We start from the raw sequence: 114,319 nt of genomic DNA, 5'->3' as shown, positions 1-114,319 counted from the left end.
CCTAGACGTGAGCTGATATTGTATTACATTGACTTCCACTATGGAAATGCCTTGTTGGCTCTGGTATTACCCAACATAATCGGTTCATTTTGCCTTTACTTGCCATAGCCAAGATTTTTTTTTGTTTCTAGAACAGGACATTTTTAAGGAACGCGATGTCTAGTCATATTGCTATAGCCATAGTCTAATCCAAACCACACTCTGATGATCTTCGGTGCTCGTGTCTGAGATGACGTCCTCAATGAACAGTAATAACGAAGGACTGGCACGTGCAGCACCCATGAGTAACAGATGAGCGAGTGTACTCGTTGCTCGGGTTTTCTCCGAGTATTTATGACTGCTCGGAGATTTAGTTTTCATTGCGGCAGCTGAATGATTTAGAGTTACTAGCCAGGCTGAGTACATGTGGGGGTTGCCTGGTTGCTAGGGAATCCCCACATGTAATCAAGCAGGCTAGTAGCTGATTACAAGTTGTACTGTGACAACCAGCTATTTCTGTAAAAATAATAATTATCATGACTGATGGAAGAAATGTTTCAGCTGGTTTGAACATTGCTGATAATATATTATCGGTATGGAATTAATTGTATCTTCAGCATCAGGTTTTTATGATGCCATGTACTGTGATAAAGAACACATGGCTCATTTTATTTACTTGTATCATCAATTACTCATAGTGCCGACGGCATGAATAATGGCACATAACACTCCCTTGCCGCTTAGATGTACTGTACCAGTAGTGCTGTGCGTCATCAGATGCATCTCATTTCAGTTCATTTGAGACGAGATCACAACATACACCTTGAGTCCTGTCAATGCTCATATTAATCAAAGCAACAATTCCTTAGGTAATGTGCTGGAGACACCGATATGACCCAGTGACAAGTGTGTAGTTTGTGCATGTTGAACAGATGAAGCAGCTTTATGTGCTAGATCCTATGTACAGTAAAGGCATGGAAACTACAGAAATGCAAATGCAATGCAAACCAGAAATGAATCAACAGTATGCAATAAAAGCATTTATCAGCTTTGTACATATGCATCATGGCTAATCTCTATCCTTGAGGCTTCTAGACCCCACTGTAAACACTATGGCCCAGATTTGTTGCCTTTGCGCCTGTTTTTTGGCTAGTTTTGCGTATTTTGCTCCATATTTTGTTAATTATTCTATTTACACCTTTTTTATGTCTCTTATAGGCCCGGGTCACACACAATGTATAAAAAAATCTGTCCGATTTTGTCTGCTGAGAATCGCACAAATGTTGTCCGTATGGTGATCCGTATCTCATCCGTGTGCAATGCCAGGATGTGTTTTTTTCTCAAAAAAGTATCCGTGTATCATCCGTATCTCACCCGTATGGTGAGATTTTCTCACACACTTGCAAAATGAGCAAATAATGGCTGAGCCAATATCCTGTCACCTGCCAATGCCTGAGAATTTCTTGCAAGTCACACTGATGGTCCCTGTGCTGTGCGATTTTTTTCTCGCACCCATAGACTTGCATTGGTGTTTCTCAGCTGAGATAAGCGGACAATCGCAGCATGCTGCGATTTCACTTGCAAGTGTAATACGGACGAGGAAAAAATGGATGATGGGAGCTGCCCCATAGATTAACATTGTGTTAGGGCTGGCGGAACGCACAGAGTATATTTAGATTTAATTATTGGTGCTTTCGCAGCCTGGGGTCCACTGTGCAGGAGACGAACCTGCTGCTAGCAAATGGTGGCACAATATGGCGGTATAAGCGAACTCTGTTACTTCACAGAGTCACACACAAGGGAAAATGCTGTACCCTGTTAGTGTCACAGGTGAACACAGTTGCCCAACAGAGCAAAAGTAATCAGTGGTCAGGGAGTAGCAAGCACACAAACACCTCCTCTCTGGTGGAGCCGGAATTCTAATGGCTTTACGCCAGCTCTGAATTCACCATACAAAACTCCTCACCAGAGGTGCCGGTATTCTAGTGGATTATTTCACCCGGAACCTGACCACAAGCAGACATGACCACAGAATAGCAAAAGCTCATGACATAAGCTGATCCTAGCGCATGGCCGTGAGGCCATGCAAACCTTTTAAAGCTGCAGCAACTTCAGGACCTTCCTAGAGGACCAATGGGAGCTGCCACAGTACCTGAGCAGCTTCAGGACCTTCCTAGAGGACCAATGGGAGCTGCTTCAGTACCTGAGCATGTGACCCCTGACCTCCAATGAGAGGTCTTACCTTGGGCATGCTCAGAAGGGGAAAAGCAGGACTTAGTCCCAGAGACGTCTGCTCGCTGCTGACCAGTACTGGCTACAATGGCTGAGCCTGGAAAGGCAGCAGTTACCATTCGCACAGTATCAGGCTGAGACCGATATTTCTGCTGAGCAGGCTCCACTGCGGTAGGAGAAGAATGGGAGACCGCAGCGGAGATGGTTTGAGACTCTCCCTGTGCAGAGGCGGGAACTCGACCCCTAACACATTGGGCCGAGTGTTATGCGATTTTTTATCACTGAACACTCATCCATTTTACGCTGTGGTGTGACACGGCCTTATAAGTCCTCACCTGTGTTTTTTCCCGCTCTGTGGTAGGTGTTTAGTGCTTCCAGTTGTTTTAAGCAAATTGTTTATCTAAAACCTTTTAAAAAGGCAGAACTGCACTCCAGTTCTCCCTCCTAGTGTAATTTTGAGTATGCAAGTATTTTGGCACAATTTTTGTAAAATGTGTCACTTAGCGTAGTTGTCACCAGCTCTGCAGGTCCTTGGCCTCACCTGGTGCTCTTAAGGGATCCGGTCCACACTTTGGACCTCCCAACACCCAGGCCTTTCCTCTCACAGGACCTTCCAGCCAAGAACCGCCATTCAGGTCCATACACAGGAACCATGTGACCAACACCCTGGTCACATTATCAAGCTGTAACCACTTCCATAGATGGGTGGTGTGTGTGCCTAGTTCGATCCACCCAGCTCTCAAACTATCCCTGCCAGCCTCCCTCTAAAACAACACAATTACTTATGGGACTACAGGTCCCAGAACAACCTTACTTCAGGCTTTCAGCACAGAGTATCTTCCTCTGCGACACACATACCGGTCATTCACAATAATGCCAGACTTTGTCTCATCACCACAGTTCTGCCTGTGACTGCCATGCATTCCTATGGCCTCAATACGCCTCCATGAGTATTCTGGGGAGACCATGCAGCATCCCCTACCTGTAACAGGGGTCACTGCATCACATATCCCCCCTTTGTTCAATCCTGTGGGGTTGAACATTTGTCACACACAAGGGGTCTCGAGACCGGATACCCAAGTCACCGTGCTCTAGGCGCCTGCCACCCAGGCGAAAGCGGCCTGGGTGGCAGAAGTGGTGAATGATGCAGAGTTGCAGGCATTCCTGGAATGGGACCGGGAGCGAGAAGTGCTCCACCTGAGGCCTACAGAACCGGTGAGGCCTAGGTCTGTTCGCTCTGGCGCACCAGAGGATTCGGTGACCAGAAGGATGCCAGAGCCTGCAGGAGCACAAGCACTATAGAGTTCGGTATTAGATTGAGATTTGAACTGGTTTCAGCTGGAGTTGTGACAGTTGAAAAAGGGGGTGGGGCCACAATAGTGGCAGGAAGAGTGTTTCCTCAGGTAATCAGTCAGATAGTAGAGTTGAGCAGAGCTGTCAGGATGTGATGGAGCAGAAGTCTGTGATGGAGCAGAAGTCCTCAGCCACGACTACGTCAAGTGTAAGGGTGGGCCAGGCGGGTAGTGCAGGCCTCTTCTCCTGATATCGCTGGACTAGCTCATCACTCCTCCCTGGCTCGGGCATCTGCCAGTCCAGTGCTTGGATTGGATAGTTGATAACTTGTTTTCACCAAACAACCTCTTTCGTATTGAATTATAGTTTAATGGGGGTGTACCTATCAAAAGCAACTCCTTTTAAAATGAGGCCAACCTGGCACCCCTGACAAACTGCTAATTTTGCCGAGGGTGGCTGCAGCCAACCAAGCGTTTTCACTGCAGTGGACACTGCAATGCAAATGTAATATATGGCGGCCATTCAGATAGATAAACATAATGCATGCTGGCTCAGTGGTTAAATATGTAGCCTTGAAGCGCTGGGGTCTTGTGTTCAAGTCCCAACAAAAACTACATCTGCAAGGAGTTTGTGTGTTTATATAGTGCCATCATATTCTGAAGCAATTTCTGTAATATGTTGCAAACACAGTTTAAGACAGCAAAAAAAAATTTTTTAACTATGCTCCAACTTCATGAACTGCGAGTGCCATTTTAAAGAATATGCAGCAAGGAATACAACAAGACGAAAATGGGAAGTGACTAAAAAACAGATGCAGATTATGAATCGGGGGCCTATATCCACCCTATAATTGGTCTTATACAAAAGTGCCTTAGGACTATCCATTTGGAGATGACTTGTACAAGATCTTTTTCCTATACGGATCCAGAATACAACACCCTCATCCTGTGGCTTATACTGCATCTCCATATGTCTCCCATTCAATCCCACGGTATTGGTGCCGTCAAATACTTCTTGGAGTCATCTACCTTATCAGTTGGGTTGAGATCGCTTCTGCTGGAGCTTCTAGAGTTCACCCTCACCCACAATTTTTTTGTTTTCAAGGGGTCCTTCTACCTGCAGCTTCAGGGGACTGCAATGGGGGCGGCGTTTGCGCCCTCATATGCAAATCTCTTCCTGGGGCTGTGGGAGAGGGACCTCCTCCTGTCGGGCGAACAGGGATCAATTGACCGTGTCCCTTTATGGACACGGTATATTGATGATATCTTCTTCGTCTGGCAGGGCACATCCGCTGACCTTGCACAGTACGTCTCCTCCTTGAATAGCAACGACCTAAACATTCATTTGACATTTGTGTGGAGTAATGTATCCATCGATTTCCTAGATGTGACAATCAAGAGGGACCCTAATGGTACCTTATGTACCGATATCTTTCGAAAGCTGACGTCCACTAATACCCTGCTGCACGCGTCCTCAGGTCATCCTCAGCATATGATACGATCTATTCCAGTGGGGCAGTTTCTTCGGCTTCGCCGTATCTGCTCCACTGACAGTGATTTTGAGAAGAGAGCTGAGGAGCTGCGGATGCGTTTTACAGCACGGGGATATAGTGGCAGATCCATCAAGAGGGCATATCAGAGGGCCAAACATGCGACACGCCATGATTTATTGTATGGCAATCAAAATGGACGCGTAAGTAGGACCAATAATAACAACATTAGGTTCATCACCACATACAACTCCAAGTCGGACCAGATCAGGAGAGCCTTGGATAAAGCTTGGCCGATCCTACAGGTGGACCCGATAATTAAAAAGTTTATTCCTAAAAAACCATCCATTACATTTAGGCGAGCGGCCAACCTCAGAGACCAGTTGGTTCATAGTCATTACGAGGGATGGCCCCGAGTAACCTTTTTGGACAGGTTTTTACCTAGTGTGGGTTGTTTTCCGTGTGGTCGGTGTGTCGCCTGCCCCAACATTGTCAAGAGTGACTCTTTTTCGAATTCTAGTGGTACACGGATATTCTCTATCAGACAACGTATCACCTGTACCACTAGATACGTCATTTATCATGCTACATGCCCCTGCGGACTGATATACGTCGGGCTAACTACTCGACAGTTAAAAGTCCGCGTGAGGGAGCATGTGTTGGGGATCCAGGCGGCCGCCGGCCACGTGGATACGACCACACTAAAAACTTTGCCGAGGCACTTCCAGGAATATCATGACTGTGACGCCACGTTGTTGAGAGTGAGGGGAATTGATGCCCTCAGGATTAACATCAGAGGTGGCCGTTTATCTAAAAGACTCGGCATGTTAGAGACACGCTGGATTTGGCGCTTACGCACCGTCCAGCCAGAAGGGCTTAATGAGGGTCTGTCGTTCGCTCCGTTTCTATAGTCATCTGACTGCTGTGCATCCTTTCCTTTGCACGGCTCCGCATGTGCTATTCTTATTTGGTTTTAACCTGTGTTTTTTTATTTTATTATTTTAGCTTGTTCCTGGATAGTGACCCATGCACGGGATAGTCACCTTATCTGATTGCGAGAAGAATATATATTGGGACCTATTTGGACTATATCACTGGTGGATTTTTCGTAATGAACATCTTCACCGCCTACCAAACATCAGCTCTATCCCCGGATATTATGAACCTATGATCAAGAGCGTATACTTTATTCTATATGGACATTTTGTTATTTATAGTGATATTTGGTTCTATGTATGGATAGGGTGGGGGTGGAGGTGTATCTGAGAACCTATGTATGCGTAGTTAGGATACCGGTGTGGGATATGCCTACTGTGTGATCGCGCCCATTGTACGTATACCTGCTTTTTGTATCCAGCGATAACTTTTTGGTCCTGCATTTGTGATTTGTGTTTTACCGATATGTGGGTCTCTGTAGTGGGTTATTAATGCTGTTTATATCTGTTTGTTTATGTCTGTTCACTGCGTTTTGTATTGCACACTATGGTTAGTGGGATGTGTGTTTTATTGGTGAGCTGCTACGGCGCTCCCTTATGTGCCCATATGTATGCCCCTTTCCAAGATGGCCGCGGCGGTCGTCCGCGCATGCGCTGTTGTGTCGTCTCCGTCCTTGGCTTCTGCAGTGCCTTGTGGGGCAGATCACATGAGGCCTGTGTGTTTCCGGCCCCGCAGGCTGTGGAGACCGGATATGGGATGATTCGAGGCGATGGGGAGCGCGGACGCCGCTATTTCCGGGTTACAAGGTATTTAATCAGTGCCCCCCTGTGTTTTGGCACCCCCCTGAGGAAGGCTGATTGCCGAAACGCGCGTTGGGGAGGGCGGGACTGCTGTGCACGTGCATTGTGACCTACCACTGTGGTATGTATATTATACATCTTTTTTACATCTGTAGGGTCATAGACACTGATGATGTTTCTATATGCTGTTAGCAAATTCATTTTTCATATGGACTTTGTCCATGGAAATACCAGTGCACCTCAGTCCGGTCCCTTTTGATTAGATGTGTATGTGTGGGCTTGTGTGGGGGATTGTTTTAGCCTGCCATACTGTGTACCTGTGTCTTTTTATCAATAAAGTTTTTTCTATATTTGCATAATCGGACTTTTTGGACTGCATTCTTTGGTGCTTGTTTGTGTGGTCTCCCATTCAATGCAGTGGGACAGAGAGTTTGATATCGAATTCAAAAAACAAAATTGTGACAGTGTCTAAAACAGAGGTGCAGAACTTTTTTTGGTCCAAAAGCCACATTGTCGAATAATTAAACCCTCAAGAGCTGCAATATTACAACAGTATTATATTCTGAGATATTTATTGCATATTGAATTTATGCACCATAAATATCAGCTAGCATCTGCTTCCATTTTTAGGGCTTTCACCTAACACTTTGCTGAGAGTGCGGCTACAGGGAAAAAAATTAGCTTTATTCCTCCAGGCAGCCACCGGCTTTCGGTCGTAGACTGTACTTGGAGCTGCCAGAGTGTCGGTTCAGTACACATTGACCGCTGGCTGTAGGCATGCTCCACGGTACTTTGATTGCCAGGCTGTTCTGCAATGCATCGGTGGAAAGTGAGTGGTCAAAGTGCTGGGATGTGTTTACAGCCACCGATCACAATCCTGTGAGTGATGACAGTAGCCACCCTGTGCACATCTCTATGACTGAAAGTTTGCGGCTCCTGGGAGGAAAAAAGTTCATTTTCTCCCACGAAATACACTTTCAGTATCGCGGCTAGACAGAATTATAACTCTATTAACCTCCAGATTGACCCTGTATCTGCAGGTTAAGAGAGTTTGGAGACATGACAGGCTCCATTTAAAGCCTAGACACAAGGAGAAGTAAGGGTTATGTGCACACAATGTCTTTTTCTGGTAGGACAGCTCTGAAACCCAACTGCTAACTAAATGCTCATAAAAATGAACATATGCATTGCAATGTAAAAACAATTTGCTGATTATATTTTCACTCTATTGAGCATCTTTTAACCACTTCAGACTTCAAAAGACGCCAAGCGCTTAAAAGAAGAGAGCGGATCCTTCTTCAGGCATTTTCTGCTCAATACTTTACCATAGAAGTAAACAGGATGGCTCAAAAGACACCCAGAAGAATCATCTTTTTCAGCATTTCATCAGAATTCTTGTTTGAAAACCAATAGCAATTTGTTCATTGTTGAATAGAGTTCAAAAAATTGTTCCGAATATGCTAGTAAAAAATACATCACAGAACTTTAGAAAAACGCCGAAAAAAGATCAATGTGTTCTAAAAACCATAAATGCATTATTTATAACAAAGCAATACAAGGTGCTCATCGAAATAAAGTCTCAAGAGATGCTAACTCAATGACATTTTCCCCCAGAAACTCTTCCTCACCTGTCTGGGGATTGTGTTTGGCATGGCAGCTCAGACCCACTGAAGTAAATACATGGAAGCAGCCATATTTATCTAGAAATAGGTAAAGACCTGGAGAGCTTATATGGGAAAAGCAGGAAATCCACAGTTACAATTATCCAACCTCTTAGAGTAAAGCCTCATTCATACGTGTGTGAAAAAATGGTACCATTGACAATCAGTGTATTGCATCCGTGTGGAATCCGTGTGTCCATCTTTTCCATCAGTGTGTCATCCGTGTGTCTGTTTTTACCATAAGTGTGTAAGCCGTGTATTTATTTTTACCATCCGTGTGTTATCTGTGTGGAATCCATTTGTCCATTTTTACCATCAGTGTCATTCGTGTGTCCATTTTTACCATCAGTGTGTTTGTTTTGACCATTAGTGTTGCATCCTTGTGTCATCTATGTGTCATCCGTGTGTCCATTTTTACCATCAATGTGTCATCCGTGTGTCTGTTTTTACCATCAGTGTGTCATCCGTGTGTCCGTTTTTACCATCAGTGTATCATCCGTGTGTCCGTTTTTACCATCAGTGTGTCATCTGTGTGTTCGTTTTTACCATCAGTGTGTCATCTGTGTGTTCGTTTTTACCATCAATGTGTCATCTGTGTGTCCGTTTTTACCATCAATGTGTCATCCGTGTGTCCGTTTTTACCATCAATGTGTCATCCATGTGTCCTTTTTTACCAGCAATGTGTCATCCGTGTGTCCGTTTTTACCATCAGTGTGTCATCTGTGTGTCCGTTTTTACCATCAATGTGTCATCTGTGTGTCCGTTTTTACCATCAATGTGTCATCTGTGTGTCCTTTTTTACCATCAATGTGTCATCTGTGTGTCCGTTTTTACCATCAATGTGTCATCCGTGTGTCTGTTTTTACCATCAGTGTGTCATCCGTGTGTCCGTTTTTACCATCAGTGTGTCATCCGTGTGTCCGTTTTTACCATCAGTGTGTCATCTGTGTGTTCGTTTTTACCATCAATGTGTCATCTGTGTGTCCGTTTTTACCATCAATGTGTCATCCGTGTGTCCGTTTTTACCATCAATGTGTCATCCATGTGTCCTTTTTTACCAGCAATGTGTCATCTGTGTGTCCGTTTTTACCATCAATGTGTCATCTGTGTGTCCGTTTTTACCATCAATGTGTCATCTGTGTGTCCGTTTTTACCAGCAATGTGTCATCCGTGTGTCCTTTTTTACCAGCAATGTGTCATCTGTGTGTCCTTTTTTACCAGCAATGTGTCATCTGTGTGTCCGTTTTTACCATCAGTGTGTCATCTGTGTGTCCGTTTTTACCAGCAATGTGTCATCCGTGTGTCCGTTTTTACCATCAGTGTGTCATCTGTGTGTCCGTTTTTACCATCAATGTGTCATCCGTGTGTCCATTTTTACCTTCAATGTGTCATCTGTGTGTCCATCTTTTCCATCAGTGTGTCATCTGTGTGTCCATCTTTTCCATCAGTGTATTCATTTTTACCATCAGTGTGTCTGTTTTTACCATTTGTGTATCCTCCGTGTGTCCGTTTTTACCATCAGTGTGTCATCAGTGTATTCGTTTTTACCATCCGTATGTCCGTTTTTACCATCAGTGTGTCATCCATGTGTTTGCTTTGATCATCATTGTGTCATCCATGTGTCATCCGTGTGGCATTTGTGTGTCCATTTTTACCATCAGTGTGTCATCCATTTGTCCGTTTTTACCATCAGTTCCATTTCCTCACATCATGGTGTGACCGGGTGACCCTTATTTTCTTACCAGCAGGTCTTTTACACCCTCACTTATTTGTTCCTTTAATCTCTTTCATCTTTGTTTCTGTGTCCCCTATCTTTGGGACACTCTTACATTTGTTCTGGTTCTTTTTATTCCCTACAGGAACCCTCAGTTTGGGCGTTGTTATAGTTAAAGACGCTTTTATTGTCTAGTCCATGACATATTTTCTGCATTATTTAGTCTCTTACTATCTCTAAATTATTTTATTTTCTGGACTTTTCTTTAGGGAGTATTACCTTGGTATACCCTCGTGCACATAGTGGAGGAGTCTGGAGGGTTCTTACATGGCATTTCATTAGCCTTTTTTGGCTTTTTAATTGTTTTTAAATGTGTTTTTTTTGTCTTGCTTGTGATATTAAATTGTAATACATTTTCATTTGTTTGTTATTTAATGGCGATCCTTGCCTATTTACACACTTCTTTTTCTCTTTTTTTATTTGTAATTTTTTAAGTGTATGGCCAGTGATCCCATGTAGTTATTTCTTAGTAGTGCCCTCAGATTTCAGTCACCCCTAGGCCCTGGCATCTGAGAGGTACCAGTGGCCCCTCTGCCATAGGAGGAAACATAAGGAATGTAATTGGCGCCTGTTGGTAGATGCTTTGTTGTAGATTATGGATTGAGGCCTAGTAACTTCAGGTGATGCCTCAGCCTCCAGTACATAAATTCCGGCTTCTACAGACAGAAGCCATTGACTACAATTGTTACTGTGCCGGATCATAAAAAAATAAAGCGTTGTAACTAAGTTAATGTAGTCACGGGAGCGGTGAACATTTCTCCTGATCATTTCATGCAAAATCGTCTAATTTAATTAGAGTTATTAAATGAAACATATGAAGATCGAGGCTCGGAGCTCATATAGAGAGATCAGTAATTGCCACAATGTTCTTGGAGTCTTGTAATGATACAAATAGTGAATTATTTCGCTTTACAGTATATTTAGCTTTCTGAGTTTCAGCACAGATTAACATTGGATGATGATCTGACGTTATCCATTGTAATGGCAAAGCTTTCATACTCCTCTGCTGCTGGTGTGAAGAGAAGAATAACAGGGAAAATGAATAAAAGGGGCATTTTGGGCAGACCACCTCTCTGTGCAGACCATATCTTTATCTAGGCAATATTTTCAGTTCTTCGCATTATTTAGGTGACTTCACTATCTTCTTTTAGAAGACCACCAGCTAGAAGACCATTTTTTCAATGTAGTTTTAGCTGATCATACTTTCACATTGCTCTTTGTCCTACGTTTCTTGGTCCTGTCTGGGCTTATGTCCGAGCCCCCGCCAAATGGGATTTGGTTGTATGCTCCGACAGGGCATTTGACTATTATGGTACCAAATAGAGTCAACATGTGCTCTGACGTGCATCATTTTCGGACATTTATGCCTAGTGGACATGGACCCCCAGATGCAATCTTTTAGGTGTGTGTGTCCACCTCCAATAGACATATATGCCCAAAAATGATGCACATCAAAGCACACGTTGACTCTGTTGGCAGAATTTTTGTCAGCACCATCGGCGCATACACCTGAATGCCCTTTTGCAGGGGGTTCAGATGTAAGCCCTGACGGAACCACTGAGCATGGGGAAGAACGAAGTGTGAAAGTGCCCTGAAGTGGTTCCACTATTTCTTCTGCGGACATATAGTCACTAGGTGCTGAACTGAGATGGTAGATCAATGTTTACAAGTTTCAAAAAAAACGACCATCACATCCAAACATAAACTAAGTGTGAACAGGTGCTAACCTAGAGTCACCAACTCATATCTACTCAAACAAAAAGTTGGCACTCTGTAGCGCCTTAGCATGCAAATATGAAAATTGAATTGCATTACTGCACTAGAAATATGAAAAATTGAGAAAGCTTAGCGCATAAATTGGCCAATTCATGTGTACCTGGAAGCCACATTAAAGCATTTCTCATTTCCAAGACCTAACTTAATGCCAATCCTCTCTTAGAATAAAGTTTTTTGAAATTTGTACTCATTAGCCTTCTGACTGAACACTCCGCCTTTTAGCCTCATGCGTTTTTAATCACAGCAGGACCACTATGCCTCCACAGATATATAGATTTTAGTCTACCAGAGGATTCATATTAAGTTCCCAAACAGATGAAGACTTTATTCTAAGAGAGAGTTGGCATTAAGTTAGGTCCTGGAAACGAGAAACTCCTTAACGTGGCTTCCAGGTACACATGAACTGACCCATTTCTGCGCTAAGCATTCTCAATTTTTCATATTTCTAGAGCAGTAAAGCAATTCAATTTTCATATTTCATATTTGCATACTATGGCGCTACAGAGTGCTGCCTTTTTTGCTTGGGTAGATCAATATTTGGGAATTTTTTTGAGGGCACCATTGTCCTTGAGACCTTTAATGTGAGTCGCGCTCCTCATAATTGATATTTCGGGCCTGCAACATGGTCAGAACTGTTCTGGCTCAGATGATGCCAGAAGAGTTCGCTTTTGCCTCTGTAGTGTCGGAGTAGTGCAGGGGCCTTGAAGCTGTCCAGGTCCAGCGATCTGGGCAACTTCAGACCTGCACTTGCAAGCTGTAACGCAAAGATCTTACAAGCACGCCCTCCAAGGTAGAAAGTCATCAACTGTAGAAATAAAAATCCCTCCGTTCTTGAGAACTAAAAGGATTTTTAATAAGTAAATTACAAAGCTGCTTATTTTTATAAGGAATTTGCAATTTTACCAATTTCAGAAATTTAGAAAACCCCTCTAAATAGTAGAGATAGATGAATATATGTGAAATAGGTCATTGATGCATTGGATCCTCGCAAGGTGCAAACTGAACATGTTGTCATCAGTTGTGCAGCTTTATGAGTTGGGTCTAATGATAACCATCCCTTTTCTTATGTCCTATTTAAGTATATGGTCACTATAAATGGAGATACTTCCATGAACCAAAGTGGAGAATCTCTACAGAAAAGTTACATCTGCTCTGGTGAACCCGACCTGTCCAGGTATTAAATGTTTGCGAGTTCAGTGACCGAGCCATAAGGGAAATATATGACTGACCAATTGAACTGACGGCCATGGTGGCTGTCTTTAAAGACGGGCTCATATTTTGGAGGCAATTGTCTTTATTCAATCATATCTTTGCACAAAGGAAAAAAAAAAGGCAGAAAGGTTCAAAAAATGAAATAAAAAAATAATAATAAATACAAAATAATAATAAATGATAAAAATAATAAAATAAGATTAGAGAAGACATAAAGGTTAAAAAAAAGAAAATGGAATAATGAGTGATAAATAAGAAAGAAATAATCGATAAAAGTAATAAAATAAATCGGCTTGGAGATTTGTTAAATCCTCACTTCATCCTAAGTGCATTTTCATCTGTAGCGAAGATCAATATCATACACAAGATAGCCGAATCAAGAGGAGTTCACATAATCTCTCATCGGACATTGCATTATACCTGCACTTGCACACCTGAAAAGGAAGCACTTGTACGTGTGCAATTGTTTCCCAATGACCCGCCAGCCGTCTCTAATGTGTAAATTAAACAAAAAGCAGCCAGTCATATGTGAAACATTTAAAGCATCGGCAATCACATGATCATCTGTGTCAAAATTAATGCGTATAATGCATCCTCACAATGTTCAATGAAGCTGAAAAGAGTATAAAATGCTTTGTGGCATCAGCAGTCGGAATCATCATCAGGAAAGATCTGAAACTTGCTTTGCTGAGAGCATCATTGTGTCCATTTTCAGACGTACACTTCACGGTAAGTTCTTTTCTTTTACCATGCCGTAAAGTGGACTAGATTAATATTATTAATGTTATTATTATTATAATAAACACTATGTTAAAATATAAGGTCTGTATTATTACAATAATATTACTGATACTTAATGTTATTTTGCTCGATCATTTTTTTTGTTTTTTTGTATTCATTTTATTATAGATTGCAGCACTTTTGTCTTTTGCTGATTCTGTCACATATTTTATAATTATAATTTTAATACCTATTAAATTAGATTTAACATATAAATCCTATTTTAGCTTTAGTTATGTTCATTATGTATAATTTTTGGTGAATTAGTGGGATTTTTCTTTATTGCCCCAAGTTTAAAAAACATGTATGCTATATATGTATATATATATATATATATATATATATATATATATATATATATATATATATATATTTATTTATTCTTCAAGAGTATTTTTAATTGCTGACCATTAAGATGATACTTTTTGGTATATATATATATATATATATATTTTCCTTTCAAAATGTATCATTATGTATATACATATATATATACCCATATATATGTATATATGTGTATGTGTGTGTGTGTGTGTATATATATATATATATATATATATTTATTTAAATACACACATATATGACATATGTACACTTGTATATATATATATATATATATTTCTATTAAAATTAAAGAAGCAAACCGTAAAGACATTGGTTTTAGATTTTTTTTATAATTTTATTTGTACTTATTTTTCATTTTTTTTATTGCTATATAAAAATGTAACTACGATTTGGACTAAACGTGTTTCTACATTCAGTCTGTGTCTTTATTGTACATTTCTTGTTGGTAGAATACAATTTACATCCAAGCTTAGAATATCAAATATCGAAATATCTATCACACACTTAAATTATACAAGAATCTTAAAATATATGGACATTACTGATCCCAATGAATCAGTTGTTCTGTTAATGGACTCTGAGGGCCATGATCCCAGAACTCAGACCCATAACATTGTTATGGCAACATGAGAAAAAAACATATAAGTTATAATTTCCCTGTTAAAATAGTTATTAGAAAAAAAATAACATTTGACTTCACATCTTTTGCAGAAAATCATGAAAAGCATTTTCTACATGTTGGGGCTTCTTTTCATGCTTCTACAAGGAAGTTTCCAAAATCCAATACAGGAAACAGAAGACAAATCCAGGTATATGCTTAGAGTTTACTAGAAAATATCTATACGCAAAATCTCCAGTCTTTAAAAGTACATAGGATACGCATTATTACAATATCAACCTTTTTATTCCATATATAAGAATTTTCCATGAAACCAAAATGTTGAAATAAATCTTAGTTTGTATATTCACTAGCGGAATGTTCGTAGTTTCCAACAGTTCCTCTACTTGGGGCTTCTGAACTACTTTATGAAGTGTGAAATGCAGTCTACATTTTTCCATTGGTTGATTAAATTATGAATAAAGGGGTTGTCTGGTGAAGATAAGTTATCTCCTATTCAGATGACTTGTTGATAGGTGGGCCCTCGACTACTGGGACCCCCAACAGTGGGCAGAACTGGGAACTTTTATCCCAGTTAGAATGGAATTCCTCGTTCTGCCTATTGGTGTAGGTCCCATCAGTTGGACCCTACAGATCATTAAGTTATAACCCACCCTATGGATATGTTGTTTTCCCTGGACAGCCCCTTTATGGTTTATTTAGAATGTTATGGTTTTTATTCTATATTTTGTATCTAAATTATATTAACTCCGTAGCTTCCCATAAGGCCCATCATTCACCTTACAGTCCCTTCTGAATGAATGTATAAAACGGGACTGATATCTTTAAAGATCTTCCTGCTAAAGGGGTTTAACCCATAAGGCAAACTGGAGCCATATCTATGAGATACGCCGCCATTTACCGATCCTCAGAATGAAGAACAGCAGCTCTGATTGATCGTTTCTACTTTGTGAAAAAGTTTGTGCACCATGATGCTGTTTCTTGTGATTTTGGCATAAATGAAGCAGAGAGACCTCGGTCATTTTAATATTATGATCAACGGGATCCTTAGAAGTCAGACCTACGTTCACAAGGTTCTGAAATATCCTAATAATAGGTCAAAATACTCTGATGAACACTTTTTTGTGTGTAAAATGACATTATTAATCGAGTATGAGTTGTTCTGTCAATATCTGAAGGTACCAGAGATCGACTCCCCCCCATGATCATTATGTTATGGCATGGTAACATAAGATGGGAATGCCCCTTTAATGACAGACATTTTGCAAAACTTTTCCCAATATAAGCAATGTAAATCAGAGTTTTAGTTTCATCTTAGTAAATAACCAAAGGTTTAGGCAGAAGAAAAAGTCAGATAATCTATCTAATAGAAAAAACATGTGCGGTAGACTTGTCCTTTCGAATGTTCGTACAGAGCAAGTCATAGAAACCACATGTTCATAGCTCCTTGTAGACTTTGCATTTCTGAGAATTATGATGTACGTTGCGATGATGGGATCATTACAGCGTGTAAGCATTAGTTGTAAAAGTTACCGTATATCTGCATAATGTAAATCTTTAATGGCATTTATATAGTCTCTATTATATAAGTCAGTTGTTTTCTACGTAGGAAAAATCATAGAAGTCCCCTCTTTATGAAAAATAAAAAGGACCCAGTGGTTTAAAGAAGTGATAGTGTAGATTTTGTAGAACAAAAATGAAGGATAATAACACTAAAATAATGATAATACTAAAAAATAATAATTAAATGTTAATAATAAAATATAAAACTGTATTTTACTATATTATAATCTTAGGGTGAATTCACATATATCAAAGAGGTGGCTTAATTTGATACCCCTGTAAAAAACAAACAAACAAACAAAAACCTGCCGAACATATTCAACAGACCCATATGAACGTAGCATGCAACGTTACTTCAGTCTCGGCTAACAATTTATTAAGACCAATCATATTAAAGACAAACACTTTTTTTCGGTAAAAATGGCACAACTGATCTTTTCGAAAACAATTAACGAGGTGACTTGTGCCATCACCCCTCCTTCAACTTTTACAGAAAAGTCATAAAGGAACAAGAATGTGAACTAGACATTTTAAAAGAAATCAACTGAAAAAAAAGAAGATTAATTCATGGTTAAAACAGTATCTAAAATATCTATAAGTAACTTCTGAAAGAGCGTCCAAGCACTTGGTCCCTCGAGCATGCAAGCAGCTCAGGTCACTCTCTCTGTTTTCGATTTTGTACGTGAAATACCTCCAGGTGTAGAAGTCAGTGCTATATATCCCCTCAGGGTTTTTTTTTATAGCAATCTATATCACAAATTAAAAAATTGTATACGCAGATCAGTCAAAGCCGCAAGGACTGAAGCACTAGATGATTCAGATCACCACAATGAAGTTAAACGTCACTCACAAGGCACATTTACTAGTGATTACAGCAAGTACCTAGACTCCAGGCGGGCCCAAGACTTTGTCCAGTGGTTAATGAACTCAAAAAGAAGCGGGTAAGAAATCTGGAGACCACAGAGTGTACCGTTTGTTTGAGATAATTCAAGTCCAGAACCCTCTAAGTCCGTTACCCTTAAGTTAACTTTGTTTGTTTTCACCACTCTACCGTCAGTCCTGTTTGTCCACTCAACCTCACCATCGATGTTCAGAAATCCTACTTGTGTCTCCTTGTTTGATTTTTTTTTGTGGTGTGTGTCCAATGTGATGATACACTGGAGATGTAATGGTGAGTTTTCTGCCAGCATTTGATCTGTTGGGTTCCATGATGGATCAGCAATGGTAGTCTTGGCCATTTAAGGTGGTCTCGATGATGGAATTAAAATGCTTCCTATCTGTAACGCTTCTATCCACTCTTTTTCTTTTGGCTCAGAAGATGCTCGTTAGGGCGTTTGACAGTGCACATAGGTATGTAGACCAAGTGTCTTGAACATACATATTGCACAATTGATTACCCTAAAAATGTAGCTTTTTTGACATATAAATGCCCAACATTGTAAGTTCACTAAACTGTAAACTTTTTGTAACTTAAGAGTTTTATTTTTTTTTAAACTCATCTGAATTGACCAATTCTAAAAGTAAAGAAAAAACAGAAACTTCATCTTGAATTTTTATTATCATTTACTTCTATTGTAACTAAATCAGTGTATTGAATTAATGAAAATCGATATTACAGTTTTTTGCCAAATTTTCCAGTCTTAGGATGAGTTTTACCTAAGAGCTAGAACATTAATAGTGTGCCGCGCATCCGAGATTCGCACTCCTAAACTCAGATTTATTGTGGTCTTTGGTGCAAGTACAGGTGAAGCACATAAAAATAACCCATGATTAACCAGTACTTACCAGAAAGTCATTACGATTTGACGTAAGTCATGGACAGTTTTATTGCAGATCTCAACTTGTAGCAAACATTTGCCTGCTGTCATAAAACCCTACTTAATCAGTGCAAAATAAAGGACAACCATCCAAAATTCAGCTGTGAATGATTCTCTCATGTGTAGTGAATATAGCATTAGTAGTTTACTTCGGAGAACGATGCACAATCTTATAGGAATCTACTCTTCACTTGATCATTCCAAATTCTCGTTTAGCTATTAATACAAGTAAATCCTTAATTAGTGCAATTACCAGCTCATATAATGGTTTACAGCGACTTGAACAACAAAGAAGGTGGTTAATATTTGTGAGATGTGTAAAAGTTCATAAAAGTTTTCATATTTACTTAAAATGAAGCATGTCATAACCATTCATTTTAATTATACCTGATAGCAATATACATGACGTCTATTCTCTGGGGGTTACTGGGTCAACTAAATCCAATACTGTCTCTTCTCATAAAATAATATATTAATAAAGGAGTTGTCTAAGATTAGAAAAAGGGTCTTTTTTTTCGATAACTCTTGTTTATCCCCATATACTGTGAGGACTGTAGTAACTTCTGAATAAAAATTCATACAGCGGCAACATAGAGCCACACGAATACAGAAACATGAATACATTTTTGCTTTTACCTTTTTTTCCTAAGATTGTTAAAAGAAATGCTAACAAAGGATACATTCTCTCGGGTTTATAGAGCCATTCAAAATTTTCACAAAGGGTACATTCTCTCGAGGCTATCCATTACAATTTACTGGAAATCTGAGATTCCTTGGAACCTTGTTAGGGGTTCTCCAGAAGATAGCAACATCAACATCTGTTACTTTTACAACATAAATTTTATATCAGTTTTAGCCTAAACACAGATGCTTGCCGTGACAACTAACATATCTGGCCAGAATATGGAAATATTATTCCTGCCCCTCCAATAAACAGTAGTAAAGTTGGGAATCACCATTATAGACATTAGATCCGTCCCATCTGCCGAGAATTTGTCCTGAATTTCTATTTATCGTTTTCCTGACATGGGGGAATATATGATCTTTAGTTTAAACAAGTCAAATATTTTCAACAGGTTTAAGACCTGCAGCCGGGGTATGCATGGGGTTAAGGGTTCCCCACCAAATATTGCAACGGTCCCATTCAGGTAAGGTAATGGTTGATAATACTTCATCTGTACCAACCTGAGATGAACGGACTTGGGGAGACTGGCCTGGGCCCACTTTCTCAAGGTGTTGCATAATTATTATTATGCATTACTTATATAGCACTATCATATTCTACAGCACTTTACAGACATTATTGTTGTTGTCCCGAATGGGGCTCACAATCTAAATTCCCTATCAGTATGTCTTTGGAGTGTGGAAGGAAACCAGAGTACTTGGAAGACACCCACACAAACGCGGGAAGAACATTCAAACTCCTTGCAGATTTTGTCCTTGGTGGGATTTGAACCCATGACCCCAAAGCGACAGTACTAACCACTGAGCCACCATCACATGGTCTGCGTTGAGTGTATGTACTCTCTCCATATAGAACAAAGTTCTCAATATTATATGTGTTATGATGTTTTTGTTAATCACTTTTGTTATGGGTAGAGATGGTGTGAATTGTTTTGCAGGAACTGGTCTAGCAGACACGTCAGTAATCTGTGGCGACCGGATGGGAGCCCTGAAAAAAAATTCTTACCTGATGGCATGCCTGGCTTCTCTTTTGGTTTACTAACCTGGTCATCATTGGGGCATGATGCATGATGTGATGTTGTGCTAGGTTGGCTAATCAAAACAAGAGCATCAGATTTCGACCGGTAGGAGGTGGTTCACCGGGCTCCCAACCAACGGTCACAGATTACTAACATTGCCGCTGGACAGCGTCTTGTGAACCAGTTCACACCATTTCTAACTATGGGTACAACTTTAATTCTTCAACTTGTTTTTGTAGAGGAATATCAAGACGCAATGTCCAGTTTGAAAGGCATGCAGAAGGATCATATACCAATGATGTTACCCAATTTTTGGAAGAAAAGGCAGCCAAAGAATTCATTGATTGGTTGATAAAAGGAAAACCAAAGAAACAGTAAGAATTATTTTCGGAATCCATTAAACATTGGTTTCAATACCATTTTCCATATTGGCTACAAGTTTCACACTTCCATTTCAACTAATAATCATCTAGTAATAATCCATGTAAAAAGTTATCAGATATGTCTTTATGTTTTTTAGGCTTTTTTAGATTTTTTTCTTATAATCTGAACCTATAAATACAAGTTTCCTTTGGTAAATTATTATATTAATTAGTTTAGTCTTCATTTAGAGAGTATTTATTGAAATAATAAATATAAATTAAAAAACTCGCGAATATACAAAGCAGATTGTGGAAAGACAGATATCCTTTTTAAGAGGTGACATAATGGGGTGTATAATATAAGAACTGATACAATGGGGTGAATAATATAAGAGCTCATACAATGGGGTGTATAATATAAGAGCTGACATAATGGGGTGTATAATATAAGAGCTGATATAATGGAGCTGAAATACTTTGGCAGTAAGAAACCCTCTTTGCTTTATGACCTTTGTAAACGCGTTTTAGGGTTTTTATTAGCATTAGACAAACCGTCGTGATCAAAATCCCTCTTCGCAATGTATTTTATAAAGATAATTAAAAAGGGAACACCTTTTTTTTTTTTAAAAAAAGTAAAGTTTTCAATCATTTTCCAATCTAAAGGCCTTTTTTGTTCTTAGGAGACTCGAAAGGCATGCAGAGGGAACTTACACTAGTGATATGTCCAGCTTTTTGGAAGAAAAAGCAGCCAAAGAATTTGTTGATTGGTTAATTAAAGGAAGACCAAAGAGAAAGTAAGAATTATATATTGGTTAACTAAATATATGACGAATGTCGTAATATCAATAATAATAGTTTACCAATGTCATTTCATATTTTTGTTTTTTTTTGCTTTTACTAATAAAAAGCCTTATGAAAGTAGAATTGAAAAATCAAAAAGTTCAGCAGATCTGAGACAGAAATATTTAGACCATTAAATGTAATAAAAGTGTAGCTTTTCTGCCTGATATAGGAAAACAATAGGACACTATAGCAAAGAACTATTGAATAATAATATCCAATGGCTTTGTTGAAAATGGATTTTCAATTAGTCAGCTGATAAAAAATCTTGAAAATAATTTGTACTTTAAAACAGAAAATATAGTAGAAACCAGCACCCCAAAAAAGATAAGACTACACTCCAGCGCACTTTAAATATTACTTGTTTAATGTTATGAAACTTGTACTTTAGTTCAGCTACTTTTTTACATTCTTTGCATAACTTACTTTTCCCATTTGTCGATATTTGGCATTCATTTTTGCTACAGCAGTTTTTTGACGTGTTGATTTCTCTTGTAAGTTTTGCAGAGGTTTCTGATGCAGATGACATGGACAGAAGACACGCTGATGGCAGCTTTACCAGTGATTTCAATAAAGCCCTCGATATTAAGGCTGCCCAAGAATTTTTGGATTGGATCATCAACACCCCAGTTAAAGAAAGGTAGTTATATTATATATTGTTCAGCCAATTTTAAAACCGGTGGAATAGAGAACTTGGTCTTGGGGTTTCTGCACCATCTCTCTTGCCAGATAACACTCAAGATGTTCAAGGGTCTTCTACAACCCCAGCACCACGTTCTCTCATCCACTTTACCCTGTATTGCTTTCTACAAATCACACTCATCAATAGGTCTTCTACTGAGGCCCTTTATCCTTGTGATCATAGGCCTGATGAAGGCCTATAACCCGAAATATTACAATACTACTACTCTACTACTACTATTATATGATTGTCACCTTATGTCAATCAACTGGTTAACATTTGGGTATGAGAAGCAACTAATAAAACCTCTTGAGCAGATTTGTGCCTATTGATGTGCAGTTCCTTCTAATGACTTTATTATATCGATTAATTTAGCAGCGCAGTGGTCTGCTCCAAAAGAACCAGCACCCCCTTTAACAATCTACAACCAGCTACAGTGTTCAATCCACATGTCTCTAATGTACTGAAGAGAGGCAAACACATGTGTAGCCACCTCTCTTTTTTTTGGCCTTGGTATGCTACGTTTTCAGCACCTTGTTATGTAGTGCTGAATTCGGGGAATCCCCGTTCTTATGATAGGTGAAGTGAAATGGCTTCAGATAAAATATTTATGCCATATATATTCTCAATACCCATTTGATTTCACAAAATCACTCCTAATGTACCTAGCTGTGCCCAATCTTTTAGTGCTTTTACAATTGGACATCTCAAAGTAACTGAGCGGTTTGGTGGTCAATTGTACTTTTCTTAATTACGAAGCAAAATATTCAAGTTTTCATTTTTAACAAGAGGAACTTGAATGGCTTACATGGATATTGCATCTAGTTCTACAGAATATTCTTCCCCGATACTATTTGTAATATTGTTAAACCTATACAAAGAGCAAACAGCATATATGCTCCGCCATATTAAATATAATAGATACCCAAAAAGATAATGGACGCCAGAGCTAAAAAATAACAATTTTATTGAGAGACAAATTTCTAAAATATTACACATAAATGTTAAAAACACAAGTACAAAAAAGATGCAATGGAAAAGAGAAGGGTAAACCTAGTTCCACGCACGGGTACAGCTCATAATAATGGAGCAAATCGGCAATGCTGAGTAAGCAGACCGTACATACAAACATATAAATAAATCAGCTCCCAGGCATAGTAACTCCAAGCTAAGGGTACCGAACATCAGATAGTTACACAAAATAGTGATAATAAGGAATGGGCAACTATGCCGGGGGGAAAAAACTCCAAGCTAAATATTTAAGCAGACAGCAGGGTGGTACAGATGATGATATAAGTAATATGAACCGAATACTCAAGTGCAGGTATAGAAAGAGGTCTAACCATAACCTGGCATGAACAATAGATACACTAAGGAATTAATCCTAGAGAATCCCCTGTGAGAAAAAAGCAAATAGGAGCAGTGCCACAACCTATGCCTGCCAAGTGGCTAAAGGGGATAAAGGTTACAAAAGAATCCGGTATGATGAGAATCATATACCAACCTGCTGCTGCTGCTGTCGTGCGTGGATAAGAGGCCCCGACGCGCGTTTCGCAATGTGGCTTCTTCGGGGGGCCCTTAGCTTGGAGTTACTATGCCTGGGAGCTGATTTATTTATATGTTTGTATGTACGGTCTGCTTACTCAGCATTGTCGATTTGCTCCATTATTATGAGCTGTACCCATGCGTGGAACTAGGTTTATCCTTCTCTTTTCCATTGCATCTTTTTTGTACTTGTGTTTTTAACATTTATGTGTAATATTTTAGAAATTTGTCTCTCAATAAAATTGTTATTTTTTAGCTCTGGTGTCCATTATCTTTTTGGGTATCTATTTGTAATATTGGTGCCATCACATGTGGTATTGTGGCCTTTGAACCTCCTTAGCCACCAGAGCTTTGGTGCAGTTGTGTCTCTGCACCTCCTATTTCTCTACCACTTTATACTAATACGGAAATAATCACTTTAGTGATAACCTCAATGTATCTTGAATGATCTTTAAACCCAGCACAGTGCAAAGTCAGCTTCAAAGAACATAACAACATTACCGTAATAAAAAGGCAATATGTTCTACAACCTGTGTTCTTAGGACTTGTATGATTGTAGCAATGTAGGATTTGAGAAGAAAACCAAATCCTGACAGCTTGCTCCGGGAAGTAGACAAAAAAAACCTCTGCACCAAAATGATGATAGAAAACATTCTCCATCATCATTTCGGTGCTGAGGTTTTTTGTCTACATTAAGTCAGGACTACGGTCCTATCCTTGAGCACATACACTTCAGGAGCACAAGTGATGGTCTTTCTTTTAGAATCTAGAAGCTTTTTCTTACAGTCCCAGAGACAAAGAAAGGAGTTGAGGTCGAGCATGCACATCTCCGCTCCATGAAAGGGCTCTAGAGAGTCTGGTTCCTGGGTCATAGAGCACAATTTTCTTTGGATCGCTGGGGGTTCAACTGGGTTGGACTTCCAGTGATTAGTAATTTATTCCCTATGGAGAGAGGATAGTTTACTATCCTGAGAATAAACCACAAATTTACTGCACAGCATAGAGCTAAAGGAAGCTTGTCATCAGTTTTGACAGCAAAAGACAGGTGAGAGTCACATAACGTTTCACAAATTTAGCAAGAAAAACGAGGATTAAGATATACTGTCTCAAATTCCTATCTTCGGGAATACACCCTTTCATTGTATCCCAGTTTCCTGTTTACCAAGATTTGCTGTGCTTTTGAAGATTGATGGTTCAGGTCGGTGACATGGCTAAGCTACTTGCCTGGCTTATCCATTTTTTTATGCTGTCAGCAGAGGCAGATCTACCCTTGAATGCACCACTGGTGCAAGCCCTATTTGGAAGAGCTTGTAAGCTCTGTGGATCCTCAGAGTGGCGCTAGCAAGCTGTACAGCAAATAGCTTGCAAGCACATGCTCCTTGTCTAGAAATCCTCTGAGGTGACCACTGACCAGTAATCTTGGCAATGTCCAGTACACCATTGAAAATCCCTCCTTTCCTGTAAACAGAAAGGACTTTTAATAAGAGGTGAATTGCAAAGTTTTCTGTTTTTGCAAGTTTACCAATTAAAAAGATAAGACAACCCTTTAAATCCTCCTCGTACTTCCATTGCAAATGTCCTGGGGTCTCTGAACTGAACACTCCCCAATTCCTTGAGTGATGGCCGTAACATCTATTCAGTGCAATGATTGGACAGTCACAGTATACAATATGCTCCCAAGCTCACTCCATGATGGCTGTAGGTAGCAAGAACTTCAAGGTTGGACATATCATTGGTGGAACCTGTGCAGCCACACAGAGGCCCAAAATGCAGGATGCCCATTCCTACCTTCAAAACTAGTGGAATTGTGCATCATGATATGCTAGTGAACAGCAAATGGTCCATATACTGTTCGTACACAGAGCCCCTTTTCTGTCTGTGTCCAACTCTGAAGAATTTGGTTAATTACCTCTATGACTATGCATGGGATTTTGGTCTCTGAATCAGAGAACCGAATCTCCAACTGCTATAAAGATGTGTTAATAAATCATCCAGTGTCGAAATTTGGACTTATTTACAGTAATATAAAAACATAGTATAGTAACATAGCATTGGGAATATATTGCAGTCCCATATCTATACGTTCTGACTAATCGTAGTTTTTTGTGCTTGAATGGAAGGCAACATGAGATCATTCTATAAAGATGCAGCTTACGGAAATAAATTAGAAAGTGTTCTTTCTATGGCCTTCCGGGCATATAGATACCCTAGAAGCTAAGAATTTCTCTACGATCGAGAATGGAGACGCGCTGCAAACAAGCAGCTCTTGCCTTGGCGGAAATATTTTTCTCTGCTGACGTTGCATGACTAATGTATGGCCAGATGCAGGTGGCCACCGGACTATTGACGAACCCTACGATGTCCTGTTATATAAACTATATCAGTATGTGTTACCTCTACATTGGACATTTATCATAGACATTTAGAAAAATTGTGAATTTTACAGAATTGGTATTTATAACTTTTCTGCTTTTTTTTAATGAAGGGATTTGCTGGATGAACAATAAGAAAACCGAAAGATCTTCAAAAAGGAACCTACCCGGCTGTCACTTGAAAATGATGAATTTGTGTTGTGTAAATTCAAGCAGGTGTATCATTAAGCCATACAGTATAGCTTTGCATGCAAAGTAAAAAGAAATTTACAATAGTGTTTTTTTGTTGGGAAATGACACTTAGAGCTGATTCTATTCAAACACACATCAACCATAAAAGGTTTAACGCTTTCGGTAATGGTTGGGCTAGTATTGTACTTAGCGCACATGCTTTGGCTGTCCTTCCATAACTATGAGGGCTTAAATCCAGAAGTGCCATTTTCTCGCCCAATTATTTAAAGAAAAAAAAAAAGAAAAAAGAAAAAAAAAAAGAAAAATATAGTTCTGAAAAATATAACTAGTTTAAATAAAAAAAGATATAACTTATTTTTCTATGAAGATAAACTGTACATAGAATTGACTCCAATCATGTCACAAAAGGGTTACCCTGTTTGAAATGTTTATTACAGAAGTGGTAAGCTTTCAAAATATTAACTAGCAGCCTTAAATAAAGTTTTTCAAGCGTCACTTTCATTGTTGATCAATTTGTAAATTATCTGGAACCAATGCAATCATCACCATAACAGATCACTAAAGTCTCATGGACAAAGTAGTCTAACACTCAGGAAATCTACTGCAAACATTTCTGAAAATGAAATCTGTCCCATGTATAAAGTAGCTGTTGAGGGTAAAAAATGACAAATCAATCAGGTCCAAGCTATAATCCTAAATCCCTGAATCAAAATATAATCTAATACTGATAACATAGAAAAGGGCCCTTCTTGAATTTTAAAGTATTAATCATCATGACTGGGTGTTGAAGAGAGTTTTATATTGCTTTGGTAGTGATGTGTCCCTTTTAGGCCGGATTCTTTCATGCGAGAAACACGTCCGTGTCTCGCATGTGAACAGCAAGTTCTGGCGCCGGCACTTCGGAGCGGAGCGTGCGGCCGCATAGCAACACATGGAGCCGCACGCTCCGCTCCGAAGTGCCGGTGCCAGAGTTTGCTGTTCACATGCGAGACACAGACGTGTTTCTCGCATGTGTGACTCCGGCCTTACAGAGATACTAGTTTAACAACTTTATTCACTTGGAAGCAATAAGCTTGATGGTTAAATGATATTACATGAGTCAACAGCTTACTAAAATAGATGTAGATGGCTTGCAAATATAACGATAGAATGACATCTGAAACACTTTACTGACACTTACTACACTTAACTGATATTTGCGACATTTTACTGTTACTTGCTAAGGTTGGCTGGCAATCACCTCAGCAGCACCTCTATCCCTTGTGGACTACTCGCTCAGTTACTGTATTGTAGTTTATTACACTCAAGCATCAGTGTCCTACCGGTCTCTGCTGTGGCTCCTAACACACAGGCATCAAAATTAGAACTTTCTCTGGTGTGGCCTCACACTTTGTGATTGCTAATCTCTTCAAAGTCAAGAATAAGTCTCTGTGATGTTCTCTGCTGTGGAAAGCTCCTTGCCCTTATGACACCTGGAACACTTTACTGACACTTGGTACAGTTTACTGACACCTGCAACACTTTATTGTTAATTGCTATAATCTGCTAGTAATCTCTTCAGGAACAGCTCACTTTGCCATAGTCTTTGCATCACTTATTATGTAACATAGTCTGCTGGCAATCTCCTCAGCAGCACCTCAATCTCTTTTGCATAGTTTCTGTATCACTCTTTATGCAGCACAGTACACAAAGTGGTGCTTACAATCCCTCTTTTGGTCAACTCTCTTGATAACTATGGTGTGTTCTAGAGTTGCTTGTCTTGTAGTTTTCACACTCTTGTGGACTCTTTGATCAGTTATTGTGTCAGGTTTTCTTACTCAGGTATCAGTGTCTTATCTGTCTCTGGTTTGACAATCCTTACACACAGACATCAGAATTTGAACTTTCTGAACTTTCACAGCTGTGGCCTCACAATTTGTGATGAATAATCTCTTCACGGGCAGAAATAAGTCTCAATGATATTGTCTGTAATTTTAAACCCTTTGCCCTTATAAAATATGCATTCTTCACTCATAGGAATAAGCTTTCTGTGCTCTACTATATGTTAGCAATCCTTGCCCTTTCTCTAATAACAATACCTTCATCTAGATGATTTGTCTACCTCTCCTGGGACAAACTACAGGACTGCTGCTCAGGTTAAAGCATTATGCATCCTCCTCTGTGGCCCTCAGTACACCTGGAATAGGATAAATGGCATAAGAATCGGAGCTGCTGTACAGCTTCTCCCTCTTCCATATGTACTTGTCCATCAGTGTGTGTCTGATGCCTATTAGTATTACAGGAACGTTATGCTCTGTGGTCACTACCATGGTTAGTGGATGTACTCATGGCACTATCCCCTTCCTGCCTTCTGATTTTAGTCTTGTCACCACTTACACTTAAGGAGTGAAAAACTATTGCTCTTAATGAGCACCGTTGACTTCACCTATGAGTGACTCCCTGCAATAGGCATTTCTTGGATTGGTTTGTACTAGTCACTAATCATGAGCGAACATGCTCAGATAACGTCTTATTGGAGCATGATCGGGTGTTATCAGAGTATCTTGGGCCTGCTCATATATTATATTTTAGTCCCTGCGGCTGCATGATTTGCGGCTGTAAGACAGCCTGAACACATGTGGGGATTCCCTAACAAACCAGCAATCCCTGCTTGTGTTCAGGCTGTCTAGCAGCCACAAATCATGCAGCCGCAGGGACTCAAACATAATATATGAGCAGCATAGGAAAAAAGGCGCCGCACAGCTGTTCCTCAATCACTAGCGGTATCTTCGGTGCATAGTAACTTCTCTGGGATCCGACTCCAAGGTAGAGGTGCACACATGAAACAAGTAAAAACCACTGGCAATGCGTAGAAAGAAGCGGCAACACTCACCGGTCCTGTGTGGTCTGAATCATTTATTAGAAGAGTGCACACACCGCATCTTCACGGCATCGGGATACAAACAAGGAGGGAGGTGAGCAGGATGTGACGACGGCCATTTCGCGCCGACAGTAGCGCTTCCACGAGACCCGTGGAAGAGCTACTGTCGGCGCGAAACGGCCGTCGTCACATCCTGCTCACCTCCCTCCTTGTTTGTATCCCGATGCCGTGAAGATGCGGTGTGTGCACTCTTCTAATAAATTATTCAGACCACACAGGACCGGTGAGTGTTGCCGCTTCTTTCTACGCATTGCCAATAATATATGAGCAGGCCCGAGATACTCTGATAACACCAGAGCATGCACGGATAAGACATTATCCTAGCACGTTGGCTCATCACTACTGGTCACTCATATAGTAAGATGCAGGTGGATAGGTGACAATACCAATGTGACTGGATTGTATTTAATTCAACTTTACTGATACCTGAAGTCAGGCAAACTGCATTATTCATAAACGAGATACCAAGTTAATCTTCAAGAATACTTGGAATACTGAAACAGTCGCTAGGGTTAGCTGAATAGATTCTGAACATAGGGCAATGGTTCCACAATGAGAATAACTCACAATTTGTCTCTGAGTACTCTTACAAACGGTAGACCCCTTGGACTCTGGAACTTGCAGCTACGGCCTCTGTGGGTGCTATCCTCCACTTCCTCTTGCAAACTGTATAAGTTGTGGGGGAGCCTCTGGTGCTGGATTAGTAGTGTCTTGAATATAGTCTGTCACTGTAACATGCCACCTTAGCTTCCTTAGGCTCTCAATAAGAAAAACACATAGTTTTGCCTGATTCTTTTAAAAAAGATTCTCTTCTGAGAATTTGAGACACAAACAAGTCCCCACGGAGTAGCATTGCGGACTGCTGGTTACATATCCTTGCACTAAACAATGCATTTTGGTATATAGTAGAAATGAGTACTAGTGACTGCCCGTGTTTGTGGCTGTCTAACAGCCATGAAACATGCAGCCGTAGGGACGTGAACCTCTCACTCGAGCACCCACGATACTCAGTGTATATCCTAGCACCCTTGGAAAACTCGAGTAACGAGCACTTGAGGTCATCAATAATGAGTAGATCTTTTGAAATTAGAATTTACCAGATTCACTAAATTTGTCCCCAAAATTTGTTTCATAGTGAATCTATTTGAGGAGATGTCAGAGTACTACAAAGCCTTCAATTACCCTAAAAAACTTTTACGATTATTCTGTTTTCCTCACTTATTAATGTCATCACTGCTTTGCTCTCACATACTATCTGTACAGTTTCTTCAGTTTGTGTTATGTCTTTTTGGTCCTACCATTATGGCTAAGCTATGAACTGTGACGTCCTCTCACTATCCAGATTCATCCTAAAATGTCTGCTGCATTCCCTGCTCCTGCTTTTATAAAAGCTATAATCATTTCTGCTGATTGGTTGTGTTATAACATGTGATGTGATCACTAAAAGCTGCGGGGAAGCCGCCTAGATCATGAGATCTTTTGCAATGGGTAAATTAGCTTTTTCTACTACTGTTCTTTCTATCACTCATTAAGTGTCCTCCTACATGTCCATTGCTATTTTTTATGGGCTTAAATTGTGTCTTCTACCAGGATAGGCTTCAAGGGTGTGCACTATTGCACAGGATGCATCAGTTGCCACTGCAGAAAGGAAGCATCACAGATGGCCTGGCACAAAATGTCTGTGACTGGGCCATGTACAGAATTAGATATCCAGTCTGGGAATCCTTCAGACACATAGGGGTCTGATATTAGTGCATTTTCTTAGTTCTATGATGAGGCCCCAGTAGAATAAGTTTGAGAAGCCCTGCATAAGAGTATCAAGAATTACTGGAGAATTTGAAGGTTTTGGACTTTAATCAACATAAATGGACAATTGAAAACAGTATGTTATTAAAACCTTATTGTTTGTTTTATCTTAGTGTTTATTATATTGCTATGATTAGTTTTTGTCCTTGGCGGAGTTTCATGTTTTATATTTCCACCCACCTCAGGAAGCTATTGGGATCTTTAGGCTCCCCCAAGAGGGTCGTTTTTTATCTGACTAATAATATTAATCAAAGGTCCTTTCTTCGTTCTTTTTCTCCTTTTACTAACTCTTTGTCACTTGTCTAATATAAAACTGCTATTCTAATGTATCAAACATAAAAAGCACCACAACATTAACAAGATCTTTAAACCTTTATGTAGGAATTAATTTTATGCTTCGACAGCTTCTCAAAAAATCATGGGCAGCCTACGATTTTTACGGTGACGTTAGAAAATCACTAAGAAATACAAGCAGATATTTATCTATCGTGCAATTTCATCAGGCAGGTGCCTAATTGGTTTCAAATTTATTCTGCATCAGGACAACAACCCAAAACATACAGTCAATATCATTAAAAACAACTATTTTCAGCCTAAAGAAGAACCAGAAGTCCTGGAAGTGATGAAATGGTCCCACAGAGCCCTGATCTCTACATCATCAAGTCATCAAGTCTGTAGGATTACATTATAATGGTTTGTCCTGATAAAGAAGTTGTAATAACTTTAAAATACTTTGGCCAATAAACCACAGTGGAGACATGGGGGTCAGCGGATGGCCTAGTCCACTAGCTGAAACCGCATGGACCAGGGCACATCCCACCAAATGCCAGCTTTCCTTTTACCGTGGGTGTAATACTACTCAGGTAACACAGAGTGAGGGTACAACAATTTGGCAATACTTCATTGAACCACAAAACAGGAAAATAACACATAGAACAGTCTCAGCACAATACTCAAGATGGTACAAAATTACAGAGTCTCACCCTTCCACTGACTCGCCGGGATGAGAGCAGCTGTTACTTCAGAGCTTCCAGGGCTGACTGCCTCACCTGTGGCACACAAACAGAGAAGGCGTAATGACAAGCTTAGGTGACAGTCCATTGAGGTACAAGGCCAGTTGACCTGAGGGTCACAGTCTGGCTTCTCCAAACATCTCCATGGAGGCAGGTGACCAGTGATTCCCATCCCTGTCTTTCACAAACATATCAATGGGGCTCAGGTGACTGGTGGGTCCAAATGCCGACTACTCCAAACGTATCCATGGTTCAGCGATAGTCAATGGGGCAGATCTGTATTCTTTCAGCTGGCGCCGTGGTCCCCTAAGCTGACATTCTGTAGAATGTAAAAAATGTGTCCCTCATGATGGAGCCATGATGTCTTGGCTGCTGTCTTATAAAGAGTCTCTGATTCTTTGGATCTCTGGATCTCTTTACTGTCTCGATAACTTGCATGTATATATGTATGTATCCCCTTTTTATAGCTCACAAGATTTGTCCTTCAAACCAGCATCCAGAGGTCAATAAGATGTGAAAATGTTTACTCACATTATTTGACTTTTTAAATCAATTTGCATAGGTTTTACTCTTCTGTTTTGCAAGTCAACAAGCTGGCTGGCCTGGACAATATGTAATCAACATATCAGCAAACATCATTGATCAATTGCCCTGGGTTTCTGTCATGTCTGGGATAATAGCACAATATATTACAACAAACATCCACTTACAAGGCAATATTCAGGGCTTATACGAATAAAAGTCTGTGTTTTCTTGACCAACCAGAAAGAAACACATAAATTCAAAAGTCAACATATAGATAACAGTCAGTGACTCCTGGCTTACTGAAATTAGGTCTGGTTAAGTAAGATAAAATGCTATGCCATCACAACCACCTACAATTGGATTCCACAAATTGGATTCCTCATCCTTTATATCATTATGAACAGCAGCGCAGGTTAACCCATTGTTTCCAGTTTCTGATTACATGAAGAGACAGAAGGATGTACACAAGTGACATCCACAGAAGATCTGTGAACCAACATTGAATTTTCCTTGGTGGAGAAAGGAAAGACAGGAGTGTAATAAGTTAAACTATAAAATCAATAGTAGAAAATATTCTCACCTGGCAAAGTTGTGCTATAGGCACAACTCTAATTGCACTATAGTGGATTCCAGCAGGTGCAGCCAAGAGGGTATAATGTGGAAATATCCTACAGTTCAGGCAGAGGTTTTATTATAATAATTATTAATACATCAGAGGAAGGCTGGATGCAGCTGCAACATGTAGTGTTTTTTTAACAGAAGATCTGTGGTTAGTTCTCCAAGATGTTTGGAACAATCTCCTGCCGAGTTTCTTCAAAACCTGTGTGCTATTACTTAGAAAAATTGATGAAGTTAAAGGGTGGTCACACCAAATATTGATTTGATTTAGATTTATTTTTTTTGTTTATTCACTTTGCGTTTTTTTAATTGATAAAAAAATAAACTATTAACACTTCTATTTTTGAAAGCATTCTTACTTTGCGGCATTTATTACTCATCTGCCTAAAACGTTCGGACACTACTGTACGATATATGGCCAAGACAAATAATACTTGTTTAATAACCTCCTACCTCCTATAATAAGGAAAGAGACGGATGTTACACCTGACATAAGTGACAAAACAGGTTTGGGGAGTTGGGCTGATCCCTTAATCAGTTGTTGTCTAGTTTCAGAAGCACTTTCATTTCAGCACTTTCCAAGTGATACTTGCCTCTCAGTTGGTTTAGATCCTAATTTTGCATTAAAATGTCATATACATTGCTCACGAGAGATCCCCTGAGCAACGACGGTAAGTGAGAAAATGCAAAATCTTCAAGGAGGAGTAAGAGAATGTATTTCATTGTATCATCTACGTATTGGCATTACTGCTTGTAGATTATGATTGTGTCTCTATGTTAGTGCTGGCAGCAAACTTTTAATATGATGTCAAGAATGTGATTCAGTTGCACTATGTGTATATGCCTCCAGCCTTCAGGCTTCCTTCACACAATGTTTTTCGCTCCTTTTTGAAGGCTTGCAAAAAATGCCATGAGTTTCATGTTTTTACAAATGTTTTGGTTGCCCTGTATTATTCCCACGTCCTTTTATATGCATTCTTCTTATAGGGAATGATGGAAAAACACATTAATAATTCCATACCTAAAGCATGTTGTGCTTTGAAGAAAAATAGAAGAGTTGTCTAGGACTAACATATTGATGTCCTATTCGAACACAATCCACACACTCGCACCCGAAACCTGTTGTGTGTATACAGCAGATGTTGGGAAGGGAGGGTATCCCTACTATTCCCATCACAAATATCCAAAGATGGAGGCTTCCTTACTGATTGCTGGGGGTTCTGAAATTTTTGCAGAACCCCATCCTGAATGGAGCAGAAGTGCCCATACTGGACAGCCAAATTTAATTTCTTTCTTTCATATGGGAAACTGGCAACAGAAGTTTATCAAGAATGTTTTGGGGGGCAGTGTTTTCTTTCTTTACAGTATACCATTTTTTAAGGCATTGTTCTCCATCGGTGCAAAATTTCAGGAATGAATAAAACAATCACTGGAATACAATTGATATACAAAACATTATGCAAGAGCTGCAATGAATCATAACGTTAAAAAAATATATATATATCTCGATGACAAGTTGCTCATAGGATGATCTGCTTTATCAGAGCCAAGAAACGTGTTGTAATATGTGAAGGAATTTTAGTGCTCAATTTTTCTGCAGCGCCTCCACAGGGAAAATGAAGCATTACACAATCCTTATGTAATGCTCATGTAATGTACAGACATGCTGGGTCCTCCAGAACTTCTCTCTGTTAGGACTCTCAGAGTCCCAAAAATGGGAACCCCTCACCGAGAACTCAGAAATCATTAATATGGTCTATTAAAAAAATGAGTTTTCTTGACTACATAACCCCTTTAAATTTAGGCACAATTAATTATTGTCAGTTGATCCCCCCCAGACTGCGCACAGTATAGATTTATGATAGATTTTTGGCCTCAATTAAACTCAGACTTTTCTGAACTTGTAACTTGTAGGTTAATGCTAAACTTTAGATCCATGAAAGGAGAGGAATTGGAAACATCACGTAATCGACTGTCCAGCCAAGTGGCATTGTGTTTTACTGTGCTGGAAAGAAAAAAATCCCTTGGCTTAGATATTTAACCTTCAGCTTTTTACGCTTCAGACTAACATAAGATTTATTTACACGGCCGGTATTAATTGTAATTTATATATATATTTACAAGTGTTTATGTGGTCTTTTTTACGCACACGTGCTCTATTATGTATTTTTTAGTGTAAAAAAGTTTTAAAGTATAAAAAGTTTGGAAAAAAATATTTGTAGCGCATTTATTAACTACCTATTAACTTAAGGGGATTATCAAGGACTGAAAATATTGATGATCTATCAAAGTCGGCTCTATACACCAGGCATCCATTGTACATGTTTGTCAAGTGTCGGCAAGAAGTGAAAGGAGTATTCATTAAAATTCCCACAACTATCTAAGGATTGGGGGGATAACTTATGGATCTCTGATGGTCAGCCTGCTGGGGGTCCTGAGATCTTTGCCGGACAGATGTGATGGGCTTAATGTGCACATCTGTAATTGGGTGGAGGAGCTGCATTTTATTGTTTACGATATTATGGTTCATTTTACCCACCAGAATAGTGCATGCTGCGATTTTAATGGTCGGCATGGAAGAACGTCATGTTGTGTCTGGACCGGCCATGAGTCTCTGGACCAAAACTCAACAGGGAGGGCAATTTAAGTTTTTAATAGGGGTTACATTATTTAGATCTGGCACTCTCCTAGTAGACACATTAGGAAGGGATTAACTGAATAGATATTAGACCTACATAGACTGGTTAGGAGGAGATTAACAGCCTGAACACAGAGTCTGGAAGTGGAAGTGTTTGGTCATCCATTCTGAAAGTAATGTGGCTCCACTATATATGGTCCGCATTTTTTTATTGCACCCTTGGATAGAGTTTGTGTATCCCATCATTCTCCCATCAATAGCGCTATTAGGCCACTATTATTCCTACTGGTGGTTATTATGGTATTGGGGTAGATGCTGGTCCATCGTGTGTCACATCCAACATTAAGCACAAAACATTGGCAAAATCAAATGGTGTCCTAATCTTTATTATGTTTGGGAATGGGCCAGTTGTTCTCTGGAAAAAGGTTAATCCAGGTCTGTTCTCTGCAATTGTCCTTTTTTTGCAGCCCAAATTTTGGGTTGTGGTGCAATACAAAATGATACATTGCTATTCAGGGTGCAATTGTGCCAAACCCTGTTGGGATAAGAGATTTCTAGACAAGATAAGATACCAGCAGTAGTGTAAATGGATGGGAGGAGAGGAATGAAGGTGCATCAGGATAACTGAGCACTGGCTGGACAGAACCGCAGAGAGTCAGGCGACTCCTCTAATCACCATTCATTCAGGTTTAGCGTGCATTCCCACTCTCCAATCTCATAGCACCTTGTCACATTTTTAGTTTATATTCCTGATTTGTGGCTTTTACCATTTCCTTCTCGTCAGTTTACTTCGTAACCACATCCTACAAGGTTTCGCTCCCACTAGCGAACAGTATCCCATCATACAAGAGAATCGGACGCTATATACAAATGACCCTAGGCTCAAACTGTGCTGCATGTGTGATGCATGTATCATTCTCTCGCATGCGGGAATCAGACCACAGGTGCCGTGAAGATGGAGAACTTAATTTCTCCATCTCCAACATTGTGTGAATCTGCGCTCAGATGATATCCGAATGCAGTCTGATGCTTTACATACACCCAGAGACTTATATGGGTGAGTGCAATTCGATATATGCTGCCAATCACAACATGAAGCAATGTTTTCTCATGACAACTCGGCATGAGAAAAAAAACATTAGTCAGCACGGCTCCATAATATAACATTGGAGAGAGTGCAATCCAATGAAACACCGGATAACACTTGTCCGAGCTATACGCTGGCTACTCGACAGTGTGAGCGAACCCTGAAACTAACGGTTTCCTTGTACTGTATGATATGGACATCTTGTGTATGACCCTGCCTCCCTCCTCACTGCATAATGAGACATAAAATCTGTAACAAACCCCCCAACTATCCTTTTGTAGTGCTGGTCTTCTCATTTGGGACACAGACCTTTGGGGTTCCTGCAAAGAGCACAGGTGGATCACACCGTCTGCACCCCGCATAGTAATGTTCCTGGTGCAATACATATTACAAAACAAACAAATATAGCATAATAACATAACAAATCAAACAGTGGTGTTTGGAGCCTCTCGGCAGAATACGAGTGGAATAAGAGCAATTAACTGAATTTCATTGTTTTTGGAACGTTATTCTGGATGTGTTTGATGTTACTTGGGATGGAAAGTCGGAAACATGGACTCCACCCTTGACACTATGCCAGTCACTTCATGAGCTGAAATCTGAAATTGTCAGGAACTGTCAGAAGGGGGAAGAAATTGTGTGATCTATTAAATGATCGCCATGGTTGAACTATGTGTTAAAGGAGCTGTCAGGTATCCAAAAATGTCACCACTCAGGTACATGGACTATGTCAGGTAACGCAGTTCATCTGCAACTAAGTAAATGGGGCTGAGCTACAGACAACACACATGCCTGACATCGTTTTCCCCAGTTCTTGTCTGAATAGCAAAACAACATTACTTTTAGTATTATAGAATTGTTTTAATCCTACCCTCAGTCCCACCTGGAAACACCCCTGATCTAACTGGACCACTTTTGGGCCTGGGTTCCCCAAACCCCATGCCTTTTTGTTCAAGAATGGCAATAAATTTAGCAGGACTGCTCCTGAAACATTGGGATACTACTGGGATTTTTTTTGGAAATTTGGCAACAATGGTATAGGACAATGGTATAGGATTATCAACCATCTTTCAGGGGACCACTTTTTTATAGAGAGGTGGCAGACCCTGTATACAATACTCATATAAACAGTGACAACCAGGCTCGCAAGAAAACAGAACATCTGTTGGGCCGAAAAAAAAGAATTAGCCTGCAGCCTGTTATGAAAGGTAATTCAGTACCACAATGGACATAGAGGTCAGCGCACATACAGTGACCTGGCAATAACCCAAAAAACAAGAACGAGCTCTGAGACGTGGGAACTCTGTTGACCGCAATCCCTAATCCTCTTCAACCACACTAAAGGCAGCCGTGGATTGCGCCTAACGCTGCCTATGCAACTCGGCACGGCCTGAGAAACTAGCTAGCCTGAAGATAGAAAATAAGCCTACCTTGCCTCAGAGAAATACCCCAAAGGAAAAGGCAGCCCCCACATATAATGACTGTGAGTTAAGATGAAAAGACAAACGTAGAGATGAAATAGATTTAGCAAAGTGAGGCCCAACTTTCTGAACAGAGTGAGGATAGGAAAGGTAACTTTGCGGTCAACACAAAACCCTACAAAAACCACGCAAAGGGGGCAAAAAGACCCTCCGTACCGAACTAACGGCACGGAGGTACACCCTCTGTGTCCCAGAGCTACCAGCAAGCAGTAAAAAACAAATTGACAAGCTGGACAGAAAAAAACAGCAAACAAATAGCAAAGAGGAACTTAGCTATGCAGAGCAGCAGGCCACAGGAACGATCCAGGAGGAAACAGGTCCAATACTAGAACATTGACTGGAAGCCAGGATCAAAGCACTAGGTGGAGTTAAATAGAGAAGCACCTAACGACTTCACCACATCACCTGAGGAAGGAAACTCAGAAGCCGCAGTACCACTTTCCTCCACCAACGGAAGCTCACAGAGAGAACCAGCCGAAGTACCACTTGTGACCACAGGAGGGAGCTCTGCCACAGAATTCACAACAGTACCCCCCCCTTGAGGAGGGGTCACCGAACCCTCACCAGAGCTCCCAGGACGACCAGGATGAGCCATATGAAAGGCACGAACAAGATCGGGAGCATGGACATCAGAGGCAAAGACCCAGGAATTATCTTCCTGAGCATAACCCTTCCACTTAACCAGATACTGGAGTTTCCGCCTTGAAACACGAGAATCCAAAATCTTCTCCACAATATACTCCAACTCCCCCTCCACCAAAACCGGGGCAAGAGGATCAACAGATGGAACCATAGGTGCCACGTATCTCCGCAACAATGACCTATGGAATACGTTATGGATGGAAAAAGAATCTGGAAGGGTCAGACGAAAAGACACAGGATTAAGAACCTCAGAAATCCTATACGGACCAATAAAACGAGGTTTAAACTTAGGAGAGGAAACCTTCATAGGAATATGACGAGAAGATAACAAAACCAAGTCCCCAACCCGAAGTCGGGGACCCACACAGCGTCTGCGATTAGCGAAACGTTGAGCCTTCTCCTGGGGCAAAGTCAAATTGTCCACTACATGAGTCCAAATCTGCTGCAACCTGTCCACCACAGTATCCACACCAGGACAGTCCGAAGACTCAACCTGCCCTGAAGAGAAACGAGGATGGAACCCAGAGTTGCAGAAAAACGGTGAAACCAAGGTAGCCGAGCTGGCCCGATTATTAAGGGCGAACTCAGCCAAAGGCAAAAAGGACACCCAGTCATCCTGATCAGCAGAAACAAAGCATCTCAGATATGTTTCCAAGGTCTGATTGGTTCGTTCGGTCTGGCCATTAGTCTGAGGATGGAAAGCCGAAGAAAAAGACAAGTCAATGCCCATCCTACCACAAAAGGCTCACCAAAACCTCGAAACAAACTGGGAACCTCTGTCAGAAACGATATTCTCTGGAATGCCATGTAAACGAACCACATGCTGGAAAAACAATGGCACCAAATCAGAGGAGGAAGGCAATTTAGACAAGGGTACCAAATGGACCATCTTAGAGAAGCGATCACAGACCACCCAAATGACTGACATCTTTAGAGAGATGGGAAGATCTGAAATAAAATCCATAGAGATATGTGTCCAAGGCCTCTTCGGGACCGGCAAGGGCAAAAGCAACCCACTGGCACGAGAACAGCAGGGCTTAGCCCGAGCACAAATCCCACAGGACTGCACAAAAGTACGCACATCCCGCGACAGAGATGGCCACCAAAAGGATCTAGCCACTAACTCTCTGGTACCAAAGATTCCAGGATGACCAGCCAACACCGAACAATGAACCTCAGAGATAACTTTATTCGTCCACCTATCAGGGACAAACAGTTTCTCCGCTGGGCAACGATCAGGTTTATTAGCCTGAAATTTTTGCAGCACCCGCCGCAAATCAGGGGAGATGGCAGACACAATTACTCCCTCTTTGAGGATACCCGCCGGCTCAGATACACCCGGAGAGTCGGGCACAAAACTCCTAGACAGAGCATCCGCCTTCACATTTTTAGAGCCCGGAAGGTATGAAATCACAAAGTCAAAACGGGCAAAAAACAACGACCAACGAGCTTGTCTAGGATTCAACCGCTTGGCGGACTCGAGATAAGTCAAGTTCTTATGATCAGTCAAGACCACCACGCGATGCTTAGCTCCTTCAAGCCAATGACGCCACTCCTCGAATGCCCACTTCATGGCCAGCAACTCTCAATTGCCCACATCATAATTACGCTCAGCAGGCGAAAACTTCCTGGAAAAGAAGGCGCATGGTTTCATCACCGAGCAATCAGAACTTCTCTGCGACAAAACAGCCCCTGCTCCAATCTCAGAAGCATCAACCTCGACCTGGAACGGAAGTGAAACATCTGGTTGACACAACACAGGGGCAGAAGAAAAACGACGCTTCAACTCTTGAAAAGCTTCCACCGCAGCAGAAGACCAATTGACCAAATCAGCACCTTCCTTGGTCAAATCGGTCAATGGTTTAGCAATACTAGAAAAATTGCAGATGAAGCGACGATAAAAATTAGCAAAGCCCAGGAACTTTTGCAGACTTTTCAGAGATGTCGGCTGAGTCCAATTATGGATGGCTTGGACCTTAACAGGATCCATCTCGATAGTAGGAGGGGAAAAGATGAACCCCAAAAATGAAACCTTCTGAACACCAAAGAGACACTTTGATCCCTTCACAAACAAAGAATTAGCACGCAGGACCTGAAACACCGTTCTGACCTGCTTCACATAAGACTCCCAATCATCCGAGAAGATCAAAATGTCATCTAAGTACACAATCAGGAATTTATCCAGGTACTCTCGGAAGATGTCATGCATAAAGGACTGAAACACTGATGGAGCATTGTCAAGTCTGAATGGCATTACTAGATACTCAAAATGGCCCTCGGGCGTATTAAATGCAGTTTTCCACTCATCGCCTCGCTTAATACGCACAAGATTATACGCACCACGAAGATCTATCTTGGTGAACCAACTAGCCCCCTTAATCCGAGCAAACAAATCAGATAACAATGGCAAGGGGTACTGAAATTTAACCGTGATCTTATTTAGAAGGCGGTAATCTATACAAGGTCTCAGCGAACCATCCTTCTTGGCTACAAAAAAGAACCCTGCTCCCAATGGCGACGATGACGGGCGAATATGCCCCTTCTCCAAAGACTCCTTCACATAACTCCGCATAGCGGCGTGCTCAGGCACAGATAAATTAAACAGTCGACCTTTTGGGAATTTCCTACCAGGAATCAAATCGATAGCACAATCACAATCCCTATGCAGAGGTAGGGTATCGGACTTGGGCTCATCAAATACATCCCGGTAATCAGACAAGAACTCAGGAACCTCAGAAGGGGTGGATGACGAAATAGCCAGAAATGGGACATCACCATGTACCCCCTGACAACCCCAGCTGGACACAGACATGGATTTCCAATCTAAAACTGGATTATGGACTTGTAGCCATGGCAACCCCAACACGACCACATCATGCAGAATGTGCAACACCAGAAAGCGAATAACCTCCTGATGTGCAGGAGCCATGCACATGGTCAGCTGGGTCCAGTACTGAGGCTTATTCTTGGCCAAAGGCGTAGCATCAATTCCTCTCAATGGAATAGGACACTGCAAGGGCTCCAAGAAAAACCCACAACGCCTAGCATACTCCAAGTCCATCAAATTCAGAGCAGCGCCTGAGTCCACAAATGCCATGACAGAATACGATGACAAAGAGCAGATCAAGGTAACAGACAGAAGAAATTTTGACTATACCGTACCAATGGTGGCAGACCTAGCGAACCGCTTAGTGCGCTTAGGACAATCAGAGATAGCATGAGTGGAATCACCACAGTAGAAACACAGCCCATTCAGACGTCTGTGTTCTTGCCGTTCAACTCTGGTCAAAGTCCTATTGCACTGCATAGGCTCAGGTTTAAGCTCAGGTAATACCGCCAAATGGTGCACAGATTTACGCTCGCGCAAGCGTCGACCGATCTGAATGGCCAAAGACATAGACTCATTCAGACCAGCAGGCATAGGAAATCCCACCATGACATCCTTAAGGGCTTCAGAGAGACCTTTTCTGAAAATAGCTGTGAGCACACCTTCATTCCACTGAGTGAGTACGGACCACTTTCTAAATTTCTGACAATATACCTCTATTTCATCCTGACCCTGACACGGAGCCAGCAAATTCTTCTCTGCCTGATCCACAGAATTAGGCTCATCGTACAGCAATCCGAGCGCCAGGAAAAATGCATCGATATTACTTAATGCAGGATCCCCTGGCGCAAGGGAAAATGCCCAGTCCTGAGAATCGCCACGCAAAAAAGAAATAACGATCCTAACTTGTTGAACTGGGTCACCAGAGGAGCGAGGTTTCAAAGCCAGAAATAGTTTACAATTATTTTTGAAACTCAGAAATTTAGTTCTATCTCCAAAAAACAAATCAGGAATAGGGATTCTCGGTTCTAACATAGAATTCTGAACCACAAAGTCTTGAATACTTTGTACTCTTGCCGTGAGCTGATCCACACATGAAGACAGACCTTTAATGTCCATTGCTACACCTGTGTTCTGAACCACCCAAATGTCTAGGGGAAAAAAAAGGCAAAACACAGTGCAAAGAAAAAAAAATGGTCTCAGAACTTCTTTTTTCCCTCTATTGAGAATCATTAGTACTTTTGGCTTCCAGTACTGTTATGAAAGGTAATTCAGTACCACAATGGACATAGAGGTCAGCGCACATACAGTGACCTGGCAATAACCCAAAAAACAAGAACGAGCTCTGAGACGTGGGAACTCTGTTGACCGCAATCCCTAATCCTCTCCAATCACACTAAAGGCAGCCGTGGATTGCGCCTAACGCTGCCTATGCAACTCGGCACGGCCTGAGAAACTAGCTAGCCTGAAGATAGAAAATAAGCCTACCTTGCCTCAGAGAAATACCCCAAAGGAAAAGGCAGCCCCCACATATAATGACTGTGAGTTAAGATGAAAAGACAAACGTAGAGATGAAATAGATTTAGCAAAGTGAGGCCCAACTTTCTGAACAGAGCGAGGATAGGAAAGGTAACTTTGCGGTCAACACAAAACCCTACAAAAACCACGCAAAGGGGGCAAAAAGACCCTCCGTACCGAACTAACGGCACGGAGGTACACCCTCTGCGTCCCAGAGCTACCAGCAAGCAGTAAAAAACAAATTGACAAGCTGGACAGAAAAAAACAGCAAACAAATAGCAAAGAGGAACTTAGCTATGCAGAGCAGCAGGCCACAGGAACGATCCAAGAGGAAACAGGTCCAATACTAGAACATTGACTGGAAGCCAGGATCAAAGCACTAGGTGGAGTTAAATAGAGAAGCACCTAACGACTTCACCACATCACCTGAGGAAGGAAACTCAGAAGCCGCAGTACCACTTTCCTCCACCAACGGAAGCTCACAGAGAGAACCAGCCGAAGTACCACTTGTGACCACAGGAGGGAGCTCTGCCACAGAATTCACAACAGCAGCCCACAAGACGAATAGTGGTACAGGAGATCCAGGGGTGAATGACTGTCCATGTATTTCATGGACATAACAGGTCCATGTGACAAGTTTTACAGAGAGGACCTTCATTCTGGCACAAAAAGGGAATCTAAAGCAGATAGCCCCTTCATGTCATTCGTCTACCCTTAGTAGACGCAGTCTACTACGTCTGAGTGTCCGCCTCCATTAGGTGTGTGTACACTCCCGAAAATGATGCACATCAGAGTGCATGTATGCTCTGCCATCACCAATACAGTATATGGCCCTGTCGGCGCATACTTCCAAATCGCATTTTGCGGGGGGATTGGGCGTAAGCCCCGAAGGGGTCCAACGAACGGGTGCCGCACGCAATGTGAAAACACCCTTACAACAATGAAAAAATATTGCTTTTTCCAGGAACATAAATAAAATCTAAAAAGTGAACATAATTGGTTTTGCCACATGACTAACTGTCCAAAATAAAGATAAAAAAATATTGTCATATCTATGCCATACAGAAGAGATAGAAACCTCCTGAAAGGATTAATATTAATTAATTAATATGGTCACATTGCCTTCTCAAAAAGGTGAATAAAAATGCACAAGAAAGTTGTATGAACCCCAAAATGGTAGTGATTAAAACGACAGTTCACCCTGCAAAAAAATTAGGCTCTCATATATTCCATATAAGTTATTATAACGTTTGGATGGAGAGGGGGAAAGAGGGGCCCATTGGGACTTTCTTGCCAACGGGTCTTCATAAACCTGGATCCGGCCTCGCATCCAAGTCATGCTCCACTCCTCATCTGCTCCATAACACAATGTGCCGCAGATTTTATAACTTTGCCCTTTATTCTTTTTAGCTCAAATTGATCATTAAGAAAGTTATTATCATGCTCTTCTTTTTTTTTTACAGGACTTTTAAAGTCCATTTCTCCACCACATTCTCATGAATCAAGTACCCAACTCCTAAATAATGTGAAATTCGCAGTCTGATTGGGCTTGTGGTTGCTCTCACCATAGTCGAATTCACCACCCCCCTTCACAGTCCAAAACAGCTGGCAGAAAGTTTCTTCTATCTCTTCCTTGTTCTGTTTGAAGCTGATCCTATTACAGCCTGCACTTTTCCTCTTGGCTATTATATAAGCTGACTGTAGACCAGAGTCTGCGCTGCAAAGATCATGCAGCCGTAGTAATAAAGTATCCTGGAAGAATTGCCGGTGAGCCTCCAGGACTATGCCCAGCCTCACCTCTGGATTTACTCCACTAATGTTTAACTATTTAGACTGGAGCTGTTGACTGGTCACGGGATAAATAATATTTCAACTTTTTTCTTTTTGCCTTCTCTGCTCTCCTTCACCCTGGATCAGGGGAATACCTTCCTCAGAAGGAGCCAGATAAGATGAAGGTAAGTCCATTGGATTTTAAGATATTTGGTCACTTACAAACCTAACCTTGGATTGGAAAAATGGATCTCGAAAATTGTCTTCCCTGATGCAAGTTAGTAAAAATCTGATTTTAGGATTAAAATTTAGGTATCACTTATTGCTAAGCTGAAAGTTCAGGAATGTATGAATTTCATGAAACTTTTACTAAAAAATAAAAACTTCTGCATGTGACTGGATGGGAGATATGATTCTGTTCATGTGTTTTGCAGACGTGGGTGAAGTGGTTGATCGGACTGCTGGTTGGGGCAGTTGTTGTGGTTGCCATAGCTGTCCCGGTGGCCCTGCTTGCAACTAAAGGTAAGGTCGACATATGCTTCTAGGAATAGATTCGTAGAAATAGAAGAAAGTCCATGGTGGAAACTTACAGATATAGAAAATGATAAATATATATTTGCATGTATAGATTTTTACTATGTCCACTCATAGTGATAACTATATATAAATTTAGAGACGAAAAATTAAGATTCAATCTATGTCTTGATCTTTTTTGGGGATCAAAAAAGCCTTTTAGCCAATAAAATAAAATATGACCATTTACAAATGGGCATTTATATCGCGGGCGTGTAGCTATAGGGAGTACAGATGTAGCAGTTGCACACGGACCTTGGGGTATGAATGGGTCTAAAGCCCCCTCTGGCACATAAAAGAGACATAAATGGCATTGGTAGATAGGGGACCTGGCAAAGATTTTGTGTTAGACCCCTAGGATCTTTTCTTTATCCCTTGTGCTCAGTACATTAGTGTGATGATGAGTTTGGACATTGGGTTTAAAGAATACAATAAAATACAATAAAAAAGAACTAAAAGAAAATATGTATTGTGATATTAGAAGCAAATTAGACCTGAAATCCTTCACCAGATTACAGCTCAATATGATTTGTCAAATATTATTATTATTATTATTTTTATTATCATTTATTTTTCAATATTTTTCATTTGTGTTATTTATATAGCAGCACAGGTCTTAAGCCCTGTATAACCCTGCATGCAACACTGATAGGCAGCGTTTCGTGCACACTAAATATTTGTACAAAGGCTGCTGTTCAGTGGTGGAGGTAGGGTTGGACTAGGAGGCACGAGACATCTAGTCCTGGAGTGATAATCTCCTCCTGATATGTCTGATTTTATTGACACAGCAACACACGGCCTAGTAAATGACACATCACTGGAATCGGAGTCTCAGCCCCTACGTCATATCATGTAGACACAGGATCATGAGTATATGACTTTTGTATTATATGTATTTGTAAGTGTTAAACATAATGTTGAAATTTAGGTGAATAATTGTGGCCATGAGGCTCAGAGCTCAATGGATCTACTGAACTGAACTTAGGGTATTACTAGGTTCTACGGTGAGATAAATGCAGTTCAATAGAACCGTGGGGGTTGGTCCACATCTTACACTTACAGATGTAAAAATGCTACTTTTTTTGCGATTTCCAAAACAGACACACTGAAAACACATAAAAGTTTTAAAAAATACACTAAAAATAAATATTCAACGTTAGACGTGAGCAAGTACATTCAAGTGGAATTGAACTCTCCTTGGATTTAATAAATTCGTGTTCTGCTGAATAAACATTTATTGCAATTGGCTCCCGAAAATTCCGCAAAAATGGTGATCAACCTGCCACTATTTTGCTGAACCATAGAGGGCTAGAAATAGGTTAGAAAAAAATTAATAATGCTCATTTCAGTGCGCACCTGTCCTGCCACCCCCAGAGCCTGCCATCTGAACCTCCACACCTCCTCGCCTCTTCTATTTACCGTCCCCCGTTGAATGCATCTTCTTAAGCCTGCTTTACATTGGGCAGGGGATTCCGGCTCTGACTAGGGATCGGGCAACGTATGAGATAATGCTGTGATGTCACGACGTGCCCAGTAACGGCAAATCATGCGCTGACCAATCAGAGGCGTAATAAGCGCCAAAACCCCGGCCCAGGGCGAAGCAGGCTGAAGAAAATGCACACAATGGGGGAAGGTGAAAAGAAGAGTTGCAAAGGATGAGACGCAGGCGGTGAGCGGTGCGGTGAGAGTAATTTTTTATGTACATACTATGTTTATTATGCTATCGGGTCTGGAGAAACCTCAGTTCATAATAAAGAACATTTAATATTGAATTTCCCTGATGGATTAGGAGATTTGCCAAATTCGAATCTCTGTTCCGTACTTATTTATTACAACTAGTTAATTATTAAGATTCTATATGATCTTGGAATCAATAGGGCGACTTGTTTTGTTTAATCCTATGTGTTTAAGGTCAACCCAATTAGTGCAATTGTAACTTGGTCAAACATAATAATCACGAGATAATGAGAAATTGATCGAGAAAGGTTGAATTGAATGGAGCCAAGGTTTTTTTTTTTGCGACCTACGTAACTACAACGTCTTCTTGCCGATTAAGCCTTAAAATGTATCTTTGGTCGGTATTTCACTAACTCTCTTCTCAGTCATTCATTACATATGAGAAATGCACGGCGAATCTAATTGACCTACAACTCGTTTTCATTCCAATCTGACTGTGAAGTTCAACCAAAGTTTAGAAATACTTTATGTCAACTTTGCAATTTTTGTTTACCTTGTTTGTAATCAGAGGTGTTTTATTTTTTATATTAGTTAATTCTTAAAAGTTATTTTACTTAGACATTTTTTTTAAATCTACAGTATAACCGTGTCCATTTGCTATACTGTCATCCCAACTAATATGTCTGTTTTAGTAACTACTTTTAATAAGGATGAAATAACAATACTGACTCATCCTTTCTAGACCTATTTTGTGCCGTCCTTCTGTTTTTACTCCTCTAAATTTTTTAATAAATTAATTACCGTAATAGGGGTTACTAGTTGGGGGATGTGACTGCACAGTCTGAAAAAGGTGTCCAATCAATTCTAAGAGTTGGAGAGTGTTCAAGAACACACTCCTTAAACAAGAGGAATAATAACACCCATTAAAGAGGTTTTCCAAAAAATGTCAAGTTATCTCCTATCCGTAGGATAGGGGGTGACTTGCTGATTGCTGGGGAGCTGACTGCTGGGAGCGCCAGTTATCCTGAGAATAGCAGATGCAGAGACCTGGCTTGAATGGAACAAAGGTCTAGATGCTCAACTTCTGCTCCATTGATTGTCTGTAGGATAGCCGGACAAAGCATTATGTTCAGTGCTCGGCTATTATCGAGAACAAATGAAGCAGAGGTAGAGAATGTGCCCGTACCGCTATAGAGCCCCATTCTTGGAGTCCCAGAGCCCCATCCTTAGGTTCACTAGAGATTCCAGTAGTTAGCAACTTATTCCCTATCCTAAGAATGTAGAATAAATTGTGATTTGGGGGAAATATTTTATAGGAGGAGTAATAAAGGAACAGCACAATACAGAGTTGTAAGAAAAGATAATCAAGAATATTGTTTGGGGGGGATACTAAAAGAGACATGTGAAAAATGGTGGCAGACTCTATTTTTTTCTACAATTTGGGCTTCCCTACTAATAATTAATAGCCCTATATAAGTGCAATGGGTGAATGGTGAGAATCCTTCTTAGGCTGAGGTCACACTTGCCGCCGGCAGTTCAGACCGGAGCATTCAGCTGCATAAAAATATATGCAGCCGCACACTTCAGTCCCGAGTGCCGGCGGCAAGTGCCGGGTATTGAGGTGAGAGTCTCACGCGAGTTTCTCGCATTGCAGTTGCAAGTGTGACTCCGGCCTTATGAGAAGAGAAGACCATCATCCCTAGCTTCTTCATTTTGAAGCATTTTGGATATTGTTTTCTAATTGAATCTCCTCATACTCCATGGTGTAAATCATAAGCCTGAACTTATTCCAGGACATTTAGAAGTGTGTGAAATGGTTCCGGGCAAGTTTTTTTTTAGAACTGCCAATCAAATCTGACAATGTTTGAATTCTTGTGAAACTGTGCATTTCAGGAAATTCGTCTCAAACTCCACCCCCCCCCCCCTCCCGGATCAATCCGCTCAACTCTAATGGTTTTAATAGGTAACATGGAATATTCACTAATTACAAGACCCGGTCACAATAGAATTCATGAGGTTTAGTAGAGGACATATTGCAAGTTATAGGTAATAGATTCTGTGATAGGGCATTGATCCGGCGAACTAGTCTGATTGCCGCATGTGGAGTCGGGAAGGAATTTTTCCCCTAGTATGGAGCTATTAGTGTCTGACTCATTAGGTTTTTGCCTTCCTCTGGATCAACATGTTAGGCTATAGGTTGAACTCGATGGACTTATGTCTACCTTCAACCTCAGAAACTATAAAATGCTGAAACACCTCAATTTGGAGACCACTTGTTCTTGGGGGTTTTTAAAATTTGGATACCTGGGTGAATAATGTACCCTTAGCTAATAATTCCATGGTCTATGTGAGAGTGCAATCAGCAATTTACAAATTTACAAATGAATTTGTCCTGTGGGGCCTAAAGGTTGTCCAAAAGATTTTTCTGGAAGGTCCAATATAGCTGACCTCAATATAGCAAGTGCATAATGTCCAGTGATCAAAAAAACCCAACTACGCTAATATATTTTCAGTAACTGAACTGGTACGAGATCATTGGCGCATTTACACCGTCCAACCTGCTGTTAAACAAATGTCAATCAGCAGAAAGCCGATTGAGGGCACCTTAATAACCTGTATAATCCCTTCACGACTTTGCAATTCTCTATTTTTTTCATTTTCGTTTTTAGCTCCCCTTCTTCCCAGAGCCATAACCTTTTTATTTTTCCATCCACATAGCCGTATTAGGGCTTTTTTTATGGGACAAGTTGTACTTTTGAGTGACATCATTCATTTTACCATGCGATGCACTGGAAAGCAGGAAAAAAAATTCCAAGTGCCTTGAAATTGCCAAAAAACAGTGCAATTCCACAATTTTTTTTTTTATTTACCATGTTCACAGTATCATAATATTGCATATAATTTGCCAGGTAATTACAAGTGCACAGATACCAAATATGTATAGTTTTGTTTTATTTAAGTGGTGAAAAAAATTTGGAAATTTGTATGGAGCACAGAATGATCATTAATACGATCGTTCCCTTGAGCATAGATTATCATTGTTTTTGGCAGTACATTACTTGTTTACAAAAAACTGTAAGATGCCAAAAAATTATTTTTTTTTAGCAAGCTTACAATTTTTTTATGACAAATGAGTATTTTGCTCATTTGTCAGGTGATTGGCAGCCTATTTAAACATGCGACCCTAGGAATGTTCGTACCTGATAATCGACCAGTGAAAATGCATCCTTAGAGATGCCTTGAAAGGTTTATGAAGTTGAAAACCCACTGGTACGGTCTATCTTGCTTAAAGTAATTTCTAAACGCAGTTAATCTTTCATCCCAAAAATTCCCCGACAATTGGTTGCATGACCTTAGAAATTACAAGGGTGATAATCTCAGTAATAAGGAGTAGTGATGGAAATGTCCTCTTTTGTGACCCATGGGAAAATTCCAGCTGGCGCACATCATAATCTACGTCCGTACCTTCTTATAATGAGATAGGATGTTTTGGTTGTGGCTGACTCTGGTGTTTTTTACTTTATCATTTGTTTATCTTTACACAGTCCAAGGGGAGGTAGATTACTAACTGGAAAGAAACCAAGTCCAGACATTAACAGCTGTTGTATAACACATTTTACACAGTGCAACATATCTGATGTCTTAATGGATGCTGTTTACTAAGTTGGGACGGAGTCTGGAGATCTAATGATATTGTATGGGTTTTGTGTTCTCCGTTTCCTTTCAAAATTTATAAATATTTAGAGATCATACATATTTAAGTATCAATGAATTTATATATAAATGATCGAATATCTATCTATATAGTAACAAAAAAAGAAAAGCAGCACAAAATAATAGAAAAAAGTCGACTTTATTGCCTGAACGGCGTGGCAACGTTTCGGATACAAAATCCTTTTTCTTTTTTTGCCACGCCGTTCAGGCAATAAAGTCCACTTTTTTTCTATTATTTTGTGCTGCTTTTCTTTTTTTGATACTATCACTGGAGGCTTTTGGACTGCTGGTTGGGAGAGCTCTGCACAATATTGAGGTATTACTGGATGCTGTTCCAATTTTTTTCTTTATCTATCTATATATATATAGGCTTGAGAAAGGATACTATATCCGAAACGTCACCACGCCATTGGGCATTATAGTCCTTTTTTTTTCAACTTTTTGTGCTGTTTTCCCTTTTTTACTCTCTCTCTCTCTCTCTCTCTCTCTCTCTCTCTCTCTCTCTCTCTCTCTCTCTATATATATATATACAGTATATATTGTGATGTACCAACTAGTTGTATCGTGAGAGACAGGTATGTATCACACAGACAGAGGTCCAGGACAGTTTGCTGGGTCTTGTGGTTCCACAAACCTGTATATTTGATTAGGGCTGGATTTAAGGTTTAACCAGAAAGTCATGGGTGGGTCGTGTTAGCCACATACCTTTGGGGGGGAGGGGGTTACTGTGATGTCAGAAAGGTCCTATATGCTTCCTGGTTGCACCACTTGGGGAGAAAAGAAAAGGCCATGTGTGAGTCTGGTTGGAGCCCCTGAAAGTCCAGGAAGCTACTAAGGGTCTGAACTAGTGACAGGACAATATAAAGCCAGTCTTTGAAGCCTGAAAATCTGTGAAACAGGTAACCCAGAGCATGGGGAATTGTGTGCACTGATGGATGAACTGTGCGAACATAACCGCAGTTGAAATGGTCGAATAGGTCAGATACATTTTTCTAAAGTGTGCCGATGTATCCGCTAAAGAGAATGGACGGTATGTCGGTTAGGTGATGTTTACATGGCTTACGGTGGTTTATGGTTATGTAATGAACCAGAAATTGACTTATTTAAATGAGGAAACTGTTGCCGTATGTTCAAATATCGCGGCCAAGTGAGTGTACCCCAACCCGCCATATTTTGAAAGGAGATCATAAACCCATACAATATCTTTAGATCTCCAGACTACGTATATCCATTTTTATATATGAAATAAAAGTTTTGATTTGTCAGTTGTCTATGATATAACAGCCTCATATAACCAAAGAAGTTGAAAAGAAAAAAGAAAAACGCACGAGCAAATACTATTTCTAGGCACATGTACAGTATATCCATTATTAGGTAAATGTCTATTGACAAACTTTGCGGAAATCAATAGTAGAAGCAAATATTCGGAACTTTGTAATAGACTGTATCTTATCAGAGAAATATTCTTCCTTCTCCACTTATCAGCTACTGTTCCTCTACCGCCTGAACTTATTCACTTTGGAAAAAAATACTAAAATCTGTCTTGTTCAAGTCAAGATAGACTGCAAACTCACTGATAGATTAGATTACAGCTGCCAGTTGAAGATTATGAGAAGGAATAATCAGATTAGAAGGAAAGATGCAGAAAAATGGTGATGCTAGTTCTAGTAAATGTTATACTACACAGCAGAGAAGGATTCATAGTTATACTATTCATTACTGCTGTATAATGTCCTCCATGCAGCTGCTGCTTTCTAGTAAATATTTATGCTCTTGATTCAAAGCTACACTGCTCAGTACTGATGTATATTATCCTTCTTGCAGCTGCTGCTATATTGTAAGTGCTGGACCACAGCTACACTGCACAGTACTTCAGTTAAATATCCTCCATACAGCTACTGCTTTCTAGTAAATGTTTGTGCTGGATTGACAGCTACACTGCTCAATACTAATGTACTGTATAATGTCCTTCTCGCAGCTACTAATTTATAGTAAATGATTATGTTTATGTTAGATTCATAGCAGCTACACTGCTCAGTACTGCAGTTTAATGTCCTCAATACAGCTGCTGCTTTCTAGTAAATATTTACAATATGTGCTGTATTCACAGCTACATTGCTGAGTATTTGACATAATGTCCTCAATGCTGTTTCTGCTGTTGCTGCTTCTGAACATGTGCTACATAGAGACAAGAGCAAAGGAATGCCTCATATCTCTATGTGCCATGTATGGGAGACATTAAAACATCTGGTCTCTACCCACTAGCTCAGAGACAACTTAAAATTAGAGATTGAGCCTGCAGCCTAGAAAATTGATAAAAAATGCAGGATACGAGTCATATAATTACCAGAAATAGTCTATTTTCTCATGTACACATGGACAACAGCTTATTCTGAAAAATCATCTGAAACAATATTTACACTTTTCTACATTTTCAGAATAAAGAATGGGTCTCCTTTCTTTAAAAAAAAAGTTTTTTTGTTAATTTGACATTTGTCAAGGTTCTGTAGTTTTGTTAAGAAGAATACCACTTACATGCATGTGTTATTCCTCTTGTTCCATCCATCATAATTAGAAAAAGATCTGCTGACACAGATGTGAAATCTAAAAAGCTACGAATCTCTGACCAACTACACATTAGATGGAATTTCGGTTTTCATTTTAACTTTTCATGATTTACCTGTTTAGATATCATCAAAACAGTAAATTCACCTACAAATAACCTCATAGTATATTTGGCATGTAACAGTAATTTATAGTTTGTTTTAAAAAGGTTCTATAGGAATTAAAAAAAAAAGCCGCTATAAATAAATTGCTGAATACATTTTATTAGCAAATCACATTAGTCTTGTCTATGGAGGTAATCACTACAGTATATTAAAGGGGTTGTAGTGACTTCAACAGTGATGGCCTATCTTTAGGATAGATCATCAATGCCTGATTGGTGGGGGTGTGACACCCGGCACACAAGCCGATCTGCTGTTCCCAGTGTCAGCGGCAAATGGAACTGCACAACTCAGCTCCATCGTCAGTGTAGTGGCCGCGGCTGGGTACTGCACTTCCACCCCCTATTAAAATCAATAAGGGGTGGAGGTGCAGCACCCATCCACGCCCCCTATTCAAATCAATAAGGGGTGGATGTGCAGTACCCCTATTGAAATCAATAAGGGGTGGAGGTGCAGTGCCCGGCCACGCCCCTATTAAAATCAATAAGGGGTGGAGGTGCAGCACCCATCCACGCCCCCTATTCAAATCAATAAGGGGTGGATGTGCAGTACCCCTATTGAAATCAATAAGGGGTGGAGGTGCAGTGCCCGGCCACGCCCCTATTCAAATCAATAAGGGGTGGAGGTGCAGTACCCAGCCACGCCCCTATTCAAATCAATAAGGGGTGGAGGTGCAGTGCCGGACCATGCCCTTATTCAAAACAATGAGGGGTGGAGGTGCAGTACCCGGCCACACCCCTATTCAAATCAATAAGGGGTGGAGGTGCAGTACCCGGCCATGCCCCTATTCAAATCAATAAGGGGTGGAGGTGCAGTACCCGGCCATGCCCCTATTCAAATCAATAAGGGGTGGAGGTGCAGTGCCCGACCATGCCCCTATTCAAATCAATAAAGGGTGGAGGTTCAGTACCCGGCCATGCCCCTATTCAAATCAATAAGGGGTGGAGTTTCATTACCCAGCCACACCCCTATTCAAATCAATAAGGGGTGGAGTTTCAGTACCCGGCCATGCCCCTATTCAAATCAATAAGGGGTGGAGGTGCAGTGCCCGACCATGCCCCTATTCAAATCAATAAAGGGTGGAGGTTCAGTATCCGGCCACACCCCTATTCAAATCAATAAGGGGTGGAGTTTCAGTACCCGGTCATGCCCCCTATTCAAATCAATAAGGGGTGGAGGTGCAGTACCTGGCAACGCCCCTATTCAAATCAATAAGGGGTGGAATTGCAGTGCCCAGCCATGCCCTCTATTCAAATCAATAAGGGGTGGAGTTGCAGTACCCGGTCACGCCCCTATTCAAATCAATAAGGGGTGGAGGTGCAGTACCTGGCCACGCCCCCTATTCAAATCAATAAGGGATGGAGGCGCAGTTCCAGCCGCGGCCACTATTCCGCTGACGGAGCTGTGAAGCTCCTGAACTGAGTAGTTCCAGCCACTGCCAGACACTAGGAACAGCAGATCCGAGTAACACACTCCCACCGATCACACGTTGATGACGTATCCTAAAGATAGGCTCTCAATGTTAAATTCCAGAATAACTGCTTTAAAATACCATCTTGCTACATTGAGATAAAGCTGTCCTAGAGTATTAGGACAAGTTAGATGCCTGTGAGCATGTGCAGAAGGAATTGCGGCAGCTATGACCTGGATATATAGCTGAACAGTACTGCACATGCTCACAGGAACCAGTCCTAACTTTTTTTTTTAAATGGAAGCCATTATAACGTATTGTTGTGATTCCCTGCGTAAATAAAACTAATGTGATTTAATAATTAAAAGTATTTAGAAATCTATATATAATGACATTTTCACAAAGTTTTATATGTTTTCCTATCCCCTTTAAGGGAACTATGCTGCAGTACGAGATACACCACATGGACCATTGAGGCATTGTTTCTGTAAGAAAGGATATCCATGATTAGAAAAACATGGCTGCTAACTGTAACGAAGATGGTTCTGAAAAGTTTCGCTATGCAGCAGATGTTACCACTAAAAATACATTTATTAGTCTATTTTTTTTATTTTCTTTCTCGTGGTCGTAGTCATTTGGAAATTAAACCACAAATGCTTTAAAAAGAAATGTGATTTCATATTGTAAGCCAGAATCTGTCAATCTTAGGATATTGTCTATTACTTTTCAATTGTTATTCCCCTGGGCTGTGTGGATAGCAGATCCTGTTGGGTTTATAACCCAAACATTAACATAATACCATAACCATTGCATGGCTACAAGTACTTAGAGATGTTTCTCCCGGGGAACGGAAATCTACCGCAAAAGCGTCCAAGCCGTATCATAACTAATAAAGATCCCTTCCGTTCTCAGGGATTCGGATGTTTTTTAAACTTTCAAAACTTCACTAAAACTTTCCTTGAGGACGGAAGTGAGATTGGAGCTTACTGTGGTTACTTCTTGCAGCGTTTGATAAGGAATTTCTGTTTTTTGTTGACTTCGTTGCTACAGTAAACTCTTACTAGATCTTCTGGGTTTTTTATAACATTGATTACCAATTGGCTTTTATCTGCCCATTGTATATTCTATTGGTTAGTGTAGGTAGGCTCCTAACTTAAGGCCCCGTCACACATAGCGAGATCGCTAGCGAGATCGCTGCTGAGTCACAAGTTTTGTGACGCAACAGCGATCTCAGTAGCGATCTCGCTATGTGTGACACGTAGCAGCGATCAGGCCCCTGCTGTGAGATCGCTGGTCGTGTCGGAATGGCCTGGACCTTTTTTTGATCGTTGAGGCCCCGCTGACATCGCTGAATCGGCGTGTGTGACGCCGATTCAGCGATGTCTTCGCTGGTAACCAGGGTAAACATCGGGTTACTAAGCGCAGGGCCGCGCTTAGTAACCCAATGTTTACCCTGGTTACCATCGTTAAAGTAAAAAAACAAACGCTACATACTTACCTACCGCTGTCTGTCCCCGGCGCTGGGCTTCTCTGCTCTGGCTGTGAGCACCAGGCAGCCGGAGAGCAGAGCGGTGACGTCACCGCTCTGCTTTCCGGCCGCTGTGCTCACAGTCAGTGCAGGAAGCAGAGCGCCGAGGACAGACAGCGGTAGGTAAGTATGTAGCGTTTGTTTTTTTACTTTAACGATGGTAACCAGGGTAAACATCGGGTTACTAAGCGCGTCCCTGCGCTTAGTAACCCGATGTTTACCCTGGTTACCCGGGGACTTCGGCATCGTTGAAGACAGTTTCAACGATGCCGAAGTCGTTTCCCTGATCGTTGGTCGCTGGAGAGAGCGGTCTGTGTGACAGCTCCCCAGCGACCAAACAACGACACTGCAGCGATCCGGATCGTTGTCGGTATCGCTGCAGCGTCGCTAAGTGTGACGGGGGCTTTAGAAGGGCTGTCAAGTTGGCAAGTCAAACTTCAGCTGGCCACTCCTTAGATAAGTGACAGTAAGGGTACCATCACACTATACAATTTACCTACGATCACGACCAGCGATATGACCTGGCCGTGATCGTAGGTAAATCGTAGTGTGGTCGCTGGGGAGCTGTCACACAGACAGCTCTCCAGCGACCAACGATGCCGAGGTCCCCGGGTAACCAGGGTAAACATCGGGTTACTAAGTGCAGGACCGCGCTTAGTAACCCGATGTTTACCCTGGTTACCAGCGTAAAAAACAAACAAACAGCACATACTTACATTCCGGTGTCTGTCAGGTCCCTAGCCGTCTGCTTCCCGCACTCACTGACTGCCGGCCATAAAGTGAAAGTGAAAGCACAGCGGTGACGTCACCGCTGTGCTCTGCTTTCACTTTACGGCCGGCAGTCAGTGAGTGCGGGAAGCAGACGGCTAGGGACCTGACGGACACCGGAATGTAAGTATGTGCTGTTTGTTTTTTTTTAGTTTTACGCTTGTAACCAGGGTAAACATCGGGTTACTAAGCGCGTCCCTGCGCTTAGTAACCCGATGTTTACCCTGGTTACAAGCGAACGCATCGCTAGATCGCATCGCTAGATCGGTGTCACACACACCGATCTAGCGATGACAGCGGGAGATCCAGCGACGAAAGAAAGTTCTAAACGATCTGCTACGACGTACGATTCTCAGCAGGATCCCAGATCGCTGCTGCGTGTCAGACACAGCGATATCGTAACGATATCGCTGGAACGTCACGAATCGTACCGTCGTAGCGATCAAAATGGCAGTGTGTGACGGTACCCTAAGATGATCGTTTAGCCGAAAATCTAACTTTCCCATCTCCTCCATAGGCAGAGGTAAGATTTTCACAAGTGGAGTAAGTTGCTGCCAAAATCGTCTGGCAGTGGCTTATCCGCTCTTGTATCAAAAGGATTGAGTTATTGGATTCCAACCAACGGATCCTTATCTCCACTGCGATAATTTGATGGAGGAACGTTGGGAGGTCCATATAGACACTAGATGGCTTTTATCTAAAGTGTGTGAAAGTCTTACAAACTCTAACCCTAGCTCCATCTTTGGCTCCCACTCCTTCATAAATCACTCATGTATAATAATAAGAAGTACGTAATAGAATAGTTTCAAACTCAACATTTAACAAAATTGTAAAATCAAGCTTTCCACGACAATCAATACATCACTACAATTTGCAAAATGAGAAAGTACACAGAGCAAATATGATGATTGCAGTATATTAAGATAATAAAACTATTCTTTAAAGCAAAATATTTGCAATTTAAGTATTTTCTTATCCCCTGACTAAGCTTTTTTTGTCGTATTCCCAAAGCTATTTTTTTTTAGTGAATAGATGCTTGTTCTCTGCTCGCTTGTATTGTTATATATATTTAAAAATACTGAACAAAAAAAATGTGGTTTTTTTTTGTTTGTTTTTTACTTTTTTGTTGTAAAGCAGCAGGTTGGGGAATTCTCATTATACCAGAAAGATTAATGGCAGTCCCATGAAGTAGAGAAGTAGAGATGCTGCGTTATGTAAAATGCGCTGGCTGATGATAGCACTCAAAATAAAACCCATGAAGCAAACAATTAAATGTATCGCTTGTGCTTTGTTATGTTCATTGCCTTGGTATACAGTAATGATTTCAGCAGTTATTTATCTTCAATGAACAACTTAAAGAGGAGTAATTGTCATTTTAATTATTATTTTATAAATGAAGAGTGCACAGGAAAATAAGCAACTTCGTAATGTATCTGGGAAATCTGCTTCTTTCACTTACTGGAGTGATCTTTTAATCTCAATTCATCGATATAATCTGTGTTTGGTGAAGAGACATTTTCCCATTACAGAGATAGGAGATGACAGTTGGTGCAGGGAACATTCTATGGAGAGGGAGGAGCTACAGGCAGACACAGACATTCTATTGTAAGTTCTTCCGAAACAGCAGTTACAGTTCTCCATAGAACTTTATAAGCACCAACTGTCATCTCTTATCTCAGTAGTGGGAAAATCTACAGTATATTCACCAAAGATAGATTTAACACATTAATTAAACATTTTGAGACTGAATGATCAGCCCAGGAGAAGAAATAAGCAGATTTCTTTAGTAAGATATATAGCAAATCTCTTTAAGTGTAATTGTTTTATTTAACTTTAAAAAAATTATGATGTTCCATATAAACTTTAGTTACTAGTTAGATACTGTTCCTATTTATTTCCCATGGATGGTGCTTTATAACGGCCTACTTTGTCTTAGACTAGTTAAAAAGTTTAATAGCACCAGTTTGCAGCATTTCCAACTTTTTATAGTTTATTATAGCTTTTTATATTTTGGGTTGCTATGTTATATTTATCCAGTATAACAATTTGTAAAAATAAAATCTGTCTGGGTGGGGGGGGGGTTCACCTTCACTATATTTGTTTTATCCCAGACTCATGTCAATATCAAAGATGTTAGGCAACCCAATGGCACCAGGTTGTCGTGGCATTGATACATTGTCAGATGGAATCCTACCTCCAGTAAAACCACTTAACTATCCAAATCTTGATTGACCTATTAAGAGGTTAAAAGGATTGTACAGGATTGAAAAACTTGGTGGCTTTCATTCTCAACCAGTGCCACACCTGACCACAGTTTACGTGCAGTATTGCAGCTCAGTCCTATTCATTTAGGTGAAGCTGATCTATAATACCAAGCATAAACAATAGACAGGTCAGGGGATCATTCTGAAAAAAAATTATCACATTTCTGGCCTTACACTCAAATTTTTCCTACTCTGAAACTGGTCTCAGGGTTGCCAATTTGAGTTGACAACAATTTTTAAGGACACATTTGAAAACCATAGTAAATGATTGATTATAAGTCAAAGAGGGAATGTTTCTCCTTGTGGAGAGTGTTAATCTGGTGTAAGGAGACTTATAGGCAATGCATTGCTTCTCTGGGAATTTAAGTATGCAAATAGCCTCTTTAGAAGGAAGAGGACTTAATATCTGGTGCCACTTATTGGATGTAGTATTTCTAAAAGTCAGTGTCGACCCTTTAATGAGCCTCGTCACTTGACTTAGGATAAGAAGCCAAACCAGTAACTCCATTTGCAGACACGTGTTTCAGGGTGTTGCCGCTCCTCAGTGCAAAGTAAAAGATCTGATTTGGCTTCTGATGATAAGTGATAAATGTCTACAGCCCATAATTCTGATATGAAGACATCTGCTGCATTCACAGTAGATTGTAAAATAATGATATTAAAAGTCAAAATAATCTGAAGAATTTTCTGTATCTTCAAAGAAAATCACAGAAACCCTAAATTATTTTTAAGGACAGGGCAAAAAAGTGACTTATTTTTTTCAAACTGTCCTATAATTTCTGGATAGTTGGCAACCTTGACTGTCCTGTATCCCATGATACACTAAAAGTTTTTATTAGACTAAATTCAACTTCTATCAATCCTAAAATGACTTTATTTTCATACAACAGTGTGGTACAGCAATGGAATAAAAGTGTGCACCAATCTTTGCTAAATTGTACTTTTAAATTGTAAGTTTTTCCCTAATGTAAGGTGACTTATAGGCCAGGCAATGCTCCTTGGTGAAAAGTATATGCTATGAGGCAGCGACAGGTGTTATATTCGAGGGTTGCTATGTGTCCCCCAGGATGCTCAGAGAAGTGTATTGAGGCTGCTGGAGTGCATTGCAGTCACAGGCATAGCTGCAAAATAAAAGTAAGTTTGGTCTTGGGCAAGCTATTTTCCCAAGGCAGATTTAAGAAAACCTAGTATGGGCTTTTATCTTTGGAGCGGACTACAGGATGGTAGTGGGGCAGTCCGCTCCCTCTATTGTGAGTCTTACAAGTGGCCCATGGCCGCAGATTCCATTTAAAAACCCTGCAGTAAAGGGTTAGGTGTGTCAATCTTTGTTTGCAAACTTGGGAGCCTATGTGAGGTAACACGGAGCCAAGCAGAGCCAAAAGGCCTGGAATTCCTCAGCATAGCACGGTGGTGCAGTCGCCCACGGCATCCGGTCTCGGATACGGACTGTCTTAATTCCCGGCTGCGATCCGGAGGAATCTTCATGCTGTTTCTTTAGTAATTGTTTTGGACATTAAAAGACATTTATGTTGAACTTTCCTGTGGTCCCTGCCTATCTGTCACACTACACCAACCCCGCTGCACTACAATGCAAATTAGCCTCTTCCCAGAAGAAAAAAAGCTGGCTAGCTAATGCCACTTCTTGGACAAAGCCACTCTATAAAATGGCCATTGCCACATGATAATCTTCAAAAGCCTCAGACTGGTATCCTACCTTGCTCTAATGAGAGGCAAGAAACAGTTGGAGATAGAGATATTTTCCTTTTGGAGAAGAGTCAACTTATAAGGTGACTGCCATCAGTAAGTGGCACAAGAAAGCCAGCTTCCTTCATAGTTCTAAGGAAATATACTCCAGAATTGCTGTGTTATAGGTGGTAACACTTACCATTCCCTTTTGTTAGCACAGCATGTCCCTACACTCTGAGCCACAGCCTGTGTTTCTTTTGCCAATGCACCCTCCATGCTGAATCAGCTATGGTGGGAAACGTTGTGAGAAGAGATGAGTACATTTGTCAAATTTCTAATTTGGCAGATCCAATGGAATTTCATCAGGAACTTTACTGTGCCAAATTATCTGATGCTAATTGGATGTGCCCTGATTGGTGGTAACAGATGGAAAAATAAATTTAAAAAATATTATGCATTTTGCCCCTTATATGCCCTGCCACCACAGCTTCATGCTCGGTCCTCCACTAGCTCCCTCCCTGCGGTTCAGTCTTCTTCTCTTCCCCTTTTGACACCTCTGGTGTTGACTAAGCCTCATGTGATATAAAGACGTGCGTTACCCAATGTGGTTATGTCACATGAGATCTAATCAGAGCCAAAGGCGCCAAATAATGAAGATTGAAAAGAGGAAGATCATAGGGAGGAAACTAGTGGACAACCAAGAACGGAGCTGCAGTGGTGGCACAGGTGAGGACCAAGCACGGAGCTGCAGTGATGGCACAGGTGAGGACCAAGCACGGAGCTGTAGTGATGGCACAGGTGAGGACCAAGCATGGAGCTGCAGTGGTGGCACAGGTGAGGACCAAGCACGGAGCTGCAGTGATGGCACATGTGAGGACCAAGCACCGAGCTGCAGTGGTGGCACAGGGGAGGACCAAGCACAGAGCTGCAGTGGTGGCACAGGTGGGGACCAAGCACAGAGCTGTAGTGATGGCACAGGTGAGGACCAAGCACGGAGCTGCAGTGGTGGCACAGGTGAGGACCAAGCACGGAGCTGCAGTGATGGCACAGGTGAGGACCAAGCACGGAGCTGCAGTGATGGCACAGGTGAGGACCAAGCATGGAGCTGCAGTGGTGGCACAGGTGAGGACCAAGCACGGAGCTGCAGTGATGGCACATGTGAGGACCAAGCACCGAGCTGCAGTGGTGGCACAGGGGAGGACCAAGCACAGAGCTGCAGTGGTGGCACAGGTGAGGACCAAGCACGGAGCTGCAGTGATGGCACAGGGGAGGACCAAGCACGGAGCTGCAGTGGTGGCACAGGGGAGGACCAAGCACGGAGCTGCAGTGGTGGCACAGGGGAGGACCAAGCACGGAGCTGCAGTGATGGCACATGTGAGGACCAAGCACCGAGCTGCAGTGGTGGCACAGGGGAGGACCAAGCACAGAGCTGCAGTGGTGGCACAGGTGAGGACCAAGCACGGAGCTGCAGTGATGGCACAGGGGAGGACCAAGCACGGAGCTGCAGTGGTGGCACAGGGGAGGACCAAGCACGGAGCTGCAGTGGTGGCACAGGGGAGGACCAAGCACGGAGCTGCAGTGATGGCACAGGGGAGGACCAAGCACGGAGCTGCAGTGGTGGCACAGGGGAGGACCAAGCACGGAGCTGCAGTGGTGGCACAGGGGAGGACCAAGCACGGAGCTGCAGTGGTGGCACTGGGGAGGACCAAGCACAGAGCTGCAGTGATGGCACAGGTGAGGACCAAGCATGGAGCTGCAGTGGTGGCACAGGGGAGGACCAAGCACAGAGCTGCAGTGGTGGCACTGGGGAGGACCAAGCACAGAGCTGCAGTGATGGCACAGGTGAGGACCAAGCATGGAGCTGCAGTGGTGGCACAGGTGAGGAACAAGCATGGAGCTGCAGTGATGGAACAGGTAAGGAGCGAGGTAAATATTAAAAAAAAATGTGAACCCCTAAAAAGAATCCCCCAAATTAGTAGCCGTCCATCATTTTGCTAAATTGCACTGAACCAGATTGCAAAAAAATTGTAGCTAATTCAAATCTCTTTGCTGGTTTCTAATGGTGACTCTGAGCCTTTCCTCCATGCTCTCTCTGTATGTATTTTATATTCATCCTTTTTATGGTCAGTATGAATTAAAAAAATAAGAAGATGTGAAATGAAAAGTGTGAAACCTCCCCATGAGTTCATCTATCTGGCAATGCTTTTTGCAAGCGATTAGATCATCCCCAGCAGATGACTGGATGCAGGAAACCTCTCAAGTAGGAAAGTGATGCTTTGATAACAGAACATAAGAAGGTCAGAGTCAAATGTTTTACTGCGCCCCTTATCTTTATTGTATCCTCCTTGCATCCTAATCGTTTTGTATAGCACAGCGGAGTTTAATTGATATATTTTATGCTGGGCCCAGATTGTAAATGGTGGGCAGCAGTAATTTACTCTTGTAGGATAAAGTTGATTAGAAAATGAAAACAATTCCAAGGCAAACTTTCCTTCATGTTAAATACTAGATGTCATTACTTGGATATTATCGTACATTTAATAAGAAACACAATCCTAGAATGTGTGAATAAACAAGACCGAGAACATGACCTTTTTAAAAACGGTATTAGTCCAAATGTCAGGCCAAGATTTAATAGGATTGTTTATTTAGAACAATATCAATGTGGTAGAATGGTTCCCTAATGGAGAAGTGATTATAACTAGGTGTCCCGATCCAGCAATCAGCTGGGATCTGTGAAGGAGCTTAGCAGAAAGTTTTTGTTTTCTCTGCAGTGCCTCCGCAGGGGAAATGAAGCATTACACATTTTTCATTGAGATCAATGGATTGTCGAGGTAACCAAGGAACCTTTTAGGTCAGTGTTTCTCATCTTCTGCCCAATGTAGATCTGAATAGGGTTTAAATGGAAGCAAAACATACGGGTATCAACAATATTGTAGAAATAATAGGAGATTGCGAGGAGGTTAGAAAGTCAAAAGCTGGCGACAGGCAACAATCCATTTGTAATCGATATCACATGGATTCTGTGATATGAATGCATTATTACATGCTTGCATATTCCCATAGCCTCCACCCAGTGGCTGGTGCGCGGCCACGTTATTGCTCCTCTTCGTCACAAACCACTGAGATAGGAAAAACCCTTTAACTTCTAAAGTGAATAGATCAGTAACAAATACCAGTTCAGAGTGACAGATGGGGTATGGGTGTGATTGGCAAAATCTTGTCTTGGTTTCAGGTGGTTTCACCTTCTTTTTCATATATATTATATGGACAAAAGTATTGTGCCTCCTCCATATTACACCTGCAGAAGCTTTTATGGCATCCCATTCTACTACCATAGGCATTAAAATGAAGTTAGTCACCCTTTGCAGCTATATCATCTCCCTCTTGTCATGACTCAGGACGGGGTGGATCTGGCTCCGTCCTGGTCAGGTCAGGGTTAAGTCTGTCCACCTCTCTTTGGTTCGGGGGCGGCTATTTAATGCTGGGAGTTCCTGGATCCAATGTCAGTGATAATTCCGTGTACTCGTTTTGAGGTCGCTGACCCATGTTACTCTCTGTAATCGTTCCTCTGCATGTGTTAGTTTTGCTGTGTATGACCCGGTTTGTCCCTTGACTATTGTCTCTCTCTTTCTGCTCGGTACTGATTCGTCCCTCCTGGTATTCTGACCCCTTGACTTGCCCCTGTTTACTCGTCTGTCTCGTCCCTGGTTATCTTGTTCCCATCTGGCTTCTGACCTTCGGCTTTGCTCTCTGACTACATTATCGGTTTTGCCCTTTGTATTCTGTGTTCTCGGCCGGCTGCCTGTCCTCATTTGTGGTAGCTCTGCCCCCTGTGATCATGTGACTGGCTAGCTCCACCCCCTGTGATCACGTGACCGGCTAAGCTCAGGTCCTGTACGCTCTGCGCTCCTCGGTCTCCGCACACCATGTTTACTGGTGCACGTCCCCTGTTAGTAACCCTGGTGACACTGTCCCTGTGTCATTACACCTCTCTTCTGGGAAGGCTTCCTACAAGATTTTGGGTTGCGTACATGGGAATTTTTGCCCCGTCATCCACAAGAGTGGCTGAGAGGTCAGACACCAATGTTGGGGAGACGCCGTGTTCACAATCTCCGATCTAGTTCATCCCAACATTGTTGGATGGGTTGAGGTCCGGATGGTCATGTTCCTTCACACCAAACTCACCCAACCATGACTTTATGGATCCTGCTTTATGCATTAGAGGGTTAGAGTCATTGAGAACAAAAAAGTGCCTTCCCCAAACTATTCCCATGAAGTTGGAAGCTACAATTCTCCAAAATATCTTGGTGTGCTGATGTATTAAGACTTCTGCCATCTCAAGGCTTTACTTCATTGCAATAGGTTTTTCCACAGCTTTTAGTTTCCCGAACATTAGTATCAAGGAAGCCCCTAAGCAATGTTCCTAAATACTGTGAATGGCAGCAAACTTTTATTGAGTGAAGACTAATATACTTTCTGGGGCACAGATGTATGTTTTTCATTAATTGGCACTAAAAGTTGTCTGGAATTTGGCTCAAATTTGACATCGTTCAAAATAATTATTGATTTTAGTTTTAAGAAAATAACAACTGATTACATTCCTCCGCATTCCGAGCAGTGCCAACTAATGCCACCTTCTATGCCATGATGAAAATATTAGCATATTCATACATGCTGACCTTGGACATTTTCATTTTTTCTAACAGATGTTTGAATATTTTCTTAATATCTGAATTTGGAAAATAATGAGCCATGGTAATAAGAGACAGGTTTGGGCTCCAGGGCGTGGCAAGTAATAAGGCGTAAGATTCGGCGTTTTACCCAACGTTTATTGATATTATGTGACCGTTGGGAAATTGTAAGACTTCCAGGTTTCTATTGTCTTAGGATTTAGTTTTTTTTTAATAACCACCATGGTTTATGGATGCCATTCTATCTAGTTAGAATAGGATAACCTCGGATAAGGACATTTAGAGGGACATGATTATCAATAAGACTGCAGAAGTCTATAAAATAAGGGTAGACCTTGCTTCAATCTTACAAAGTGTTTGGAGCACTGCACTATAAATGACACAACATGTGAAAGTATAAATCTTTATCTTGTTTCATTATAATGGCCCTGGTTTTTATTACCGGAAATCTACAACTTGGAATGTTTTAGGAATTCGGACGACTAATACGCTAAGATTAAAGAAACCCATGGGAATATGGTCGCGTTACTTTTGCTACATGTCACATCTTAAAATTGAGCATCAGGTGGTTTTGTTTGAATTTAATAACTCATTGGAGGGAATTTATCATGAAAGTCATTTTTAAGTTACTTTTTTGGTGTGCTTTTTTTCGCTGATGGCGCAAAAATGGGCCAAATTTACTAAAGCAATCCACAATGCTTGTTGTGGTTGTTGTTCATGTTGCTTCTGTTCATGTTCTTGTTGTTGCTATTGATCTTGTTTATTGTTGTTGTTATTGATCTTGCAGATCCCGTTTATCTTGTTGTTCTTGTTTCTTCACTAGCCAAAGGCTTGTAGCAATTGTTGAGGACTTGTTTAAAAGTTCAAAAGGTTCAAAAATGATAAATGTCAGTTCACTCTTCACTCCAAGAAAGCCACAACCCTTTCTACCTGACAAAAACTATATAAACTGCCAAAAAAAGGCATAAAAGCATACAAAACATGTGCAAATGCAATACTAATTGTATAAAAACAATAGGAAATAGAGAAAAATGTGACAAAAGACCATTGGTGCACTAGACAAGATAAATTACCTCTATTGTCATTTGGAAAACCAACAAGATTTTGCAATCGCTGGGAGCTGATGAGATAAATTGCATGAGATTCTTAGTAATATAAAGAATATATGTTTATATAAAAAAAAAAAAACAACTACCAACCCTATAATGGTAATGCCACCAGTTTAAAAATAACACTTGTTGGAGTTTTGACTTTTGTATCACAGAGGGTTATGCTTGTATAATATGACCAGTTTATTATTGCCACGTTCACACGGTCAGTATTTGATCAGTATTTTACATCAGTATTTGTAGCCAAAACCAGGAGTGGGTGATAAATACAGAAGTGGTGCATATGTTTCTATTATACTTTTCCTCTGATTGTTCCACTCCTGGTTTTGACTTACAAATACCGATGTAAAATACTGACCAAATACTGAACTCTGACCATCAAGGCAGACTATGTTCTTGTTATTTTGTACATGGTGTAGAGTATAAGCGCAGACTGAGTTCATCCCACCTACTTCAAATTGTAGTGACACGGGGACAGTGACACCGGGGTTAAGCCTGGGGGCGCTAACAGGGGACGCACGCCAATACACAGGATGCGTGGAGACCGAGGAGCATAGTGCACACAGGACGTGAGCTTAGCCGATCATGTGATCACAGGGGGTGGGGCTTGTCGGTCACATGATGACAGGGGCAGAGCTACTATGCGCAAGGACGGGGAGCCTACTGAGGGCACAGAATACAAAGGACAAAACCAATAACGTAGTCAGAGAGCAAAGTCAAGGGTCAGAAGCCAGATGGAAATGAGATAACCAGGGGCAAGACAGACGTGTAACCAGAGGCAAGCTAAGGGGCCAGAAAATCAGGAGGAATTAATCAGTACCAAGCAGAAAGACAGGCACAATAGTCAAGGGACAAACCGGGTCATGCGCAGCAAAGCTCACACACACAGAGGAACAGCGATTACGGATGAGTAACCTGGGTCAGTGACCTCTAACCAAGTAGACGGAAGTATCATCAACACTGGACACAGGAACCAGCATTAAATAGCTTCCCCAGAACCAAAGAGAGGCAGACAGACTTAACCCTGACAAGACTAGGATGGAGCCAGAACCACCCCATCCCGAGTCATGACACAAGTGGTGTGACTTGTGCCAAAATCATTTTTCTCTTTTTCTGTTGTTCAACAAAAGTTAAGGTGAAATAGCATTGGGTATCGATTTTTACTTTGCAACTCCATCTACATATGCCGCGATCTAGTTGTACATTTTTATTGTTTGTGTTTCATTTATTATCATTATTATTAGTATTACACCTTTTTTATTTGCATTACTTAAGGTATATCCCTTTCTAACTGTGGTTTTAAAGGGGACAGTTTAGATTAGAAAAATACAGGTTTTTTTTCAGAAATGCAGAATTAAAAACAATAACAAAATATATATTACAACCTGTTAATAATTAAGAAAGATTTAATTTAGTTTTATTTAATCATGATTCCACCCCTTGCATGTGTCACACTTACACACGATCTCATAGCATCTTAGGAAAATATATGGACTTGTGGAACAGAGTGACATTTATCTGTTTTTAATGGGCATTTGAGTTGAAGAACAGCTAAGAAGCATATGGTATTATTAACAACTTTCCAACTTTATAACTTTTTCAAAAAAGTTGGATTGTGTCCAACGGCACTGTCAGCTTATACAACACAAGTTATGCACCCCTGAAGATGCCACGGATAAACTGAATATTCTACTCTGAGTTAATTGCTTTGAAGTCTCAGTTTCATGTTTTGTTTGCGGTTATGCCTCTTTTTTTACTGTTTTATTAACCCCTTAACGACCGCCGATACGCCTTTTAACGGCGGCAGTTAAGGGTACTTAAATCACAGTGCCGTTAATTAACGGCGCTGTGGAAAAAGTGAATAGCGCCCCCCAGACTCAGATTTTCTCTGGGGTCTTGGTTACCGGGGGTAGCCGAAACCCCAGAGAACATGATTCGGGGCTTTTTTACCGACCCCTGGGTTGCGATCGCCGGTAAGTAACCGTTTACCGGTGGTCGCAAATAAAAACAAAACGCGATTTCCTATTTAATTTCTCTGTCCTTCGATGTGATCGCACATCAGAGGACAGAGAAATGGGGTCCCCAATTGCCCCACGATACTCACCTGTCTCCCCCGGTGCTCCTCGTGGCTCCCGATGGGCGCCGCCATCTTGTTCCGGCCAAAAAATGGCGGACGCATGCGCAGTGCGCCCGCCGGCCGGCACCCGGGGGATCTTTGGCGTCTCGGCTGCCAGGGGTAGCCGAGACCCCAAAGAACATGATCGGGGTCGGTTTTTACTGACCCCTGTTTTGCGATCGCTGGTAACTAACTGTTTACCGGCAACCGCAAAAAAAAAAGCGGTGTGTTATTCTCTGTCCTCTGATGTGATCGCACATCAGAGGACAGAGAAATAGAGGGATTCGGGGACCCTGTTATACTTACCGGTGTCCCTGGATCCTCCTGCGTCCCCTCCTGCCCACCGGCTTCTTCATCCGGTAAGAAAATAGCGGGTGCATGCGCAGTGCGCCGGTCATGATCTGCCGGCCGGCAGCTAGAGGAGTTGGGGCTAAAATTAGGGTTAGGGTTGGGGCTAAATTTAGGGTTAGGCTTAGGGTTGGGGCTAAATTTAGGGTTAGGGTTAGGGTTGGGGCTAAATTTAGGGTTAGGGTTAGGGTTGGGGCTAAATTTAGGGTTAGGGTTAAGGTTGGGGCTAATTTTAGGGTTAGGGTTGGGGCTAAATTTAGGGTTAGGGCTAGGGTTAGGCTTCTTTCACACTTGCGTCGGTACGGGGCCATTGCAATGCGTCGGCCCGACGCACCGACGCACGTTGTGAAAATTGTGCACAATGTGGGCAGCGGATGCAGTTTTTCAACGCATCGGCTGCCCAGTCTATGTCCTGCAGAGGAGGGGGCGGAGTTACGGACGCGAATGCGCGGTCGGAAATGGCGGACGTGACGTACAAAAAAAGTTACATTGAACTTTTTTGTGACGATGGTCCGCCAAAACACATCGGATCCAGTGCACAATGACATGTGGACATCCGTCGCAATCGGTCAACAATACAAGTCTATGGGCAAAAAACGCATCTTGCGGGCACATTTGCAGGATCCGTTTTTTGTCCAAAACAACGAACGTATTGCGACGGATGTCACACAACGCAAGTGTGAAAGTAGCCTTAGGGCTAGGGTTAGGGTTGGGGCTAAGGTTAGGGCTAGGGTTGGGGCTAAAGTTAGGGCTAGGGTTGCGGCTAAAGTTAGGGTTAGAGTTGGGATAAGGGTTAGGGTTTGGATTAGGGTTGGCATTAGGGTTACGTTTGGGATTAGGGTTAGGTTTGGGATTAGGGTTAAGGTTAGGGTTGAGATTAGGGTTAGGGGTGTATTGGGATTGGGGTTAGGTTTGAGGTTAGGGTTGAGATTAGGATTAGGGATGTGTTGGATTTAGGGTTTTGATTAGGGTTATGGTTAGTGTTGAGATTAGGGTTGTTTTGGGATTAGGGTTGTGATTATCGTTAGGGTTGTGATTAGGATTATGGATCGGGTTGGGATTAGGGTTAGGGGTGTGTTGGGGTTAGGTTTGGAGTTAGAATTGGGGGGTTTCCACTGTTTAGGTACATCAGGGGGTCTCCAAACGACAGCCAATTTTGCACTCAAAAAGTCAAATGTGTTCCCTCCCTTCTGAGCTCTGCCATGCACCCAAAGAGTGGTTTACCCCACATATGAGGCATCAGCGTACTCAGGATAAATTGTACAACAACTTTTGGGGGTCCAATATCTCCTGTTACCTTTGTGAAAATAAAAACTTGGGGGCTAAAAAATCTTTTTTGTGGGAAAAAAATATTTGTTATTTTCACGACTCTGCATTATCGTAAACTTCTGTGAAGCACTTGGGCATTCAAAGTTCTCACCACACATCTAGATAAGTTCCTTGGGGGTCTAGTTTCCAAAATGGGGTCACTTGTGGGGGGTTTCCACTGTTTAGGCACATCAGGGGCTCTCTAAACGTGACATGGCATCCGATCTCAATTCCAGCCAATTCTACATTGAAAAAGTCAAACGGCGCTCCTTCTCTTCCAAGCTCTGCGGTGCGCCCAAACAGTGGTTTACCCCCACATATGGGGTATCGGCATATTCAGGAGAAATTGCACAACAAAACTTAGGGTTAAATTTCTGTTTTTACACTTGTAAAAATTAAAAAAATGGTTCTGAAGTAAAATGTTTGCAAAAAAAAGTTAAATGTTCATTATTTCCTTCCACATTGTTTCAGTTCCTGTGAAGCACGTAAAGGGTTAATAAGCTTCTTGAATGTGGTTTTGAGCACCTTGAGGGGTGCAGTTTTAAGAATGGTGTCACACTTGGTTATTTTCTATCATATAGACCCCTCAAAATGACTTGAAATGTGATGTGGTCCCTAAAAAAAATGGTGTTGTAAAAATTAGTAATTGCTGGTCAACTTTTAACCCTTATAACTCCCTAACAAAAAAAAAATTTTGTCTCCAAAATTGTGCTGATGTAAAGTAGACTTGTGGGAAATGTTATTTATTAACTTTTATGTGACATATCTCTCTGATTTAAGGGCATAAAAATACAAAGTTTGAAAATTGCAAAATTTAAAAATTTTTCGCCTTATTTCCGTTTTTTTCATAAATAATCGCAAGTACGGTAATATCGAAGAAATGTTACCACTAACATGAAGTACAATATGTCATGAAAAAACATTCTCAGAATCAGCGGGATCCGTTAAAGCGTTCCAGAGTTGTAACCTCATAAAATGACAGTGGTCAGAATTGTAAAAATTGGCTCGGTCATTAAGGGGTTAATGTAAAATGCTATGAAAATATGATGGCTTCAATCTTCTTCGATCTTCTCAGAGGACTTTGTCGGGATTTTTTGGGGTGTGGTATATAAAGAGAGATCTCTAACATTTCTATTTATTTATCATCATTTCCTGTTATACCTATTAGAAGGGCATCTCATATTAACCCCTTGAACCAGTTTTTGTTTTGAAGTTTACAATTTTCCTTCCCCTTCTTCCAGGAACCATAACTTATTTTATTTTTCCATTGACACAACCATTTCAGGGCTTGGTTTTTTTTTGTTGCTTTTTTAAGGACAAGTTGTAGTTTTGAAATCACACCATATTACCATAAAATATATTGAAAAAAAAAACAGAAACAAAAATTCCAAGTAGAATAAAATAGTAAAAAATGTAATTCTGCCAATGTTTTGGGGTTGTTTTTATGGTATTTATTTATTATGGTATTTATTGTAAAAAATGACCTAGAAACATGATTTTTGAGGTCAGTAGAAATATGGCAATACTAAAGTTTAATAGATTATTTTTAAGGCTGGTTTCACATTTGCTATATTTAACATTAAAAACGCATGTGTTTTTTTTGTACGCGTTTGGCCGCGTTTGACGACGCACGCGTCGTTTCGATGCTTGCGTTTTGGTGCGGAAATGCAACATGTAGTAATTTCTAGAGGCTTTTTTGCCGCAAAAAAGCATGTGTTCGATTGCGTCAAAAAAACGTATTGCTGTCTATGTAAACACATGCGTTTTTAAGCACATGCGTTTGGTTGCGTTTTTGAACGCATGCGTTTCAATAGAGAAAAACAAGTCTAGACACTGATAAGCCACCCCCCACCATCAAGGTGATAAAGGGATCCAAACCCTAACCCTAACCCTAGCCCTAACCCTAGCCCTAACCCTAACCCTAGCCCTAACCCTAACCCTAGCCCTAACCCTAATGGGAAAATGGAAATAAATACATTTTTTTAATTTTTTAATTTTTCCCTAACTAAAGTTGATGAAGGGGGGTTTGATTTCTATTTATAAGGGGTTTTCTAGTGGATTTTTATGATTGGCAGCCGTCACACACTGAAAGACGCTTTTTATTCCAAAAAATATTTTTTGCGTTACCACATTTTGAGAGCTACAATTTTTCCATATTTTGGTCCACAGAGTCATGTGAGGTCTTGTTTTTTGCGGGATGAGTTGACATTTTTATTGGTAACATTTTCGGGCACGTGACATTTTTGATTGCTTTTTATTCCGATTTTTGAGAAGCAGAATGAACAAAAACCAGCTTGTGAAATTTCTCATCATGCGTACCAAAAGCGCAAACGCTTTTAAAAAACACGTCTAAAAAATGCTGCGTTTGTACGCGTTTATATGCGTTTTTTCCACCACTTGCGGATGCGTTTAAAACGCTGCGGTTTTAAACGCAAATGTGAAACCAGCCTAAGTTAAGTGAAAAAATTCAGACTTTTTAAAAAAAAAAAATTGGTTTGTATCACCATTTTCCAAGAACCATAGCATTTTTATTTCTCTCTCGATGGAGCCATGTGAGGCCCTGATTTTGCAAAGACTGTAGTTGTGCCATCATTTCTTCTTCTTGTGCCGTGTTTGATAGGAGAGGCTTGAAAAATCTCCATCAGACATTTTTTTTTTCATATGAGAAAAAAAAAGACGAATCTCTGATGACAAAAATTGACACGCTGGCCAAAATCTGATCCAAGGCGCTGATTGAAATTGATCCATTTGTTTCACTTACAAGAAAAAATATTGACGTCTGATTGAGATCTTACCCTAAGAAACTTCTGGTCCTACTGAGATGCGTTCTCGCTCTTTGCAGTTTTTCCACCATGAACTGTTTGCCGGATGGCTTTGTGTTCTGTCGGCGTAATGCCATCTAGTGTCTGCAGCAAGAAAAAATAATATTCAATATTTTCATTAAACTCATGATGTGATCATTTACATCGTGGAAGTATAAGCCTGTACATCACTGATATCTGTAGAAATTAAATAAAGTAATATAGTGTCATATCTATGGACATTTAACTATAACTATTTTTTATAGTTTATGATTTAGTGCAGCAAAAACAGGTGATTCACATATATTATTATTAAATTTTGTTTTCACTCTCAATTATCAAAAAATTTTCATTACTTGTTCAATAAATGGTTTGGAAAATAAAGTTCAACATATTTTTCTGCTCTCTGTCTCCAGAAGAAGAAGTGCCAGACCCTCGACCCACGTACACGTTAGATGACTACTTCGGTGATCGATTAAGATATAGATCCTATGGACTGCAGTGGATTTCTGGTAAATATTTTACTTTTTCATGATCGCAAAATATATTGCTGCAAACAAACAATATTTGTTTTGGCTCACAAAGATGCAAGAACTATAATATGTAAATATGGCTGATGGATCTTGCTCAAAAGCATTTTGGCCATGTGAGATTGCTACTCAATTGGGTGCGTCGTGAGGCAACACAGAAAGCGCTTCCATTTAAATGTCCAGGCTGGTTTATTGGTGCTTCATAAACCATGCCACAGGCAAAGGAAAAATAAACGGCCTTTCTGTGCAGGTAAAACAAAAGTAACCAGTTCTTGACAAAGTCTCTTTAGAGCCAGTCCAAGACACAATGGCTGTATGTGTGTGGCATCCAGTATACTGGCTCAATCTTGAGATAGCACACAGGAGGCGTTCTTCCTTCACACACAGACCATGTGTCAAACAACAGACTACATTTTAACATGTGAACCACACCCATGGGTGGGGTATGTGGGCATCCACACCCGCCTGTCTCTCAGGCTGCCTGTAAACCTGGCCCAGACGCTCCAAAAAAGCCTCTTAGTAGTATGTGCACTACAGCAATATCCAGGTTTACATCACAGATGACAACCACCTCTATGATACATACTTTTTATCAACTATGTAACTGGCAGCCACTTTACAGCTACAATAAGTCTAAAGGAGGCTACTCTCTGCCGCAGCCTACTGCATCAATTTTGCATGATTGTGCTAGCCTCTTTTAAAATAAATTCAGTGGTGCCTTTGATTAACAGGCAGCCTCTACCATTTCTATATTTACCACTGACACTACACCACTCAGAGTTCATGATTTAGCTTACATCCAGTGACCACTTACCTATAGAGCAGTTCCAAATCACACAATCCGTGTCTTATGTCCATAAACTGGGATACAACTTTTTTAAAAGTAAAGACTCCAATACACATTTAGAAAATGTTGTCCGAAACCGCCAATATCAACTGATTGCCTGACAGTCTAGACTAGCAATAGGCAAACCAACAATGAAGTCACTGGACAAGGTCGATCGAGGAACAATTCACTAGCGATGAAGGCACAGCTCGTACATAGCCTGTTTTTTTCTGTAGTAACATATGGATGCGAAGCCTGGATGAGAAATAAACAAGACCGAAGAAGAATCGACGTCTGTGGTGCTGGAGAAGGATGCTATCAATACCATGGATGGCAGGAAGACCAAACAAATCAATTTTGGAACAAATCAAGGCAGACATGACACGCGAAGCAAGGATCACCAAGCTAAGACTTGTCTACTTTGGATACATCATATGAAGAGAGCGATCACTGGAAACAGACATCATGGTCAGAAGAATAGAAGGAACAAGGTGAAGAGGAAGACCAGGAACCTGATGGCTTGATACTATCAAGATAATGGAGCAGAAGACCCTGGTAGATCTATGTAGGCTTACAGAAGATCGATATATCTACAGAGCCTTCATCCGTCAAGCCTCCATGGCTTGAGATTGACCCGAAGGCCATTAAAAGGAAAAAAACTGACAGTCTAATGTTCATGGGAGCCGCTGACTCAGATGATGTCAGGGGAGATAAGGATCCGGCATGTCTAATTTTGGGCTCCTGACCCACCAGGAGAGATGTCTGGCAGCAGCTCTCTCAAAGAAAACAAATTAGCACTGGGCACATCAAACGCTCCGTGCATCAGGAAATCAAGAGAACTAACTGGTGGCCGAACGCCGACAGCTGTCCAAAGAGTATGGGGGACTTTACACTTGACTTTAACTATGGTTTGCAACTCACAATTTAGCATGAGAGTACTCCATTATTTTCGACTTAAGAGGCCACTTAAACTTTAAGACGATAATCCCGCATCAGTAACTTTTCTGGTCACCTGTAGACAAGAACCCGTGTTCTTCTCACTCCTGACCTCACGACAAGCAGTCGTAAAACAGGTGCTTACCTGATAACTACTGTATCACGTAGGATCAGATCAAAATGTAAAAAATAAATTTCATCCTTTTATTCAAAGCATTGTAACTTCTGTTTCCTTTCAGGTCATGAATATCTCCATCGGACGCAAGAATATAATGTGATTATATACAACGTGGAAACCAAAGAGACAACAATACTCCTGTCAAACACCACAATAGTATGTCACAGCTGTAACCTCCTCTCTGTAATGAAACTTGTCATATATGTGGTTTAATATCATTTTTTATGTATCCGCAGGATAAAAACAATGAATCTTTCTACGAGCTGTCACAAGACAGGAAATATGCGCTGCTGCAGTACAACTATGAGAAGGTAACAGCCTCCTACTCCTGTTGTATTTTTATGGATTTTTGTTATGACAGTTTGTCATTTTTGAAAGGAGTAAACTATTTTGTTTCTATAATATTTTTTATGAATTAAATCCAGCTAGAAATACTTATTTTCTTTTTTAAAATCTCTAATATTTTCAGATTTTTGTTCTACAGGGTGGGGCATTTCTGTGGATACACCTAAATAAAATGGGAATGGTCGGTGATATCAACATCCTGTTTGTGACACATTAGTATACGGGAGGGGGAAAACTTTTCAAGATGGGTGGTGACCATGGCGGCCATTTTGAAGTCAGCCATTTTGGATCCAACTTTAATTTTTTCCAATGGGAAGAGGGTCATGTGACACATCAAACTTATTGAGAATTTCACAAGAAAAACAATAGTGTGCTTGGTTTTAGCGTAAGTGCTGCCCATTGTGTTGGATTATCAATGCCACCATCCTCTCCCACTCTTGACACACTGATAGCAACACTGCAGAAGAAATGCTAGCACAGGCTTCCAGTAGTCATTGTTTCAGATGCTGCACATCTTGTATCTTGTAACCAAGCACACCATTGTTTTTCTTGTGAAATTCTCAATAAGTTTGATGTGTCACATGAACCTCTTCCCATTGGAAAAAAATAAAGTTGGATCCAAAATGGCCGACTTCAAAATGGCCGCCATGGTCACCACCCATCTTGAAAAGTTGATATCCCATATACTAATGTGCCACAAACAGGAAGTTGATATCACCAACCATTCCCATTTTATTTAGCTGTGTCCATATAAATAGCCCACCCTGTGTTTTCTGCGCATGATTTCAGCAATCTTGCTTGAGCGTCTGTCAGTAGCATTTAAGAATAGGTTTTACAGCAACCGCAAGGACCATAGACAGCAATAGATAGGCTCTCGCTCATTTATGGGAGAGTTTTCGAGGCATGCTTTGCGATCCGTGCAGAGATCACTATGCAGAGAGGCGGAGGAGGAGAGCTGTGACCATCACATTATGGAAGATTCCGTACTGTTAGCATAATGTGATGTTTATGGAACAGGGATCCATAAAGAGCAAGAAATGTCAGCTTAATGCTAGGCTTAGCGGCCACATGAAACATTTTAAGATTTTAGGATAATTTTTTTAATATATATAAAAATGTAAAGAAATAATGAATCTACAACTATATATACAAACTAAATGGAAACATTTCATTTTCTGATGGCACTATACAATGTGGGATTTTTATGGTTTTTTTCAGTGGGTCAACACTGCAGAAAGTAATAGCATAACATTTTCGGGTCCATATTACGGCCATGACAAATGGATCCTGAATGGTTCTAAGTGACCATTGGGTTTTACGGTGATCTGGTCCAGAGGCTAAATCTATACTACAGAACTTAAGAGTCCGCCATATTGTGTTCATATAAGTATGGAAGACAATGACGTCAAGTGGAGAAACCGCCAGGCATACGATGCTTTGGTTAGGCATGGACATAATTGGAAATATTTTTATGTTTTCCAGGTATGGAGGCATTCATACACAGCGTCTTATCGAATCATGAATGTTGAAACAAAGTAAGTAACTTCAATATTCCAGGGTCAAATAGGGTAAAAGGGGTTTCTTCATCCAAAATCTGCCTTAGCAGTAGCTAGCCACTGGCCTCATTGATCATATGTCAGACATACTACCTTCGATGTTAAAGGGAACCTGTCAGCAGGATTTTGCTATTTAATCAGAGAGCAGCATAATGTATGGCACGAGATCCTGATTCCAGGGATGCGTCACTTACTGGACTTCTTAGTATAGTTTTAATACAATCAGTGTTTTATCAGCAAGAGATTATCACTGCTAGACTAAGTGTCACGTGCACAGCACTCCATCTAATCTGTTCAAACCCCGCCCCCATCACTGATTGGCAGCTTTCTGACAATGTACAAAGGAAGCAGCCAAAGAGTGGCGTGAGGGGGGTAATGCAGAGCTCAGCATTCATAGCACTGCTATATCTACAGCAGAGAAAACAGGGATTCTATCAAAACTGCACTGAGCAGCCCATTAACAGATACTTTGCTGGAATCAGAGCATATTGCTATACATCATGCTGCTCTCAGATTACATACTAAAAACCTGCTGACAGATTCCCTTTAAGGACAGTAATTGGCTGCATCAGCCATGATGGATGGAATAACATCACATCTGAAATGACAATGTTGTAGTGGAGGAGGATTCAGGGGATATGTAACGTTCATTTCTTTGTTTATAACAGTAATCACTACCCTTGTGCATATTAAGCAAAATCATGGAAAAATCCTTAAAGATAACTTGTGTAGGATATATAGGATTTATTAATTATTATTATTATTATTTATTTATTACATTAAGACTGGTGTTTCATCTGCGGAAATACAGTACATACATAAATTAGAATAAACAATCTAATGGCAGCTGGTACAGAGGGGGGAGAGGAACCTGCCCTCACTGCATTATAATCTACAGTGTAATGGGAAATGAATCAGCAAACAGTCGGGGCAGGATGGGGAGATATTGAGCCAATGTGATAATTAGCCTAATGTGGTATGCGGTCATCATTATTCTTCTTATTTTATGCTCGAGTGGAACGTTCTTCTACTTAAAGTGAATCTGTGACCATATTTCACACTTCAAAACTGTATAGATAATAAGATGACACTAGTGTATATACTTTGAAAATCCAGGTCAGAAAGGCTTTATAGTCCTGATATTAAAGTTAACATTTTATGAGTTCAGCTGTAGCATGAGAGAGCTGATGAGTCCAATTGTATTCAATCTTCACCCAGCCTGCCTGTGCGATAGCTGCAGCTTATCCTGAGCAGTGTGAGATTTAGCCGCAGGGAGGAGGGACACTGAGGCGCTGTGAATCAGGTGGAGATTGTATTAAACTTTCATAATGGATTATGCAGCCATTCTGACATGGATTTCAAAGTAAATACAACAGCCTCATCAGGTCTGAGAGATCTACTTAATATTATATGCAGTGTGTATTGTGAAATGTGTGAAAGGTCCGCTTTAAAGGGATATCCTGGTTTCAGACATATATAGGATATGCCATAAAACACTGAAAGATGCAGGTTCCTGATTCCCATCACACAACTCTAGGAAAAGGAATAGAGAGATGGCCATGCATGTGTGGAACTCCCTCCGTTCACTTCAATGGGAGTTAGCCAAGCTCAACTGTGTCTGTGATTCCTATAGAAGTGTATAGATTAAGCCATGCATATATGCAGCCACTAGTGATGAGCGAATATACTCGTTACTCGAGATTTCTCTCTCTCTCTCTCTCTCTCTCATCACTCTGCCCACTCTCCTTCGTTGGCTGAAAAAATGGCGCCAAGCGTGTCATACGAAACGCGACTTTGGCGCGAAAGTCGCGTACCGCATGGCCGACCCCACACAGGGATCGGGTCGGGTTTCATGAAACCCGACTTTGCCAAAAGTCGGCGACTTTTGAAAATGAACGATCCGTTTCGCTCAACCCTAGTCAAGAATCCTCTTTTTTGAAGACCTACAACTATCCGATATATGTAGCATAGCTTTGGAATACCCCTTTAACGTCATGATCCCAGTGGTGACTGGATATGTCCAAACCTCGGTCCATCAGAGGATCATTTGTTGATTCAACATATATAGCTGAATAATTACCGTAAATTACCAAAAAAAACAAAGAAACTTCTCCAGGCCTGCCAAGTAACAGAGTGTGCCCCTTTATGGTATGTGCATAGGTTAATGATGAGAAGTCCGTCTATATTCTACATTTTTTACAATCATTTACAATAAAATTTACAATTATAATACACGGCGGCCTCCGTAATGAGTTGTCATAAAGACACAAACAAGGGGCCATAAAGTGCTAATCGTGCTCATTGCCTGGAGGGGAACTCATCCGAACCATTACCTCTGTGGATCTGGTTTATGATGTTGGTATTTTCCGTATTTGAGTGGTTTCTATCGCCCCGATACTGTATCACACTCTGCATGTTTTTCTTCCTTTTTTAGACAGTATGTAACTGTAAATGAACTACCTCACAGGATTCAGTATATTTCATGGTCTCCTGCTGATCATAAACTGGTAAGTCCTTTAACCCTACCACACACAAAGAAACACCACTAATAATAATAATAATTATTATTATAAAGATTATTATTGTTTTGTGTCCTGAACATCTCGCAGTTCTCTGAATGCTGAGCCCTGCATAACCCCGCCCACACCACTGATTGGGAGCTTTCTGTATACACAGTGCATAGGCAGAAAGTTGCCAATCAGTGGTCGGGGCAGAGTTATATAAAGCTCATGAATACGAGAGACTACATGGAAGCAGGTTTACTAGTTCACTAGTGATAATCTAGAAGAAAAGAGAAGTGGAAATATCCAGCACGTCCATTCAGTGTAAGTAAAATAACCAAAATTTATTAGAACATTTTAAAAAACAATTTTAAAAAAAGAGAGAAAGACCCTCTTTGCCTGACAAGTTTCTAGCGCACCACGGCGCCCTTAGTCATAGTCATCGTTCCTATGACTGAGGGCGCCATGGTGCGCCAGAAACGCGTCAGGCAAAGAGGGTCTTTCTCTCTTTTTTTAAAATTGTTTTTTAAAATGTTCTAATAAATTTTGGTTATTTTACTTACACTGGATGGACGTGCTGGATATTTCCACTTCTCTTTTCTTCTACTTCAGCTGAAAATCACCAGCAGGTACGGCACCCACCAGTTACATTCATTTGCAACGGCTTACAGATGTATGTCTCGGAGTGTCAAGCTTCAACCCTTCCCTCTCCCCCCTCCTCCTTTTTCTGAAATATTCATGTAGTGATAATCTACTGGTGATAAAACATTTTACCAAAACTACAGCAGTCCGGGCAGTAAATGACATAGCTGGAATCAAAGTCTCTGTCTTCTCAGAATAGAAACTGAAAACATTGCATACCCATCCCATCATTTAGTTCACAGTATTCCCTGCAGACTCGGACTGGCCCACCGGGTAATCGGTGTATCTTCTGGTGGGCCACTGAGCAGTGCTTGGCACAGTACACCTAATACACTGTATACGGACAGGCCAACTGCCACAGTATGAATATATACCACCAAAACTTCCATAATGCTACTTTGAGATCCTCATTGATCAAGTGGATCTGGGGTCCCCCACTTCCACCCCACTGCATTCTCCGTTTTTATTCCATGGAGATGAGACTGTATGCACAATGCAGCCAACTTTCCATTAAAGTGTATGAACAATGTGTTGGCTGCAAATTTACAAACAAGAGTGAGGTGATACTTACATGTAGGTGTCGAGTCTCCATTGTCCTGACCCTGGAGGCGGAGCTACCATGAGGGCAGGGAAACCGTCCTGATCTTACCAATCCAAAAGTTTTGTTTGCTTTTTTGGCAAGTCTGTTTTTGACAGCTGTTAAAGATGAGCAAATTAATTGGAAGCAAATCAAAATAAATTAAATAATATTAAATAAAATTTGCAGGTCCTGGCAATATCAAACAATTTACAATTCAATTCTCGCAAATTGCCCCAAAAATCCCCAATGCCACTTTACACATTGTAGATTATTACATCAACAAGAGACCTCAGGTCCAACCTCAAGGATTTTGTCATAAAGCAGCTATCACATCAGCAGGGACTATGGGAGACTGTATAAAAGCCGAGGCAGGGAATTCAGCGGCCATTTTAGAGTGAATTTGACTCATGAGAGAATGTCACAGCTCAGCAATAGGGAAATGTAAAAAAAAGCCATAAAATATTGGCCTACAGACCGTAATGTGTTGTACAACTGCAGTACTGTCGAAGATGAGTATTTTAGTCGGCAAATAATACAGAGATTCAAACTTTTCAAATGGATATTTCCATTTTAGACATTTATGAATCATCCCAATCTCATTAATGCGTCGTAGGAGAGGATGTAACTCACCCAATTCTGACGCTTTCTTATTTTAAAATAATATAGTATGTGGTATTGTGTTTTTTTGATGTACTAATTTATTTTCCTAACAGGTATATGTCTGGGAAAACAACATTTACGCCAGAAACTCTCCCGAGGAGTCAAGCGTTAGAATTACTCATAATGGTGAAGAAAATAAAATCCTAAATGGAATACCAGATTGGGTGTATGAAGGTAAGACTCTCTAATTTGGTCGTGCGCTGACCTTCTGCTCGGAAATGGTCTTATTTATATGTAGGGATCTTGCGGTGAGGAAGAAACACTGAACATGTAATTATAATGCCAGCGTGAAATGGAGGTGAAAGGCGAAACCAACACGTAACCACAGATCTGTGGGCTGAAAACAAAAAAGACATTTTTAGCCGACGACACGAAATCTTCATTCCATCCACAAAAAGGTGAACACTTTAAAGGAAAACGAAACAAAGAAAATGGCAAAAAAGAATCTCCCAAAAAAAATTCCCAGCAAATTACTCCCTTAACCCTTTCCCGAAATGGCAATTTTTCCATTTTTGCATTTTCATTTTTTTCACCCCTTCTTCCAAGAGCAAGGACAATTTGTATTTTCCCATCAACAAAGCCGTCTGAGGACTTGTTTTTTTGGCGAAAAAAATGAAAACATTTGGTTTTTGTACTTTTGAATTACACCCTTCACCATCCCATGGTGAAGGGTGTAATTCAAAAGTACAAAAACCAAATCTGTGTTCTGGAAAATTTTAGCGTGGCAAAATTCCGAAAAAGGTGCAATTCCGCAGTTGTTTTTAGTTTTTTTTTTATTAAAAACGTTCAGTATACAGTAAAAAAAAATCTGGAGTTATGATTGCTCAGGTCAATACCATACCTGCATAGTTGTGTTTTTTTATGTAAGTGGGGAAAAAGTATTTGTATATTTGTGAAAATTTTTTTGCTTGTGCTACCATTTTTTTTCGAGACCGCCGTAATGTTTTCAGTTTTCAGTCAATGGAGCTGTTTTAGGGCTTGTTGTTTGAGCTCGGAGCTGACGTTTTTATGGAAACCGTTTTGGTGTAGAATAGATACGATGCGTTTAATGACTATTATTGCATTTTTGTGGTGTTGCCGAGGCCAAAAATATTGCAGTTCCGGCATTTTGATTTTTTTTAATCATTACAGCATTTACCAATAAGATGAATTAATTGTATTACGGATGTGGAAATATTTTTTTATTTCTTTTTTTTTTTTCGATGGAAGTTCAATTGATGGTTCAAACTCAATATATTTTTTTTCACATTTTTTATAACTTTTTTTAGTTTACACTGTTTTTATTAGTCCTTTAAGGGAACTTGAACCTGTGATCTTCTGATTGCTTGAGGTACGTACAGCACATATAGCTGTAAAGGTATAGCAAAAATGATGGCATCCTATGAACACCAGCCAGAAGCTTGCTTTCAAAGGAGTACCATCATGACAGACACGGGGGTCTTCAGCAGATCCCCTGCCATCATGGTAATTAGGTTACGGGGTACTAATGAGCGATTACAACATAGATTAACAGCGGCATTTAATGGGTTAACGTCGGCTGGTGAAGCTTCTCTCCACATACAGCTGTTAAAGGCAGATGATGGCAAAATAACAAAGCCATCATCTGCCGCCAAAGATGCTGGCCCAGCTCCTGCCCGTTCTCTATTATCTAATATTATTAATGACTGTATTATAAATTTACTCAACCACTGTTTGTCTATAAAATTGTATTATTTACCCATTTTGTATATAAAAGTAATGTATTTTATTACTATTTTTATAACTATTTTTTTTCTTTTTTTTTTAAAGAGGAAATGTTTTCAACAAATAATGCTATATGGTGGTCACCGGGTGGTCAATTCCTGACCTATGCTGAATTTAATGACACAGAAGTTCCAATTATAGAATATACATTTTATGGAGATGAATCCGAACAGTATCCGCAGACAATTCATATCCCGTATCCAAAGGTCAGTCATCTGAATTATAATAATGTTACATGCCACTTAAAGGGAACCTGTCATCAGGATTTTACCGCCAAAAAACTGTTTACACTGTATGTAGCTTTTTGAAAGACAAGTCCAGCAATACCTCTACATGGCCATTCCATTCCATCGTTACTAAGAAGTCAGCATTTGAATTGATATACAAATGAGGCTGGAAAGCTTTCGGCATGTTGAAGCTCTTCCAAAACCTCTGTCACTCCAGCTCTACTCCCTGCCAAGGGCTAACTCCTCCTGCTTGACTAACGGCTTCTATTCTGCATGACTTCAAGCAAAGAAACTGTCAGACAAGCATGATGAGGAGGCTGTGCTGGGTGGAGAATAGAGCTGGAGTGACGGGGGCTTGGGAAGTCCTTACACTTGCCGAAAGCTCTTCAACTGTATTTTCATATCAATCCAAATGCCGATTTTTCAAGTAACGGAGGAACAGACTGTCCATGTAAAGGCGTTACTGGACTTGTCTTTGGAAGAGCTTCATGTGCATAAAAATAGTTTGGGGGAGGTGAAATCCTACTGACAGATTCCCTTTGACAAATACATTTGTAGATCTATGAAATCAGGCTGCTGCGAGAGGTGGTGAGTTCTCCTTCAATGGAAGTCTTCAAACAGAGGCGGGACAGACATCGGTCTAGGATGGTTTAGTGATTTGAGCAGTAGGTTGGTCACGATGACCCTGGAGGTCCTTTCCAACTCTAACATTCTATGGTTCTATGAAACCCTACCACTTCACTTTCATACAAGCTGGGTGACATGTATGCTTCTGCCACCAACTCTTCTTGACCTTTCTTGGTTGCACTCCATGGAAGTGTCATCATCATGCCCAACTATTGGATTTCAGAGAAGGACTGCCATGCGTCATTGAAATATTATGTTTTGTAGTAGACCATTCCAACCCTCTTATCTTTCTTTGGTGGAGGATGGTTTGGCTGTAAAGTTGAGCTGCTTGCAAGGAAGAGGATCTGCTGTCGCGGAAAATAGCAGAAGGCTTTCACCAAACCAAATGTTGATGGTCCTATTGCCTCCTCCTTCCTCTGGAACAACATATGCCCTTAACCAATGTTTTTTAAAGTTTTTTACTAAAGCTTTTGCCATAGACCGTAACGTGTTTGACACATCTGTGCTGATTTTCCTTTGGTGCGAGAAGCAACTGTGATTGAAAAGTACGTCTAACGCTCATTACTTAATACTACGTCTTTTCTTACAGTCTTTAGTGATAGTTTTGATGACTTAAAATATTTCCACCCAAATGTCCGAGTTATGTACACCACAATTTTGTACGTATCATCCGCGTAGCCAGGAAGCAACCATTGCACATTTGATGCCAAGTCAGGTTCATGTGCCAAAGGAATGTTGTCACACATCCCCCATTCTCTTGTGGAGGTGATAAAATGTCAGGCATATGTTTAAAGCATCTGTATAATGAATCAAGCAGCAAATGGGCATTGTACATCATTACTCGGAATCCTCTGTAGGAAAAAAAGGACCATATGGTGTCCTATTCTGTAGAAAGGAAGCTCGTGAATTGCTCTCAGACATTTAGACATTGTCACTCATGAATAACCACTGATGGGTAAAGCTATTAATATTGAGTATCTCGTGATATTATAATACTGGAAAGCAAGAGTTGACTCTTGTATGAAATGCACTAAAAGCAGACAAAATAATCAAACGTTGATGACTTTTGCCAAAAGCCTAATTGTGAGGGAGTGTATGGAAATTGGCAGGAGTTGTCGCCAGAGTGGCCAACCGTCCAGAATTCCAGAACAGTTAGTAAGAATAAGACACTTTTTTTGCCCTGTCCATTGAAAAATAATTAAGGCGTCCTTAATTTGATCTTTTGATAACCTGTCCAGAAAAATAAATCGTCAAGTTGGCAACCCTGGTTTTACAATGGATAGTACCAAAGTTGTAGCGAAATGATTCACAGAACCTGGTCCATCTGCCATGACAGTAATCTGTGGCCACTGGATGGGAGCCCTGAGAACCACTTTCACCTGATGAGCCGTGGATGTTTTCAGGGCTTCTGTCCACCGGCCATAGTTTACTGTCATGGCCGATTGACCAGGTTGTTGTTTCGAGTCACACCAACTTTAGTTAGTCCTTATCAGAAGTGGTCCAAGAAAGGACAATTGGTGAATGTGATGGAGAGTAAAGGTTAACCTATCTGGTCCCATCCTATAAAAAGCTACTGTAGCAAAAAGTGCTAAAAAAGTAACTGCTGGCAATAAAAGAAGGGTGTCAGAACACAAGGAACATCACAGCTCGATGTTCACCGGGCTATTCATACTGATCAAGGTGCCAATGATGACCCCAAGTCTCCAACTTATTGTCCAACAATATACATGTGAACATCAGAAGTAGACCATGAAGCAGTGGAAGAAGGGAACTGGTTTTGATCCTTATAATAATAATAATTTTTATTTATATAGCGCCAACATATTCCGCAGCGCTTTACAAATTATAGAGGGGACTTGTACAGACAATAGACATTACAGCATAACAGAAATACAGTTCAAAACAGATACCAGGAGGAATGAGGGCCCTGCTGCTCGCAAGCTACAAACTATGAGGAAAAAGGGAGACACGAGAGGTGGATGGTAACAATTGCTTTAGTTATTCGGACCGGCCATAGTGTAAGGATCGGGTGTTCATGTAAAGCTGCATGAACCAGTTATCAGCCTAAGTATGTAGCAGTACAGACACAGAGGGCTAATACTGCATAAAGTGAATGAGAATATTCTTTTTTTTTTTTTTTTTTTTTTTTTTTTTCATATTTTCAGCAACATTTGGATAGAAGGTGAAGTTTTCATTACTTACCAACACCAAATATTGTTGAGAAACGCTTGGAGGAACATGAGATAGGTTACAAGGTGATAAACTTAGCATCCAAACTCCCCAGATTTCAATCTAATCGAGCACGTGTGGGAGTTGCAACTTTCAACATACAGAAGTTAAAGGATGTGCCGCTAACATCTTGGTGCTGGATACCACAAGTCATCATTAGACGTCATGGGGAGCCCACACCATGATGGGTCAGACCTGATGTGGAGGCATAAAGGGGACCTACACACAGGGTTGACTACTTAACTTCTACTAGTGATGAGCGAAGGTGCTGGGATAACGTGTTATCTGACCAAGCTCGGGTGTTATCCAAGTATCTTGGGCGTGCTTGGATATTATATTCGAGTCCCTGCAGCTGCATGTTTTGTGGCGGTAGATAGCCACAACACATGCAGCCGCAGGGACTTGAACATATTATTCGAGCACACCCAAGATACTCAGATAACACCGGAGCTTGGTCAGATAACACGTTATCCCAGCACCTACTTATCAAAAAAAGACAGACAGACCATGCTTTTTACAGACGCATTGGGAAACCATGACATATAATTATGATTATAAGCGATACATGTCTACAGCCCATAATTCTGCCATGAAGACATCAGCTGCATTCACCATAAACTGTAAAAGTCTCGGCATGTGAATGAAACCTAACACCGCTTTTTCGGATGACGGAATCTATTATTATTATTATTATTATTTTGTAGGAGAAATATGAAAAGCTGTCTGTCGTTATATTACTGATCTATTCTCCCTATATATTAAACCTGTTCCATATTATTATACTGATTCCATATTTTTTGCATTTAAGGCAGGAACCAAAAACCCCACGGTGCGGTTGTATGTTGCAAATATAGAATCTCTTAACAACGTGTCATTCGCGGAAATTTTAGCACCGGATGACATAAGAAATGGGTAAGAAAGTGATTATTATCATTTACCTGAGTGTTATAAGAACGCACAACTGTAGTCACAGTGATGTCACTTTTTTGGGATCTTAAAGGGATTGTCCACCACTTGCAAAAGCCTTTGTTAAATGCAGCATGTAAAATAAAAACATCATAATGCTCACCTTCTAGAAAGGCACCATTACAGCAATATCGGTGCTGTGAAGACCAGCACTTATGTGATATTGTTGGGTCAAGTGAGCGCTGCAGCCCATCAATAGCCACTGATTGGCTGCAGCGCTCACTTGAAGTAACAATGTCATGCGAGCGCTGGAATACACAGGACTAACGTTGCTGGAACTGTGCAGTTTTTGAAGGTGTTTTTTTTTTTTTACATGGGGCGCTGTTACAAATTAAGACAGGGTTGTCCTCGTAGTAGACAACCCCTTGAAGAAAATGATGTATGAAGAGCACCCATCAGTTCTTCTGTCATTTTTTTTTTTTTTAGTAAATAAATACTTGTATTCTTCATATTTATAAAAATTCAATGAGGAATAAAATTTCACCAATATCAGACATACTTCTGAGAAATGTTGTTTTATGGGGAATGCAAGTCGTTCCTAAAATTAAGAAATCCTCTCTTTAATTTGTCTTTTTATGAGTTGCATTAAAGCAGGCCATGGATATCAAATTCCTGCTGGACAAATTTAAAAAAAAAATTGAAGGCATATGTCTGGAAATTCAATGAAACAAATCCAACAGATTCACGTGATTCGAAGCTATAATCCCATCCTATGGGTCAATGCGTAAAAAAAAAATAAAAAAAAAAATACAATATTAAAAATGCATACAGTAAATTTAAAAGATGAGTTAGTTTAATAGATGAGTTACCTGAAGCAGATTGTTTGCAGCAATTGGAAAAAGTTGAGTACAAAAAAAATAGGACTTGAATGCAGGATATGTAGTAGCACTGCTCCCTCTGCTGGTCAGTATTGTAAATGCAGGAGAAGACAAGAAAAGCAGGAATGAACAGCAAAAGAGGTAATTTATGCTATTCATAGAATCACAGTGATAGTAAGACCTTCCTGAGATATGGAAGATTTTGCCTTTTTTGTTTGCCCTGAGAGACATTGTATTGTATAATAAAGGCATTTTACATGAAGGTCATGGAGACTATACTTGACAACTTTTCAAAAACATCTATGATAAAGAAAATTCGACCTGTTAACATTGAAAAAAAGAAACTTTTTTTATCATGTTAGTGGTTATCTTTAATAAAAATTAAACATAATTTTATAACATTTTAATTCGTTTTTATACCCCCTGATATGTAACGTATCACTTAGTCCAAGTTTTATGCTTCTTCTCTTGTGAGAGTGTCGCTGCCAGTAATACAGGCTGGACAGGAGGTCTGTGTGTATCTAGGCTGCTGCTGTCTTCATTAGCTGATATATCAGCACAGCTTCTATCCTGCACTTATTTCATCTTCATGTTTTTTGCTCCTTTTATATAACCTCATTCCTCCCTGGATTAGTGTCATATCTCTTCCCCTTCACTCCTGTTACCTCTAACCCCGAGAGAAGGGTGGCAGTGGGGAACAGCGAGGGCTGACAGAACTGAGCAGGAGCTCTTTGTAATATTTTTCAAGATCGCTCAACTACATAAAGAACTTTTAAACACTTTTGCAGCAGCAAAACAGGAGAAAATGAGAGCAAAGTTTGGAAATGATTCCTTATCCGCTGGCGGGGTCTAACCTCTGAGACTGAAGAAGAGGGGCTCTGATGAGATCCATGTGAATGGAGCCGTGATTGATTGTGCACACATCTGCTTCATTCATTTTTATGGGAGTGCCTAAAGATCAGCCTAGCTCAGCCCCCAACTACCTCTGTTGGCAGTGTTAGGGCCCATCGGAGGATTTAATTCTGAGGGCCCACCTTTCCCCTCCACTGAGGAGCCCCCTAGCAACTGCAAGGTTTGCACTATGAACTCTCCTTAAGGAGAAGTCAGGGCCCACCGGAGGATTCTCCGGTTCTCTGGTGGGCCAGTCCAACCCTGTTGGTCTCAGTAGAGTGAATAGAGCGGCTCTGATTCTCCGAGTCTGCGGCAGATAAAATTATCAAAATTCCAGCAAGCAGCTCAGTAAGTGATACATCACTAGAATCAAGGTCTCTTTCCCTACATCATGCTGCTCTTAGATGGCGTAGAAAAAACTTGTAGACAGATTCCCTATAAAAAAAAAAGAGAGCAAATTAAAAGAAGAATAAGAAGCAAATGAAAAACAGGCGGAAAACTCTAAAAACCAAACACAGAAGTTGCAGCAGTTTGTATACTGACTCTACAGGTCTGTGTTGGTTTCTGATTCCTGGTGTTCTTGTGACTATAGGGACCATTACTTATGTGGAGTGACTTGGGCCACAAAAGAAAGAATGGCCGTCCAGTGGCTTCGAAGGATTCAGAACGTTTCAGCTATTGCACTGTGTTCCTGGGCGGAACCAACATGGAACTGTTTGACGGTATGTTGATTGTTTTGTTTTTTTGTTTTGCTTTTGGATTTATTTATGGTTTTTTTTAAATGTACCGTCTTTGTCAAAAATGGCCATTCTAACAAGACAACGCCTTCAAACGTATCAATTTTTAATTTTTTAAACATTATGTGATTATATGATAAATCATTAGAGATGATCCAAAAGTGGGTCGTCTAAGGCCACCAGAACTCTGCAAAGCTCCTTCTATCTGCCGGAATCCTTGGTTCCTGATTAGTAAACCCTGCGAGACATCACATGCGCATCGCGTGGGAATATTGTCACTACACCAGGACTACAAATCTAAAGAGGAGTTGGGGATGTCGGCAAGAAGGATGAGGTCTGTGGCTCTCTGGATTGGCTGATGTGGCCGCTGAACCAAGGTCCTGGGAATCTTTTTGATCCTCTTTACATATCGTCATAAGAGTTGGAATCTAGTTATTTTAAAACAGATCTTCATATCGGCTTCCTGATGTAACATTTATAGAATCAACCACTAATCGGGGAATTTGGGGATTTACAGCTTTCCTTGTGTTCAATATATTTATTTTCAGCTCCATTGCTCCCCCTTGTGGCGACTGCAGGAACACGCATTAAAGGACTATTCCGCTATCCCCATTCAATCAGTCCTTATGGTGGTCTTTCAATATCTGTTTGTTGAGGGTCTACCGTAATACTACTTATACTATATTTATGGCAAGTGGTGGGTAAGAAAAAACTGTTCCTACTATATAACTGGGCATTGTCATTTAAAGGGGCTACAAGTCTGCAGTCATACTAAGACTGCAGACTTGTGAATCCTCACATCGTGTACACTGCGCACAGTCAGGATTCTCCACTGCTGACGATTTGCATTCTCCCTGCCACAATCTGACTACTGTCTTAATGGTCGCAGCCTTGCTCCGTGCAAGTGTATTGAGCGAGGCCGGAAACAGTATAATGTGGCCAGGAGTGTGCTGACTTGTAGCTTGAGACTGGACAAGCTCTTTAAATGTAATAAAAAAAATTTCTTGTACCTTCCATTAGGCTAGTTTCACATTTGCGTTAAAAAACGCAGCGTTAAAAACGCATCCGCAGGTGGTGAAAAAAGCGCATGTAAACGCGTTCAAACGCTGCGTTTTTTAGGTGCATGCGTTTTCGTATGCGGTAAAAAACGCCGCATTTTTACGCGTTTACATGCGTTTTTTACCGCGTTTGCGTTTTTTAAAAGCATGATGAGAAATTTCACAAGAGAAAAATCAAGATCCAGACACCACCAATGGGACTACAGAGGGCAGAGGGCGTGTGACATGACACTGTGGACCAAAATATGGAAAAATTGTAGCTCTCAAAATGTGGTAACGCAAAAAATATTTTTTGGAATAAAAAGCGTCTCTAGTGTGTGACAGCTGCCAATCATAAAAATCAACTAGAAAACCCACTATAAATTGAAATGGCTAGGGTTAGGGGTAGGGTTAGGGTTTGGATACCTAGGGTTAGGGTTAGGGTTAGGGTTAGGGCTAGGGCTAGGGTTAGGGTTAGGGTTTGGATCCCTTTATCACCTTGATGGTGGGGGGTGGCTTATCAGTGTGTATTCTTGTGTTTTTCTCTATGGAAACACATGCGTTAAAAAACACAACCAAACGCATGTGCTTAAAAACGCATGCGTTTACATAGACAGCAATACGTTTTTTTGCTGCAAAAAAAGGCATGCGTTTTTTTGCGGCAAAAAACGCCTCTAGAAATTACTACATGTTGCATTTCCGCAACAAAACGCAAGCATAGAAACGACACATGCGTCGTCAAACGCGGCAAAACACATACAAAAAAACGCATGCGTTTTTAATGTTAAATATAGGAAAAAAACGCATGCTTTTTTTGCGTTAAAACGCAGCGGCAAAAAACGCAAATGTGAAACCAGTCTTATTCTGATTTATAAAATTTCTCTTTTTTTTTCTGTATTGCAGGTTGGATATGAAGAAAGCACAACTGGCTGGGTTGGAAATGTAAGTATTCATTTAGAGGGATATAGTGCTTAGATAGAATAGTGTTTTAAATATATAAATGGTTAGATCTGATAGCACCAAGCAGCAATACTTCTGTAGAATTGTGATTATTATTAGATTAGTAGGGGTCTGACATCTTGCTGCTATTTAGTGGCCATTCCTGGGTACTGCAGCTTAGATTACATTCATTACAATGTAATGCGAGCTGCAGTACCCCAAAACAGCCACTAAACAGTGCACGGCGCTGTGGCTGATTGGCTCACCTTATTTTTCGGTAACTTATTTTTGGAACTGATGTTATTACTGTTTAATACACTTGCAAACAAGTAATTGTTTAGGTGCCAGGTACAGGACATCTACTGATCTTAAACTGATTGCTCTACTTATGCTAAGGATGGGTCATCAATATTGTAGCCCTGGACGACCCCTTTAAGTGTCTTACCACGTCTAAACAGTTAAATAAATATTAATTGTAATAATATAATATCATTGTATTTAGAGGTGTAATTGTTTATGCACATTAGTTGCTTCTGGGGACGGACTATTTTTACATTCTTTTTGTAGGTGAATTCTTGCAGTCAAGTTTTTATTTTTCTGTCGATGTAGCTTAAAAAAAAACCCATCAAAGGTTTCTCCTGGTACTGTCTGTAAAAACCTGTCCAAGATTGCAAATAGAGAGGGTTACCTGCTGCATGAGCCGCAAACGTGAGCATGCGTGGTGTCAGGAGGTATAGACCATGGCTGGAGACTGTGGAAGAGCAGATAATCTCTCCACGTTCACACTAGCAGTATGTGATCAGTATTTTACATCAGTATTTGTAGCCAAAACCAGGAGAGGAACAATCAGAGGAAAAGTATAATAGAAACATATGCATCACTTCTGGATTTATCACCCACTCCTGGTTTTGGCTTACAAATACTGATGTACAATACTGACCAAATACCGAATGTGTGAATGGGGTGAGTTCACACTAATTTTTTACAATAGTTTTTAGAGTTGGAACTTTCTAAACTTTCCAAACACCCAGAAGAGATCAAAAAACATAAGTTATGATTGGAGAGTCAGGCTGTGTGCACGCAGTGTTTTTGGAGCAGAAACTGAGATATAGCTCGCCAAATTATCCTCCAAATCTTAAAAAACTAAAAAAACAAAATTGGAGTTTCTCCTGTGAAAATTCAGCAAATTGTCTCCATGTGCACATAGCCTTGGAGAGTTTCTGCTGTAAAAACTCCTGAAAAAACATAGGCGAACTCAATGAGTTTTTCAACAGAGGACTCTTCGGGAAGCTGCAGAGGCAGAGAGAGAGGCAGATGGAGATGGAAAGAGAGAAGCAGAGGGAGAGGGAGAGAGAGAGATAGAGGGAGAGTGTGAGAGAGAAGCAGAGGTAGAGACAGAGAGAAAGGTAGAGGGACAGGAAGAGGCCGAGGGAGAGTGAGAGAGAGATAGAGGCAGAAGGAGAGGCAGAGGGAGAGAGAAAGGGAGAAAGGGAGAGGCAGAGGTAGAGGGTGAGTGAGTGAGAGAGGCAGAGGGAGAGTGAGAGAAAGGCAGAGGGACAGGGAGAGGCCGAGGGAGAGTGAGATAGAGGCAGAAGGAGAGGCAGAGGGAGAGAGAAAGGGAGAGGCAGAGGTAGAGGGTGAGTGAGTGAGTGACTGAGTGAGTGAGAGAGGCAGAGGGAGAGTGAGAGAAAGGCAGAGGGACAGGGAGAGGCCGAGGGAGAGTGAGAGAGAGATAGAGGCAGAAGGAGAGGCAGAGGGAGAGAGAAAGGGAGAAAGGGAGAGGCAGAGGTAGAGGGTGAGTGAGTCAGTGAGTGAGTGAGTGAGTGACAGAGGCAGAGAGAGTGAGAGAAAGGCAGAGGGACAGGGAGAGGCCGAGGGAGAGTGAGAGAGATAGAGGCAGAAGGAGAGGCAGAGGGAGAGAGAAAGGGAGAGCGAAAGGGAGAGGCAGAGGTAGAGGGTGAGTGAGTGAGTGAGTGAGTGAGGCAGAGGGAGAGAGAAAGGGAGAAAGGGAGAGGCAGAGGTAGAGGGTGAGTGAGTGAGTGAGTGAGTGAGTGAGGCAGAGGGAGAGTGAGAGAAAGGCAGAGGGACAGGGAGAGGCCGAGGGAGAGTGAGAGAGAGAGAGAGATAGAGGCAGAAGGAGAGGCAGAGGGAGAAAGAAAGGGAGAGAGAAAGGGAGAGAGAAAGGGAGAGGCAGAGGTAGAGGATGAGTGAGTGAGTGAGTGAGTGAGTGAGTGAGAGAGGCAGAGGGAGAGAGAGAAGCAGAGGCCAGGGAGAGTGAGAGAGAGGCAGAGGGAGATGCAGAGGGAGAGGCAGAGGGAAAGAGAGAGAGAAAGGGATAGGGAAAGTGAGAGGCAGAGGGAAGGAGAGAGAGAGGCAGATGGAGAGGCAGAGGAAGAGGCAGAGAGCGAGGCAGAGGGAGAGTGAGAGCGGCAGAGACAGAGAGAGAGAGAATCATTTGAATCCTTTTTTCAGTCGTTTCCTGGGCATTTTTCTGACAGTGTTGGCTGCTGGCATTTTTTGGAGGATTTTCTCATGGTTTCTTGTGAAGTCTTTTGTACTGTTATTTTCTGGTCATTTCTTTCACTCCATTGAATATGAAAAAGACTGTTAGAGGTTTATTATTTTAAGCAAAAAAGATGGCAAAATGCTCCCAAAGACGTTTGATCTTCTTCCAGGGTTTTTTTTGGAGTTTTTCTATTGACCTGTATTGTAAAGTACAGAGTGCCTTCCAAGCAGAAAATGCCAGAAAAATGGACGGGTCACTCGTTTTAACTGCCTGGCATTTTTAGAAGCCTGAAACAGTTAAAAGCCTTTCGAAATCTTGAACATATGAACAGCAAGTCGACTTTTCCACGGTAGAATCCATCTGAAAAAGACGTAATGTGCACATCCCCTAAGACAGGTATCTCACAGAGTATCAGGATAGCGGCCATGTAACTTGGAATCCTGGGTTCTAATGATAACTTGCTAAGGCTGTAATACCCCTTTAACACTTTCTGGATAGTGGGAAATTACCTTTATTCTATGGTTCTGTACAATTACAGTAATACCCAATTTGAATAGTTTTTTATTATTTTTTCATGTTCTACTCATTTTTTTTTAAAACACAAAGCAATTGTTTTATGGTGTAACAAGCCAGGAGCCAACACTTATTCTTTTTACTTTACAACTATTTTTAATAGAACCAATTTGGGGTGCATATAAATTATAACAAATACATTATTTTGGGGGAGAGCAATTTATTTTTTTAATAATCTTTCCTAATAATTTAATCACTTGAACAATGGTTTGGATGCTTTGCCAGTAAAATGTTGGGGTATTGGAAACATGAAGGGAAATTTACGGTATATTTTTTTGTTTTAAAATGACCTCCGATTCCAATTTTTCTTTTTTTTTGTCTTTCTAGTTTGGGCCTAGTGAACCTTACTTCACTTCAGCAAATAGATTTTATAAGATCATCAGCAATGGAAATGGATACAAACATATATTTCATTATCTTGGTGCAGGGGTAAGTAATAGGGTTCAGTTTTAATGGAAATACTTTACATGCAGAACTGACCAAGACTGTGGGATCCTTTGGGTTAGCTTTCACTCTGGCGAGGTGGAGAAACCCCCTGGTTGCCTGTACAGAGAGTATAAAAGACACCACTTTCCCACCACCAAGACACGTGGAGACAAGAAAAAGAAATAATCTGAGCAGATGAGCAGGAAAGACTGCGTATTAGCTAGCAAGTGGGAAAAAGTTGCACTTTCTGGTAAAGGGAACCTGTTAGTAAGTTCAACCCACTCCCCACCAAAAAAAAAAAAAAAAAGAATCACAAAAAAAGAAGTCTTTCATATGTAAATTCATTGACACTTTTTTAACTTCTATCTGTTGCTGCATTATAATCAATATGCAAATGAGGAATTAATTGATCTGGGCATTACTTCCTGAATTTCTCGTTTCATATTTTGCTATCATTTCAGCTAAACAGACTTGTATTTTGGGGGGAAACAAGCTCAGATGGCAGGGCCTTCTAAGTGCCCTATCACACCCAAAGCACGTAATACTCTATTTGCATATGAATTAAGATGGCTCAGGAATGCAGCAACAGATAGAAGATGTAAAGGTATAGATGGATTCATATTTCATCTGGTTCAAGGGGAGAGGGTTGATGTTGCTGTCATATCCCAGTTAAGACAGTTTCCTGAGGTTAAAGAAAGCGATACATAAGAACATGTAAAATGCTTCAGCCCAGCAGAATGAAGGTACTGCCTGAGAATGATTTTTGGCACCACAGAGGAGATCATGTAAGCGTTTTACTGAGAGTGAAGTGTAAAGAATGAAGATTAGCTGCCAGAGGTGAGGATCTGTCACAAAAGAGAGGAAACAGAGTGCCTTTTCCTTTTTGGGCAGCATTCTTAGGTAGCAGGTGGGAAGCCTCCCTCTCCCACCTGCACATGCTTTCACCCGAGCCACCAGACACTGCCCACCTTTGCTGTGACTTCTCTTTCCTGCACTCCTCTATCATACATGGTGAAAGTGCGCTACATTGTTCCTCCAAGTGCACCTGTAATGGCCTAAAATGGTGCCATCTCATACTTTAATAGTGTCTCTCCTACTGTCCTCCCTTTATGAGTTGGTACCATGCAAGCCTATCCATGTCACCACTCAACACACAAAGGGACTGGCTAATTCCATTTTACTTGAGCCACCAAACAGTGCCTCCTTCCTAACAACTATTGAGCCATTAACATGCTAGTCATGTCACCGCTAGCCTGTCACTGTAGGGCCAGGGAGCTGCTCAGGGCTAAAAGAGGTATCAGCTTTGGCCTCAGGGGGCACCTAGCTCCGCGGGGGAGGGTCCTTCATTCATTACAGCTGCCATAAAGTGCATACACCCTGCTGCACTTATAGAGGGGTCAACGAACAGTACATTCGTACTACAATATAGATATTTTATATTACAACCATGTATAACTCATTTGCAGATTTATGTGATGGTAACTAATGTTTTTGTTGTTGTTTTTTTGTTAATGTTTTTTTTTGTTTTTTTCATTTTTTAGAGACAAGTGGAAGTAACAAATGGAAAATATGAAGTTACCAGCATTTATAAGATAGTCAACAATGATTTGTGAGTACTGGACAAGGAGTTGGTAAATTGGTGTTAAATGCATTGCATGAGTTGGACAAAAAATATATTTAGCATTTTTATTCCTTAATGAAAAATAAAATCAGAACCAATTTTACCCAGTTGATAGGTCAATCACCCTACCCCTACTGTTTTCTCTATATTCCTATATTAGCAGGCACATTTCCCACTCGAGAGGATGGCAAGGTAACGGCACTGTTGGAAGTTTCTGCCATTTAAAGCTCTCATGATGTGCCCACCTCCCTTGGTCTTTGAAGTTAATGGGGTTTTACACTACCGGACAATCCTTGCTTAATCAATTCACGACACAATTAAAATAAAAATAGTGTATACTCACCTTCTGCAGCAGTGCCGCTGTGGGGGTGACATTGTTGTGTGACGTGTGGACTGCAGCCAATGAACTGCCTCTGAATGGTTGCAGCCTTTACCATTTTATCAGAGTGGAAGTCATCCCTAAATTGATGACTACAGCCAAACAGCAGTCTTTAGCAACATAATATATCGAATGATTCTGGCCTGTCTCCTGGTAGCGCCTCCAGCCTCTGGACACTACGCTGACAGACACAGCAAACCTTCTTGCCACAGCTTGCATTGATGTGCCATCCTGGATGAGCTGCACCTGAGCCACTTGTGTGGGTTGTAGAGTCCGTCTCATGCTACCACAAGTGTGAAAGCACAACCAACATTCAAAAGTGACCAAAACATCAGCCAGAAAGCATTGGTACTGAGATGTGGTCTGTGCTCCCCACCTGCTGAACCACTCCTTTATTGAGGGTGTCTGGATAATTGCCAATAATTTCCATCTGTTGTCTATTCCATTTGCACAACAGCATGTGAAATTGATTGTCAATCAGTGTTGCTTCCTAAGTGGACAGTTTGATTTCACAGAAGTTTGATTTACTTGGAGTTATATTCTGTTGTTTAAGTGTCCCCTTTATTTTTTTTAGCAGTGTATATATATATATATATATATATATATATATACACACATACAATGTTAATAACAATGCAATTGTGTGCGGGTTAGATCTATAGAGATTTGGTGCAATCTAATACACAAAAAATAAAATCAGTAGTGAGAAAATAAAGATATATAATAATCAGACATACTCAGAAAAATAATAATAGACTGTGTCACCACCCCAGCCACCACTTCAGAACCCCGACGCGCGTTTGGACGCTACTTCATTCTCTTGCAACAGTGGCATTGACATCTCTGGAACGACGCAACTATAGGGCGTGAATATCCAAGCTGTTTTATCTTGGGGTCCTGAATTGATTAAGCAGGGGTTATCCAGTAGTGGAAAACCCCTGTTAGCATGATAATTTGTATACTTGCTGTTGTCGCATGTCTACCTTACCATAGTCGAGTTTGTTATCTTCTGCACCTCCCTGTGCTACTTCATTCCTTACTTCTTTTCTATGTTACAAGAAAGCTTAGTGCGAAATCCTGCTTTCCAGGCCCTGTATAGAAGTTTTTCAATGACTTGTATTTACTAGTGACTCTATTTTACAGCAATAAGGCTTTTTTTTAGAGGAGATTAATAATGTGTTTCTCATTTTAGATACTATATAAGTAATGAAGAAGCTCCGTCAAAAAGACACCTCTACAGGTAAAATGTTTTACTTAATGTAACATCTTATTGCTCCAATGAAAAATATCCTACACTTTCATGTATACCGGTCGTATGCAGATCTATGTGTCTCCATGAATACAGACTACAAAACCTCTGTATTATGATTCTTCAGTTTTACTGTCTTAAATTTGTCCTCTACGTCTTGCTGGTAGAAGTTAGGCAGATTAGTAAGAAGTAGGAGGCAGATAAAAAAAACTTATGACTGCAAGATCAGACTACACAGGCTCTGTTTGTAGTCTGTAACTATGGAGACACAGAATTGAATTGGAAATGTACATACGAAGTGTTAAGATTTTTTTAATTATGACTTTCTGGATGGTTTCTTCATTTGTATTTATTTTTTTAATTATTACATTTTTTTGGGCAGTGGAGGAATAAAAAAATGTATAAAGGTGTTTTGTTGATATGTTTTTTTGGCAAGGAATGGAGAAAGATAATATAAAAAAGGACAATTAAATTCTGAATGCGCCTGATTATTTCAACCTCTGTCCATATAATCTAAACGGTTATGCACTGAGGGGCCTTTACAACAATAAATCTTCTTTTTAACAGGTTGAAGTTGGTTCACCCCTATACCTCAGAATGTGTGACCTGTAAACTGCTTCCTGACAGATGCCAACAGTATTCTGCATATTTTAGCAAAAACGGAACATATTACTCACTAACTTGCAGTGGTGAGTTCTGTATACCTACCTTCATTCAGTTTTTAGCTTCTTCAAAAAAACATTGTTATTCTGTATAAGTTAATTTATTTTTAATAATAATTGTATTTATATAGCGCCAACATATTCCGCAGCACTTTACATTATAGAGGGAACTTGTACAGACAATAGACATTACAGCATAACAAAAAACACAGATCAAAACAGATACCAAGAGGAATGAGGGCCCTGCTGCTCGCAAGCTTACAAACTATGAGGAAAAGGGGAGACACGAGAGGTGGATGGTAACAATTGCTTTCGTTGTTCGGACCGGCCATAGTGTAAGGATCGGGTGTTCATGTAAAGCTGCACGAACCAGTTAACAGCCTGAAAATGTAACAGTACAGACACAGAGAGCTAATAACTGCATAAAGTGAATGAGAACATGATGCGAGGAACTTGACTATGGCTTAAGTTTTTTGAATATGCCACAGAGGGATAGTTAGGTTAATGCGTTGAGGCGGTAGGCCAATCTGAGCAAATGTGTTTTTAGGGCACGCTTAAAACTGGGTGGATTGGGGATTAATTGTATTAACCTGGGTAGTTCATTCCAAAGAATTGGTGCAGCACAAGAAAAGTCTTGGAGACGGGAGTGGGAGGTTCTGATTATTGAGGATGTTAACCTCAGGTCATTAGCAGAACGGAGGGCACGGGTAGGGTGGTAGACTGAGACCAGAGAGGAGATGTAGGGTGGTGTTGAGCCATGCAGTGCTTTGTGGATGAGGGTAGTAGTTTTGTACTGGATTCTGGAGTGGATGGGTAACCAGTGTAATGACTGGCACAAGGTAGAGGCATCGGTGTAACGGTTGGTGAGGAATATGATCCTGGCAGCAGCATTCAGGACAGATTGGAGCGGGGAGAGTTTGGTAAGAGGGAGGCCGATTAGTAGAGAGTTACAATAGTCCAGACAAGAATGAATAAGGCTACTTTCACACATCAGGTTTTCGCCGTAAGGCAGGATCCGGCTAATTGTTGAAGAAACAGATCCGTTGCAAATAGTGGAAAACCTGATGCAATGGATCCGTTTTCTTGATGGATCCATTTTTTTTTTAATTTGAATTAACCCAGAGATGGACTTCCTGTTCCGGGGAAAGGAGAGAGAGAGAGAGACTTTCCAGAATGGAAAATGCATTATTTTTGACCAAAAACTGGATCCGGTGGCTGGATTCAGCAATTTCCTCTTGTGTTTGAATCGTTTTTGGCCGGTTCAGTTCTCAGTCCGCCGGAAAAGAAATTTTGGACGGATCCGGCAAAAAACAGATCAAACCTTGGGACATCAGGCAAATTCCAGCACTAATGCAACTCTATGGGAAAAAAATCGATCCGGTGGAAAAAAAGGATCCTTTTTTTGAAAATTTGCTGGTTTGTGCCTGATGCAAAAAACCTGATGTGTGAAAGTAGCCTAAAAGAAACAGTAAGAGTTTTTGCAGAGTCGATAGTAAGAAATTTATATTATATGATTTAGTCATTTTTTTATTACACGTGGGGTCATCTATTTGAATTTTTTTTGTATCAAAGTGTGATAGAGGACCTTTCACCAGTTTCAGTATGTTAAACTGACCCCATCATGGAATAATTGAAGCTGAATAAAATGTAGTTTTTATTTTCTCCTCTGTATTTCAGAGATATTAGCATGTAAACTTTACGTTCTAATTTATGTTAAGTCCAAGGGGGCATTACCAAAGACTCTTCTCTGGGAGCATTTACTTCTGCCTCTGCATGAGAATAACCAATCATAAGCAGGCAGAAACAGAGTATAAAAATGACACACCCCTCCACAATAGTTTAGAGCAGGGTTTCTCTGTGTGAGACATGCGACGACAGACAGTCTGCTCTGCTCACTGGTCTCACTGCAGAGCAGTGTGTGATTACAAAGTGATTGAAACAGAGCACAGATGAGTGTGAATACATAGACTTTTGCAGCTTCCATCTCACAGCAGTATAAAATCTCCAAATATGTTGGACCATCTACCTGTGACATACATCTTATCTTTAAACCAACAATACGGCACCCATTCCAAAGCCTAGCGTGGTGAAAGATAATTACCTGGTGCAAGTGCTGGTGCTCGTGGTGTGCCCTCACCCCGACGCGCGTTTCGCCTCCTGCTTCTTTCCGGGGTATATAACCCAGGAGCCACTGTGCTCTGTGATGTTGTAATTTGATTAATAGAAGTTCAATGGTATAAATAGTCTCCAGTTATTTTGGGCGCTCTCTACTGGACATCTGCTACATGTTGTTGTTATTGCGTTTAGGCTTGACTACTAGATATTAATTCAATATATATGGCATCCCTTGATTATTTATGTACTACCTAGGGTGCTTATAGATATAGCTTACCTGTATAGAAGCATTTATGTGTTCTGGTGTTTTGAGGTGTCCCCTACGGTATTTTTTGCTTTTTTGCTTATATGTATGTGTTTTTACAACTTACTAATAAATATTGTTATTATTAACATTTTGGGATCTCTACTTTTCCTCACATATACCTATATGTGAGATCTTGTTGTTGCATTTTGTATAAGTAGTTTTCCTGGTATTGCTCCATGTTCCATAAAGAAGCCTTTGGATTCAAACAACCAAAACAAACTAAATGTTTTACCTCGAGCCACAGACCCTAAAAATGCTACAAACGTGACTTTAAACAAACATTAGATTTCAGTTTCTTTGTCCATTCCTCCTTCCAAAACAGAAATAAATTTAAAAAAAGAATATTTTTTATTGGGTTTTTATGTTTTTTATTTATCACCTAAAACTAGCAAAATTACAACAAAAGCAGTTGTGAAATGCACAATTTTGGGGGAAGAGGAAACTGTTCACAGTGTCAAACAGGTTGCATCAAATTTGTCATTCTATATGAGCCATTTGATAAAATTTGATGCAGTTTGTGCAATTTTCACATCTCCAAAAATGATGCATTATACAATATCTGATCTTCTTCATAATATGTTATAGATGTGTATTTATGACATTGATGATCTATATATAAGATAGCTTAAAAATGAAAAAAAAGGCTACATTTTTTCATTTTTGTATATTTCGGTTGTTGGGTCGCTGGCACCTCTCAGTTACCATTGAGATGTGTGTTGCTCATTTTCTTTTACATAGGTCAGCAGAGTTATCTGACTTTGGACACACCCACTAATCAGCTGATTGAGTTAGCCACTTAAATTAGCTAAAGGTCACGGGTCCACCCCTCAGTGTGTTTAATCCCCTCTGCATTATCTCCCTAATCCACGCCTCGTCCGGTTTCAATAGATGGTGTTTATGACATACCCTCCTTGCTTCTGACCCTGGGCTTCTTGACTATACTGACCTGCGGCTTGGCACACTAAATCAGCATCAGGGGGGTGCTGGCAATAAGCCTATTCTATGAATAGGTCATCAGTCTAAAATTTCAGAAACATCTTTTATTGCATTATCTATAGCACTTAAGTTTATAGAGATGTAACTATAGTGGGTGCAGGGGCTGCAGTCACACATGGACCCTTATTTAGGCTTAAAAGTTCGATAATATGAGAAGACTATTAAAGTTGGGGATCCTATTGGAGATTTTGCATTGTTGGGACCCACAAGCTTTAAGTTACACCACTTTCTATATAAAATTGTTAATTCTGGGTATTAGAACAATACAGTGGGATCAATCTGATAGAATAAATCTTCCAAATCTCCGTACAATTTAGAACTTTTTAGACTTGCTTATCTATTGTATTTTATGTCTCTATTGAATAGGTCCAGGAATCCCTTACTATACACTCCACAGCAGCGGCGATGATAAACGTAAGATACGATACTTTTCTCTATAATTCATAATAAACTATCCATATGTAAGAGACATTACAGCCTACAGATCGGTAGGTTCGATTTTCAGGCCAAGGAGCAAATGTTCTTTTCTCAATCTTACGCTCTTCCATTGCTGTATGCAACAAATAATAAAATAACTAAAAATGTAATACTTCTTATTATTATCACAATTACCCATAACCATCTTTATTAAATATTCTTAATGTTTCTTTCAGAAATAAAAATTTTGGAGAGCAATGATGAATTAGGAGCCCTGCTTGACAATATTCAGCTACCTACAAAGGAAAGAAATTTTACAACAATGCATGGATTTAGTAAGTTTCTGCATTTTTGTCCCATTCAAAGTATTTTATCTCAGGCTTAAAATGGGTCGTAGATGATTATAATAACGAGTTTGCTTTCTTTAAAAAAAAAAAAATCGCCCAACTAGTTCAGGGGTTGTGGCTGATATTGTCGCATAGCTCCAGTAATGAAAATAGAATTAAGCTGCAATACTCCACATAAACTGAGTACAGGTGGGGCGCTGTTTTTGTAAGAACACAACCTTGTTTTTCTAATACTGTATAACTCATTTTAAAAGCTTCCCCATCATGTTATGTTACGGCATGTGGCTTGGATATAACATTACTTTATGATTAGTGGGCTTTGATCTCAGTTTGAGTCACAGTTTTTGATCAGAAAGCAGAGGCCTAGCTAGGGATTCAGCACAGGGGAAGGGGGTTAAACACATCTAAGTGGGCCTCTCTCCAGGTACCTATGTTTATGTCTTCGGTGGCAGACCCTAATGGTGGCTATAGGAGAACCTCAGCAGATGACCGTGCTGTTACTGAAAATAATCTCTATAGATAGACCAACACTGATATTACCGCCATATGGTCAGTGGTAGATACCAGTCCTGCAAAACATGTAATAGATCACAGCACAGTTACAGATGGTGACTTACAGAGGACGTTCTTTCTGATGGAATCGTTCACTTTTCCCATCTTTTCCTTCTTGCCCAGACCGACATGACAACTTCTCCAGCCAGGACTCATCTGCAGATATTACAACAAAGATACTATTGACTTGTCACATTTTTAGCACATCTATTCCCAACCTGCCCAAACTCCTCATCCTGCTGATACCCCAATACTAAACTGCTGCTGCATCAAGTTATCAAGCAACAGATCCATCGGTGAATAATTATTTAAAAACAGTCGGTTTGAAACATGTAAGGCCATGAGTCTCCCAGGTTACTTGCCTTTTGCCTTTTTTCTAAACTAATGGTTTTATTCCATCATTTTATCGATGTTTTACATTAAAGATTTTTGTTTTTAAATAATTGTTCACCTATGGATCTGTTGCTGGATACCTTTCCTTCTTTGATACTGCTCATTTGCTCTACTGCTATGTTTACTATCAAGAATAAGCCCAGTGATCCCACCCCGTAGTTCGTCTATTGGGTTTCTGGATGAAAACCTCCTACCCTGCCAATCAACTCCACTGCACAGAAGCCATAACATTAAAAAAAAGTTTGCAAGTTCATGTAGCATTGATGGCATTCTACTCACAGAGAGAATAAATCCAGAACTAGACATTCCACGGTTGTTGATCCATTTGTGGAGCAATTAAAGTAATTTTCTTTAAGAGCCACTTTTCCCGTACTGCGTAATGAGGCAGCTTTTTCTCAGACATATGATCCACTCTTGCACTTGGTAAAACCATAAAGATGGTACTGTGGGGACAGATGCCTTTTTCTCTGAGCGTTGCTAGAAATCTTATTCATGTTGTATTGTGTGTGACCAAGAATGATATAGGAGGTCAATCTAAAGACGGGAAGTCAGTACTATCTACTGTATCCAGTCTATACGTGGCAGTGCCTTCTAGCTCTACATTCATACACAAACTGTATCATTTTCTTCTTTTAGATTTGTGGTATCAGTTGACTTTGCCTCCTCACTTCGATAAATCAAAGAAATACCCTCTACTGATAGATGTGTAAGTAGTCTGTCTTACTGCGTTGCCTATCAAAGGGAGTTCCAGCGATCCCAAAAATGGGACTTTGAAATGCCCCATTGGAATAGAGCAGTTCTTGTGCATGTATTCCACTGATGCATTTATCATCCATGAGACTGTTGGGGCGGAGGGAGCCACGCTTGGACCAAAAAGAATAGAGTTGTATACCAGACCCCCATTCTCGGGATTGGAGGTGTTCCCAGCAGTTGCGGGAAGAGCATCAAGAATTTCTGCCTTCTTAGAAAAGCAATTTGCACTCATAGATGTGCCTTTCCTTACCTTTTCTCTTATCACCCGAGATATTCAAAGATAAGTGGTGCAAAACGACCAGTTTTGAAAAACAAAAAAAAAACATGACTTTGTGATACTCTGTTGGGAGGTGTTTATGCCATATGTATCCATTTATAGCCACCCAGTGGTTGTATTGTGACCACCCAGACTGTTGTATTGCAGTCTGTAGGTGGTTTTGTTAGAATGTCATTCTTCTAATAGTGTTTTTCTCTGCAGATACGGGGGTCCTTGCAGTCAAAAGGTTGATCAATATTTTAGACTTAATTGGGCCACCTACCTTGCCAGTACTGAGAAGATTATTGTAGCCAGCTTTGATGGCCGAGGGAGTGGATATCAGGGTGACCAGATTCTTCATCAGGTGTATCGAAGCCTTGGAACGGTAGAAGTAGCAGATCAGATTTCAGCTGCCAGGTGAGATTATATATTCTTATAGTGTTAAAGAGAAAACATTGGCTTAAAGGAGTTGTCTAAGTGCTTAACAGGAAGTGAATGGCCAACGTAGCTCTCACTTCCTCTTTGTTACTTATATGTCCGATGGAAGGGACATTGATTCCAGCATTGATTGGGTGCGGGGATCACGTGTCACAAGAATCTCATGTGAGACCCGGGAACGCGAGTGCCGACACTGCCAAAACAGCACCGGCACAGGAGATGAGTATAAACTTTTATATTTTAACAGGGGTAAACATTCAGCTTGAGAAGTTTCCTATTAGTAGATAACCCCTTTACCTCCATCTTCAGAGTTTCCTCCAGCATTTTCCACATAGAGATTTGAAAAGTTTGAAAAGTTTTTAGTTCTGTCTGACAATATAAATATTTAACGCCCGATTCATCATTTATGCTTTTGAGTCACTTTTCTTTTTTTGTCTTGTGGCATTTGTTGCCATTTTTTACGGCAATATTCTTAAAAATGGCGCACGTAGTTCATGCATTTTGCACACGATTTGCTAAATGCTCAAGAATGTACACCCAAATTATCTGGTGCACAGAAAATCTGAGCTGCTAATGAGAAGAAAACTTACAACTCATCACGGTCAGGTGCTTTGGATGTGACGTCTGAAGCTCCAGTGGCACGGGAAAAGTGATATTAACACTCAAAGTCCTTGAAGTTGGCCTCATGTTTTAATCCACTGTTACTGGGAAGGGACGTGCCCCATCAGATAGTCTGTTTAGGGTCGTCCAATGACCTTTATCTGGCCCTGAACAGTTTTTACAGTGTGTTTTCCTTTCTGACAAGTGCATATTATTATCATCACTTTGGATTGTTCTTTGCCCTTTTACTTAAATTGTGGTGTTTGCTTTCTCATTTAGGTATTTCAAATCTCTGGGATTCGTTGATGAAAAAAGAGTAGCTATTTGGGGATGGGTAAGTTTTGAAATACCATTTTAAAAGTATAGATGTTAGATTCGAGAGATGAGCAAATCATCCAAAATGTTATTTGGACAGATTTGCTCAACTCAGGGAGGAAAATCATTTAGCAAAAATAAATTTGGAGCAAATTGAATCTGCTAGAAAGGGTTAAAACAAAATAATAAACTTTTATATTCCTCTCTCCTCCACACCACACATACCTGACCAGGAAACACCACTACTTCCTGCTCCCCATCCGATCGTCTAATTGGCTCCTCTTTCCCCTCAGACTCTTACAGCTCCATTGCCGAATAGGTTATTAATGTGCGTGTCACCTCACGCGACAGTATGAGACCAAGTCTGCAGTGGTGGCACCCACCGGAAAACCAGGAGGGAGAAGAATGAGTAAGAGGAGCCGATGGGAGGACTGGGAAGGTAGTGGTGGCAGGATCGGCATGTAGGGGGCTTGAGGGGAGGTGAATATAATAGTTCATTACTTTGTTAACTAATTCACAGCCCTCAAAATCTTGCAAAATGGCGATCAGACATTTCGCTAGATTTGCATGAATTGATTTACCCAATATTTGGATTTGCCTAAATCCACAAAATTTGTTAAACTTTGAAAATGTTTTTGATTAATTTGCTCATCTTTATTAATTTCAAAAGGGATATTAAATAAAATGGTACACATGGAAAATTGAGGTGTTTTAGAGCCCGTAATAAGTCTAAAACCACCGGGCCCCGGTATTTTTATGGGATCAGGCTCGAATAACCATAAGTTTAATAAATATTGTCGTGAAATAATTTAATAATATTGGAATTGATTTCGAAGGCAAAATGCAGATTTTTTTGGAATTTGCTTATGTACAGATTGAGCAAAAATTATGGCCATCGGCCGCTATTTTTATGAGACGTAAAGGGCCATCAAAATGTAAAAAAAAAAACCTTACTGCTCATCTCCTCACCCCACCTTCCCGGTTCTCACATCACCGGTCCTCTTCACATCTGCAGATCACCAACACTCGCGTTGAATGACCTGGAGCTTACACACTGTGTCGGGGCTTCCAGGATTGATAAGGCCTATGAGACTTCTGCGCATGCGCACTTGAAATCATGGCACATGCTTGCGCAGATCTCTTCCAGGCCTCATCAGACCAATGCGAGCTGCAGCAATCTGAAGATGCGAAGAGGACCGGGCAGGTGACAATGAAGAGCGAAGGGGCTGGAGAGGTGAACATAAGGATTTTCTCTATTTTTTGCATATTACGTTTATTATGTAATGGGTTCGAGAGAGAGAGACCTAAGAGCATAATAAAGGACATTAAATTCTCAGAGAATAACTTCTCCACATATCAAATTTCCTGGGAAAATATGTGTGAACAGGCAAATTCAAAATTTTCCTTTCCTGATCTGCTCCTCTTTAGTTGTAACCATTTTTTTTATATGTAGAAGGAACACTGATATGCATATAGTTAAAATACTTTAAATGCATTTTGCTGAAAATTAGTTCGTATGAAAAAAGACTAATTTTTTAACATACTTTGTACTTTTATTTAGAGGGCAGCTGCTTTACATATTTAAGTCTCATGGGGCAATGTTGTACGTTGGTTCGCAACCAGTCGGAATAGATTTCATAAAATCTTGTATTTTTACAGTCTTATGGTGGTTATGTAACATCAATGGTACTTGGCAGTGGAAGTGGCGAGTTCAAGTGTGGAATTGCAGTAGCCCCTGTATCCAGCTGGCTTTATTATGGTACGTTACTAATTCTTGCTAAATACAATCTTATTGTAAGATAAATTCTTTCATTTTTTTTAATTATTTAGTATATTTATCTAGCAATCTATTTTACTAGCTAATCAAAAGTTAACACTTAAAGGGATTGTTTACCTTTGATGACAATTTTTTTTTTTTACTTAAATGCATGTATTTGGGCCTGTAAATAATTTTTGTAATTGGGTTGCAATAATAACTTTGCACCGTTTGCCTTCTATGGCCTCTGTGTTACACTAGTCATTTCTGACTGCAGAATGTGTTAACTGAGAATTCCTCAGTCAACTGCTATAATGGTCTCACGGAGAGTTTGTAACTCTCTTATCTATTTTCTCAGAGCTCTTCTCAGCTGATTTATGACCCCAGAAAGCAGCAAAGTTGAATTTGCAGAGAAAAAAAAAGCTTGTAAAAGCCAAATGGTGCAAAATCTTTAATGAAACCCAACAGCAGAAATTATTTTTAGCCTCAAATACATGCATTTAAGCAGAAAAAAACACTATAATCTGATATATAAAGTTGCATTTGCGTGACATTGTCAGTACATGTTTGAATATTTAAAGAATATTTAATAAAGATTTGTATTTTGAAATCTTTCCATTGTAGACACTATTTATACAGAGAGGTACATGAGCCTTCCAACACCAGAAGACAATCTTGAAAATTACGAGGTAGGAGAAACAGAACACAGAAGAGGAATTTCAGATATAAATAGCCACCATTTTATTAATCTGATTTTTTAAATCGGCAATGAATTATTTCATCATCTGCAACAATTGAGGAACGACAAAGGGCATCATATCTCTAGCATGGAAAGGTTTCTTTGAAGGCATCATTCATGGTGGAAAACTCCAAACATCTTGTGAAGTGGTGGTAGCACATTTTTGGTCATTGACCCTAAATGCTTTCATGATAACCATGTATGTAATACTTAAATATGAAGAGGAGCGGATCGCTTGACCTAACCCGGGTCCATGGTCCAGGTCGATGATCTCTGGCTGAGGACCAGAATTGTGAGAATTTCCTGAGCTTCATGGTTCCCCGACGCAGCAATCAATTTGCTAGCCTGGATTGATGCCATTTGTGCAGCACACAGGTGATGTCTTGCCATCCTGGCTACTCATATGCCGAGCCTGTGATCCTGGAGAGTGAGGAAATGCATGCAGCTTCTGTCCACAGCCAGAGAGCACTGACCTAGACCAAAGACTGTGATCATGGGAAACTGCCTTACTGGAGCAGCAGCTACAGGGAAAAAAGAAAAAATGAGGTCATATTCTCCCGGCAGCCACTTGCTTCCAGTCATTGGGGCAGTGCAGGCAGCGGTTGCAGTCAGTGTTATCACTTCATGACACATTGATGAACAGCATGCTCTGCATACACATACACTCCAGAACTGTCTATTAATCTATGTGCGTAGGAGTGATTACAATGCGCTCATAGTATAATGAGCAGTGACTGTTACAGCCTACTGCACTGCCTCGATGACTGGAAGCGAGCAGCTGCAGGGAGGATGAAACATCTTTTTCTCCCTGTAGCTGCTGCTCCAATAAAGCAGCCAGACATAATTTAAACACTATTTATCTGCAGGTAAATAGTGTTTTGGGTGGTGACCGATTTCCTTTAAGATGACCTTGCATTTCTGCCGTCCGCTTCCCTTGCTTGCTCTGGAGCGCAGAATGGAGGGGACACGGTGGCGCATATAGCGTGCACGCTCACACGTAATGTGGCCAGTGACTCACAGCGGCTTCGGCGCATGCGCACTGGGGCCAGTTGAATAGCTAAAAATGACGTGACAGGTTCTCTTTAAAAATACAAAAAAAGTGCTAATGAATAAGTAATTAGGGCTATCAAAAGAATATTTATGCCAAATGCAGAGTCTTCAATCTGTGCAAGTATCAGGAAAGAGACCCTTTAATTAAGTGATATCATAGCTAAAATCAAACTATGAGTCAACTATTGTTTTTTTTTTGTTTTGCAGAGTTCAACGGTCATGTCTAGAGCAGCGAAGTTTAAGGATGTGGGATACCTTCTAATCCACGGCACAGCAGATGGTGAGCCTCCTCTAATTAGTCCTACTACTCCCCGTGACAGATTTCTAGCATCAAAACCGACAAAACAAAAACTTGATGGCCAAATGTTATATCCTGATGACCAAGACAGAATTCTTTATGTTATCGCTAATTGTCTGCTAATGTAAATTATTAGCAACGTAATTATTTCCTGGAAATCAAAGTCTGGATCTTCCATGAAGATAACACATGTTCGTTATTAACCACTTTTGCTCCTGGCAGAGATTTGTCATAAGTCGTCAATGTACAACGAAACCTCTTTGAGATGATGGTGACCACCCAAAAAATGCAATGTGGTCTTCTGGAGGGATGGTCCTCTCTAATAACTCTAAGATAGGAACTGAAAATCCATCACAGAAAAATCTGGCCTAGATCACAGGAGGGGTCTTCTAAAAAAAATTGTGATCCATTAGGGTGGTTTTAGTTTATAAAACTAGCAAAAAAAATCATTTGCTTTTATCTTTTATTTCTTTTCTTAGACAATGTTCATTTCCAACAAGCAGCTCAGATTTCCAAAGCTCTTGTTGATGCTGGAGTGGACTTTGAGACTATGGTAAGTCTTTTAACCCCTTAACCACCAGAGGTATGTTTGTTTTTGCATTTTCATTTTTTGCTCTGCTTCTTCCCAGATTCCCAGAGTCCATAACTTTTTTATTTCTTTGTCAAAATGGCCATGTAAGGGCTCGTTTTTTTCTAGGACAAGTTGAACTTTTGAAAGACACCATTGGTTTTAACATATTGTGTACTGGAAAACGGGGAAAAAAAATCCAAGTGCGGTGAAATTGCAAAAAAAGTGCAATCCCACAGTTGTTTTTTTTTTCTTTTTTACCATGTTCACTAAATGCTAAGACTGACCTGCCATTCTGATTTTCCAGGTCATTACGAGTTCATAGACACCAAACATGTCTAGGTTCTTTTTATTTAAGTGGTGAAAAGAAATTCCAAAGTTTGTTGAAAAAGAAAAAAAAATTGCTCCATTTTCCAATACAGGTAGCGTCTTCATTTTTCGGGATCTCAGGTCGGGTGAGGGCTTATTTTTTACGCACTGAGCTGATGTTTTTATTGACTCCATTTTGGTGTGTATATGATCTTTTGATCGCCCGTTATTGCATTTTAATGCAATGTTGCAGCCACCAAAAAAAAAGTAATTCTGGCGTTTTTACTTTTTTTCCTCATTACACCATTTAACAATCGGGTTAATTCTTTTTTATGTTGATATATCAGGCAATTCTGAATGCAGCGATACCAAATATGTGTATATTTCTTTTTTTTTGTTATTGTTTTATTTTGAATAGGACGAATGGGGAGTGATTTGAACTTTTATATATTTTTTGTTTTTAAATATTTTTATAAACTTTTATTTAATCTTTGCATGCTTCAATAGTCTCAATGGGAGATTAGAAGCAGTTGTCCGATTGGCTCTGCTACATATAGGCGATGATCAGATTGCCGGTATGTAACAGAAATGCTCACTTGCTATGAGCGCTGACCACAGATCTCTTATCAAGCCAATGCCTTCCGAGGTTGTATCCCCAAACAGCACCAGACTCTTTATCTTCATCGACGCTTCCCTGTCTGTGTGAAGTCTATAGCACCAGGCAAGGAAATCAGTGAGCTATTAGTCAATCTAAGGAGGCTGATGCTGTGGGGAAAACCACCTCAGAATGCAAAATTTGGGGAAATGCTTTGTTACACCAGAGCACTTAATGCCTTATATGCATAGGAATTAAAAAAAGCTGATTATTCGAGTGTGCAGCAACAGATAAAAGATATAAAGGTGTCGATGGATTTATATTTCAAAAATCTGTGTGGGGTTGATCTTACTGACAGATTTCCTTTGCTGGAGATTTCTTACTCTCTATTATCTATCTCTCATACCTTCTACCGAGGACAGCTACTGATGTGATCAGTGTTCGCCCTATTTAAATGACCTTTTACAATTGTACATTTTTTTTTCCTTTTAGTGGTACACTGACAAAGACCACGGAATCGGAGGGTTGGCCAGCAGACACATCTACACCCATATGAGCCATTATCTGAAGCAATGCTTCAATCTACAGTGACAATGGATAAAACCAAAATGGGACATCGACCTTTACACTGTGATGAACAAAAAGACACTTTTTTTTTCTAAATGATCATAAATAACCAAAGTTCCATATACTCAGAACCAAATACCAAAGCACCGAAGCCAAGAACACAACTTTTTGCAACTACTGTATTAATGAATAAAACACCGAATCGTTTGGACATACACTCCCGGTTAGCATATATGTATTTTTTTTTTTATAGAAATGAGATGCTATTGCCTAATTTATAGCGGATGAATAATTAGGAGAATAAACTATTTATATGTTGATGTAAACTCCCCAAATGATAGGAGGAATCGGCCGCATTAATAGACATGTTCCTTTATACTGCGAGAGATGTGATCTTCAGGGAATTCTCGAACACTTGGAATTGTTCCTCATGTTTATGAATTTTTAACTGGTGTCTAATTAAATCAGAATGTACTCAATAATATCGCCTTAATTAGTAAACCTATTGCGCTCGTCTTAGATTCAAAGAAAATTAAAACGGGTTCTGGGCACAGAGTTTAAAAAGAAGGTTAACCCATTACTTTACAATTTGCAAACCTAAAACAATACTATACTACTTGCCAAGTTGAACGCCTCGCAAATCCGGTTGCTGTACGTCTGGCAGTAACTGCTCTTATTTTTCAGTATTTTACTATTTTACCTTCCTCTCTGAACTGAAGAGATTATGGAGAAAAGCCAAATATTTTGTATGAATACATTTTTTGGATATTCGGTTGGAGAAGTCATCGGAGTCATTTTGTACGATAATATTTATAGGAATGTGGATGATTTAGTCAACGGGAACTTAATTCATCAATTTAATGTAAAGTTTATAATTTGTTGTTTAATTAGGACAACTTTTTTTTTAAATGGAACGTGTTCAGTTAATCAGCCAATCGGCACGGGTTTTGCTCCTTTAATTCCGAGGCGATCAGTAGATTCTGCAAGTAGAAGCCATGAATTTCCGCTGCAGTGGCCACTGCAT

General features: G+C 40.5%; 2 protein-coding genes across 6 annotated transcripts; both read left to right on the top strand.

Annotated features, from left to right (window-relative positions):
- Positions 1 to 13,782: 13,782 nt before the first annotated feature.
- On the top strand, positions 13,783 to 26,467 carry GCG (glucagon). 4 transcript variants are annotated; one of them, XM_069733047.1, is made up of 7 exons: positions 13,783 to 13,881; positions 14,989 to 15,086; positions 17,239 to 17,400; positions 20,219 to 20,353; positions 21,022 to 21,135; positions 21,681 to 21,821; positions 25,894 to 26,467. In XM_069733047.1, the coding sequence occupies exons 2-7, from the start codon at positions 14,995 to 14,997 to the stop codon at positions 25,913 to 25,915; spliced, it is 666 nt and encodes a 221-aa protein (XP_069589148.1). In that variant the 5' UTR covers positions 13,783 to 13,881; positions 14,989 to 14,994; the 3' UTR covers positions 25,916 to 26,467. The 4 variants fall into 4 exon arrangements, with proteins under 4 accessions (XP_069589148.1, XP_069589151.1, XP_069589150.1 ...); XM_069733050.1 differs by lacking the exon at positions 17,239 to 17,400; XM_069733049.1 differs by lacking the exon at positions 21,022 to 21,135.
- Positions 26,468 to 33,386: 6,919 nt separating this feature from the next.
- Positions 33,387 to 113,777, top strand: DPP4 (dipeptidyl peptidase 4). 2 transcript variants are annotated; one of them, XM_069733045.1, is made up of 27 exons: positions 33,387 to 33,525; positions 44,965 to 45,002; positions 45,252 to 45,339; positions 73,957 to 74,052; positions 76,072 to 76,166; positions 76,247 to 76,321; positions 77,838 to 77,890; positions 80,346 to 80,418; positions 82,348 to 82,468; positions 84,083 to 84,243; positions 87,929 to 88,032; positions 90,388 to 90,517; positions 92,473 to 92,511; positions 95,915 to 96,016; positions 97,555 to 97,622; positions 99,206 to 99,253; positions 99,830 to 99,951; positions 103,709 to 103,756; positions 103,996 to 104,094; positions 105,688 to 105,757; positions 106,283 to 106,477; positions 107,378 to 107,432; positions 109,073 to 109,172; positions 109,794 to 109,858; positions 111,166 to 111,238; positions 111,736 to 111,809; positions 113,221 to 113,777. In XM_069733045.1, exons 1-27 carry the CDS (start codon positions 33,483 to 33,485, stop codon positions 113,317 to 113,319), a joined length of 2,334 nt encoding a protein of 777 aa, XP_069589146.1. In that variant the 5' UTR covers positions 33,387 to 33,482; the 3' UTR covers positions 113,320 to 113,777. The 2 variants fall into 2 exon arrangements, with proteins under 2 accessions (XP_069589146.1, XP_069589147.1); XM_069733046.1 differs by lacking the exon at positions 33,387 to 33,525 and adding an exon at positions 44,739 to 44,814.
- The last annotated feature ends 542 nt before the right edge of the window (positions 113,778 to 114,319 follow it).

This window comes from Ranitomeya imitator, chromosome 7 (assembly GCF_032444005.1).
Source record: "Ranitomeya imitator isolate aRanImi1 chromosome 7, aRanImi1.pri, whole genome shotgun sequence".
NCBI classification, from domain to species: domain Eukaryota; kingdom Metazoa; phylum Chordata; class Amphibia; order Anura; family Dendrobatidae; genus Ranitomeya; species Ranitomeya imitator.
The sequence above is the reverse complement of the archived record's forward strand: the minus strand, read 5'-3'. Positions and strand labels throughout refer to the sequence as shown.

Bases quoted from the DNA above. Each gene is read 5' to 3' on its own strand.
- DPP4 (XM_069733045.1), top strand. From the start codon at position 33,483: ATGTCATATACATTGCTCACGAGAGATCCCCTGAGCAACGACG. The intron at 88,033-90,387 runs GTAAGAAAGTGA...TTGTGACTATAG, and splicing joins CCGGATGACATAAGAAATGG to GGACCATTACTTATGTGGAG. The intron at 109,859-111,165 runs GTAGGAGAAACA...TTTGTTTTGCAG, and splicing joins ACAATCTTGAAAATTACGAG to AGTTCAACGGTCATGTCTAG.
- GCG (XM_069733047.1), top strand. From the start codon at position 14,995: ATGAAAAGCATTTTCTACATGTTGGGGCTTCTTTTCATGCTTCTACAA. The intron at 17,401-20,218 runs GTAAGAAATCTG...TTGTTTTTGTAG, and splicing joins ATGAACTCAAAAAGAAGCGG to AGGAATATCAAGACGCAATG. The intron at 20,354-21,021 runs GTAAGAATTATT...TTTTGTTCTTAG, and splicing joins AAAGGAAAACCAAAGAAACA to GAGACTCGAAAGGCATGCAG.